We start from the raw sequence: 144,179 nt of genomic DNA, 5'->3' as shown, positions 1-144,179 counted from the left end.
GATGATTGAGTAGTTCGGTTTGGTTAAAAATGCTAAGGTATTTGAGCAGCAGAAACGGCTGAACCGAAGGTCTCAGAAGTTCACGATCTCCACACATTAGGTGTTTGAGCTGTGAGTGCAGAGAACTGTGGTTTAAGAAGATTGCTGATAATGGAGAGGTCCAAGGTTCTTTTTACAGACAATTCTGAAATATCAGGTAGATTTAAGAGAGGAGAATTGGTCTGCTGGTACCTTCATATTCATCTCGATCTGATAATGAATTGCAAAATCCATCATGCCAACTACATTTGTGTCTTGAGACTTGAGGGAACAGTGGTGGACCATATTGGGAGAATGCAGGAATAGGAAAGAATATGGATTTGGGATCAAGGCATCAAAGAGAGGGTGGAGTAGCTGGTCAAATTGCCAGCTATAGATCATGGGTCAAAATAGTTTTTTTTGACGGCTCCACCTTTAAGGAACCTTTAGGAGGTGCAGGTTCATAGTTCGGGAGTCACAGACAGGGTAGTGAAAAAGGCATTTGATACACTTGCATTTATTAATCGGTGCATTGAATATAGAAGATGGCATGTCATGTTGTAGCTGTACAGGACATTGGTTAGGTCACTTCTGGAATACTGTGTTCAGTTCTCGTCTCCCTGCTATAGGAAAGATGCTGCAAGCATGCAGAAAAGAAAACAAGCTGGGGTTGGAGAGTTAGAGCAAAAGGGAAAGGCCGAATAGGCTGGAACTATTTTCCCTAAAGTGTTGAAGGCTGAGGGGTGACCTAATAGAAGTCATGAGGGGCATGGATAGGGTAAGTAGCCAAGGTCTTTATCCCAAGGTAGGGGGATCTAGAACTAGAGAGCATAGGTTTAAGGTCAGAGGGAAAAAATTTAAGATACCTAAAGGCATCTTTTTCACGCAGAGGGTCATGTGTGTACGAAATGAGATGGCAAGGGATGTGATGGAGGTTGATGCAGTAACAACATTTAAAACCCATCTGGATGGGTACATGGATAGGAAGGGTCTAGAGGGATATAGGCCAAATGCTGGCAAATGGGACTGGATTAATTTAGGATATCTGGTCGGCATGGACAAGTTTGATCAAAGGGTCTGTTACCATGCTGAACATTTCTGTCTATGACTTTATGGTTCTTGAGATTTCCTGAGGGCTACGTTTTGATTTTCTGGGGCTGTTTTTTTTAGTTTCAGGAGCTACTTTTGATTTTCGTGAGCTCCTTCATTAGGTGAGACATAGTCATGTAGTTATTGTGGTGTGGTATTTGGACACTCAGCCAAATTAGAATTATTCTTCATAACTTCAATAATCAACCCTCTAATAATCTTAAACATAAGTACAAGGAAAGCTTGTATTTCCTGGACACCACCAGCTTTAAATTGGAACAAGACAACAGACATAAATTAGCACCAACAGTTTTTTCAATATCTGGCACACTTCATAAAGAGTACATTAAATTGCAAGGAATTCCTGACTTGTGACTTCAGGTTTCACTGGCTGACAGTTTGCCAAATATTCTTTCTTGACAGGTAGCCCATGTCAATCTTCTGCCCTCCATTCCCCCCACCCCACCCCTTTCCAGTCACCTGCTTCTGCCCCTTTCCCCTTGCCCTTTCCCCCATGTCACTTTGTAGCCACTCACTTCTTGCTTTACCTGGCAGATTTTGCCCAACCTTCTACTACCAGCTGACTCTTCTTTCCCCAGTTTCACCAACTTTGTTCAGAAACACCACTCATTATCTCACTGCTACTCTCTCCTCATAGGCTGCTTCCCTCCTGAACTTGCTGCTGATTAAACTCATTGAGAAACCTTAACAGCCACAAATGTTGAAAAGGAGCAACTATCAAAATCTCAGTTTCACTTATGAGGGCAATTTTTTTTTTCTGATTGCCCCAAAATTAATTTTTCCCAGTGTATTTATCCATTTTTAGGTGCAAGTTCCCCCACCACCCCTGCTTGTGTATTTTGATCATTATATATTGATCTTTGGAATAGAAGGCCAAACATAAGGTGCTGGTTTCAAGTAACTTAGATAAGTTTTTTCAAGGATGAATGCAGAAGTAAATACAATTAGGTGGTTAACACTTCTCAGTCACCAGAACCAGAGCAGCTCATCTAATCAATTGTCTTCGTTGTTTGTGGCATCTTGGTATGTGCAAATGGGCTTCTTTTTTTTTCTCCCCTACATTTAAAGATCTTTTTTAAAAAAAGTCAATAGTTATAGCACATGAGCCATTCAGCCCAGCATCTCCCTCTGCAAGTACAACCCAACTCGTCTTAGTCCATACCTTTTTCCTTACCACCCTGAAAATTTTTCCTCCTCCATAATTATGCAGCTTCCTTTTGAAAATTACAATTGAATCAGCTGCCACAATCACATTTGAACCCAGAGTTGACTTTCTAAACAATCAGCACCCTTTTCTGATGTGAAATATGCCTCTCAGATGTAAAAGATGCTATAACAATATAAATTTATTTGTTCCTTCTGGAATAACATTACTCTTGTGGGATTTTTTTTTAATAGTAATTAAATGATCCAGCTACTAAGACTACAATTCCAATAAACTATTATTTTGGGGCTAAATTAGATGTGAGATTGTTAGTCAAACACTGTATATTTACCTAGTCTGAAATTGGACTTGGGAAGGTTTCTTAAAAAGGAAAGATTTTAAAATGGACCTGAGGGGTGACTTTTTCACGCAAAGGGTGGTGTGTGTGTATATGGAATGAGCTGCCAGAGGATGTGGTGGAGATTGGTACAAATACAGCATTTAAAATGCACCTGTATGGATATATGAATAGGACGGGGTGATAGGGTTATGGGCCACATGCTGGCAAGTCAGATTAGGTCCGAATGGGATGTGTGGCTGGTGCAGATGAGTTGGACCAAAGGGTCGGTTTCTGTGCTTTATGACTTTATGATGCTATGACAGTTGTTCTATTAATTGGGATGTGCACTCTCTGTCTATACTCATTCCTTTACTCAAAAATATTTTTTTATGGGATGTCAAATTTCCATAATAACAGGTTTGTTCATTTCCCCTCTCCCCTTTCAGTCAATCTGGTCAAGTTCAATGATGCATCCTGGACCCTCTGCACTGGAGCAGCTGCTAATGCAGCAGAAACAGAAACAACAGCGAGGACTCGGCACACTGAATCCACCACACTGAGAGGCACAATGGCATGACCGGTGAATCCAGGTTACACAACTCAAGGCATGTTGGGTTTGCATTACAACCCACGGTCCCCTGCAGGTGGCAGCCCTCTCTTCTCTGTGTTTTCTTGCTGTTGAGAGGGCGTAAGCACTCCACCAGTGCTGCGTGTGCACAAAGCTGCTGCTGAGGAAAAAATAAAAAAGAACATTACATGCTTCCTGTCACTTCCAGAGGAAGGTCCATCACCTGCCTCACTCAGTTATCTCCTAAACACTTGATTCTGGTCAAAGATCTCCTGCGTTCTTCTCCATTTTATACATCTCTAATACGGTTGGGTAATAAAGAGAGATGAGATGGGGAATGAAAAGTCAAGTGGGCTGAAGTGGTGTTGCATTGTAAAAAAAAGAGGAGAATCAGCTAATGAATGCTCTGCTGGTGAGGACGTGGTTACGTTTTTTAAATCCTCTTATCATCTTGGTTTTTGAGAGTGATCATTTTCTGCTCTGTTAAGGAACAGGTGTGCTTGTAATCTCTAAATGTAGTGACACTGGCCCATTTGTTAGCTTTCCTCAAACCTATTACATAAGGATGTGTGGAGGCATTCTGTTAGTGAATTTATATGAAGGCAACTTTTCAGACAGGCAAGGGTTTTGTGTGTTTGAAAACAGCTTCACATCACTGCACCTTTAGCTAATAGATTTTTTTAAAAGGAAAAACTAGTGGTTAATGTCAATAGCTGCAGTAGTAATTACAATATTAAATACTTGTGATACTGTTCTGTAGCAATCCTAGCTAAAATGGTGATAAGACGTGCAGCAGAGAGCTCTGCTTAAAACAAAAAAAGCAGTAATTGCTAAGAATTTTAAATTAGTGGTTTTTGATTATAACAGTAGCTATAAATTTTACTATAGCATACCAACCTTGAAAGGGTTAATTTATCTATTTAGTTCTAGTTCAGGCTTCTTTTAATTACTAGATAAGAACAGCTTTTGTCGGCTTCTGTCTGATGGTAATTTTTATTCCCAATTTGGCAGTGTCTTTCAAAGTGGAAAAAGGGTCCAGCAATGCTGCTGGTTCAGCAAAACGGGGCACAAAGCAGGTGTGTGTGACTGAGTAAGTGGGCCACTTGTACTTGTGGCTGTTTGTTGCTGCTTGTGGCCACCTGCTACTCCCATTTACAATTTAAAACTGAAAACGAAAAGCATGGGTCATACACTGTGGTCATCATACCAGTAAAAGTTTCAGGCTCTTGAATGTAACGAAACATTTCTGTCCTTTTTGAGCTTTGTGAAAAGATCTGAATGTATCGTTTGCAGAGTCACATGGAACATGCCTGTTAAAGCCATTCTTTAAATCACAGTAGTGAATACACTTTCAGTTGAGGCTTCAGTTGAATTTCTGATGGCAATAGCTGATGTAACTGTAGGAATGCATTTGTTTATTTGGGATGGAAGAGTTACTTGTCTGAGTTGCTGAGAACTGTTCAAAACCAATATCTCATGCTTATGGGGTAAAGTATGAAGCTTGGGTGATGCTAGAACATTCAGGCCAGGTTGGTAAGCAGTGCAACACTAGGACGAAGTGGAGAAAAGGAATTCATTTTTTGTTTTTGAGGGAAATGGTGTATAACAACCTCTTCACAGTAATAAAGACTTAGAGATTGAAAACAACAAAGAGAAGCCCCCGCTCCAGAGTCTTTGTTTAAAATCAGTGCTCTGCACCACAGTTAGAAGCGCAGTTCCACAGCCAACCCACTGAAACATTCCACTGTTCTGCTCTGGTCACCTAACTCTAAAACTACTCTGGTACTTAATCACCTCGCTGCACCCCAAGTCTGTTCACTGAGCTGACAAGTCCCAGAAGGTTAGCAGAAGTACCAGGGCATGAGTTGACAACCTGCATGCATGTATGCTGTTTGGAATAATTATATTTCTGGGGAACAGGAGCACTGCAAGAAAGATTATAGGGCCCTTGAAAAAATGGTTTCTGTTCTAAGCTTTTGTGTTCATGTCTTTTTTGTGTAAGAACTTGTGCAGCAATTGCTGGAATCAGCTTTGCCTTCAATAAATGAAACCATGTTCTAAACAAAATTGTTTATGTTTAATCACTTGTTCTTTTGTGCACAGTAAGTTCCTTTAAGGATGATACTTGAAGGAAAAGTCTACAAACATTGGTGTGGTGCTAAACTTACATTAAATACTGTTAAACATGCAAGATACGTTGTGTCGTGTGCTACTTAAATTTTCATAATTTTCTTTATTCTAAGTCCTGCAGAACGAAAGTTGGAGAACTCAACCAAGCTGAATTCCTGGCTGGTATGGCATTCGGTCCTGCGTAGAAATGCTTGAAGATTGGGCTTGATCATTTAATATTGGGAGTATTACAATGTAGCAAATAGCTTTTATAGTCACATGGTTGAAGTACCAAAACACTCACTGCCCCTGAAACATCAGTTGGTAATGCTATCCCTTAATCCAAAAGGGTATGCTTTCAAATCCCACTCTAGGAATTTAATATTAATATCTAAGCTGAACCCTAGTACAGTACTGAGGGAATGTTGGACTGCTGGAAACTCTTTCACATGAGCTGTTAAAACAGGTTCAGTCTGCTCTCTCAGATGGCTGCAATTATTCCTACAGTACTGGTATAAACAGGAGTTGGGTAACATTCCAGTATCCAGTGTTCATCCTTAACATTTGACAAAAATTCTGGTCCTTATCACATTGCTGTCTCAAGTACCTTGCTGTCTGCAAATTGGCTGCCGTTTTTCCTACATTACAATAGTGACTACGCCTCAAGAGTATTTAACTGTAAAGCACCTTTGAACTGTTCTCATTGTTATGAGTAGCAATTTTTTCTTTCATGCAAAAGGAGCTTAGTCAAAGAAAGTAGCGTTCCAAAAATGTTTTTATAATCAAATATGTTGAAACTGTGTGTTTTACAGTGAAATGAAATTTGACTTCTTAAGTGAGGCTGCTTGTGTATCCAGTTTTATAAATTTGCAGCAGCATCTTAGAAACTCCAATTTACTCCACACAGCTGCTGTGCCATAAGAGGATTTAAATAATATACAAATGTTTTTTTGTTTTGTTTGAAGCTGGAGTTTTAAATGCAAGTATAAGAGGAAGATTTTGCCAGGAGTTGTGCCTCCAGTCAGAGGCGTTTTGTAAGCCTACTAGCAGCAAATGTGGGAGTGAGCCGGTCTGTGACTGAAGGAGCAGCGAGCAGCACGAGGCCAGTGACTCTTACCACAGAGAGAAGGCAGTGAGAGTCAGATAATTGAGGGAAATTGCGTCAGGCTGTGACGGTGAGGTGGGAGAATGAGAGTTGCTCCTGTCAATTATTCTTAAGTAGCTTTTTTCCAATTTGCATTTAAATCTCTCTAGGGAGGAAAGAAAAATCACTTGGCCACTTTCATTTCAAACTGAAATGCTTGATGGCATGGTGATAGTACAAGTGGAAGCTTTTGGAATGCAAAGGCCCATGGGTTATTTCCTTGAAGCTAAAGGGAGCAGAGTAAGTCGACTTTAGAGGGCAAAAGAGACTGGGTCGGAATATAGAGAGAGGAAGGAGTGTGTGAGAGACATATGAGAAAGAAAGGTAAGGAATAAAAGTTAGTGAGGGAAAGCAGAGCAGAAGAAACCCCAAGCTGTGTCAACTCGCCTCAGACCCCTACTTCCATGAAAATTCTGCTGACATCCATTTAAAGAGTGCTAAATCAGAAGGGCTCTAAGATCAGTATTAGCTGAACCAAACTCCTTACCTTAGTCTGGGTTACCACCCATTCCCTGGTGATCATGAATTGGGACTGATTCTTTTTTTTTCCCCACTTTTTTCTGTAGCTGCTTAATCAGGAAGGCAAAGTTGACTTTATTAAATTTTGCTGCATGGCACTTTTTAATGGTCATTTCTGTTAATTATTCATTTAACTAATCAGTTTATTGCTTCTTAAATTTTAAAAATGCATTCATGTTTCCTGCTGTAGCAACCCTTTCTAAAATTTGCTCACTGACTTCCTGAGAGAGAAAAATTGAAATACGACCTGTCCATGAGAAAAGGTTAGCCACCCCTGCCCAAATAGTCAAAGGCATGTTCTGCTCATCTATTTACAAGTTGATTTATGTGTTTGTCATAGTTTTAGTAGGTGTCTAATAGATTCTCACTGGCAAACAGTAACAAGGAAATTACTTCACCCTCATTATTAAGACCTCCTGATTAAGCTTGAATCATGGTCTTTAAAATTTGATGCCATCTGTCTGATGCCTTTTGAGATGACGTATATCATATTATTTCAAAACTCTACTGTTATTTTAAATGTTTGTGATCTACAATCAAATCGTGGATTAATTTATTTCTTCTGATTATCCATATCTTGTTAAAAATTGAACTAACTTCTCCACAAGCATTTTTCCCAAAAGTATGGTTTCAGAAAATGTTATCAACACATCTATGATTGTCAAATGATATTTATTGCAATTCCTTCTTTTCGATAAGAGTCATAAGTAATGTGTTAAGGTACTGCAAACAATTATTTGAAAATTTATCGCAATTAAAGGCACAGGCTTAACTGGTTAGGATTTCCCCAATATCTGATGTATATTATGTGTCTGGCAAAATGTGACCACATCCTAGTGTAATCCTGACCAATAAAAATGTTTTAGCATTTTAGCCTGTTTACCTAATAGCAAATGACCAGCTATTGGAAATTTATGAGCTGCTCATGATTTTTGTTATGATATTCAGCGCCATCAGCTAATAGACTGTTGCCCATTCCTCATAAATTGGTAGTTGAGGTTGTCTCCAATTTGTCACTAGTTCTTTGTCTTGTAAATAATAACATTCTGCTAATAATAATTCTATGGGCCTGAGATCTAGTCACATCACAGGAAACAGTGTCGAATGTTCTGACTACTATATCTGTTTTTTTTTTTAACTTTGGTTGTTCCACTACCTTCACTGAGGCTAATATGAATTTTGAATTAACCAAGTTATGCCCCAAGATAAAATCGATTCTTTTTATAGAGATTTGTTTCACTGTAACCAGAACATCTCTATTTACTAAATCACTTTTAAATCCAGGTCTGTATAATGGAATTGTTTAAAATCTCCAGTGTATGCCTCCAGTTAATGATTTCACCTTCATTAACCCCTCCCTTACACTACAACTACTGATTTTAGTCTTTGAACAATTGGCTTACTCGGTCCAAATTGAATTCAAAGCATGTTATTTTCTTTATATTGTTTTTATATCACTTTTAGGTTATAGCTTTACTCTTTTATTACTTTAGCATTGTTCTGTTTGCTACTTATAACTCAACTATTCTCCATCTCCTGATATTCTATTCCTCCAATTTTATTCCATTTTGTCACATGTAACTCTGAGGTATCGTAGATGTCTGCCAGAATAGTGCCTCACAGACATTTGATACTAGAAGCTAACTTAAATAAGTCTATTGAGGTTTATTGGAAATCTATTCCTGAATTTCTTTTGACGATCAGGATTTCCCCTAGCTTAAATTTTCTACTTAGTGATCAAAACCACTGAGACCATGCCTTTTTTCCTGTTTAACATAGAACCTTACAGCACAGTACAGGCCCTTTGGTCCTCAATGTTGTGCCGACCTGTGAACATAATCTGATGCCCATCTAACCTACACTGTTCCATTATTATCCATATGTATGCCCAATGTCCATTTAAATGCCCTTAACATCGGTGAGTCTGCTACTTTTGCAGGAAGGTATTTCCACGCCCCTACTAAGTGAAGAAACTAATATCTGTCCTATATCTATCACCCCTCGATTTGAAGCTATGTCCTCTTGTGTTAGCCTTCATCCGAGGAAAAGGCTGTCATTTTCGACCCTATCTAACCCTGATTGTCTTATACATCTCGATTAAGTCACCTCTCAACCTCCTCTCTAATGAAAACAGCCTCAGTTCTCTCAGCCTTTCCTCGTAAGACCTTCCTTCCATACCAAGCAACATCCTATTAAATCTCCTCTGAACGCTTTCCAAAGCTTCTACATCCTTCCTATAATGCAGTGACCAGAACTGCACGCAGTACTCCAGGTGCGACACTACCAGTGTCTTGTACAGCTGAAGTGTATGACCTTGTAGCACCAAAATTCACTCCTCCGCCAATAAACACTGACACACCTTATACCACCTTAACCCTATCAACCTGGGTGGCAACTTTCAGGGATTTATGTACCTGGACACAGAAATATCTCTGTTCATCGACACTGTCATGAATTTTACCATTAGCCCAGTATTCTGCATTCCTGTTACTACTTCCAAAATGAATTACCTCACACTTCTCATTAAACTTCATTTGGCACTTCTCAGCTCAACTCTGCATCTTATCTATGTCCCTCTATAACCCACAACAGTCTTCGGCACTATTCACAACTCTCTACCTTAATGTCATCCGCAAATTTACTAACCCATCCTTCTGTGCCCACCTCCAGATCATTTATAAAATGACAAACAGCAGTGGCCCCAAAACAGGTCTTACACCACTGGTAACTGAGCTTCAGGATGAACATTTTCTATCAACCACCACCCAGTCTACTTTCAGCGAGCCAATTTCTGATCCAAACTGCTAAATCACCTTCAATCCCGAAACTCCATATTTTGTGCAATAGCCTACCATGTGGAACCTTATCAATGGAACCTTATCAAACACCTTATTGAAGTCCATATGTACCACATCAACTGCTTTCCCTTCATCCACCAGTTTTGTCACCTTCTCAAAGAACTCAATAATGTTAGTGAGGCGCAACCTACCCTTCACAAAACTGTGTTGACTATCCCTAATCAAATTATTCCTTACCAGATGAATATAAATCCCAACTCTTATAACCTTTTCCAACACCTTACCCATAATCAAAGTAAGGCTCACTGTCCTATATTTACCAAAGTTGCCCTGCTTCCCCTTCTTAAACAAGGGAACAATATTTGCTACCTTCCAGTCTTCTGACACTACTCCTGTTGGCAAAGGTGACATAAAGATCGATGCCAAAGGCTCTGCAATCTCCTCCCTGGCTTCCCAGAGAACCCGAGGATAAATCCCATCTGGCCCAGGGGTCTCATCAGATAGAACATAGAACAATACAGCACAGAACAGACCCTTTGGCCCACGATGTTGTGCCGAGATCCAGGCCATTAGGTCCTGTCTGCCTTTAGTCCTAGTAGTTGGTCAATAGTGATAAAGATTGTTGTAACATTTTTCTTCCCATGATTAACTCGCTTATTTGCTACCTTTGGGATGAGAATGGTATCCTCCTTCATAAAGACCAATGTAAAATATCGGTTTAAATTATCTGCTGTTTTCCTGTACCCATTATCAATTCCAGAGTCAGACCTCCAAGGGTTCGATGTAGACTTTAGATACTCAATTTTTATATACCTGTACAACTCTTGTCATTCATTTTTGTTTCTTGTTCTTCCAAAATTGTTAAACCACCTCTTTGTCAACCTCAATTCCATCTAATCTTGTAGTCTGTATCTCCATATTTCCAGTGTGAATATTGATGAAAAGTATTCATTAAGCACTTCCCCTATGTCCTCATGTTCCACACACAACTTTCCACTGCTGTCTTTGGCCCAAATCTTACTCTAGTCATTCTTTTATTCCTGATATACCTATGGAAGGCCTTAAGGTTTTCCTTGATCCTATCTTCCAACAACTTCTCATGTCTCCTCCTGGCTCCTCTTTGCCCTCTCTTTAGATCTTTTCTGGTTAACTTATAACTCTCAATCCCCCTAACTGACCCTTTGCATCTCATCTTCACATAAACTGCCTTCTTCCTCTTGACAAAGCTTCAACCTCTTTACTAAACCATGGCTCCCTCTCTCGACAATTACCTCCCAGCCTGATAAGTATATACTTATCAAGGACCCGCAGTAGCTGTTACTTGAATAAGGTCCACATTTCAAGTGAGTCCACTCCTGCAGTTTCCTTCCCCATCCAATGCATCCTTACTCTTGCCTAATTGCATCATAATTGCCTTTCTCCCAGTTATACCTCTTGCGGTATATACCTATCCTTGCCCATTGCTATTGTAAACATAACCGAATTCTGGTCACTATTGCCAAAGTGCTCATCTACTTCCAAATCTTAACACCTGGCTGGGTCCATTCCCCAGTTCCAAATCCAACATGGCTTTGCCCTTTGTTGGTCTGTCTACATACTGTCAGAAAACCCTCCACACATTGAACAAAAACTGACCCATCTAGACTACTTGAACTCTAATATTCCCAGTCATTATTGGGGAAGTTAACGTCCCCCATAACAATTACCCTGTTACACTTGCTCCTTTTGAGAATCATCTTTGATATCCTAATCAAGTTGAAACAATCGAGGTGGTCTGAATGGGTGGGGTCAAGCTCCCACAGAATCAGTTTTCTTTTGGTTTTAGTTTTCTATAGTTGCTGGGGTCTTAAAGCTGAATTTGGAAGCTTTTAGTCCTCTCTCTGTGACAGCTAAAAGCTAGGGTTTCTGTTCCTGCTAGAGTTGCATGTGGTATAATCTGTTTTACTGAACTTGCCTTTCCCACGTGATGTTACTATATTGGAACAGTTAATTACTTGTTAATATATTGGTAAGCATTTCAATAGTTAAGCCAATTCTCTTAATTTTGTCTGTATTTTAACTTGTTTAGAAATAGTATGTTTTGCTTAAAGTCAAGTAGTTTGACTAATCAAATTTGCATCTGGACCGTACTTACCTTTTAAACTGTGAAGAATTTAGGGTCTAGACTATCTTATGTTTTGAGGGGGTTTGGTCTGGTCCATAACATATTGCAAATTCTCAAAATATCTAATTTCTTTATTAGGGTCCTGAATTTTAATTGATAAGCCTTGGGTCCAAGCTCATAAACATTTGAGTATTGTCTTTTTTGTGCCAAACATGTTCCTAGCCTGCAGGTTGCCCTCCTAACAACAGACATATTACATGCATAGTTGTACCTGTCAAAAAATACTTTAAAGTTAAGATGCAAACGTTACTTTGCCATTTTGTCTGCCAGTTAGCTTTTCAAATAAAATTAAATATCTTTAAACTCCATCCTCTGCATATGCAGGCACCAAGTGTATTCTTTGAGTTAAATCACTAGGTCGCCCTCCACGCCCTCCGATGGGGAATCGTACTCATTGGCTTCTGGTCTTGCTGTTTGCATGGTCTGTCTTGGGGTAAGTGTCAGCTGCACAGATGATTGTTTTCAGTTACCACCATTTTCCGCAAAAGCGATTTAGCCATTTAAAAATCCTAACTTTATTTCCGTCTTCAGTCTCTCCCAGTTATTGACGTGCTAAAGGGCTGCTATACGGCTATACAGCATGGGAACAGACCCTTTAGTCCAACTAGTTCACACTGACCATGTTCCAAACTAGGCGAGTCCAAACTGCCTGTGCTTTCCCCATATCTCTCCACACCCCTCCTATTGAAGAACTTATTCAAATGTCTTTTCAAAGTTGTGCTGTACCTGCACCCACTACTTCGTCTGGCAGTTCATTCCACACGTGATCCATACTTCCTCCTGTCATTTTATTTTTTTCTCTCACCTTAAATCTATGCCCCCTAGTTGTGAACTCCCTCATCCTAGGGAAAAGACCCTGATCATTATGTCTGTCACTCGTGATTTTATAAACTTCAATAAGGTCACCCCTCAACCTCTACACCCAGTGAAAAAAGTCCCAATCTTTCCAGTCTATTTTTATAACTCTGACCCTCTATTCCAGCAACATCCCACAGTATTATTCCAAAGAACAGTGGTGAGATTGCCTTGTCTCCTGGCTAATACTTCTCACCAACTATTATCACTAATACAGATCATCTGATCATTGTCAGATTGTTGCTTGTAGAAGCTTGCTGTGCACAAATTAAGTGATCTGGTTCCTAAATTGGAGTAGGCATGACAGTTTAGTCTTTCACAGATTGCGAGCAGTTTGGAACATTATGGCTGCGGGAACTGGTCAGATATTATCAGAGGATGTTAAATAACTGCATCTAGTCAAAGCAAGTGAAAGACTTACATCTGACATGTTGAAGTGTTTTGCAAATAATGAAGCACCATGCAAATGTGATCCCATTTTGGTAGATTTTAATGTATTTTCAATGCCCTGACATGTTAACAGTGACCCGTGCACTGTCGTGGTGGAGACCAAGTCCCACCTTCACATTGAGGACACCCTCCATTATGTGTGACACTATTACTGTGTAAATGGGAAAGATTTCAAACTGATCTAGCTCACATCTGGGCACCCAAGAGATGCTGTGGGCCATTGACAGCAGTAGCTGTATATTCTGATTCAATCGATAACTTAATGGCTCAACATATACCCTACTCAATCATTACAATCAAGCCAGGGGATCAACTCTGGTTGAATAGTGAGTGCAAGAGGGCATGCCAGGAGCAGCACCAGTTATATCTAAAAATGATGTGTCAACCTGGTGAAGCCACTAAACAGGACTACTTGCATGTCAAACAGCATAAGAAACAAGTGAGACGGAGCTAAGCGATCCCACCACCAATGGATCAGAGGCTGTTGAGAAAATCAGAGTTTAAGTCTATCTTTGCCTTGTGTGTGCACCCAGCACAGATTGCTACATGGCAGTCAAGAGCAGGAGGAAACTTGCTGAGTTGTGCTGAGATTTACTAGATGTCATAAGAGGAAGGCATCCAGAAGGCTCTTTGAAAAGACCATAAGATGTAGGAACAGAATTAGGCCCATCCAGTCTGCTCCATTGACCATGGCTGATATGTTTCTCAACCTCTGCCTCCTTTCAGTAATTATTGATCCCCTTAGAAATCAAGAATCTGTCTGTCTCATTTATCCAAGTTATCCAATTAATCCTACTGTCCTGCTGTATCCCACAGTCTTGCACACTTTTTTCCTTCAAGTATTCATCCCGCTCCCCTGTGAAGTTATTACTGATCCTGTCTCTGTTAGTTTTTAGGGGAGTGCATTTGGCAATCCACCAAGCCTCTGAAAACAGCACCTTTGACAAATGACCTGTACTGACAAGAAGAACAAGGGCAGAAGTGTGGGAACACCACCACTTGCAAGTTATCTTCAAGGCACACACTATCCTGACACAGAACTATATTGCCATTTCTTCATTGTTGGGTCAATATCATGAAACTCCCTCCCTTACAGCACTATTGGTGTACTTACACCCCAGAGACTGCGGTGGTTCAAGAAACAGAAACTAGGAGCAGGAGGAGGCCTTGTTTTGCCCCTCAACCTTACTCTCCCATTCAACATGATTATGGCTGAACCTGTTTCTAAGTGCCATATTCCTACTTTCTCTCCAGACCCTTTCATTCCTTTAAGAAGGCAGCTCACTCACCACCAAGGGCAACTGGAGGTTGGTAAGTAAACCAGTATTGAACTCCCTTGAACTTAGTGTATTAGGGGATAACTTCATTGAACGTTTTCAAAAGAAATGTAGCAGGTAGGTTGCATTGAGAGCAACAATTGCCACTGATGTGAAATTTGAAAGGGTTCAGAAAAGATTTACAAGGATGTTTCCAGGGTTGGAGGATTTGAGCTAAAGGGAGAGGTTGAATAGACTGGGGCCATTTTCCCTGGAGTGTCGGAGGCTGAGGGGTGACCTTACAGAGATTTATAAAATCTTGGGGGCGTGACAGGATAAAGAGACAAAGTCTCTTCCCTGGGATGGAGGAGTCCAGGCATAGGTTTAGGGTGAGAGGGGAAAGATATAAAAGACACCTAAGAGGCAACTTTTTCACGCAGTGTGGGGTATTTGTACGGAATGAACTGCCAGAGGAAGTGGTGGAGGCTAGTACAATTGCAACATTTAAAAGGCATCTGGATGGGTATATGAATAGGAAGGGTTTGGAGGGATATGGGTTGGGTGCTGGCAGGTGGGACTAGATCGGGTTGGGATATCTGGTCAGCATGGACGAGTTGGACCGAAAGGTGTTTCCATGCTGTAAATCTCTCTGACTCTGTGACTCATGTATTAAAATTAAAATCGGCTTCTGAGATGCTACTAGTTTCTTCCTTTATCCTAAGTGCTATCCAAGTGATTTCTCTCACTTTGATGTTAAAGCGTTTTAAATTGCTTTCCATTGATCTTTTCATTTTCTTCACTTACCACTGCTTGTTCTCTCTCTTCCCTTCAACTCTTGTTTTTCATTTCCAAATGAATTTTAGTTAATTATAGCTGTTACATCGCTTTAAGCTTTCCATTCTTAATGAGATCCTGCTTTTATCTACACCTCCAATTTATCTGTTAACTCTGTTTAGCTTTAGTCAAAGATTTCAAATAATCCATTGTCTTCTACTCTGTAGAAAACGTGAAAACTCAACACCAGGTTATAGTCCTTTAGGTTTATTTGAAAACACAAGCATTCAGAGCCTTCCTCCTCCTCCAGGTGATTTTTGACCTTGTCTAACCCAGTCCAACACTGGCACCTCCGCATCATGACTCCGTGGGAAGTTATTAGATTAGATTAGATTACTTAGTGTGGAAACAAGCCCTTCGGCCCAACAAGTCCACACCGCCCCGCCGAAGCGCAACCCACCCATACGCCTACATTTACCCCTTACCTAACACTACGGACAATTTAGCATGGCCAATTCACCTGACCTGCACATCTTTTGGACTGTGGGAGGAAACCGGAGCACCAGGAGGAAACCCACGCAGACACAGGGAGAACGTGCAAACTCCCCATAGCAACATACAAAGCCATTTTGAAAGTCCAATCTGTAAAATAAACATCACCATAACACTTGTGTTTTGTTGTCCAGAATCTCCACATACCCATTTATTTAAAAGAGACGCTTGGATGCAATAAATTCAAATACCAGACAAATCCTCCACTTCTTTATAATCCCAGTTGATGGTAATCGCAGTTCCTGAAACAAAACCTTGCTGTAGATTTTTGAAGTTGGCTAACATGGTGTTTTTTTCTTGTAAAAATATTCACATAAGATGGTTTAGCAATAGAACCCAAGTTTGTTATGGAAAAGAAAAATTTAAAGCTTTATTTATATTTATGTAGAAGACAATTAGGTCTTGACATGAACATCAAAAGTTAAAATGTGTTTCTCAGTGCTACCCTTTAGAGACTCAATTCCCTCGAAGTGCCACTTCTGTCTCAGATACTTACACATTTACTCCACTGACTTCTGCCTGCTTCTAATTCTTGGACTGTGGAGAAATCTTTACAATTACTTTGAGAGTGCAGACACTAATTTCTCAAATTTGATGGCCTAAACGTTGAAGATTTCTATACAATGTAGGTTTGCTCGCTGAGCTGGAAGGTTCATTTCCAGACGTTTTGTCACCCTACTAGGTAACATCTTCAATGGGCCTCTGGCAAAGCACTGCTGATCATTCCTGCTTTCTATTCATATGTTTGGGTTTCTTTGAGTTGGTGATGTCATCTCCTGTGGTGATGTCATTTCCTGTTCTTTTTCTCAGCTTCATCAGAACATTATTTCAACGAGCCAACACACACTGCAGCACAGACGAACTATGCAGAGCAGAGGAAAATCACCTATACAATGTAGTCAAGAAGAATGGGTACCTAATGAACGCAGTCCACCGATTCCTCAGCAACAAACCCAAACAAGCAGACAAAACACGTCCAGAAACCCTAGCCACTCTCCCCACATCGCAAATGACTGCCAGACTACTCAGAGCACTTGGCAACATGGTAGCCCACAAACCCACCAACACACTAAAACAGCAGCTAATGAATTTGAAAGACCCTATACAGACAAGGAAAACTAATGTCATTTACAAAATACAGTGCAAGAACTGTAACAAACACTACATTGGACAAACAGACAGAAAATTAGCTACCAAGATACATGAACACAAAACGACATGACCCCCTCTTACTAGTATCCTCACATACGGATAGGGAAGGACACCACTTCGACTAGGACAACACATCCATCCTCGGACAAGCCAAACAGAGAGACACATGAGAATTCCTAGAAGCATGGCATTCCAACCGGAACTCTATCAGCAAACCCATTGAGTTAGACCCCATCTATCACCCTCTGAGAAAAAGAACAGGAAATGACATCACTAACCCAAACATATAAATAGAAAGCAGGAATCATGTACAATGCTTTGCCTGAGGCCCACTGAAGATGTTACCTAGTAGGGTGACGAAATGCCTGGAAATGAACCTTCCAGCTCAGTGAGCAAACCTACATACAGAACCTTAACCTGAGCTACAAATCTCAAAACTTGACTTTCTATACAAGTTCTTTCAGCTTAAAGTTCCACAAACCTGAAACCCTTTCAGCTAACGTTGCTGATTCTGAATTAGACTGAAAATTTTGGTTCTCCTTCTGAGGGATAAACTGACTCCTCAGTATAGAATTCTGGGGTACTTTTAGAACTGAGACCTTGAACTTTTACTAAGATGAGAGGTTTCTTCACCTAGAGAGAGGTAATCCTGTGGAATTCTCTGCCACGGAAAGCAATTGAGTCCAAAGTGTTGAATGTTTTCAAGGAGATAGAGATAGCTTTTATGAGTAAAGAGATCAGCTGTTTTGGGGAGAAAGTGGTAACTGGGTACTGAGCTCTAAATGATTAGCCATGATCATATTGAATGGGGAGCAGACTCAAATGGCCTATTCCTGCTTCTATGTTCAATGTTTCTGAGCTATCTGTTCTGAAGTCAAAGCAGCTGAACTAATTACCTTGATATGTTTCTCATGTCATAAACTCAATACTGAACATTTTATCCATTAACACTGTAGTGTTTTTCCAAGATCTTGACTACAGCCTTGGAAATAATGTACTCAAGTCACTGTCCAAATGTCTTTGACCTTTTTTTAAGAAAAGGCCTTGATAGAACTGATCCATATCTCAAAATAATGTGAGATGTGTGTGTATGTACATATATCTTTCATCACAATTACATTAACTATATAAGAATGAATAGGACAAATCTATCAAATTGAAACAACATTAATAATATGTTTCAAGGTACTTCAGGGTATTTTGAAATAAGTAAGGGAATATAAAGTTGACAATAAAATTTTAAAACAAGTGCAGATTAGAAAGACCTGTAGGTAATCAATGAAGTGACAGGGCAGGTCCAGAAAGCAGATTTTAAGGCATCCTCACCTTTATAATTCATATATTTTCTAGCTCAGGAACTTGGAATTTCATAGAAACTTGTTTTGGTGTGTCTGATAAATACAGGTTAGATCACATGGTATCCGGGGAGCTAGACAATTGACTTGAAGGTAGCAGACAGAGGGTGGTGATAGAGAGTTGCTTTTCAGACTGGAGGCCTGTGATCAGTAGTGTGACACAAGGATCAGTATTGAGTTCACTGCTTTTTGTCATTTATAACAATGGTTTGTGTGTGAACTAGGAGGTATGGCTAGTAACTTTGCAGATAACACCAAAATTGGAGATGTGCACAGCAAAAAAGGTTACCTCAGAGTACAACAGGATCTTAATGGGCCAATGGGCCAAGAAATGGCAGATGGAGTTACATTTAGATAAATGTGAGATGTTGTATTTTGTAAGGCAAACCAGGGCAAACTGATACAATTAATGGTGATGCTCTGGGGAGTGCTACTGAACAAAGAGATCAAGGGTGCAGATTCATAATTCATTGAAAGTGGAGGGGTAGACAAGTTGGTGAAAAGGCATTTGGTATACTTGCCTTCATTGGTCAGTGCAGGAGTTAGGATGTCATATTATGGCTGTCCAGGACATTGGCTAGGGCACTTTTGGAATAATGTGTACAATTCTTGTCTCCCTGCTGTACAAAGAATGTTGTTAAATGTGAGAGGGTGCAGAAAAGATTTACAAGAATGTTGCTGGGACTGGAGAGTTTGAGTTATAGGGAGGGGCTGGGACTTTTTTTTTTACCTGGAGTGTTGGAGGCTGCTGGTGTGAGCTTGAAGAGGTTTATATAATCATGAGGGGTATGGGTAGGGTTAATAGCCAAAGTGTTTTTCCCAGGGTAGGAGAATACAAAACTAGAGGGCGTCAGGTTTAAGGTGAGGAGAAAGATTTAAAAAGGACCGGAGGGGTAACACTTTCATGCAGAAGGTGTTGCATATATGGAATGAGCTGCCAGAGGAAGTAGAGGAGACTGATACAATTACAACATTTAAAAGGCATCTGGATGGATATATGAATAGGCAGTGTTTAGAGGGATATAGTACAAATGCTGGCAAATGAGACTAGGTCAGATTGGGATGTCTGGTCAGTGCAGAGACATTGGACTGAAGGGTCTGTTTCTGTGCTGTATGACTTTTTGTCCGGTCCCCAGCTCAGCATTCCACTTGCTGCTACCTTGATTACCTGCCTGTCATTTCAGCCTCCAAGTCCTTCACTGCCTCGATCCAACCACCACCTCACTCCTTTGCTCACAAGGGAGGCACCGTCAGGGCTCATAGATTGGCCAAGTGTTGGGAGTGGAGCGGCAAGCGGATCATGATCCCAGAATTTAAATGTTAGTTTAATTTAATTTGAGTTGAAAGTAACAATTTTAAAAAATATTTTACTGGTGCTGAAATAATTAGAAATGTTTGCACTGTGAAAATATTACAGTTGGCCCCATTCTTTGATATAGGAAGCTGTCTGCAAGTTCTTTAGCAGTGATGTGGCCAGTGAGTATATTGTTGCAGTGGCAGCAAACACAACCATTAAAGCAAGGAGTGCACCTCTATGAAAAGCTAAAACCAACCATAGTTAGTGAAGGAAGGGACTTTCCCACTTTGGAGTTAAAATCAGATGGCTGAGGTCAGAATCTGGATGAATTTGTTGAGTTCCTTTGAAGTAAAATATTCAGCAAGTCAGAAGGCAGGTGCTAATAGTTCTGTAACCAGTTCACTAGTTAGTTAAATTAGTTCACTAATTTAAATCTTTAAAAGCTTACCTCAAGCACCAAAGCCTTCCATATCTGTTTTCAGCAGCAAGAAGAGTGGGAGCTTGGACCAGGGGCCTGTTGCGAAAAGTGTGTCACTAATTTAAATCTTTAAAAGCTTACCACGGACAGCAGAGATTTCTGGGAAAGGAGGGACTTTTTTTTCCCCCTCAGCTATATAAGTGAGCATTTTCCTTAGATCATTCAGGAGGCAGATTCTGTGATAGATAAGAGTTACAGGGAAGTAGTTTCTCCTAGGCACAAAGAAAGCTGGGTAACTATTAGAAGGGGGAAAAACAGTCAGTGCAGGGATCCCCTGTAGTCGTTCCCCTGAAAAACAAGTATATCATTTTGGATACTGTTGGGAGGGAACACTTACCAGGGGCATGCACTGGGGTGCAGGTCTCTGGCACAGAGTCTGTCCCTGTTGCACAAAAGGGAAGCGGGGGGGAAAAGGAGGAGAGTGTTAGTCATTGGCGATTCAATAGTTAGAAGGTCAGATAGAAGGTTTGTTGGGAATGGAAGATACAGTTGGTGTGTTGCCTCCCAGGTGCCAGGGTCTGTGATGTCTCTGATCGTGTCTTTGGGGTCCTGAAAGGAGACTCTGACCAACCCCAAGTCATAGTCCACAAAGGTACCAACGACATAAGTAGAAAGAGGGATAGGGATGTAAGGCAGGATTTCAGGAAGCTATGGTGGAAACTGAGAGCTAGAACAAACAGTTGTTATCTCTGGTTTGTTATCCCTGCCATGTGATTGCGAGGTGACGAACAGGGAGAGATATCAGCTGAACACATGGCTGCAGGGATGGTGCAGGAGGGAGGGTTTTGAGTATATGAGTAATTGTGACTCATTCTGGGGAATGTGGGACCTCTCCAAACAGGACGGTGTTCACTTGAACCAGAGGGGTACTAATATCCTGGGTGGGAAATTTGCTGGTGCTATTTGGGTGGGTTTAGATTAGATTCCCTACAGTGCGGAAACAGGCCCTTTGGCCCAACAAGTCCATACTGACCCTCCGAAGAGTAACCCACCCAGATTAATGCACCTAACACTATGGGCAATTTAGCATGAGCAGTTCACCTGACCTGTACATCTTTGGACTGCGGAAGGAAACCGGAGCATCCAGAGGAAACCCACACAGACAGTCGCTCGAGGCTGGAATTGAACCCGGGTCCGTGGAGCTGTGAAGCAACAGTGCTAACCACTGAGCCACTGTGCCGCTCTAAACTAGCTCAGCAGGGGCATGTGAACCTGTGTACACAGGAGGATGAGAGTAGGAAAGATATGACAGGATTTCACAGTCACAGGAGTGTGGTGGCATACAGCAAGCTGGTTTGAAGTGTGTCTGCTTCAACACCGGGAGTATCCAGAATAAGGTAGGTGAGTTTGCAGCATAGATCGTTACCTGGGACTTCGATGTTGTGGCCATTTTTGAGAGACAGAGCAGGGTCAGGAATGGATGTTGCAGGTTCCAGGGTTTAGATCTTTCATTAGGAATAGGGAAGGTGGTAAAAGAGGGGGAGGTGTGGCTTTTTTCGTCAAGGACAGCATAACAGTGGCTGAAAAAACTTTTGAAGGGGACTCGTTTACTGAGGTGGCATGGGCTGAGGCTAAAAACATGAGAGGAGAGGTTACACTGCTGGGAGTTTTTTTTTATAGGCCTCCGCAAAGTTCCAGGAGTGGCAAATCGATTCTGGCAGGAGTGAAAGGAACAAGGTGGTCATGATGGGGGACTTCAACTTCCCCAACATTGACTGGAAATACTATAACTCTAGTACGTTGAATGGATCATCTTGTATGTCTCTATTAAATTCCCTCTTAGCCTTTTCTCCAATGAGAACAGACCCAAGTCTCTCAGCCTTTCCTCATAAGACCTTCGCTCCAGTTCACGCAACATCCTGGTAAATCTCCCCTGCACCTTTTCCAATGCTTCCACAATCTGTAATGGGGTGACCAGAACTGGACACAATACTCCATGTGAGGCTGCACTAGCATTTTGTACAGTTGCAGCATGACATCACTCCAGAACTCAATCCCTCTACCAATTTGTGCAGGAGGGTTTCCTGACACAGTATGTCGAAGGGCCGACAAACCTAGATTCCGGTTACTAGTGTGCCACAAGGATCTGTTTTGAGACCACTGCTGTTTGTCATTTTTATAACTGACTTGGTCGCAGGCATAGGTGGATGGGTAGTTTGCAGATGACACTAAAGTCGGTGGAGTAGTGGACAATGTGGAAGAATGTTGCAGGTTGCAGGGGTCTTGGATAAACTGCAGAATTGGGCTGAGAGGTGGCAAATGGAGTTCAATGCAGATAAATGTGAGGTGATTCACTTTGGGAAGATTAACAGGAAGATAGAATACTGGGTCAATGGAAAGATTCTTGATGGTGTGGAAGTGCAGAGGGATCTTGGAGGCCGTGCACATAGATACCTGAAAGTTGCCACCCAGGTTGATAGTGCTGTTAAGAAGGCATACAATGTGTTAGGTTTTATTGGTAGAGGGATTGAGATCTGGAGTGATGTCATGCTGCAACTGTACAAAATGCTAGTGCAGCCTCACTTGGAGTATTGTGTCCAGTTCTGGTCGCCCCATTACAGAATGTGGAAGCATTGGAAAAGGTGCAGGGAAGATTTACCAGGATGTTGCGTGGACTGGAGCGAAGGTCTTATGAGGAAAGGCTGAGGGACTTGGGTCTGTTCTCTTTGGAGAGAAGGCTAAGAGGGGATTTAATAGAGATATACAAGATGATCAGAGGCTTAGAAAGCGTGGACAGTGAGATGCTTTTTCTGAGGATGATGACGTTGGCTTGTACAAGGGGGCATAGCTGCAAATTGAGGAGTGATAGATTTAAGACCGATGGCTGAGGCAGCTTCTTCAATCAGAGTGGTAAGGGCATGGAATGCCCTATCTGCCAATGTAATTAACTCTGCCACATTAAGGACATTTAAACAATCCTTGGATAAGCATATGGATGATGGGATAGTGTAGGGGGATGGGCTTAGATTAGTTCACAGGTGGGCGCACCATCGACAGCCAAAGAGCCTGTTCCGCACTGTATTGTTCTATGTTAGAAGTTCTGTTTCTCTGTTCGGTGAACTCGAGTTTTTGGAACAGGTTCAAAGAGGCTATGAAATGGCTTTGAGCCTCAGTTTTTGAAGAAATCAGGATGACGTGGCCTCTTTTCTGCAGGTTGTGTTCGTGTTGGTGTTAGTTTGCAGACTGCCTCAAAGCAGGTACTGTTTCATAATTACAAAGGGTGTCACAATCTAAGTAGCTTCAATCGGATGAGTAATACCAGAGTGCCCAATGGAAGATATATCTTTGCTTCCTTGAAAGTAGTTTCAATCACATGGTCAAAGAGTCATTGATATAAAATGAAGGTAAATAAAAGCAGTTCATTGAGAGAAAAGGTGACAGGCCATTTTTTTTTTGATACCCAGGCCGGGAGGGTTTATTGTCCTTATGTTTTGGAGTAAACCTTGACAATTACAAGGGTGGATTTCCATAGAAAACTGCTGTTGAGGTGAATCTGTTAATTTCTAGAAACTTGAATTATCTGGATTAGATTACCTACAGTATGGAAACCGCCCCTTCAGCCCAACAAATCCATGTCGACCCTCTGAACAGTAACCCACCCAGACCCATTCTCCTACCCTATATTTACCCCAACTTGGCAATTTAGATTGTTGGAGGAAACATGAGTACCTGACAGAAACCCACACAGACATGGGAAGAATATGCGAACTCCACACAGGCAGTCACCCAAGGTGGGAATTGAACTCTGGTCCATAGTACTTTGAGGCAGCAGTGCTAACCACTGAGCCACCGTGCTGCCCTAGTGATTACAAAAGTCAGGTGACTTTTCAGCAGCCAACTTAGTCCCTCAACATCCATTTCAAGAAGAAGGAATGCAGCTGTTTTAAATGTGTAATATCACCATGTTTACATGGACCTGGCAATAAATAGAATGCATAAGAATCTACAGTTCCAGCCTGCAAAGTCTATATATGTTGTTGTTAATCTCCTAGCTAACAGAAAAGATATGTATTTGTAGGATTTCTGCAATAGAAATTCAGTCACACAGTAATTTGACCATGCAAATGAAGTCAGTCATTTAAAGATCAGGGAAGGTGCTGCTGTAAAATGGTTACTTATTTTACAGAGACAACTACTCTAGCAGTGAGAAGTAAAACAATTAATCTGATTCACTATGGATTTTTTAAACTTACAATTTTTCAGTACCTTAAATAAATTTAGTCTAAATATTTTGGAATTTGCTTTGATTCATCCAAAGTCAAAATTGTTAATAGGTAATCTTAGAACACTTGAGAAAATGATCAGTGGAGCACTCAAACAATTGGGCCAGGGTTCCTTGTTCATAATTAGGACATTGACTTAGGGCATTCAAAACAAATATGGGAAAGTAGGAGGTTTCCAGCAGTTAAAATATTATCATCAGGAAGATCTGGAGTATGTACATCAATGCAATTTCGAGTGGCACAAACTAGTCATATTGCCTTGAAACACAGCCTGAAGAAAATAGCACTTTCATTAAGATTAATGACTGCTGTCAAAAATGGATAAAGCAAACTAGTGTTTGGAGAAAACAATTGTTAAAATTCAAAGCAGTGAAGCATCTCATCTGTAGATAGTCATTCTAGTATCACCAGAGGAGAAAAGGACCTCTTCAGAAATCAGCATACACATTTGCATTTCTTTTACATTCCCGAATTCTTCACATCAGCCATGCTTAATTCTTTAACAAAATTTGCTGGGAAGATACCAGTCTTTCCATTGCATTGACCTTCCAGCCAGTTGTTGTTTACTGTGGAAAGAAAGCATGTTTAAATAATTCTGAAATGAGATTGGAGGTTTTTTTTGACATTTGTGACTAGCAACATATGAATTTTAGAATTTCACAGGTTCATAATTTTAGAATAAGCCTTCAATTCTTTTATTTTTGCTAAATCTTTACAGTGTAGATGTGTACATTAACAATTGTGCAGGTTTGTTTTTCAAAGTATGGAAACACTGTTTTAGGCTCCCATTGGTAAACAGAAGTTAAATCAGATTTTAAAAAAAGTATATTGATGAAACATTTTTTAAAAGGAAACATCAAAGGCAACAATAGAATGCGTCAATATAGAAAACATTAAGTGGGGACTCTTCAGAGGAGAAAATTATTCACCGAAATGTGCAATAAATGACTGATACTTAAATAACACTTTAGCTAGTCTTTACTAAGAGTATAATCAAGAGGTGAATTCTGAAATGACAGACTGTCCCACCTGCCTGCGTTTGGCCCGTATTTGGTTGCACAGTGGTTAGCACTGCTGCTTCGCAGCGCCAGAGAACTGCTTCACAGCGGGTTCAATTCCCACCTCAGGCAACTGTGTGTTGAGGTTGCACATTCTCCCCATGTCTGCGTGGGTTTCCTCCTGGTGCTCCGGTTTCTTCGCACAGTCCAAAAATGTGCAGGTTAGGTGAATTGGCCGTGCTAAATTGCCCGAAGTGTTAGGGAATGGGTCTGGGTGGGTTGCTCTTCAGAGGGTCAGTGTGGACTTCTTGGGTTGAAGGGCCTGTTTCCACACTAAGTAATCTAATTTAATTTGAAAACCAATAATCTAAATCTAATTCTCTCAATCTTTCTACTTGTGTATCTATTGTTGTAAATGTACCTGCATCAACCAAGTCCTCTGACAATTCATTCCATTTATGAACCACCCTCTGTGTGAAAAGGTTGCCCACCAAGTCTGTCTCAAATCTTTCTCCTCTCACCTTAAAATTAAGCCCTTTAGTTTTGAACTCCCCAACCCTCAGGAGAAGACCTTTACTAGTTACCTTATCTATGCACCTCGTGATTTTATAAACCTCCAAGGTCACCTCTCAACCCCCTACAGTTGAATGGAAAAAGTCCCAGCCTTTCTTTATAACTCAAACCCTTCATTCCCTGTAACATCCTGGTAAATCTTTTCTGCACCCTTTCCAATTCAATAATATCCTTCCTATGGCAGGATGATAAAGGCCAATAAAATAGGTCAGGCATTATGTTTCCTTCTGCAATCTGCATTGACTGATCTATTTTCACTCCCAGAGTTAGTGGTTGAGGCGACATCGAAAGTTGCATTGGACAAGTGGGTAATGGAAAAGGAATTGAAGAGATAATGGTAACAGTGGGCAAATATGATGAGAACCATTTTCTGAAAGGATGAAGGGGTGGGGTGGGGTGGGGGAGGGGGTGGGGTGGGGGAGGGGGTGGGGTGGTGGGCTGGTAAGTGGTAAATGCCACTTGTATCTGTATTGATGTGAATGTCTCTTTTCCTGAAGTCAGTGGTTGAGTGGGGATATTTAAATTTTCCTTTTTTAAAAAAAAGATATAAACAATGAAGTGTAGTATAGTTTGGTGAAGTTGATTGATCAATGCAAATATATAAAAATGGCATTTCAGTTAGAAATATTTTCAATTGTTGCATTCACAAACTATTAACAAAATTGCTAATCCAGAAAAAAGCGGATTGGAGGGATCACCAACAAAAAAGTCATGAAAAACATGTGATTCAGAACATTAAGCAATTAGCATGGAAATCTTATAATTCTCACCATGTGCTAAGACTTGGATGATGTCTCCTTCGTGAAAGTCCAGATCAGCCGGTACAGATCCTTCATAATCATACAGTGCCTTTACCTATTGTGGAAAGATGTATTCGTGTAAAAATCTCCTTTTTTAAAATATTCACAAGAAAAATAGCAGCCAATGTAATAGCCAATAATATTTAGGATATGAATAAACATCTTTACCTCCAGAAACTTGCACCAAACAGTCAAACGGTGATTTTTTACCTCAGTCCACGCACTCTTCATTTTGGCTTCACTAGTAATGGGAATGAGCTCCCCACTCTCTTGTGACTTGTAACTGAAAGGGAAATAGTCAATCATTCACGATGGACAGCACACTATATTTGTGAAAGCAGGTCACAGATTTATGGTCATTTCTGTCCTATACAACCCCAATTTCACCCAAGGCATCTACCAAAATGGTATATACATATCTTTATATCTCTTAAGTGGAGGATAGCTACCAATATTGGCATTAAGTTATCTAGTCAACCCTGTTCAGAAATGTTATTACATAAGCAGGTGGGACTTGGATCTGGGTCTCCTTGTACAGAGGAAGTGACATTACCACTGCATTACAAGATCCCGTTTGTCCTAATATTGCTATCCTGATGTTCCTAAGCTTCTCCAGATGTTGGAAATTTTGTGTCAAAGACGAAAGATAATAAAAGTAAGCAATTCCATTAGAAAAAGAGGTGAAAGAGGGAAGATCAAGTAAGAATCAAATCAATGGTATGCAGATATAATAAAACAGTGATTGATGTGCTTACAAAATTATGAACAACATTTCAAAATCCCAAGTAATTTGCTTTAATACCTGAATGGAATTTTCAGTCTAAATCATTAAACTATTACAAACCAGTGCTAATGAACAACAGAGACAGCAGCAGGATAGTGATTATTGACCAAACCACACAGGAGATGTCTTTTAGTGGGCTTGGAAGTCTTCATGTGGAAACAATGAGAACTCTGATGGATACAGTTGTAAACTAAGTTACACAAATATCTGATAAAAAGCACAAAAGATGATTCAACTTCAGGGAAATGTAAGTGAATAACCCAAGCAAAAAGTACAGTAGATCACCTGAATCCGCTTTTATGTTGATATTTTTGAATTATACACATGTTTATAAAACTAATCTGGAATAAGAATGGGCCATTCCATTTGTGAAGCCAGCATAATGGAAACCATTTAAATAACCACTGCAATTTGTCATAAAGTCCCATGTGGTTTACTAGTGTCTTTTCTGAAAGGGAATTAGCCATCCTTACCTCGTCTGACCAAATGTGACTCCAGACCCAAAGTAATATGGTTGACACTTCACTGCTTTCTGGACAATTAGAGCTGGGCAATAAATGCTGGCCTAGCCAGAAATGCCCACATCCCATGACCAAATCAAAAAGGCTTGTTCTTCATAATTGATTAGCATTTTACACTATTTTTGTTACACAGCTACTAACAATTGGCATTAAATTGTCTTAAGTCTTTAATCTTCATGCAATAGAAATGTGATGGACTGTTTTGAAGAAAGATTCTTAGACTTAACATGAACTGTGTAAGGGAGCAGCATATTTTCACAATACACATTCTCCATGTACAGTACAATGCTTATCAACATGGTCTTAATACTTAACTAATATTTCAGACTTACTTCATGGTCAGTACTTGTTGAGAGTTAGCCCAACATCTTGAGGTTCTTTACGTTAAAATTCTATTTTCTTAGTCCTCTTAAAGTACAGAATCACTTGTGAAATTACACTGCCAAATTTCTTTTCCTTGCTAAACTCCAAAATTAATAACTGCAGCCAGAAGAAAGGTTTATGAAAATTCAAAACCCATTGCAACTTTTCATAAAAACTCTTTTCAGCGTTCTTTACTGCCTCTACTTTCACCCACCCAGCCAGAAAAAGATCTGTATCTCTTTAGTAAGCTTTGAACAATACTGTCATTAGCAATAGCTGAGAATTTGCTTGAAGTTGTTTCCAATTTGCTATCATAATTTCACCAGAAACACCATTTGGATAAGTGCATACGGCTTCTGCTGCACTTTAGGTGAAGTAATATTGGGACCTTTTGTAGCAATGGTAGTAAGTCTACCCTTGAACCGGGTGTCCCAGGTCGCAGTCCCACCTGCTCCACAGGTGTGTAATAACATCTCTGAACAAATTGATCAGAAAAATAGGTTACTTTTAAAAAATTAATGGTGGATCAGGAGTAGTCCACAGAACATTACCCGTGAATGATTTAAGTTCAAATTGCTTGTGGGGGAAAAAAAAATGGCAACTGATGGTAATTCATCTCGGGATACAAACAACTCTAGAACTACTAAGTAAGTATTATAAGGAGACATCCATCCATTTAAGTGAATAATATTTAACACATTTAAAGTAAGTTGGATAAATGCAGTTAATTTGGTGCTTTGTTGATGCAGTGAGTGAGTACATTGCCCTTTCACCTCTAGGTTTGAAACCAAACTATTCTTTCTTTCCTTAACTGTAATTATTCAGTTGAAATGGTTTGGACATGCTCAACTGAATTTCAGGTTGGTGTAGACATCCACAGTGCAAAAAGGCCCCAGTCGAAATCAATTGACAGTGAGTTACCAAGTTTGTTTAGACTGTGAATGTAGTGTTGGTGCCAGAGAAGATCAGAGCTGAGACACAGTAGTATGGAAATATTTTATTTTCCCCTTCAGTTGTGTCAAAATTGATCTTAAATAACTGAAAATATATTTCAACTAACAAGTGCAAAATCAAATACAATATGAAAATTAAAATGGGAAGAATAAAGCATTTTTATGACTGTTAAAAATGTTATAAAATAATCACTCATACCTCAATCCAAGTCTTTCCTCAGGTATTTGGAACTTCTTACTGATGACAATCAGAAGCTCATTGTGCGACAGGCCTGGTTTTACACGGATAGCTACTGTGTACTTGAAATGCACTTTCACAATGGAAGGTACAGGCACCGAGTGATCTTTGGTCTGTTTCACAAGGAAGAAAGTTGCAGATTGGTGACATTTTAAATTATACAGTCAGAAAAGAAACCCGAAGGATTACCACTGATTTTGAAAGAATAATTGCATTTCTTATCTCATATTATTCCACAGTTGAGATAAGGTATATTTAACAAGGGGCAGTCTTACCCAATCTGGCCTACATGTGACTCCAGGCTCATGTTAATGTGGTTGACTCTTAGCTCTCCTCTCCAATAGCAAGCACGTCACTCAAATGTCTCAAACTACTGCAGAACAGTTGAAGAATAAAATAGCCTTGTATTGGCCTAGGCACCAAAAAAACAAAGGCCTCACCAAACCTACAAAATTCTCCTCACCAGTGCTAGGGGAGTTATACCAAAATTGGGACAACTGAACCCTAGACTTGTCAAGAAAATTATTGTTGTTGAAATGCAGTTAAGTTTATTGAAAAGTCATGAGATGTTTGTCAAAATTTTGATAAAATATCACAGATCTGAAACAGTTAACTCTGTTTCTCTCCAGGGACATTGCTCGGCCAACTGAGTATTTCTAACAATTTCCTGTTTTTATTACTGATTTCCAGTATCTGCAGTATTTTGCTTCTCCGTTGCTTGATCATCACTGGGTCACAACCCTGGGAGACCTAACCTAACTGCACCATGGGAAGATCTTCACTACCAGGTCTTCCATGCTTCCAAGTCGGTGTCACACCACCACTTTGTGGAAAATGAGAAAGCATCCTGTTAACCACACCCACGCCACAAGCACATCCAGCTTTTAAGGAAAAACTCCGATCAAAACAAAGTCATTTTTCCTTGTAATAGAAAATCCTTTTCAGCATGTAATATCTTCCTTTACAAAACACATTTTCCAGAGTGTAAGGATCTGTGAAACAATTCAAAGACCTTGTCCTTTGCTTCTCAAAAGCATAAGAAACTTTACCTGCAATTTTCAAAGAAACTACCACATAGTTTCACACTGGTAGAACTAAGATTCAACTTTTGTGTTTGTCATGGTGCAGATGTAATTGGTAGCAATTTTATGGTAGTAGATTTAAGTTGAAGTCCCATTCTGGAACTTCAGTGCATAATCTGAGCTACTCTCTGATAACAAATTAGAATGTTACGTTGGAGATGTTTGCCTTCGGTTGTAACATTGAAACAAGGCTCTGATTGTCTACTACTTTAGTTCCTATGTATTAATGTTCCACCGCTCTACAGAAAGAAAAACAAGGATTCCTCTTTGTTTCATAGCCTGCATTCCTTCACAGAACAAAACCAGAGTACAAAAGTAAGGATGCTATACTTCATTTTTACAAGACACTGGTAAGGTCACATCCGGAACACTGTGCAAGTTAATGATCTCCTTATTTTAGGAAGGATGTAAATGCATTGGAAGGACTTTAAGGGTTTACTTGATTCACATTTGGAACTGGGAGAAAGTGACGACTGCAGATGCTGAAGATCAGAGCTGAAAATGTGTTGCTGGAAAAGCGCAGCAGGTCAGGCAGCATCCAAGGAGCAGGAGAATCGACGTTTCGGTCATGATCCTTTCCTGAAGAAGGGCTCATGCCCAAAATGTCGATTCTCCTGCTCCTTGGATGCTGCCTGACCTGCTGCGCTTTTCCAGCAACATATTTTCAGCTCACACTTGGAACTGTCAGTTTGTCTTACAAGGAAATGTTGGACAGGTTAGGCTTGTATCTGCTGGTGTTCAGAAGAGAAAGAGCTGGATTGAAACATCCAAGATCTCCGATAGACCTGACAGGGTAGATGTGGAAGAGATGCTTCCCCTTGTGGGAAAATCTTGAACTAGGGGCCAGCACTAAAAATAAAAGTTCTCCCATTGAAGATAAAAAAAGAGGGGAAAAAAAGTTCTCATGGAGAATTATGAGCGTTCATCCTCAAAGAATGCAAAGTCTTTAATATTTTTACAGCAGAGGTAGTTATTGTAAACATAGGGTTATCGGGACTGCTGGAAATATGGTGTTGAGGTTACAATCAGATCTTATTAAATGGTGGAGCAGGCTTGAGGGGTTGAATGGCCTACTCCTGTTCCTAACTTGTATCTTCATAATGACACCAAGTACCATTTCTCTCTGAACTATTAGTTACTTTTTCTAATCCAATGATTGTTGCCTTTGCTACATAACACCTGACTTGTGTTGTGCCTGAAGTACGTTAAATACTATAATAAAAGTTCAAGATAAATGAGTGACTTGTTCTCGGTTTTCCATAATCCCTAAAATCAAGTCCTTACCTGAATCTTTTTTGAATGTTCTGTCACCTGCCGGCTTGTTTTGGTGTGTACATTCCCTTCTGAAAGATAAACAAATATGTCGGTGAATTTAACTCCCAACAGTGCATTCGATTTTTAAAAAATTAAATACATAATTTTCTCAATTGTGATTAAACTTTGAGTGGCCTGGCAATGAATGAATAAAGTACTCTCAGCCTTACTCATCACTAGCCGTAATCAATTCTGCTTCATCATCCGCCAACAGGACAGCAGCTCGCTATTTCCTTGAATCGGTGATAAAATGCAAATAGTTTTGCATCAAGTATTTATCCAATTTCACTTTGAAAGTTGCAAGGTATTTTTCAGCTCCAGTGGATGAGAGCTGGCCTGGCATATATTCAGCACATTTCCACAACAGTGAGACCGAAAGTTGTACCCACACACTGCTGTAAGTCATTGATAGAATGCACTGAACCTCTTGGATGTGATTCCTTAAAGGCTTTTGGCCAATTTTTGTTCTTCACACACTATTTGATTTAAGTCTAACTTATTACTGCTAAAGAAAAGACATTTTGTTGAAGCTTTTTATTTTGTACTCATCAGGATGTTTTGCAAGAATATAAATTTCAAGGGGTAAACCAACATTTATACTGTATGAGAGGAACCTGCTGATTGTAGAGGTGTTGCCTGACTGACAATTAGGCCTGCAGTATACTTGCGAGTACTGGAAACTACATTATATTAATAGACAGGCAGCCAGGAAGAAAACATACACACATTGTACCTGTTTTAACTCAACAAAATAGGCGATAGCTATTTGCTGATTCAATTCTCAGGGTAATGCCTGACAATTTTACAAAATCTGGTTGTTAACTGTCAAGCAGCATGAATGGCTGCATTTTTTAAGGCAACAATGAGTCCTACCTTGAATTTGTATTCATACAAAATGTCCTGATGAGTGCAAGATTAAAAGTTTCAATAAATGGTGTCTTTTTTCAGCAATGTGGAGGTTGTTCTACCCAACGAATTATAACATGGAGCTGATGCAGTTATAGCACCGCTAATTGCTGATGTGTTGAAACTGCTCACCTTTAACACTGGCTGGTCTTTCTGGAGCGGATGATGTCGGTGGTGCTGGAATATCAGGAGGGGGGGATTTTTCACCCTAGTCAAGAATGATACAAGAAATGTTATCTCCTTTGGGGTCAGTGTTCTTTGCATATTACCTAAAACAGGACCGTTTTCTAAATTAAATTAACAAAACAAATCACACAAAGCTCAAAAAAGTTAAATTCTATACAGGTAGTTCTCCTTTAACATGGTAGCTGTAATCCAGTGCGACAGTGTTATAGAAAATCATGCAATATAAATAAAAGGTGCTTTTTCTCCATATCGCCTGATGACCAAACTTTAAAAATTGGTCTCAGCTTTGAATATACTTAATGACCCAGCCTCGACAGTCCTCTGTGGTGAAGGATTCCACAGATTGACTCCCTCAAAGAAGAGATTCCCCCAAACTCCGTCTTAAATGGACCCATGGAGGACGACCACAATGGCAGTGCAGTCACACACATGCACTGCTAACCATGGAGCAGTCAGGGTTGTGATCCTATATGGAACCCAGATACACTGAATCTGTTTATATAGCCCAAGGCAAGCCACAACTTGAAATATAACCAGCAAGCAATGAGGATTGATTATCTCACTTTTTCTTCTGAGAAGCTCAGCTGTTGGCCATTCAAACAAAACTGGAACATTTTATTTTTCTGCACCAAACAAAACATCATTTCCTGTATAAACACCCTACACGCTGCTTTACCTTTTCAGCTTCCAATGGCTCCAAATAGTTGTAGGGAACCAAACCGACCTAACAATCAAAAGAAAACACAGTTAGGAAATGTGTATAAACAAGGTACCAAACTAAACCAAAATAGATTTACTCACCTTAACAACCAGAAATAGGTTTTAACATTACCATTTCTGTCAAAAGTGACAAAAAGACAAAAAAACTACCATAACAAATCTAAGCACATGATCATTATAAAATCACGTCCAATGTAACCCTACCATTTAAGAGTAAGCATCAGTTGCACACTGAAGAGAAAAGACAAGGATTATTTTCCCATTGTTCAACAGACACTGCTGTATTTGCAAACACACTTTATTGAAATGGTGTTTTTGCAGCAAGACTGGGTCAACATTCAGGTTTGGGCTAATAAGTAGCAACATCTGTGCCAGGTATTGACCATCTATACCAGAGAATTTACCCCCACCTTCCCAGCTGATGTTCAATGGCATTCCCATCACTGAATCTCCCACTACCAACAACCTGGGAATTTCCACCATCCAAAAACTAAGTTGGACCAGCTATATAAATACTGGATAGGGCTCTTGTGACAGTGGTGATGTTTTAGAAGGCTCACCTGTTCCAGATGTGTCTCCTACCAGGTTGATTAAAAATATTAATCAATGTTGGACTTATCAAGATGGGAGGATGGAATTCTGCAGCGAGTAACTCACCCAAGGCTCCCTAGAGCCTGTCCATCATCTCAAAGGCACAAGCATCATAAAGTTGACTGCATTTTCTTGCATAGGTGCAACTCCAACAACACAATCCGGACAAAGCAGTCTTCTTGATTGGCACCCCCTTCAGCACTTCCAACATTTCTTCCTTTCAATCACACATGATGGCAGCAGTGTGTGCATTATCTATAAGATGCCTTACAACAACTTGTCAATGCTCCTTTGACCTTCCAAATCCATGACCTCTATCCCCTAGATGGACAGATACACGGGAGTATCACCGCTTGCATGTACCCCTCCAAGTCACATACCATCATAACTTGGAACCATATCACCAATCCTTCAGTGTTGCTGGATCAAAATTCTGGAATTCTTTGCCCAAAGAGACTACAGGTAACCCTACATTTCATTATCTCTAGTTGCTCAGGAAGGCAGCTTACCACCACTTTCTCAAGGGTATTTAGGGGTGGGTAATAAATGCTAACCCAGCCAGTGACACCCACATCCCATCGGATAAGAGAAAAAAGTAACAGCAGTTTTCCTGGGTCCCGCACCATGATCAGACCCACACAGTGTAGGCTGAGAATAAATATTCAATAGTTCTGGAACTCCAAATTCAGAATACCAAAACCCAAAATAGGGGTGCCACCCAAACCCAAAATGAAATGGAGAGCAAAGGAATTGCAGGAAAAGCAGCCTCACAGTTTTGATAGTTCTCAGTACAGCCACTAGATGGAGAAGAGAACAGGAAGAGGAACAGAAAATATAGTAACTCAACGCTTGTATCAAATAGACTAGAGGCTGATAGTTCACCTTTCCATAAAGATCCACAGGGGAGGCCCAGTACAACAAGTCTATCACCTTTCCCTCACACAGGACTCATTTTGGTGACAGGTCAGATACAGGTGTTCCCACAGCATGGAGGTGTGGGTGGCACTGTGGCATAGTGGTTAGCACTGCTGCCTCACAGCGCCAGAGACCCGGGTTCAATTCCCACCTCAGGCGACTGACTGCGTGGAGTTTGCACATTCTCCCCATGTCTGCGTGGGTTTCCTCTGGGTGCTCCGGTTTCCTCCCACAGTCCAAAGATGTGCAGGTCAGGTGAATTGTGGCCGTGCTAAATTGTCCGTAGTATTAGGTAAGGGGTAAATGTAGGGGTATGGGTGGTTTGCGCTTCGGCGGGTCGGTGTGGACTTGTTGGGCCGAAGGGCCTGTTTCCACACTGTAAAGTAATCTAATCTATCATTCCATCACATATTTCAGATTATTTAACATATACGATGTCACTATCAAATTCTTCTATTTCTCTTATAAAAGTCGTGTGTAATTGATTATTTTTGTGCATGATTTCTCATGACATGTTTCAAAAACCAGGAGCCCAAACAAAGGAAACAAGGTCCCCATTCAGAGTCCGAGCTCCCAAAAGCTGACAACTGCCAAATATTTACACCAAACCTTCCTCCAGATGGTTATCAGGCTGTGGGTGGGGATTCTGTGCTGAATGGGAGGCACTTCGATCGGAAATTGAAATTCCTGAACTTCTGGTGACTCACTTCTCTACAATATTTAGGATGAACTAGGTTACAATGCTTTGTTCTTTTTTGTTAACTTGCATACTTTGGTTTTCCTTTCACCGGAGTCCTCAGGAATGACTGGACAATGGCTGGTTTAGTACCTTATCAGTGCTAAGCAACGAAATGACACAGATGCCAATTGTGCTTTGATCCCATCTTACTATGTTGCAGATTGTGGACAGTATCAGCTCCCCAACAGTAACCCATGGTGCTTGGTGAGGGAGCCTAAGGTATGACACTGCCTCTCAAAATAAAAACAAAGGATTACTTTAAATGTCTTCAGATTCCAGACCATGATTCCATCATACAAACGTACAGCATGGAAACAGACCTTTGGTCCAACTCGTCTATGCCGACCAGATATCCCAACCAATCTAGTCCCACCTACCAGCACCTGGCCCGTATTTATCCAAACCCTTTCTATTCATATACACACCCAGATGCCTTTTAAATGTTGCAATTGTACTAGCCTCCACCACTTCCTCTGGCAGCTCATTCCATACACGTACCACCCTCTGCATGAAAAAGGTTGCCCCTCAGGTCTCATATCTTTCCCCTCAGCCTAAACCTCTGGACTTCTTCACCGCAGGGAAGAGATTTTGTCTATTTATCCTATCCATGCCCCTCGTGATTTTATAAACCTCTATAAGGTCACCCCTCTAACTCCGACACTCCAGGGAAAAACAGCCCCAGCCTATTCAACTTCTCCCTATAGCACAAATCCTCCAACCCTGGCAACATCCTTGTAAATCTTTTCTGAACCCTTTCAAGTTTCACAATGTCTTTTTAATAGGAAGGAGACCAGAATTGCATGCAATATTCCAAAAGTGGCCTAGCCAACATCCTGTACAGCCACAGCATAACCTCCGAAGTCCTGTACTCAATACTCTGGCCAATAAAGGAAAGCATACCAAATGCCTTCTTCATTATCCTATCTACCTGCAACTCCACTTTCAAGGAGCTATGAACCTGCACTCCAAGGTCTCTTTGTTCAGCAGCACTTCCTAAGACCTTACCAATAAATGTTTACATCCTGCTAAGATTTGCTTTCCCAAAATGCAACACCTCACATTTATCTAAATTAAACTCCATCTGCCACTTCTTGGTCCATTGACCCATCTGATCAAGATCCCATTGTAATCTGAGGTAACGTTCTTCGCTGTCCACTACACCTCCAATTTTGCTGTCATCTGCAAACTTACTAACTATACCTCTTATGCTCACATCCAAATCATTTATATAAATAATGAAAAGTAGTGGACTCAGCATCAATCCTTGTGGCACTCCATTGGTCACAGGCCTCCAATCTGAAAAGCAACCCTCCACCATCACATTCTGTCTTCTACCTTCAAGCCAGTTCTGTATCCAAATGGCTAGTTCTCCCTTTAGTCCGTGAGATTTAACCTTGCTAACCAGTCTCCCATGGAGAACCTTGTCGAATGCCTTACTGAGGTCCATATAGATCACATCAACCACTCTGCCCTCATCAATCCTCTTTGTTACTTCTTCAAAAATCAATCAAGTTTGTGAGACACAATTTCCCATGCACAAAGCCATGTTGACTATCCCTAATCCTTTTCCAAATACATGTACATTCTATTCCTCAGGATTCCCTCCAACATCTTGCCCACCACCAACGTCAGGCTCACTGGTCTATAGTTCCCTGGCTCGTCCTTACCACCCTTCTTAAAAAGTGACACCACCTTAGCCAACCTCCAGTCTTCCAACACCTCACCTGTGACTATCAATGATACAAATATCTCAGCAAGAGCCCCAACAATCACTTCTCTAGCTTTCCAGAGAGTTCTAGGGTACACCTGATCAGATCCTGGGGATTTATCCACTTTTATGCATTTCAAGACATTCAGCACTTCCTCCTCTATAATATGGACATTTTTCAAGATATCACCATCTATTTCCCTACATTCTATATCTTCCATATCCTTTTCCACAGTAAATTGTGATGTAAAATACTCATTTAATATCTCCCTCATCCCCTGCGGTTCCACACGAAGGCCACCTTGCTGATCTTTGAGGGGCCCTATTCTCTCCCTAGTTACCCTTTTGTCCTTAATGTATTTGTAAAAACCCTTTGGATTCTCCTTAACCTTATTTGCCAAAGCTATCTCATTTCCCCTTTTTGCCCTCCTGATTTCCCTCTTAAGTATGCTCCTAATGTCTTTATACTCTTCGAAGGATTCACTCGATCTATCCTGTCTGTACCCGACATATGCTTCCTTCTTTTTCTTAATGAAACCCTCAATTTCTTTAGTCATCCAGCATTCCCTACACTTACCTGCCTTTCCATTTCACCCTGACAGGAATATACTATCTCTGGACTTTTGCTATCTCATTTCTGAAGGCTTCCCATTTTCCAGCCGTCCCTTTGCCTGCAAATATCTGCCCCCAATCAGCTTTTAAAAGTTCTTGCCTAGTACTGTCAAAATTAGCCTTTCTCCAATTTAGAACTTCAACTTTTAGATCTGGTCTATCCTTTTCCACCAGTATTTTAAATCTAATAGAATTATGATCGCTGGCCCCAAACTGCTCCCCCACTGACACCTCAGTCACCTGCCCTGCCTTATTTCTCAAGAGTAGGTCAAGTTTTGCACCTTTTTTTGTAGGTACATCCACATACTAAATCAAAAAATGGTCTTGTACACACTTAACAAATGCTTCTTCATCTGAACCCTTAACACTATGGCAGTCCCGGTCTATGTTTGGAAAGTTAAAATCCCCTACTATAACCACCCTAATTATTCTTACAGGTAACCGAGGTCTCCTTATAAATCTGTTTCTCAATTTCTCTCTATTAGGGGGTCTATAGCACAATCCTAATATTTCTCAGTTCCACCCAAATAAATTCCCTGGATGTATTCCCGGGAATATCCTCCCTCAGTTCAGCTGTAATGTTATCCCTTATCAAAAACGCCTCTCCTTCTCATTTCTTGCCTCCCTTTCGATCCTTCCTGTAGCACTTGTATCCTGGAACATTAAGCTGCCAGTCCTGTCTATCCCTGAGCCACATTTCTGTAATTGCTATGATATCCCAGTCCCATGTTCCTAACCATGCCTTGAGTTCATCTGCGTTCCATGTTAGGCCTCTTGCATTGAAATAAATGCAGTTTAATTTATCAGTCCTACCTTGTTCTCTTCTTTGTCCCTGTCTGCCCTGACTGTTTGACTCACTTCTTTTCTGAACTGTACCAGTCCATCGGAAGGCTACGAAAATGTTATTGCAAGGAGAGAATCTGGAATGTGATTCTGGAGCTGCTGGTCAGTCATCTGCAAATCTGGTTTTATTCAGTCACTCAATCTGCATGAGAGATGCTCTGATGAATCAGCATTACTCAGTTCAAACTTGCCTCATTGTTGAATGTAACTCTGGCCCAGTTGTCCTCTCCTTTCTCCAGCAAGAAGACAATATTTCCATTCTTTACTTTCAGCTCTAGTTTATTATTTGGGAGGAAGTTAAACAACACCCGGTGAGGTACACCTTCCAGAGTCCTGTGAGGAAGAAGATTATTTATGAAATTTGAAGTTAAATCCCTTTGTGTTGTCTTCATGTCTGTTGTTGAGGATTAGACATCATTCCTGTAATTAATTTCATCATGTTTTAGACTGTTCACCCAGATAAATTATCGAGATACCATTGGACTAGACTCATATGGCACTGCTGCCTCACAGCACCACAGTCCTGGGTTCAATTCCACTCCCAGGCGACCGTGTGTGGAGTTTGCACATTCTCCCTGTGTCTATGTGGGTTTCCTCCAGGTTCTCTGGTTTCTTTCCACAATCCAAAAATGTGCATGTTAGGTAGACTGACTGTGATAAATTGCCCAGAGTGTCCAGGGACGTGCAGGCTGGGTGGGTTAGCAATGGGATATATAGGGTTACAAGGATAAAATATGGGAATGGGTCTGGATAGGATACAATTTGGAGGGTTGGTGTGGACTCGATGGGCTGCATGGCCTGCTTCCACACTATCAGGATTCTATGAACTTCTATGTTGTGCTATGCACAATGTCAAAATTCCAAAGTATTGGTCTTATTACATTTACTAAAAACTAGGCTATAAGGTGAGAGGCAGAAATCTGTCTCAAGAAGGCAGCAAAAGACTAAAATTGGTCATTAGTAATGTCCAGATAATCAGCTTCTTTGTGATGTTGGCACCCATTTATGATTAGATTACTTACAGTATGGAAACAGGCCCTTTGGCCCAACAAGTCCACACTGACCCGCCGAAGCGCACCCACCCAGACCCATTCCCCTACACTTAACACTACGGGCAATTTAGCATGGCCAATTCACCTAACCTGCACATTTTTGGAGGAAACCGGAGCACTCAGAAAACCCACGCAGACACGGGGAGAATGTGCAAACTCCACACAGTCAGTCACCTGAGGCGGGAATTGAACCCGGGTCTCTGGTGCTGTGAGGCAGCAGTGCTGACCACTGTGCCACCGTGCTGCTGTTATGCAGGCCTTGCATCATCCTTAAAGACAGCATCTACAACAAGGGTCACTCTCTCAAGCCTGGAATTGGTCTTGAAACTGGAATCTTATGACTCAGGCAAAAATGCTTCCAGAACTGAATCCATACAATTGCTTAATTAGGAATAGTTTTCGAATCACAATCGAGCTGAACTGCAATGCTCACGTTTCTCCACAGCATACAGTGGTCATTAGCAAAATACCAATATTCCAAATCAGACCTGATCATCTTTCACTGCTAGTGGAGATCAGGACTAAGTAGGACCCAACAGGCAGGGGTACAATTCAGAACGAGTGACTCCTTTCGAGAATGATTACGAATGGAAGAAGTCAAGAGTGTGGTGTTGATAAAGCACAGCAGATCAGGCAGCATCCGACGAGCAGGAGAATCATCACGAAGAGCTTATGCCCAAAACATCGATTCTCCTGCTCCTCGAATGCTGTCTGACCTGCTGTGCTTTTCTAGCACCACACTCTCAACTCTGATCTCCAGCATCTGCAGTCCTCACTTTCTCCCTCCTGAATGAAAGAAGTGCAAATCACAAAGGGGCAGATTGTACAAATTGTGGAAGGTGCAAGTATATGAATGGTCTTTTCTGGGTCACAGGGAATACAATGACAGCAAAGGCAACGTTAATTATACAACAACTGCATTTAGGTTGTGGGCATGAATCAGTTTGTGCTCAATTTACACTTCTGCTCCAAGAAGCTGTTGGTTTGGAATAATTTGTCTGCAATGTGCATCTCTGTAAATGAAAGCTTAGGAATGTGTAACGATTAAGCTCCAATTCTATCCTGTAAAGTCTGACTGTCTGGAATAGAATAAATAGAATACAAATTAAGTAAAAATATCAGTGACATGAAGCCAGTCATTAAGCCTATGCTCAGCAGTGGCAGGAGATCCGGGCTGATCTGTGGATCTTCACTCTATAACGTGCATTACAACCAGGACAGTGAGAGTTTTTCTTAACTCCCAGCAGTCACATATCATACAGAAATACACGTGGCTATAGTTCCTGCTGAGGACCAAAGAACACATCTAAATGCTGGCTGGAACTCAACGTAGCACAACTCAATGAGTAGGATCTACTTACTTCAATTTTTCTGGAGCTTTGTTTTGAGGAGTATGGTCCGGCATCTGTTAATTCAATTGGAATAAAATTACCCATTAAAGTGTTGGAAACACCAATTAATTCACTGAATAAAATGAATGGGCCCTCTTGTGGTCATGTCTCTACCACTGGACTGTGAGGCCTGAGTTCACGCACCACTGGGTCCAGAGGTTTGTAACCTCTGAATAGATTGGTAAAGGAATTATTAGGGTGTATTATAGAAAGATCTAAAGGGTGTGCATTAATTAAACAAAAGAGGGAATGATATGCTTCAGTTACATAGGGCGATGGTGAGACCATACGTTGACTATTGAATGGAGTTATGGTCTCCTTATTTAAGAAAAGATACAAATGCACTGAGGTGGATCAGAAGAGGTTTACTAGATTGGTACCTCAAATGAGCAAGTTATCTTATAAGGAAAGATTTGACCAATTGGCTTTATTATACTAGAGTTCAGAATTGCATGGGGCAATTTGATTGAAATGTGTAAGATCCTGATGGTTCTTAAAGATGCACTTTTAAAGACAGAGATAAGGGGAAAAACAGGAAGTCACAGAGGGTTGTGAAACTTTGAAATTCTCTTCTTCAGGAGTTGGTCAAGCATGGGGTCATTGAATATTTAAAGGTAGAGATGGATAGATTCTTATTAAGCAAGAAAGTGAAAGATGATCAGGTCTGATTTGGAATATTGGTATTTTGCTAATTATTGAAGATAATCCAGATTGATTGACCAGCAACACTCATGAGCCAGACTCACAAAGGAGGTAAGATATCCCACTGCTTCATTTTGGATTGTATTTGCTCCAGAGGTTTGTATTAACACCTCAGAACAAGTTGGTATGGGTCAGGAGCAGAAAAGGAAAGAGAAAACAAAGTTTGGTAAGTTGTTTCAAACTCCTGCAATTCTTCATATCTAAAACACAACAACATGGGAAATAGGAGCATGAGTAAGCCATTCGGCCCATCGAGGCCTCTTCACCATTCAACTAGATCATGGCTGCTTCTGTTCTTTTGAAGTTCAGGCAATACGTGGCTGGTGAAATGTTTTGGAGCAGTGAGTCTCTGAGTATGCCGTGAAACCAAGAGGAAAGAAATGAGCTGTGAATGACAAATGCAAGTGAGTAGATATCAGAGAGCAGCAGGCCTATGCTGGCTCAGAGAGTTGGCTGTTCCACAGAGGCCATCAATTCGAGAAAGAGTGAGAGTGATTATGCAAGTGAATGCAAAATAAACACAGGAGGAAAAAGGAAGAGCTAGAAATCTAAAGAGCTATCAAAGTTCTAGTTCATACATCAATTTATAAATAGCTGCAGAAACTTATAATTTTACCTTGACCAATAAAAGTAGCACAATCTTTACAATTTTAAGTATTATCTTAGTTCCATTAGAAAACATAGATAAATGACAGAGCTCCCCGGATTTTCCTGTCAATATTATAATGGGGCTAATGGGCACTCAGCTGTATACACAGACAACTTCAGAGAAGAGTCACCATTCAGGACTGTGTTGCTCTCCCATTAGCTTTGATGAAACAATATCTCAATGTTTACCTCATCACTGATTTGTATGAAGTCATTGTAATTGCTTAGTGTACTATTAACCTCACTGCAGAAGGTTGAATCTTGCCCATTCCAGATTAAGGGTGCATTGAATGACATTATATATGTTATTGACTGTCAAATTATCTTGTGGCACCATAAACTAAGAACAGATTCTCATTTCTTCTGCATTTTAATTTTTGGAAAGTTTAAAATGTAGTTTTTTCTTATTTATTATTTCTGGCTCTTTATATCTTCTCTCTTAATTTAATCCTTTTCTCCCCCTCAGTTTATTTCTCTTTCTGCACCTGTTCTGGCAATGAATTCACCCAAACTACCTTGCACTTTTTTCTCAATTACACTGTTCTCTTCCCCATCCTTCACTCTGAAGATATATTGCTTTCCTTGTTCACTTGAGTTTCCAATGTCAGCTTTGACTCCACATTTTCCAGGTCCATATTTTATCAACTCCAGCTTTCACTCTCACCTTAACCTCATCCAAATACACTTTCAGCAACTTATAAAACATTTTTTTCAAAACCTAACAAATTTAGCAGTCATTAAATTCAATACCAAAGCAAATTGTGGAGCATTATTCCATTCTGGGATTTCAGAATTGATTAGTTGTAAAACAGTTTTGCTAATATACATCAGGCCCCAAAACTAATAGAATTTCTACAGGCGGAATGGGAGGATTCACAGTGGTTCAGTGAATCAATGGAACTAGACAATCCAAAATTCATTCCCTATGTACAGAGACTGTACCATTCATGTAGTATCAATCAAAGACATTTTAAGGCTTATATTTCCAACAAAAATAACTGTTGCATTAAGTCCACAGTCTGGGGGTTGGTTAGTTTTGTTGGCTGGATATCTGGTTTGCAATGCAGAGTGACGCCAACAGTGTGGGTTCAATTTCTGCACCAGCTGAGGTTATGGTGAAAGGCTCTCCTTTAACCTCTCCCTTCTCCTGAGGCATGGTGATCCTCACGTTAAACCACCATCAGTCATCTCCCCCGGGTGTGGGAGCAACCTCATGGTCTGGTAAGACTACATCTACTTTACAGTCTGAAAACAAGAGATTAATTTATGTAATTAATACCTCTGTCTAAACCATGTGTTCATTGCATTTTCTTTTATTTTATAAAGTGAAATGTACCTGAGGCTGCAGGGGAGCGAAACCAGAGAATGCATCTTTGTCGATGATCGATGCTACCACCTGGAATGCAAGAAAAAACATAGCAACTGCAATCAGTCTGTAATCTCTGCATGCTGGTGGAATGTCCTGTCAGATCAATCGTCTAAACAATGCTGACTTAGTTAACAACCACACACCTCATTCAGCGGTGGTAATACCATAGAGTGTCAAGCAGTGACCATTAGATTCTCTCTTGCTGGAAACGGTTATTTCCTGATTCTTACATATTATTTGACATTGTTAACCTAAGATTGATATTGTCTACTAAATAAAAGCTAAGTGCTGTGAACTCTTGAAATCTAAAATAAAAATATAAGGTTCTGGAGAAACTCAAAGTCTGGCAGCATCAATGGAGAGACAAACAGAGATAACATTTGCAACGGTCAGAAGTCATATTTGTCTTGAAACATTGACTTGATATCTCTCTCTAGATGCTGTCAGATTGCGGAGTTTCTTCTGGATACAGTCAGGGTCATGCTGCATGTGGACTTGGGTGGCTTCTATATCAAAGGAGCCATGAATGGTGGACTTTGTCACTATAATAATGGAATGTGCATGCTCGACACAACATAGGTAAGTTTAACTGAGTGTGACTCAGCAACATTCTTTACATCTGTCCTGATATTTTACTGCAATTGAATCCGCAGAAATTAAAATTGTAAGAAATGTAAAACACTAACTTGTTTTGTTACACAAGAGTTAGAATTATCAGCAGTTACTTATCAGACCTTAGTCACCATGGGAACAATGCCAGTGTGAGTCAGTGCACTCCTACAGAACCACTCCAGCACAGAGTGTGTCTATCAGTCCACTCGACGTGACTGCATCTCCTCCAATGGAACAATCCACACAAATTGCTTTTCCCTGGCTCTTTCTCAACAGCAGTGTACTTTCCTCAGCTTCTAATATTGATCCAGTTTCACCTTAAAGACATGGAAGGACCTTTCTCAGAGAAAGGGGGAAGTGGGTACTGCAAATACTGGAGATTAGAGTCAAGATTAGAGTGGTGCTGGAAAGGCACAGATCACACAGCACCCAAGGAGCAGTGAAAAAAAAAAAAAAAATCGTGTCTCGGGTGAAAACCCATTCCTGATGAAGGGCTTTTGCCCGAAACATCGATTTTCCTGCTCCTCAGATGCTGTCTGACCTGCTGTGCTTTTCCAACACCACTCTAATCTTTCTCAGAGAAAGTCATTCTTGATCACCCATTTGATCCTTGTTGACCACCCATTTGATCCTTGTTGACCTGGACAAGATGATCTTTGCAAGGGGACTAACGACATTAAACTATCTTGCTCACTGCAGGCCAAATGAGGCATAATCTGCAAATGCTGGTGACGGGGTGCTGTCACAGTGTCCAACTCTCTCAGATTATACCATCTGCCAACTTGGTGTTGCCATTCCTCCAGGCAGTCAGCAATTATCCAGAAATACTTTAGCACAGTTCTGTACTTCCAAATAAATATTTTGCAGTAACTTTGTATCTTGCAGTAAGGGTATGTTCATTATTCAGGTTAAGAATTTAATTGCTGCGGAATAATGCTTATTCTAAGAATAGCGACTGAGCATGTATGAAAGGAACAGTGTGGTAGCAGATTAGATTAGATTACTTACAGTGTGGAAACAGGCCCTTCAGCCCAACAAGTCCACACCGACCCTCCGAAGAGCAACCCACCCAGACCCCTTCACCTAACACTATGGGCAATTTAGCATGGCCAATTCACCTGACCTGCACATCTTTTGGACTGTGGGAGGAAACCGGAGCACCCGGAGGGAAACCCACACAGACGCGGGGAGAATATGCAAACTCCACACAGACAGTTGCCCGAGGTGGGAATTGAACCCGGGCCTCTGACACTGTGAGGCAGCAGTGCTAACTGCTGTACCACCATGCTGCCCCTGTACCACCGTGCAGGTCAGATGGTGCTGGAGCCTGAGCCAGAAGATGTCCTCTCTTCAATCCCCTTGCTGGTAGTTATGTTTCATAAAGGCTGTTAATGTTCACTCACAGCAGTGCAGACTGCAGCTTGCCACAATCACCAGCAGGTTATGCCTCAGAGTTGAAGCAATAATCCTACTCTCTTATTCTCCCTATCCCCCAACTCTGGTTTTGAACTTTGTATATCAACTTTGGAAAGGGTTCTCAAGTCTTACTGATTTTTGGATGAGGCTACAAACGTCCAATTTATTTGTTTTCTTTTAAATGAGCAAGTTTATGATCAGCTGCAGTGCATCTGATTTTCACCACAGGGGACTGAAGCTCTGCTGAGCTAATGAAGTTCCCACAGGTCTGGTAGGCATTCCATGCTGTTTGTTTAGAAAAAAAAGAAGTCAGTACCTTGGCCTCTCCCAGGAAGTCCTGCTTTTCCAGTTGGGCCACCACTTTCCTCTTTGGTCTGAAGAGTTCTCCTGCTGGCAGCTCGAGGAGTTGAAACAGCTCCCGCTTCTGTGGATTGGAATCAGGGTTCAGATCGAGACGACATGTAACAAAAAACACAGCACACCTCCCAACTATGCTGGAGGCAGTTTTGAAAAGGCACACTGTCCTGAGCTTTTAGCTCTTTCAAAGTTTATTTTCACCTAAATTTCCATCATCAAATTTTGTCATTTTTATCATTCAATGCAAGATATGGAATCTCACAGCAATGTTTAACTGACATTGCCTTCAAACCCAGCAAGTGAATAACTCCACTGAAGGAAAGAATTTTCATTCTTGTCATTCCTGCATGTTAATGAAGCCTGTGATTATGTCTTAACTAATAACAAATTATCCAGCTGGAACAGCATCCATCATTTTTTTGTGGATAGGTTTAAATCTGCTCTCTCCACTCCCCACAGCCCATTTCCTGCCTCCATCAGCCCTATTTACAGCTCTGTTCTTCCCCCCCCCCCATACACCAGGCTCCTCAACCTCATTACTTCCCCTCTTGAGGTCTCACTTCCTTCAGCCCAGTAACTTTACCAACTGCTGCCACTTAACATCTCACCGCTCTTCCAATCCCAGGCTGCTTTTCTGCTGTATTTACTGCTGATTGATTTCTAGTGAGCCACTCAGCAGTAAATATGGGAGAGAGTGAGCCTGTGATTGGAGGAGCATCTCCTCAGAATGTCAGTCTATTCTACATACATGGATAACCATTCTCTCATTGGCTGATCCTGCAACTGTTTTTTCTAGAGCATTTTGGAGCCTTTCAGGTTCCTGCCCTATTGTGGATTTTGAAGGTGGATGCTGCACTGAGATTACTTGCTATCCTAGTACTGGTTGATTCTTTTCATACACATTAACAAGATCAGGGAGTCACTGATACTTAAACAATTGCATCTTCCCACAAGCAAAACTACACATTCTAAAATGTTTTTTTCGGAAATTCAGCCACATTGGTAGACTGGTAACCTAGGTGGCACAATGCAGAAGAAAGGTACAGTGGGCACATGAGAGAAGGGGAAGATGTAGATCATTTGAATCAAGTCAATACCAAAACAGCTTCCAGAGCTTGATCCACATAATTAGGCTTGGCCTCAGTTTTAAAAGTGATAGCTTTCTTTAGGACCTCTTCAGCTTTGTCCCAGTTCTGCATCATGGCATGTGCCAGCGCCACATTGTGAAGTACCTAGAAGAAACAATCAAAGTTGAAGTACAGAGTACTGCCATTTCTCCTTTGTGTACATGTAAGGATTTAGCTGTTAGCAGCAATTATTGAAGCACAACATGGAGTAAGTGTATGAATCTTCAATAGCCTTGAGTATGGTGTGTTTTCAGGAATCAGATGTGAGAATTTCTACGATACCTGGTTCGGCTTCTGGCCAAACCTTCCATCCACTGACTTCTTGTGGCCTCAGGAAAGCAGCCAACATAATCAAAGACCCCTCCCACCCTGGTTATACTCTCTTCTAACCTCTTCCTTTAGGAAGAATATATAAAGTCTTAAATATGCAAACCAACAGATTCAAGAACAGCTTCTTGAGTTATGTCAAGAGTTACAGCTGGGGGAAAGGCAATTACGATGCGATTAGGCAAGATTTAGGAAGCATAGGATGGGGAAGGAAACTGCAGGGGATGGGCACATTAGAAATGTGGAGCTTATTCAAGGAAAAGCTACTGTGTGTCCTAGATAAGTATGTACCTGTCAGGCAGGAAGGAAGCTGTACAGCGCGGGAGCCGTGTTTTACGAACGAAGTGGAATCTCTGGTCGAGAGGAAGAAGAAGGCTTATGTTAGGATGAGATGTGAAGGCTCAGTTAGGGCGCTTGAGGGTTACAAGGTAGCCAGGAAAGACCTAAGGAGAGAGCTCAGAAGAGCCAGGAGGAGACATGAGAAGTTGTTGGCGGATAGGATCAGGGTAAACCCTAAGGCTTTCTATAGGTATTTAAGGAATAAAAGAATGATGAAAGTAAGATTAGGGCCAATCAAGGATAGGAGTGGGAAGTTGTGTGTGGAGTCAGAGAAGATGGGGAAGCACTTAATGAATATTTTTTGACAGTATTCACTCTAGAAAACTACAATGTTGTCAAGAAGAATACTGAGATACAGGCTACTAGACTAGGTGGGATCGAGGTTCACAAGGAAGAGGTATTAGAAATCCTGCAGATTGTGAAAATAGATAAGTCCCCTGGGCCGGATGGGATTTATCCAAGGATCCTCTGGGAAGCCAGGGAGGAGATTGCCGAGCCTTTGTCATTGATCTTTAAATCGTCATTGTCTACAGGAATAGTGCCAGAAGACTGGAGGATAGCAAATGTGGTTCCCCTGTTCAAGAAGGGGAGTAGAGACAACCCAGGTAATTATAGACCAGTGAGATTTACTTCAGTTGTTGGTAAAGTGTTGGAATAGGTTATAAGAGATAGGATTTATAATCATCTAGAAAAGAATAATTTGATTAGGGATAGTCAGCACGGTTTTGTGAAGGGTAGGTCGTGCCTCACAAACCTCATTGAGTTCTTTGAGAAGGTGACCAAACAGGTAGATGAGAGTAAGCCGGTTGATGTGTGTATATGGATTTCAGCAAGGCGTTTGATAAGGTTCCCCACAGTAGGCTATTGTACAAAACATGGAAGAATGGGATTGTGGGAGATATAGCAGTTTGGATCAGTAATCGGCTTGCTGAAAGACGACAGAGGGTGGTGGTTGATGGGAAATGTTCATCCTGGAGTCCAGTTACCAGTGGTGTACCACAAGGGTCGGTGTTGAGTCCACTGCTGTTCGTCATTTTTATAAACGACCTAGATGAGGGCGTAGAAGGGCGGGTTAATAAATTTGCAGACGTCACTAAGGTCGGTGGAGTTGTGGATAGTGACGAAGGATGTTGTAGGTTACAGAGAGACATAGATAAGCTGCAGAGCTGGGCTGAGAGGTGGCAAATGGAGTTTAATGCGGACAAGTGTGAGGTGATTCACTTTGGTCGGAGTAAGCGGAATGCAAAGCACTGGGCTAATGGTAAGATTCTTGGTAGTATAGATGAGCAGAGAGATCTCGGTGTCCATGTACACAGATCCAGGTTGACAGGGTTGTTAAGAAGGTATACAGTGTTTTAGCTTTTATTAATAGAGGGATCGAGTTCCGGAACCATGAGGTTATGCTGCAGCTGTACAAAACTCTGGTGCTGTTCTATCACCGCATTATAAGAAGGATGTGGAAGCTTTGGAAAGGGTGCAGAGGAGATTTACTAGGATGTTGCCTGGTATGGAGGGAAGGTCTTTCAAGGAAAGGCTGAGGGACTTGAGGCTGTTTTCGTTAGAGAGAAGGTTGAGAGGTGACTTAATAGAGACATAAGAGATAATCAGAGGGTTAGATAGGGTGGAGAGGGAGAGCCTTTTTCCAAGTATGGTGACGGCGAGCACAAGGGGGCATAGCTTTAAATTGAGGGGTGCTAGATATAGGACAGATGTCAGGGGTAGTTTCTTTACTCAGAGAGTAGTAAGGGTATGGAATGCTTTGCCTGCAACGGTAGTAGGTTCGCCAACTTTAAGTACATTTAAGTCGTCATTGGACAAGCATATGGACGTATATGGAATAGTGTACGTTAGATGGGTTTCAGATTGATATGACAGGTTGGCGCAATGTCAAGGGCCAAAGGGCCTGTACTGCGCTGTAATGTTCTATATTCTTCCCTGCTCTTATTAGACTTCTGAATGGGCCTCTCAAATTTTAAAATTTAAATATTAATTTTGCTCTTTGTGCACCTTCTGTGCAGCTGTAACATTGTATTGCTTGCTCTGTTTATTTCCCTAATGCACATTGTATGGTATGATCTGCCTGTACTGCATGCAAAACAAAATTTTTCACTGTATCTAGGTACATATGACAGTAACAAATCAAATTTTAAAAAAAATGAGTAGCTCAGATATCATGTTCCATTTTTGGCTCTGCTGAAATGTCAGTCCAAGAATACTAAGTACAGCAGAGTGTTTGGCAGTTTTGCGGCTCAGATTAACTCTTCATGTGGGAAGATAAATTCTTCACATTACTTTTCGCAAGTTGAGTATTTGCACTCTCATGTGCCCCAGCTGAATTGTGCTCCTCATATTAGTTTTTTTTTTTGCTGACCATCAGGGGTGGCATGGTGGTTCAGTGGTTAGCACTGCTGCCTCACAGCACCAGGGACCCAGGTTCGATCCCGGCCTTGGGCAACTGTCTGTGTGCAGTTTGCACATTCTCCCCATGTCTGCCATTCTAAATTGCCCATAGTGTTAGGTGCATCAGTCAGAGGGAAATGTTTCTGGGTGGGTCACTTTTTGGAGGGTTGGTGTGGACTTGTTGGGCCAAAGGGCCTGTTTCCACACTGTAGGGAATCTAATCTAATCAATTGTTGAACTTTGACATTACTTCACTATTCTTGCACACTGCTGGTTTAACCTGACACTTTATAATAGATGAGACAGAATATTCCTTGGAGCTTTCTGAATACAACTCTTCATTCAGATGAGCTAACAAATACATTGTGGCTGTGATTATGACTATGGCAGGTGTATCTCAGACAGATCAGAGAAAACCTCCCTGCCACCTTCACTGTTTGGAACAGGCTCCTAGAGTCCTGGCATCCTTTCAAGGAACATCTGCCACACCAGGACAAACAGTCTGCAGTGCACGGCTCCATAAGCACGTGACAGAGTAGGAACTTGGAAACAGCAACAAGTTCATCATTGTCCTGTAGACAGGGTCATCAGTTGGACAGGACATATATCTTTTACTATGTAGGGGTTGCCCTTAACTACAAAACATCCCATATGTACTCACCCAAAATGCTTCAATAACTGACCTTAAAGAAAAGACAGACTTTCTATCAATTGATATTTTGCCATGCAGGCCATTCTGCTATAAAGTGCATTTCATTAATGCGCATTCACTGTAACACGATTGACAAATTGGGGACACTGTTTCTAAAGCATGAACATTTAAGGGTGTGTTGGTTACAACATGATTCTGGCCCCATTAGTTTAAATGGTGCTGCTATTATGCGATTGTCTTATAACACAGGATTGCATGAGAACAGAACAACTGTTTTATAGCAGAGCTGACTATATCCACTACAGAAAATTATCATGTACACTATCCAGAAACGTTTAGGTGAACAATACCATCCTCAAGCAAACAGCTGTTGGTCAGACTTGGAAACTTCCTAAAATTAGGAAGAATTTAGGTGGAGACATCTCACCATCAGTTAGCTGACTCTTCACCGTCAGCTCTGCCATTGGGAGAAGCTTACTGAGCAGCTTTAACAGAATGAAAGGACATGCACAACAATCTGGGCACAACTCAGAAGGAGCAGCTATTCACAGCTTCGACTTGCATCACAATTGATGGTCCCTCCAAAGTTCAGCAGTACACTTACCTTCAGATCCCTTTTAACACGAATAGTTTATGTCAATGACAGCCATGCTTTTACAGAAGGGTGGGGTCTATTTTCAGAGAGGGTCACTTTTAATTGTTCACACCTTGAGTATTACAAATAAAAACAGATTTTGTCAAAGCTTTTCATCTTGGACTCAGAGCAATTCACAAGAAATACCAAACAAAAGGGAAAGCAACATTTATACTATATGACAGACTTACAACGTAAAATGTTATCTATCCTTTAGTTTGGTATTTCTTCTGGATTCTCCTGATGAGTGTAAGATGAGAAGCTTTGACAAAAAGGGTGTTTATTCAGCAGTACTCAGTGCCAGCTTTCTTCAAGGTGGTAAAAACAATGACTGCAGATGCTGGAAACCAGATTCTGGATCAGTGGTGCTGGAAGAGCACAGCAATTCAGGCAGCATCCGAGGACAGGCAAAATCGACGTTTCGGGCAAAAGCCCTTCATCAGGAATAAAGGCAGAGAGCCTGAAGCGTGGAGAGATAAGCTAGAGGAGGGTGGGGATGGGGATAGAGTAGCATAGAGTACAATAGGTCAGTGGGGAAGGAGATGAAGGTGATAGGTCAGGGAGGAGAGGGTGGAGTGGATAGGTGGAAAAGGAGCTAGGCAGGTCGGACAAGTCCAGACACGTCAGGGGATCGTATTGCTGGAGGTTAGAAACTAGGATGAGGTGGGGGAAGGGGAAATGAGGAAACTGTTGAAATCCACATTGATGCCCTGGGGTTGAGGTGTTTCGAGGCGGAAGATGAGGCGTTCTTCTTCCATGCGTCTGGTGGTGAGGGAGCGGCGGTGGAGGAGGCCCAGCACCTCCATGTCCTCGGCAGAGTGGGAGGGGGAGTTGAAATGTTGAGCCACGGGGCGAATTGGTTGGTTGGTGCGGGTGTCTCGGAGATGTTCCCTAAAGCGCTCTGCTAGGAGGCGTCCAGTCTCCCCAATGTAGAGGAGACCGCATCGGGAGCAACGGATACAATAAATGATATTAGTGGATGTAAAACTTTGATGGATGTGGAAGGCTCCTTTAGGGCCTTGGATGGAGGTGAGGGAGGAGGTGTGGGCACAGGTTTTACAGTTCCTGCGGTGGCAGGGGAAAGTGCCAGGATGGGAGGGTGGGTCGTAGGGGGGCGTGGACCTGACCAGGTAGTCACGGAGGGAACGGTCTTTGCGGAAGGCGGAGAGGGGTGGGGAGGGAAATATATCCCTGGTGGTGGGGTCTGTTTGGAGGTGGCAGAAATGTCGGCGGATGATTTGGTTTATGCAAAGGTTGGTAGGGTGGAAGGTGAGCACCAGGGGCGTTCTGTCCTTGTTGCGGTTGGAGGGGTTGGGTCTGAGGGCGGAGGTGCGGGATGTGGACGAGATGCGTTGGAGGGCATCTTTAACCACGTGGGAAGGGAAATTGCGGTCTCTAAAGAAGGAGGCCATCTGGTGTGTTCTATGGTGGAACTGCTCCTCCTGGGAGCAGATACGGCGGAGGCGGAGGAATTGGGAATACGGGATGGCATTTTTGCAAGAGGTAGGGTGGGAAGAGGTGTAATCCAGCTTTCTTCAGGCCACTTCTTGCAGTAAGATCTCCATTGTTTCCTACTTGGCTCTAACTATGTTGTTTATTGCCTCTTTAAATGGACTTACTTGACAAGAGCTCAGCTTGTACCGGAGGCCCAACTGGTTGTAGTCAATCAACTGATTCCCTCTCAGACGATTAAAGGCTTCTACAAAGTCCCTCAAAGCCTCTTCATACCTGAACACAGAACATGAAGCAACATCAGGGAGAGAAAGCTAAATTCCAAAAATGCATTACACAAACAACCTTTCCCCTAAATAAATATTTCCATTAAGAAACTCTGAGTTGCAAGTTCTAGCATGCATATAGAATTGAGATCAAGAACTACTGAAGTACAAGTAGTGTGGTGAGTTGTTACAATTCTCACATTGATAGTATTTTTGAATAGTTTTGAAATACAATTTTGAATCATTATTGAAACTGTACAGAAATGATTCAACCTTTTCCAAATTGGCTGCTCTGCAGTGCCATTGGAATCTACAGACAGGCTTTGATTTGAAATGGAAGTATTACAGGTTGACTCTAAAACAGAGTAGCAAAGCACTTACTTTTCATTTTTGTACAAAGTTATCCCACGTTGAAAGAAAGCAACCGCCAAGTGCTCATCCCTGCAGATGCTTTTATCAAATGCCTACAGAATGAGGAGTACACATTATTTTTTTTAATAAAGATGTCCCTAGAATAACTCAGCTCTACTTTGAGGTGCTTGATGTTTTGCAATGATTCACTGCCAGTTTTGTTATAGCCCTCATGCAATAATAACTGTTCCATGGAGATAAAAATCATTTTTTGCCTCAAAACAAGAGAAATATGCTATTAGCAAATCTCCACCACATGGATACATTACAATGGATCCAGCCCAGAGCTGCTGTGCTTAACAAGAAGGACTGTAAAGTGGAACATTATTTCTTATTCTTCTGTCAATTGAACTGAAGATGAAGCTCTGTTTAAGTAATTTATTTTCATTCATTTTGTAATCCAAAATCCAAATTGTAGCAACAAAACACTTTTTGCTATATTTTCCCAAATATATATGACAATAAAATTATACATTCATTCATTCTAGTGCTGGCACTGACCACACTCATGCACATGAGGAACCCCCTGGAGATCCCCCTGCTATAGGTGCCCTTTATTCAGTAAACAATTATTGACTTAACTTCATCCACTGAATCTGATCAATTAATTGAACCCAGATAGTAATTAAATAACAAACTAAAAATTTGACTTTCGTTTTTTATACTACTTAGCTGATCTACTCTAACTTTATACTTTATTAAATGAAATTAAGAATTACCAGAATACTTGCTACATGTATTTCTTTGATCTGTAAAATCACTTTGTGACGTGATATTTTCCCCTCCTGCTGGGTTCAGACTGCTGCACAGCTCCCAGGCTGTTCTTTTATGCGATTGTTCATTCGTTACTTGTTGAAATAGAACATAAAACAGTACAGCACAGTACAGGCCCTTTGGCCCTTGATGTTGTACTGACTTATAATCTACTGTAAGATCAAACTAATGTACATAGCCTCCATTGTACAGGTGTCACCACCACATCCCCCCCCCCCCGCCCACCACTGCCATCCCAAAACCTACCACAGATGGCTGAAACCATGGATAGTGACGAATCCTATCATTTAAATGGGAACTTTACCTCCATGCCAGCTCTGGGAATTATTTCCGGAATGTTTCATGTAATATTTTCAGGCGGCGGTAAACCGCAGATAACTGAAACAGTGGAAACCGAATCCACGGATATGCAGGCTCTACTGTACTATCATCCATGTGCCTATCCGACAGTTGCTTAAGTGTCTCTAATGTATCTGACTCTACTACCACTGCTGGCAGTGCATTCCACATACCTACCAATCTCTATGTAAAGAAGTGACCTCTTACATCTCCTCTAAACCTTGTTCCAATCACCTTAAAATTATGCCCACTTGTCTGCCCTGGGAAAAAGTCTCCCACTCTATGCCTCTTATCATCTTGTACATCTTTATCAAGCCACCTCTCACCCTTCTTTGCTCCAATGAGAAAAGCCTTAGCCCCCTCAACCTTACTTCATAAGACACGCCCTCCAGTCCTGGTAAATCTCCTTTGCACCCTCTCTAAAGCATCTCCATCCTTCCTATAATGAGGCGACCAGAACTGAACACAATATTCCAGGGTGGTCTAACCAGGGCTTTATCGAACTGCAGCATAACCTCACGGCTCATAAACTCAATCCCCCTACTAATGAAAGCCAACACACCATACACCCTCCTAACAACCCCTTCAACTTGGGTGGCAATTTTGAGGGATTTATGGACATGGACCCCAAGATCCCTCTGTTCCTCCACACTGCCAAGAATCCCGCCTTTAGCCCTGTATTCAAATTTGATCTTCCAAAATGAATCACTTCACACTTTTCCAAGTTGAACTCCACCTGCCACTTATCAGTCCAGTTCTGCATCCTGTCGAAACCTCCAACCGCCCTCCACACCATCTACTATTTCACCAACCTTTGTGTCACTGGCAAACTTATGAACCCACTATTCCACTTCCTCATCCAAATCATTTATAAAAATCACAAAGGGGGGATCCAAGATGGTGTGTTCTGCTAGGATCGTATTTGCTAGGCTCCGCGCCGCAACACCGATCCGATAGAGCCAGAACCCATTTCAAACACTTTACTGAGAGAAAAAGCACAGTAAAGGAGCCAGAAATCTGAAAAAAAATCTTTGTCCTTGCAGCTGGAGAATACCAAACAAAGGAGGAAGCTCGTCCAGGGCCAGGGCCACAGCCCAGCCCTCTGAAGCAGCAGACTTGCTTACTCACTAGATCCTGGTTGAGGAGCTGGCCAAATCCCGTGAGGTCCTGGGGAAGCAGATCCAGCAAAAAAAAAAAATCGAAGAGAAGCTGGCTCCTGTATCTGCAATGCTGCAAGACTTGGGTGAAAGAACCGATGAGCCCGAGCGCCAGGCTGCAGGGGTAGAGCCAGACTCTGACTCCTCTAAGAGCCAGATTGAAGCCCTGGAAAGACAGGTCTATGGTCTGTTGGATCTGGTCGACAATCTTGAAAACAGGGGCAGAAGAAAGAACCTGCGTGTTGTTGGCATACCGGAGAGGACAGAAGGTAAGCGGCCAGTGGAGTTCTTCAAGAAGTGGTTCCCAGAATTCCTTAGTTTGGAGGTTGAGAAGGGAAGGATAACAATTGAAAGAGCCCACCAGATCGTGGCATGAAAGCCAGGTGCAGATCAACGTCCACACCCTGTCCTGGTGAGGTTCCATCATCAGCAGTACTCAGTGCCAACTGTCTTCGGGCCACTTCTTGCAGTAAGATCTCCATTGTTTCCTACTTGGCTCTAACTATGTTCCATCAGTATAAAGACAAACAGAGGGTCATGGAAGCCTCAAGAGCCCAGGGGAGGGATTCAAGGGCTTAGGTGTGTGGCGGCTCCAGGGTCATGTTTTTTCTAGACTTCTCGGCGTCAATAGTCTGGAAAAGGAAGTCCTACAATGGCATCAAGAGGAGATTGAGAGAGCTTGGGATTCAGTGCTTCGGATCAATCATAATGGATCCAGACATTTGTTTGACTCACCAGAGAAAGCAACGAACTTTGTGACATGTTGACTTAAGACGAATGGCTGAATAGGCGTAGAGGACAGAGCTGTTTCGGGTTTGCTTTTCTTTAAAAAGGACTTGGTGCAGTCTCCTTTTTGGTAATAAGTTGCGTGAAATGATGTCGGGGATAGATAGAGTATTTATCTTTAATCTCTAAGTTATGTTAAGGGATGGGTGACATATTTAGTTTTGGTTTACTTATCTATAGTACTAACCCTGCTCTTGGGCATTTTTTGTCTCAACCAGATGGTCAGTGTATGTGGCGCGATCCTAGCTGGTAGGAGTTGAGAGGGCGGTTGGGATGATTAGTAGGGTTGTAGGTTGTGTCGGTACCCCAGTTGAATTGGGGATAAATTCCTCTAATGAGTGTCTTTGGCCATTTTCTGTTTTTGCTCTATATAGTTTTTTGTAAGTCTTGTAGATTTGTTGGCTGTAGTTATTTTAACTGGTGTAGTTTTTGGGTTTTGTGGATTATTTTGCAATCAAGCTCAGCAATCCGTAGTTCGGCTTCTTCCTCTCTGGAGTCTAAATGGTGCTATAGAAGGTTATGGCTAAGAATGTGTTTAAGTGGTGAACCTGGAATATTAAAGGGTGTCATTCACCTGTCAAGGAGAAGGTACTTTCCAACCTCAAAAGGGAGAGGGTGGATGCTGCCTTATTACAAGAAACACACTTAGATGATGCAGAGCTTTTGAAGCTGCAATAGAATGGGTATGACTGGGTTCATTTTTCATCTTTCAATCTGAGGAGTAGAGGGATGGCTTATTTTAGTTAGAAAGAATCTCCCATTTAGAGTGCATTAGAGTGCATTAAAGATACACATGGGAGATTTGTAATCCTTAAAGCTTTGATACATGGGGAAGAATACAGGATCTTAAATGTTTCCTGTCCCCCGGCCCACCCCCTTAAATTCTTGACAGATGAACCTTCTAGACTGGTTAACCTTGCATCTCAACTTATGTATAAGACATTGCTTCAGCCACATTTGGAATACTGTGAACAGTTCTGGTCACCTCATTACCAAAAGGATGTGGATACTTTGGAGAGGGTGCAGAGGAGGTTCACCAGCCTGGTATAGAGGGTGCTAGCTATGAGGAGAGGTTGAGTAGATTAGGATTATTTCATTGGAAAGAAGGAGGTTGAGGGGGGACCTGATTGAGTCCTACAAAATCATGAGAGGTGTAGACAGGGTAGATAGCAGGCAACTTTTTTCCAGAGTGGAGGACTCAATTACTAGGGGTCATGAGTTCAAAGTCTGAGGGGAAAAGTTTAAGGGAGATATTTGTGGAAAGTTCTACATGCAGAAGGTGCCTGGAATGCATTGCCAGCGGAGATGGTAGGGGTGGGAACAACAGCATAATTTAAGATATATCTAGACAGATACATGAATGGGCAGGGAGCAAAGGGAAACAGATCCTTAGAAAATAGGCAACAGGTTGATTGAGGATCTGGATCAGCGCAGGCTTGGAGGGCCGAAGGGCTTGTTCCTGTGCTGTAATTTTCTTTGTTCTTATGTCATCGTAGAAGGGGATTTCAATGGTCTCATGGACCCTATGGTAGACAGACTGCCCAAAGAGCTGCTGATATCTTCTTTGCGATCTAAACAATTAAGGGATTTGTGTGCTGAGTTGGGGTTGGTAGATGTTTGGAGGCACTTTCACCCTTACTGGCAGGGACTTCATGTTCTTTTCGAACCACATCAATGCCATACCAGCTTTGATCTTTTTCTGACCCCCTCAGCACACCTGGGCTGGGTGGTGTCATGTACAATTGGCAATGTCACTATTTCTGATCACGAGCCAGTGTATTTAATGGTTTAGAGTCAGGATACCGTGGTAGGCTCGAGGCACTGGCGACTGGACCCCTTCATCCTCAAGGATAGCAAGTTTATTGAATTCTTTTCTACTGAGTTCAGGGCTTTTCAATATATTAATTCAGGCTCAGCCAGTAGCCCATCCATTCTTTGGGAAACAGCTAAAGCCTATGCTAGGGGGTTGGTTATTTCCTATTCAGCCAGTAAGAAGCGATAGACGAGTGAGCAGCAATGCTTCCTCGCGACGCATCTGAAAGTAGCTAAAAAGGCATATTTTGACAGGCCCTCGTTGGTTAAAACTGCAGAGGATCACGGCACTTCGGTCAACATGAACTCCATGCTCACACGGACAGCCAAGAGGGCGCTTACATTTGCAAGTCAAAGGTTGTTCGAGCATGTGGATAAGCCCGGAAAGGACCGAGTGTACCTTGCTTTGAAAAGGAGTGCCCCCCACCCCAGCCATAACCTCGATCAGAGAAGACACTGGAAATTTGAGCTACGATTTTAAAAGAATTAATGCAGCATTCCGAAAATCTCACTGAATTATACCAATCTGAAAGCTGCGAGAGTGGGAGGGTTAGGATGGATGCTTTTTTTTTAAGAATTTGGACTTTCTGGGAGTGACCCCTGAACAAAAATCTCTCCTCAATGCCCCATTGTCAGAGCAGGAGGTGCAGGAGACTGTGTGGAAGCTCCAGAATGGGAAGGCCTCCCAGTGAGTTCTGTCAGGAATTTATAAGTATAATGTCAGGGCCAATGCTTAGTATGTTTAATGACTCACAGAGATGGTGGGAGGAGGCCATGGCTAAGAGAGGCAAGCATCTCTCTCATTCTTTAAAAAGGGAAGGCCCCAGAGGACTGTGCTTCCTATAGACCCATTTCACTCCTAATGTCGTCTTCAAAATCCTATCCAAGATTCTGGCATTAAGGCTAGAAACAATACTGCCCTCCATCATTAAGGGGGACAAGACAGGCTTCATAAAAGGTCATAGATCGATGGATAATGTCAGGAGATAATTCAACATGATCTAAGTATGTCAACAACGATCAGTACAGGGATTGGTCATCTCCTTAGATGCGGTAAAGGCATTTGACAGGGTTGAGTGGCCGTATCTTTTTCATACTTTGAAGCAATTTGGCCTGGAAGAGATCTTCATCAGGTGGGTGGTGGTTTTGTATAGTAATCTTCTTGCTGTGTTCCTCACCAATGTGTACAGTCAAGCAATTTTAATATTTGTAGTGGTAATCACTTGTCACCATTGCTGTTCACACTGGTGATCAAACTGCTGGCAGAGGCAATATGCTGGGCTCCTGATATAACCGCTCCAGAAGTGGGGACAAAGTCACATAAAATCGCAATGCATGCAGATGATGTTCTTGTCTTCTTATCAAACCCAACAGTCTCAGTGCCACAGCTGATACAATGCATCAATCTATTTGGTGGCTTCTCAGGTTATAAGATCAATTTTGCAAAGTCAGAGGCCATGCCCATGGGTGGTCTCTCGAGAGTACCTGATCCTGAGGGTGGATCTCAGTTCTCCTTTAGATGGTCGCAGAAGGGCTTTCTCTACTTAGGTATATTAATTACTCCCATTTTTGTTCAGCTATTTAAAGCCAATTTTGCCCATTTATTCGACAGAATCGAGCAGGACCTTCATAGATGGGAGGCGCTTCCAATCTCTTAGTTAGGTCGGATAACCCTCATTAAAATGAACATTCTGCCCTGGCTGCTGTATCCTACGCGAATGTTTCCTCTGCTTTTTACTAAGCAAATATTTAGAAGACTGAATGGTTGATTCAGGTTTTTAGATTAGATTACCAACAGTGTGGAAACAGGCCCTTCGGCCCAACCAGTCCATACTGACCCTCCGAAGAGTAACCCACCCAGACCCATTTCCCTCTGAATAATGCACGTAACACTACGGGCAATTTAGCATGGCCAATTCACCTGGCCTGCACATCTTTGGACTGTGTGAGGAATCTGGAGCACCCAGAGGAAACCCACACAGACACTGGGAGAATGTGCAAACTTCACACAGACAGTTGCCCGAGGCTGAAAATGAACCACTGAGCCACTGTGCTGCCGCAAATGTGCACCCAACATGGGACACTAACCCACGACACTGGAATTAAGAGTCCCATGGTCTACCGGCTGAGCTAGCTGGGCAGTTCTTTTATCTGGTAGCACAAGCGGCCCCGAATTAAGTCGACTGGGACGAGTGGGCATTCCCAGATATCAAAAACTCTCAGTTAAACTCGTTGCTATCTTACGTGAATGATGGCGCCCAGGGAAACCCTCACTCATTTTGGTTGGACATCGAAGCATTTCAGGCAAGATGTCCCCTTGTTACCCTGCTGTTCTGAGGAAAAAATGAGAACAATTAAGGAATATTGCCATAGCCCAGTAGTCATGAATACTGTAAAGGTGCAGAAAGCAATGCATCAAGGTGAGGGCAATATTGCCAAAATATCATTTTTGACATCCATGGTTGGTATGCCAGGCTTTCAGCCAGGGATGATGGACTATGGGTTTAAACTATGAGCAGCTAAGGGCGGGTCTTGCCTGGGTAACTTACTCAAAGGGGAGCTATTGATGTCCTTTGACCAGGTGGTGCTGGGAAATATGAATTGCCCTCTTTCATTTCTTTCAAATTAGAAATTTCAAACAAAAACAGACCACACGTCAAACTGATCCTCGTAGGTCCAACATGGAGAAGAGGGTGTTGAGTGCTAAGGGTACATTATCTGTTAGCAACGCTTATCATCTATTGGGAAAGAGTCCCTCAGACAAGACCAAATGGCTCTTTAAGGTATGGGAGAGGGAGTTGGACATTGAGAGCTCTTCTGAAATATGGAGGATATCTGGGAAAATGCAAAAAGGATTTCGATTTGCAACAGGACCCACACCTTACAATTGAAGATTCTCCACAGGGTCCATCTGGCCCAGACTGCCTCGCTAAATTTAAAATGGGAGAATCTCCAATGTGTCCTAAATGTTAGGTAAGTATGGGCACACTTACTCATTGTTTTTGGTCCTGCCACAGACTGCGGGCATATTGGAATGCTGTGGTATGCGAAACAGAGAAGGCCTTGGGGACGGAGGTGGAGATGGACCTGATATCTCTTCTTCTTGGTTTTGTTGATTCACTTTCATTAGATGCACACAAAAAAGGCTTTTCAGTATCCTCACTTTTTGGGCAAGAAAGAACATTCTATTATGGTGGGTGTCAGAAAATCCCCCGAAGCTGGGGCCTGGCGTAAGCTAGTCATGAAGCACATCCCCTTCAGACTTTCTTACGAGTATGATGCACCATAAAACTGAGAATTTCGATAAAACATGGCAGCCCTTTTTGCACTACCTGGGTACAGATTTGTCCACCATAGTAATAAGAGCTTTTATCTAGCCATGGCAATTCTATATTATGAATCTAGTATCCAGAGGGGAGGAACTTTGAACATATGAATATGTATGCATTCGATGATCGATGGCTATTGCTTTGTTTTGCTGAGCTGTGTTATGATTATCATCATTATTATTATTAAGATTTATCTTTATTGGCTTAGTTATTATTATGTAATTAGCAGGTTTGTTTTTTAATATTGATTTGAATTGTTTCATTTTGTATTTCCCTTTTTTAATAAAAGCATATATTTTTTAAAACAAAAATCACAAAGAGCAGAGTTCCCAGAACAGATCCCTGCAAAACACCAATGGTCACCGAGCTCCAGGCTGAATACTTTTCATCTACTACCACCCTTTGTCTTCTATGGACCAGCTAATTCTATATCAGACAGCCAGATTTCACTGTTTCCCATGCCTCCTTACTTTGTGAGTGAGCCTACCGTGGGGAACCTTATCAAACATCTTGTTAAAATCCATGTACACCATATCCACTGCTCTAACTTCATCAATGTGTTTTGTCACATCCTCAAAGAATTCAGTAAGGTTTGTGAGGCATGACCTTCCCCTCACAAAGCTATGCTGACTATCTCTAATCAAACTATGGTTTTCCAAGTAATCATAAATCCTGTCTCTCAGAATCCTGTCAAATACTTTGCCCACGTAAGACTGACTAGTCGGTAATTCCCAGGATTATCCCTAGTCCCTTTGTTGAACAAGGAAATAACATTTGCCACCCTCCAATCAACTGGCACTACTCCAGTGGGCACAAAGATGAATGCCACAGTGCAGCAATCTCTTCCCTTGCTTCCTGTAGTAACATAGGGTATTTCCTGTCTGACCCAGGGGATTTATCTATCCTTATGTTTTTCAAATCTTTCAGCACATCCTCCTGCCTCACATCGACATGTTCTAACATATCAGTGTGTTTCACGCCACCCTCACAAATGAAAAGGTGCCTCTCAGTAGTGAATACTGAAACAAATATTCATTTAGGACCTCTCCTACTTCCTCAAACTCCAGGCACAAGTTCCGTCCACTATCCCTGATCGGCCCTACCCTCACTTTGACCATCCTCTTGTTCCTACTAGGAGTGTAGAATGCCTTAGGATTTTCCTTAATCCTACCCACTAAAGCTTTTTCATGCCCCCTTCTAGCTCTCCGAAGTCCATTCTTCCGTTCCTTCGTGGTTATCTTGTAACCCTTTAGAACCCAGTTTGATCCATGCTTCCTCAACCTAAGTAAGCTTCCTTCTTCCTCTTGACTAGATGTCTATATCCCTTGTCATCCAAGGCTTCTTCACCCTACCATTCCTTCCTTGCCTCAGTGGGACAAACCTGTCCAGCTCTATCAGCAAGTGCTCCCTAAACAGCCTTCACATTTCTGTTGTGCATGTCCCTGAGAACATCTGATCACTATCATCGAAATCCTCTCCTACCGAGAGATCTGACAGCTGGCCTGCTTCGATGTCAAGCACCAAATCCAATATGGCCTCCCCTCTAGTTGGCCTATCTACATATAGCATCAGGAACCCTTCCTGGACCCACCTGAAAAAAACTGCTCCATCCAAACTATTTGAACTTAAGGGGGTTCCAATCAATATTAGGGAAGTTAATTTAACCTGGGGCAGTGTTTTGTAGAGCAATAAGATGGTGTTATTTTCTGGGTCTGTAGATTGTGAAGGAGCAAAAATGGTCTTTAATAAAGTGATATGTACTTCTTGTCAGATGTGGGAGTTTAAAGAGAGGTTAAGGGTTACTGTGGATTATATCTACCATAAATGCTGTTGGATGCGAATCTTATCAGATCGAATGGATCGGTTAGAGAGACAGTTAGAAGCAATGAAGAATTTGCAACAGCATGTGATGGATGGCAGTTATAGGAAAGGGGGAGAAGTCTCAGATACAGTCACATAGATGGGTTAACTCCAGGAAAGATAGGCAGCTAGTGCAGGAGCCTTCTGTGGATATACCATTTCAAACAGGTATGCTGTTTTGGAAAATGAAGGGGGTGAAGAATTCTCAGGGGAATGTTGCACAAAGAGCCAAGTTTCTGGTATGGAGACTGGCTCTAATGCAATGAGGGGTACATCGGGTTCCAAGAGATCAATTGTGTTAGGGGACCCTCTAGTCCGAGGCACAGACAGACGTTTCCGTGGCCAGCAGCGAAAAATCAGAATGGTGTGTTGCTTCCCTGGTGCCAGGATCAAGGATGTCTCAGAGAGGGTGAAGATTGTTCTCATGGGGGAGAGGGGCCAGCAAGAGGTCATTGTCCACATTGGAACCAACAACACAGGAAGGGAAAAGGTTGAGATTCTGAAGGGAGATTACAGAGAGTTAGGCAGGAATTTAAAAAGGAGGTCCTCGAGAGTAGTAATATCTGGATTACTCCCGGTGCTACGACCTAGTGAGGGTAGGAATAGGAGAATAGAGCAGATGAATGCATGGCTGAGGAGCTGATGTATGGGAGAAGGATTCACATTTTTGGATCATTGGAATCTCTTTTGGGGTAGGAGTGACCTGTAGAAGAAGGACGGATTGCACCTAAATTGGAAAGGGACTAATGAACTGGCAGGGAAATTTGCTGGAGTTGCTTGGGAGGATTTAAACTAGTAAGGTGGGGGGGGGGGGGGGGGGGTGGGACCCAGGGAGATAGTGAGGAAAGAGATCAATCTGACACTGATACAGCTGAGAACAGAAGTGAGTCAAACAGTCAGGGCAGGCAGGGACAAGGTAGGACTAATAAATTAAACGGCACTTATTTCAATGCAAGGGGCCTGACAGGAAAGGCAGGGCATGGTGAGGTACACGGTACTGGGATATCATAGCAATTACAGAAACATGGCAGACTGGCAGCTTAATGTTCCAGGATACAAATGCTACAGGAAGGATAGAAAGGGAGGCAAGAGAGGAGGGGGAGTGGCGTTTTTGATAAGAGATAGCATTACAGCTGTGCTGAGGGAGGATATTCCTGGAAATACACCCAGGGAAGTAATTTGGGTGGAACTGAGAAATAAGAAAGGGATGATCATCTTATTGGGATTGTATTATAGACCCCCTAATAGTCAGAGAGAAATTGAGAAACAAACTTATAAGGTGTGGTGAAACGGTTAAAAATTATGTCCCAATACATGTGTGAATCTAACCGGAATGGAGGTGTTGCTTAGTCCCGTGTGAATCTTATTACACACCTCCCCATGTGAATCTTCTTATCTGTATGTAACCAGAATGGAATGTGTTTTTTAGCCTTGCTCTGCTGTTCACATGAATGTTTATATCTGGAAAAGAGTATATCAGCTGGAAAAGTCTCCAGTTCAGTGAGTCTGCTCCGGGGTTACGTTTAACCGCCAAGCGTGGGTTGTTGGCAACCGCTCTACGAGAACGGACGGCTCCCAGTTCCGGTAACATGTAGAGTGAGTATAAGCCAGACCCGTTGTAAGTATGAGACCTGGTTGTGGCGACGCTGCGGGGAATAAAATGCTCATATTCTAGCAGACTCGCCTCTTGGTCGTTTGTTCTGTGTCAGACTACTCTCCTACGAACCTGACCTTGAGAATTTTTTAAAACATTTGGCGTAGTCGGCAGGATCAATCGCAATTGAGGAGAGATTTTGATACAGAACAATGTTTTGGAAAAAGACTAAGAAACCAGAAGAACAAACTGTGGAGGTCCCGACCGTCCCGGGATGGCATGGATGTGGGCATGTACGTGGCAGTTTGTTTGAGAAATGGTGGGGGGCGACCGGAGGAACCCCAGGGTCGCTGCTGTCCACCCTTGAGAGGATCCCAGTCCTGCCGAAGAACCCCTTGCCTGGGGTACAGCGGAGGATGTGGGCATGTCCAAAAAGCTGAAGCGGAGTTAACAGAATTGAATGGGATTGAACTGAACTGAACTGAGTGGAACTGAAGTGAATCAAATTGAACGGAACAAAATGGAACTGAGCTAAATTGAATTGAAATGGACGGAACTGAATTGAACACAATTGAATTGAACTGAACAGACCTGAACTGAGCTGAATTGAACTACACTGAATTGACTGAACTGAAATTAACTGAAACGAATTGAACTGAATTAAGCATAATGTAACACATGTATTGGGCCAAGCAGTGGAATGTGGTGTAAAATTATGTCCCAATACATGTGTGAATCATAATGTAACACATGTATTGGGCCAAGCAGTGGAATGTGGTGAAACGGTTAAAAATTATGTCCCAATACATGTGTGAATCTAACCGGAATGGAGGTGTTGCTTAGTCCCGTGTGAATCTTATTACACACCTTACCGTGTGAATCTTCTTATCTGTATGTAACCAGAATGGAATGTGTTTTTTAGCCTTGCTCTGCTGTTCACATGATTGTTTATATCTGGAAAAGAGTATATCAACTGGAAAAGTCTCCAGTTCGGTGAGTCTGCTCCGGGGTTACGTTTAACCGCCGAGCGTGGGTTGTTGGCAACCGCTCTACGAGAACTGACGGCTCCTAGTTCCGGTAACATGTAGAGTGAGTATAAGCCAGACCCGTTGTAAGTATGAGACCTGGTTGTGGCGACGCTGCGGGGAATAAAATGCTCATATTCTAGCAGACTCGCCTCTTGGTCGTTTGTTCTGTGTCAGACTACTCTCCTACGAACCTGACCTTGAGAATTTTTTAAAACATAAGGAGATCTCAACTATCTGTAAGAATAATAGGGTAGTTATGTTAAGGGATTTTAACTTTCCAAACATAGACTGGGACTGCCAAAGTATTAAGTTTAGATGGAGAGGAATTTGCTAAGTGTGTACAAGAAACATTTCTGATTCAGTATGTGGATGTACCTACTAGAGAAGGTGCAAAACTTGACCTACTCGTGGGAAATAAGGCTGGACAGGTGACTGAGGTGTCAGTGGGGGAGCACTTTGGGGCCAGGGATCATAATTCTATTTGTTTTAAAATAGTGATGGAAAAGGATAGACCAGATCTAAAATTTGAAGTTCTAAATTGGACAAAAGCCAATTTTGATGGTATTAAGCAAGAACTTTCAAAAGCTGATTGGGGCAGATGTTCGCAGGTAAAGGGACGGCTGGAAAATGGGAAGCCTTCAGGGATGAGATAATGAGAATCCAGAGAAAGTATATTCCTGTTCGGGTGAGAGGAAATGCTGGTAGGTATAGGGAATGCTGGATGACTAAAGAAATTGAGGGTTTGGTTAAGAAAAAAAAAGGAAGCATATGTCAGGTACAAACAGGATAGAAGGAGTGAATCCTTAGAAGAGTATAAAGGAAGTAGGAGTATACTTAAGAGGGAAATCAGGAAGCAAAAAGGGAACATGAGATAGCTTTGCCAAATAGAATTAAGGAGAATCCAAAGGGTTTTTACAAATACACTAAGGACAAAAGGGTAACTAGGGAGAGAATAGGGCCCCTCAAAGCTCAGCAAGGTGGCCTTTGTGTGGAGCTGCAGAAAACGGGGGAGATACTAACTGAGTATTTTGCATCAGTATTTACTGTGGAAAAGGATATGGAAGATATAGAATGTAGCGAAGTTGTTGGAGGGAATCCTGAGAGACAGAATATACATGTATTTGGAAAGGCAAGGATTGATTGTGGATAGTCAACATGGCTTTGTGTATGGGAAATCATGTCTCACAAACTTGACTGAGTTTTTTGAAGAAGTAACAAAGAGGATTAATGAGGGCAAAGAGGTAGATGTGATCTATATGGACTTCAGCAAGGCATTCGACAAGGTTCCCCATGGGAGACTGGTTAGCAAGGTTAGATCTCACGGGATAAATGGGAGAACTAGCCATTTGGATACGGAACTGTGTTGGTGGAGGGTTGTTTTTCAGACTGGAGGCCTGTGACCAGTGGAGTGCCACAAGGATCAGTACTGGGTCCTCTACTTTTTGTCATGTACATAAATGATTTGGATGCGAGCATAAGAGGTACAGTTAGTAAGTTTGCAGATGACACCAAATTTGGAGGTGTAGTGGACAGCGAAGGTGGTTACATCAGATTACAACAGGATCTTGATCAGATGGCAGATGGAGTTTAATTCAGATAAATGCGAGGTGCTGCATTTTGGGAAAGCAAATCTTAGCAGGACTTATACACTTAATGGTAAGGTCCTTGAGAGTGTTGCTGAACAATGAGACCTCGGAGTGCAGGTTCATAGCTCCTTGAAAGTGGAGTTGCAGGTAGATAGGATAGTGAAGAAGGTGTTTGGTATGCTTTCTTTTATTGGTCAGAGTATTGAGTACAGGAGTTGGGAGGTCATGTTGCTGCTGTACAGGATCTTGGTTAGGCCACTATTGGAATATTGCATGCAATTCTGGTCTCCTTCCTCTCGAAAAGGTGTTGTGAAACTTGAAAGGGTTCAGAAAAGATTTACAAGATTGTTGCCAGGGTTGTTGGATTTGAGCTATAGGGAGAAGCTGAACAGGCTGGGGCTGTTTTCCCTGGAGCGTCAGAGGCTGAGGGGTGACCTTATAAAGGTTTACAAAATTATCAGGGGCATAGATAGGATAAATAGATAAAGTCTTTTCCCTGGGGTGGGGGAGTCCAGAACTAGGGGGCATAGGTTTAGGGTGAGAGGGGAAAGATATAAAAGGGACCTAAGGGGCAACCTTTTCATGCAAAGGATGGATTGAGCTGCCAGAGGAAGTGGTGGAGGCTGGTACAATTGTGACGTTTAAAAGGCATATGGATGGGTATATGAATAGGAAGGGTTTGGAGGGATATGGGCCAGGTGCTGGCAGGTGGGACTAGATTGGGTTGGGATGTCTGGTCGGCATGGATGGGTTGGACCGAAGGGTCTGTTTCCATGCAGTATATATCTATGACTCTATGACTTTAACTTAAAGTCACTCATGACGACAACCTTACTTCCGTACATTTCCAAAATCTGCTTCCCAATCTGCTCCTCTGTGTCTCTGTTGCTATTGAGGGTCTGTAGAAAACTCCCAATAAAGTGACTGCTCCCTTCATGTTTTGGTCTTCCATCCGTACTGATTCTGTAGACAAACCCTCCTCAACAACCTCCCTTTCTACAGCTGTGATACTATCCCTGATTAGCAATGCCATTCCCCCACCTCTCCCCCCCACCCCATTCCTTTTGAAATATCTAAACCCTGGAACATCCAATAACCATCCACAAGTCTCCATAATGGCCACAACATCACAGTTACAAATATTGATCGATGCTCTAAGTTCATCACTCTTATTCCTGACACTTCTTGCATTAAAATAAATACTTCAATCCATTATACTGACTGCAACTTTGCCCTATCAACTGCCTATCCTTCCTCACAGACTCTCTGCACACCGTATCTGCCTATTTACCAGCTACCCCAACCTCAAATCTGTAGTTCCGGTTCCTACACCCTGTTTAAACCCTTTTGAAGAGCTCTAGCAAACCTCCTGTCGAGGATATTGGTACCCCTCCAGTTCCGGTGCAACATTTCCTCCTTGTACAGGTCCCACCTTCCCCATAAGATACCCCAATGATCTACATATCTGAAGCCCTCCCTCCTAGGAACCCTGCAACCACATGTTCATCTGCACTCGCTCCCTATTCCTAGCCTCACCAGCATGTGGCACCAGTAGCAGTCCTGAGATTACTACTCTGCTCATCCTGCCTTCTAGCTTCCAACCTAACTCACTATATTCTCTTTTCAGGTCCTCCTCCCTTTTCCAAACTATGTCATTGGTACTGATGTGTATCACGACTTCTGACTGCCCTCCCTCCCCCTTAACAATCCTGTTGCCTCGATCTGAAATACCCTGACCCTGGCACCTGGGAGGCAACATACCATCTGGGAGTCTCCCTCGTGACCACAGAATCTCCTGTCTGTTCCTCTCATGATTGAATCTCCTATCACTATCATTCTCCCCTTCCCTTCTGAGCCACAGAGCCAGGCTCAGTGCCAGAAACTTGGCCACTGAGCCATTCCCCTGGTAGGTTGCTCCCCTCACAACAGTGTCCAAAGTGGTATACTTACTATGAGGGGAACAGTCACAGGGGGTTCCTGCACTGTCTGCCTATTCCCTTTCCCTCTCCTGATGGTCACCCAGCTACCTTTATCCAGTAACTTAGGTGTGACTACTGCTCTATAACTCCTCTCTATCACCCCCTCAGCCTCCCGAATGATCCAAAGTTCATCCAGCTTCAGCTCCCAAATAGTTGCAGACTAAATACATACCATGGTTGAATGAAGAGGATGAGAACAAACTAAAATTGAAGAAGAAGGGTTGATGGCGCTTACAATTTTTGACAAAATTAAAAAACACTAGAAGAAAACAGAAAAGAACTACAAGGTTGATAAGGAGCTTGACACCATTTGTGGACAAAGCAGTCCACTTGATTGGCACCACATCCACAAACATCATTCCCTTGACCACTGACACTCAGAGGCAGCAGTGTATACTGTTTACAAGGTGCACTGCAGAAATTCTCCAATGATCCTGAGGCGGTTGCCAAACACATGACTGCTACCATCTAAAATGACGATGCAGCAGATACATGAGAACACTACCATCTGCAAATTCCCCTCCAAGCCACTCATCATCCTGATTTGGAAATATATCACGATTCCTTCACTGTTGCTGGGTCAAAATCCTGGAATTCATTCTGAAAGGGCCTTGTGGGTCAACCTGTAGCACACGGACTGCAGTGATTCAAGAAGGCAGCTCACCACCATCACCTTCTGAAGGGTAATAATTACTGGCCAGTTAGCAATACCCACATCCCATAAGGGAATGAATAAAAGGAAAGTAAAGAGCAAGTATAAGGAGTCTATCTCAAAAAATATTTTTTTAAAACTTGCATCCAAATCTCAAGGGGTGAGTAAATTCTTCTTGTTTCACTCTTTGCTCTTGCTTTAGCAATATTTTAAATTTGAAACAAATATATCTTTTCCCAATTCAGTGTGTGCTTGGACATGCAGTAAAGCTGTGAAAAAACAAGCCAGGATATCCTTATAAGGTCATTAAAATGAATTTGCTTTTTTATTGTAAACTCACTCAGTAAAAAGTATAAAAAGGTAAAATCTAGTTTGAATTCCATGTCAGAAACACACAATAACATACACCGACACAAAAACACACAAACAGGTCAGAGTACTGAGTACAGGAGTTGGGAGATCGTGTTGCGGCTGTACAGGACATTGGTCAGGCCACTGTTGGAATATTACGTGCAATTCTGGTCTCCTTCCTATCGGAAGGATGCTGTGAAACTTGAAAGGGTTCAGAAAAGATTTACAAGGATGTTGCCAGGGTTGGAGGATTTGAGCTACAGGGAAAGGCTGAACAGGCTGGGGCTGTTTTCCCTGGAGCGTCAGAGGCTGAGGGGTGACCTTCTAGAGGTTTATAACATCATGAGGGGCATGGAGAGGGTAAATAGACAAGGTCTTTTCGCTGGGGTGGGGGAGTCCAGAACGAGAGGGCGTAGGTTTAGGCTGAGAAGGATAAGATATAAAAGGGACCAAAGGAGCAACTTTTTCATGCAGAGTGTGGTACATGTATGGAATGAGCTGCCAGAGGAAGTTGTGGAGGCCAGTACAATTACAGCATTTAAAAGGCATTTGGATAGGTATATAAGTAGGAAGGGTTTAGAGGGATATGGGCCAAGTGCTGGCAAATGGGACTAGAATAGGTTAGGATATCTGGTCGGTATGAATGAGTTGGACCGAACGGTGTTTCCATGCTGTACATCTCTATGACTCTATGACCCACACGCACAAACACACTAACCACAAATGCACAAACATACATGCACGCAGACACAAACACATAAACACAGACACTCACACACACATAAGTGTACAAGCATTCAGAACAAGGACAGGATGAGGTAAGGTGAGATTGAAAAATGATTACAGTTCTCAGGTGAAGGATTATATTTTCTGATGTTGATCTTAAAGTTCTGGTGGTTACAGCTGAACTGGTTGTGTTGTTGTTCTGGATTTGTGTAGAACGGTATCCAGTCAGTTTTCCCTCAGGCCTGATCATTCTTAGAGAATTGGGCGTACCACATCCAATGAAAGGGAGGCCTTTCATCTTGATGTGACTAGATGTTACCATCTTCTGTAGCAACAAGCACAAATTAATCATCATGGCGCCTCACAGAAGTGATGTTTCAATGTGTGAATACAATGGCGATGAATCAGTTATCAAAGGGCTTTGATGTTTCATTGTCAGAGCTTCCCTGTTTTCTTCAATATAGATTTGGGTGATAGGAGTGGGCTGACAGCAGTTTAATCCTCTTCTTTGCACAGCAAGTTTTGGTATAATTCTTTGTTCCAAAATTACCTGCAGTTGAGATCATTGCCAAGGACATTTGAAGATCTTATCGTGAGCTATATATTTGAGAGTTTGAATTTTGATGTTCAGGTAATTATCCTTGGTGTTGAGGAGATGGTCAGCCATGTTACTTAAACAAACATTTGTAAATATCTGCACAGCTTGACTACTCTCAGGTCAGGTGACATTGGCAGCTATTTAGGGTCTCCCAAACACATTACTAATCATTTTCTCAAAAACAAAAGTCCACGCCTTTTCAGTTCATGGATAAGATTTAAAGATTAATAGTTCATATTCTGTATCATCATTACAAATGCTGTGTGAATGTCAATAATAAAGAGTAAATTGTTAAATGTCAGGTTGATTCTGAGGGGAGAGGATAAGGAGTTAGTGGAGAGTTAACAGAAATTAGTGGGGATAGTTAACAAGTATTTCATTTCAGTGTTTAATAACAAGGAGAGCAGATAAATCCTGGACAGGTTTAAAATGAGCTGAGTAATATCATAAATAAAAAGGGAAATATTAAGAAGTTTGGTTATCTAAAGATTCTGAAACCTGATGGAATATATCAAATGATTCTGAAGGAAATAGGGAACAAATAGCTGGGGTCATGATGCTCCTTTGATGGAACTGGGTAGGAAATGATAGGAGATTGATGCAGTAACCATGCCTGAGTGAGGTTAAGAGTGTGAATTCCTAATAATAGTTTTCTGTAGTCTCAAAGTTTTTGATGTAGAGAATTAGATGAAGGTTCTAAAGATTTTTCTTATTGATGATCATTGCTTTGCACGTGTAGCAAGAGTAATACATGCCTCTGGCACCTTTGATTTTTATAATTTCTACCGGTGTTTGTTGTAACGTTTTTCTTTAATTGATATTAAAACTGAACTCACAACTGCACCAATGGAACAGCCAACAGTAACATTAATATCCAGTAGATTGTGAAATTGATTTATATGTCATGAGTAGTTTCATTTCCACATTTTGAGTAAAATTTTGCTTCCATTAAGCAATAAACCAACTGCTTCACTTCCCTATAAAACACAACTTAATTACATTTCCTACACTTCCTATCGATTGAATCTTCTGAAATAAAACGTTTACTTGTTCAATTTTGCTCAGAGTTGACCATGTTAATCAGTGAATTATAATCCTCGTGTCATTTTGGTATGTCTTCGAATAAAAACGCAAGCATCTCAAATACACCTTCAAAACGTGGAACTTTGACAGCCACTTACCTTTTCAGCCTGGCCCCATTCCCCCCGGAGGAGGTGCAGACAGCCGATGTTGAAGCAGATTTTAGAGCTGGGCTCAAGAATAGTGGTGAACAGGTTCAGTGCGGTGAGCCACTCCTGACGGTCTGCTGCAGTGATCCCTTCATCCCACAGTTTGATGGTGTCGGTCAAAGACATGCTGAGCCCGGCCGTTTGGTGTGAAATAGAGTGAGTCCTGTGCACTGGTTAAACTAGTACCTAATTTCAAGGCCCTGCCTCTTTTACCATCTGCTTCTTCCACTTGACCGAATACACGACCAAAGTGCTACAGGAAATGTGACCATGAGACCAACTTCAGCTGTGACTACACCAGTTTCATAGGAAGTTAATGCACTGATGCAGGAGCTGCAAGTCATGTGGAAATGTGAACTGTCTGACAACTCCAAACCCTATCATAACCTTAAAACAAATTATAAAGGCAAAGCAATTTACATACCAATCCTTCCCCATCATCCCCGCCCCCAAAAATATTTTAGCTTTCTGTTGCAAACTTCTAAGTTACTTATTTCCAAAGCTGGAAAGGACTGGCTAAAAGATCTAACTCTGGACATTTTATGCTCCAGTTGCTGTCACACCAAAGCTGCTCCGCCTCCATGTTTCCATGACAACAATAACATGATCAACAAATAGGCAGGCCTTCCGCAGAGAGACCAAACACACAACTGAAGACGCATTTTTTCCAATTAGAAAAGAAGAGGCAAAGAGAGCACCGAGGTTTGGTGAGCAGCATTGTCAGAGCTTTCCTGTGCACTCTCGATGTAGATTTGGGGGATGATGGGAGGGATAGGGGACTTCAATTTTCCTTTTTGCACTGCAAGTTTCGCTGTAAATCTTTGTTCCAATAATACCTGAAGTTGAGGTCATTACCAACGACACCTCACTGTCTCATAGTGAGCTGTATATTCTGGATGTTGAATTTTGATGTTCAGGTAATTAACCTACATAGCATTTTCAGGAGACAGTCAGACATATCAGTGAAATGTTCCTTTGAAATTTCCTGCACAGCATAGCTAGTTTCACTTCAGGTGATATGGGTAGCCATTTTAGGGTATCCCAAGCTCGCCTCTCTGTCACACGGTACACAGTGTGCCTCATCTCTCCACTCTGTCACACTGTGGGTTGTGTTCCTGATCTCTCCGCTGTGTCTCACTGGAGACTGTGGTCCACATCTCTCATCTCTGTCACACTCTACACTGTGATCCTGACCTCTCCTCCCTGTCACACTGTACACTGTGTTCCTGATCCCTCCTCTCTGTCACACTGTAGGCTGTGTTCCTGATTTCTCCTCTCTGTCACACAGTAGCCTGTGTTCCTGATCTCTCCTCTCTGTCACACAGTAGCTTGTGATCCTGATCTCTCCTCTCAGTCACACTGTAGCCTGTGTTCCTGATCTCTCCTCTCTGTCACACAGTGCACTGTATTCCTGTTCTCTCCTCTCTGTCACACAGTAGGGTGTGTTCCTGATCTCTCCTCTCTGTCACACTGTAGACTGTGTTCCTGATCTCTCCTCTCTGTCACACTGTAGCCTGTGTTCCTGATCTCTCCTCTCTGTCACACTGTAGACTGTGTTCCTAATCTCTCCTCTCTGTCACACTGTACACTGTGATCTTGATCTCTCCTCTCTGTCACACTGTACACTGTGATCTTCATCTCTCCTCTCTGTCACACTGTACACTGTGTTCCTGATCCCTCCTCTCTGTCACACAGTAGGTTGTGTTCCAGATCTCTCCTCTCTGTCACACTGTACACTGTGATCTTCATCTCTCCTCTCTGTCACACTGTACACTGTGTTCCTGATCCCTCCTCTCTGTCACACTGTAGCCTGTGTTCCTGATCACTCCTCTCTGTCACACAGTAGGTTGTGTTCCTGATCTCTCCTCTCTGTCACACTGAAGACTGTGTTCCCGATCACTCTGTCTCACTGTACATTGTGTACCTGATCTCTCCTCTCTGTCTCACTGTACACTGCATTCCTGATCTCTCCTCTCTGTCACACTGTAGACTGTGTTCCTGAACTCTCCTGTCTGTCACACTGTAGATTTAATTCCTGATCTCTCCTCTCTGTCTCACTGTCCACTGCATTCTTGATCTCTCCTCTCTGTCACAGTGTAGGTTGTGTTCCCAATCTCTCCTCTCTGTCACACTGTAGACTGTGTTCCTGATCACTCTGTTTCACTGTACACTGTGTACCTGATCTCTCCTCTCTGTCTCACTGTACACTGCATTCCTGATCTCTCCTCTCTGTCACACTGTACACTGTGTTCCTGAACTCTCCTGTCTGTCACACTGTAGATTTAATTCCTGATCTCTCCTCTCTGTCACACTGTACACTGCATTCCTGAACTCTCCTCTCTGTCACACTGTACACTGTGGCCCTGATCTCTCTCCTGTGTCAGACTGTAGGCAGTGTTCCTGACCTCCTTTCTGACACACTCTACACTGTGTTCCTGATCTCTTCTCTGTGTCACACTGTTGATTGAGTACCTGATCTCACATCTCTGTCTCATACTGCGGGCTGTGTTCCAGATCTCTTCTATCTGTCACATTCTACTCCATGACCCTTATCTCAATGTCACACTGTAGACTGAATTCTCGATCTCTCCTCTCTGTCAATCTGCACACTGTGTTCCCGATCTCTCCTCTCTGTCAGACTGTACACTGTGTTCCTGATCTTGGCTCTCTGTCACACTGTGCACTGTGGCCCTGATCTCTCTCCTCTGTCGGACTGTAGGCAGTGTTCCTGACCTCCCCTTTTCTCTCACACTGTACACTGTGTTCCTCAACTCTCCTGTCTGTCACACTGTAAATTTAATTCCTGATTTCTCCTCTCTGTCAATATGCACACTGTGTTCTTGATCTCGCCTCTCTGTCACACTGTACACTGTGGCCCTGATCTCTCTCCTCTGTCAGACTGTAAGCAGTGTTCCTGACCTCTGCTTTCTGTCACACTACACACTGTGTTCCCGATCTCACCTGTTTGTCACACTACAGGCTGTGGCCCTAATCTTCCATCTCTGTCACACTGTACACTGTGTTCCTGATCTCTCCTCTCTGTCTCATTGTAGACTGTGATCATGATGTTGCTTCTCTGTCATACTGCACACTGTGTTCCTGATCTCTCCTCTGTGTCACACTGTAGATTGAATTCCTGATCTCTCCTCTTTGTCACACTGTATGCTGGGTTCCTGATCACTCCTCTCTGTCACACTGTACACTGTGTCCTTGATCACTCCTCTCTGTCACACAGTAGGTTGTGTTCCTGATCTCTCCTCTCTGTCACACTGTAGACTGTGTTCCCGATCACTCTGTCTCACTGTACATTGTGTACCTGATCTCTCCTCTCTGTCTCACTGAACACTGTATTCCTGATCTCTCCTCTCTGTCACACTGTACACTGCATTCCTGATCTCTCCTCTCTGTCTCACTGTACACTGTGTACCTGATCACTCCTCTGTGTCTCGCTGTACACTGTATTCCTGATCTCTCCTCTCTGTCACACTGTACACTGCATTCCTGATCTCGCCTCTCTTTCACACTGTACAATGTGGCCCTGATCTCTCTCCTCTGTCAGACTGTAGGCAGTGTTCCTGACCTCTGCTTTCTGTCACACTACACACTGTGTTCCTGATCTCACCTGTTTGTCACACTACAGACTGTGGTCCTAATCTCCCATCTCTGTCACACTGTACACTGTGTTCCTGATCTCTCCTCTCTGTCTCATTGTAGACTGTGATCCTGATGTCGCCTCTCTGTCATACTGCACACTGTGTTCCTGATCTCATCTCTCTGTCACACTGTGGCCCTGATCTCTCTTCTCTGTCAGACTGTAGGCAGTGTTCCAGACCTCCTTTCTGTCACACTGTACACTGTGTACCTGACCGCTCCTCTTTGTCACTTTATACACTGTGTTCCTGATCTCCTCTCTCATTCTCACTTTTCACTGTGTTCCTGATCTCTCCTCTCCTTCACACTGTACACTGTGATCCTGATCTCTCCTCTCTGTCAGACTGTAAGCTGTGTTCCTGATCTCTCCTCTCTGTCACACTGTACATTGTGTTCCAGATCTCTCCTCTCTGTCACACTGTCAACTGTGCTCCCCATCTCTGAAGCTGTCACACTGGAAGCTGTGTTTCTGATCTCTCCTTTCTGTCATACTGTACAATGTGTTCCTGATCTCTCATCCATGTCACACTGTTGGCAGTGTTCCTGTGTCTCCTCTCTGTCACACTGTACACTGTGATCCTGATCCATCCTCTCTGTCACACTGTAGAATGTGCTCCCCATCTCTGCTAGCTGTCACACTGGAGGCTGTTTTTCTGATCTCTCCTCTCTGTCACACTGCACAATGTGTTCCTAATTTCTCTTCTCTCTCACAGTGTGGCCTGTTCCTGACCTCTCTTTTCTGTCACACTGTACACCGTGTTCCTGATCTCTCCTCTGTGTCACACTGTAGATTGAATTCCTGATCTCTCCTCTCTGTCACACTGTATGCTGTGTTCCTGATCACACCTCTCTGTCACACTGTACACTGTGTCCTTGATCACTCCTCTCTGTCACACAGTAGGTTGTGTTCCTGATCTCTCCTCTCTGTCACACTGTAGACTGTGTTCCCGATCACTCTGTCTCACTGTACATTGTATTCCCGATCTCTCCTCTCTGTCACACTGTACACTGCATTCCTGATCTCTCCTCTCTGTCTCACTGAACACTGTATTCCCGATCTCTCCTCTCTGTCACACTGTACACTGCATTCCTGATCTCTCCTCTCTGTCACACTGTAGACTGTGTTCCTGATCTCTCCTCTCTGTCTCACTGAACACTGTATTCCCGATCTCTCCTCTCTGTCACACTGTACACTGCATTCCTGATCTCTACTCTCTGTCTCACTGTACACTGTGTACCTGATCACTCCTCTGTGTCTCGCTGTACACTGCATTCCTGATCTCTCCTCTCTGTCACACTGTAGACTGTGTTCCTGATCTCTCCTCTCTGTCTCACTGTACACTGTATTCTTGATCTCTCCTCTCTGTCACAGTGTAGGTTGTGTTCCCAATCTCTCCTCTCTGTCACACTGTAGACTGTGTTCCCGATCACTCTATTTCACTGTACACTGTGTACCTGATCTCTCCTCTCTGTCTCACTGTACACTGCATTCCTGATCTCTCCTCTCTGTCACACTGTACACTGTGTTCCTGAACTCTCCTGTCTGTCACACTATTGATTTAATTCCTGATCTCTCCTCTCTGTCACACTGTACACTGCATTCCTGATCTCTCCTCTCTGTCACACTGTACGCTGTGTTCCTGAACTCTCCTCTCTGTCACACTGTACACTGTGGCCCTGATCTCTCTCCTGTGTCAGACTGTAGGCAGTGTTCCGGACCTCCTTTCTGTCACACTCTACACTGTGTTCCTGATCTCTTCTCTGTGTCACACTGTTGATTGAGTACCTGATCTCTCATCTCTGTCTCTCTGTACACTGTGATCCTGATCTCTCTTCTCTGTCATACTGCGGGCTGTGTTCCAGATCTCTTCTATCTGTCACATTCTACTCCATGACCCTGATCTCCATGTCACACTGTAGACTGAATTCTCGATCTCTCCTCTCTGTCAATCTGCACACTGTGTTCCCGATCTCTCCTCTCTGTCAGACTGCACACTGTGTTCCTGATCTTGGCTCTCTGTCACACTGTGCACTGTGGGCCTGATCTCTCTCCACTGTCGGACTGTAGGCAGTGTTCCTGACCTCCCCTTTTCTCTCACACTGTACACTGTGTTCCTCAACTCTCCTGTCTGTCACACTGTAGATTTAATTCCTGATCTCTCCTCTCTGTCAATCTGCACACTGTGTTCTTGATCTCGCCTCTCTGTCACACTGTACACTGTGGCCCTGATCTCTCTCCTCTGTCAGACTGTAGGCAGTGTTCCTGACCTCTCCTTTCTGTCACACTACACACTGTGTTCCCGATCTCACCTGTTTGTCACACTACAGGCTGTGGTCCTAATCTCCCATCTCTGTCACACTGTACACTATGTTCCTGATATCTCCTCTCCTTCTCATTCTACACTCTGCACCTGATGTCGCCTCTCTGTCACACTGTAGCCTGTGTTCCTGATTTATCCTCTCTGTCACACTGTAGCCTTTGTTCCTGATCTCTCCTCTCTGTCTCATTGTACACTGTGCACCTGATTTCTCCTCTCTGTCACACTGTAGCCTGTGTTCCTGATCTCTCCTCTCTGTCACACTGTAGCCTTTGTTCCTGATCTCTCCTCTCTGTCACACTGTACAGTGTTTTTGAACTCTCCTGTCTGTCACACTGTAGATTTAATTCCTGATCTCTCCTCTCTGTCAGACTGTAAGCTGTGTTCCTGATCTCTCCTCTCTGTCACACTGTACACTGTGGCCCTGATCTCTCTCCTCTGTCAGACTGTAGGCAGTGTTCCTGACCTCTCCTTTCTGTCACACTGTACACTGTGTTCCTGAACTCTCCTGTCTATCACACTGTAAGTTTAATTCCTGATCTCTCTTCTCTGTCAATCTGCACACTGTGTTCCTGATCTCTCCTCTCTGTCACACTGTACACTGTGATCCTGATGTCACCTCTCCGTCACACTATAGCCTGTGTTCCTGATTTCTTGTCTGTGTCACTCTGTAGCCTGTGTTCCTGATCTCTCCTCTCTGTCACACTGTACACTGTGTTCCTGATCTCACCTGTTTGTCACACTACAGGCTGTGGTCCTAATCTCCCATCTCTGTCACACTGTACACTGTGTTCCTGATCTCTTCTCTCTGTCTCATTGTAGACTGTGATCCTGATGTCGCCTCCCTGTCACACTGCACACTGTGTTCCTGATCTCGTCTCTCTGTCACTCTGTGGCCCTGATCTCTCTTCTCTGTCAGACTGTAGGCAGTGTTCATGACCTCTCCTTTCTGTCACACTGTACACTGTGTTCCTGAACTCTCCTGTCTGTCACACTGTAGATTTAATTCCTAATTTCTCCTCTTTGTCACACTGTACACTGTGTACCTGAACTCTCCTCTTTGTCACACTGTACACTGTGTTCCTGATCTCCTCTCTTGTTCTCACTTTTCACTGTGGTCCTGATCTCTCCTCTCCTTCACACTGTACACTGTGTACCTGATCTCTCATCTCTGTCACTTTATACACTGCATTCCTGATCTCTCATCTGTGTCACACTGTAGACTGTGTTCTTGCTCTCTCCACGCTGTCACACTATAGACTGTGGCCGTGATCTCTCCTGTCTATCACACTGTACACTGTGTACTGGATCTCTCCTCTCTGTCACACTGTGCACTGTGTTTCTGATCTCTCTTCTCTGTCATACTGCAGGCTGCGTTCCATATCTCTTCTGTCACAAAATAGTCTACAACCCTGATCATCTACTCTCTGTCACACTGTGGGTTGTTTTCTGATCTCTCCTCTCTATCATACTGTCCACTGTGTTCCTGATCTCTCCTCTCTATCACACTGTTGGTTGTGTTCCAGATCTCTCCTCTCTGTCACACTGTAGCCTGTGTTCCTGATCTCACCTCTCTGTCACAGTGTGCACTGTAGTCCAGATCTCTCCTCTCTGTCACACTGTAGCCTGTGTTCCTTATCTCACCTCTCTGTCGTACTTTACACTGTGTTCCTGACGTCTCCACTCTATCATACTCTGAGCTGTGATCCTGATCTTTCCTCCCTGTCAGACTGGACACTGTGGTCCAGATCTCTCCTCTCTGTCACACTGTCGACTGTGCTCCCTATCTCTGCTAGCTGTCACACAGGAGGCTGCGTTTCTGATCTCTCCTTTCTGCATTACTCCACAAGGTTTTCCTGATTTCTCCTCTCTATCAGACTGTAGGCTGTGATCTGATCTCTCCTCTGTGTCAGACTGTACACTGTGTACCTGATCTCTCCTCTCTGTCACTTTTTACACTACATTCCTGATCTCTCATCTCTGTCCCACTGTACACTGTGTACCTGATCGCTCCTGTCCGTCATACTGCAGGCTGTGTTCCTGAACTCTTCTCTCAATCACACTGCACACTCTGTACCTGACCTCTCCTCTCTGTCACACCGTACACTGTGTTCCTGACCTCTCCTCTCTGTCACATTGTCAACTGTGTGTCTGATCTCTCCTCTCTGTTACACTGTAGACTGTGTTCCTGATCTCTCCTCTCTGTCACACTGTACACTAAGTACCTGATCTCTCATCTCTGTCACACTGTACACTGTGTGCCTGATCTTTCCTCTCTGTCACACTGCAGGCTGTGTTCCCAATCTCTCCACTCTGTCACAGTGTTGATTGTATTTCTGATCTCTCCTCGCTGTCACCTTGCAGACTGTGTTCCCAATCTCTCCTCTCTATCACAGTGTGTACTGTGTATCTGATCTCTCCTCTCTGTCACAGTGTGCACTGTGTGACTGATCTCTCCTCTCTTTCACACTGTACACAGTGTTCCTGACCTCTCCTCTCTGTCACACTGTACACTGTGTTCCTGATGTCTCTTCTCTGTCACACTGTAGCCTGTTTTCCTGATCTCTTCTCTCTTTCACACTGTCGGCTGTGTTCCTGACCTCTCTTCTGTGTCACATTGTACACTGTGGTCCTTATTTTTCCTGTCTGTCACACTGTCAACCCTAGTCCTTATCTTCCTGCTCTGTTGGCTTTGATCCTCGGGACAAGTATAAGATTGTGGTGCTGGTAAAGCACAGCAGGTCGTGCAGCAATCGAGGAGCAGGAAAATCGATGTTTCAGGCATAAGCCCTTCATCTGGAATTCCATTGATTCAGAGGGAGCTTAAGCATCAAGCTGGTGCAAGTGGTTGCAATCCTTGATGAACATTTTGCATCAGTATTCACAAAGGAGAAAGACATCGTGTTTGGCAAGTCTCGGGAAGGATTTGTTGATATTTTGGAGCATGTAATTGTCAAAAAAGAAGGATGTTTTGTGTATTTTAAGAAGCATTAGGGTAGACATGATGGGATCTGTCCCAGAATGCTATGAGAGGCCAGTGAGGAAATTGCTCCGTCCTTTTCCAAAATGTTTCCGTTCTTCCATTAGTCACAGGAGAGATTGCTGAGGACTGAAGAATAGCCAGCATTGTTTCTTTGTTTAAGAAGGGCAACAGAGATAATCCAGGTATTTACAGGCTGGTGAGCCTTATGTTCGAGGTGGGGAAATTATTGAAGAAGATTCTTAGCGATCAAATTTACTCCCGTTTAGAAAAATATGCACTTAGAGTCATAGAGATGTACAGCATGGAAACAGACCCTTCGGTCCAACCCGTCCATACTGACCAGATATCCCAACCCAATCTAGTCCCACCTGCCAGCATCAGGCCCATATCCCTCCAAACCCTTCCTGTTCATATACCCATCCAAATGCCTCTTAAATATTGCAATTGTACCAGCCTCCACCACTTCCTCTGGCAGCTCATTCCATACACGTACCACCTTCTGCGTGAAAAAGTTGCCCCTTAGGTCTCTTTTATATCTTTCCCCTCTCACTTACTTATTAGTAATAGGCAAATGTCTTTGTGCAGGGAAGGTCGTGTCTCACAAACTTGATTGAGATTTTTGAGGAAGTGACAAAGATGATTGATGAGGGTGAGGTGGTAGATGTTGTCGACATGGGATTGATCAAGGCTTCTGAGAAGTTCTCTCATGGCAGGCTGATAGAAAAGGTGACGTAACATGGGATCCCCTGGTAAGCTCGATCCAAAACTGGCTTAGTCATAGAAGACAGAGAGCAGTGGTGGAAGCACAGTTTTCAGATTGGAGATCTGTGCCCAGTGGTGTTTCACAGGGATTCAGTGCTCGGACACTTGTTGTTTGTAATATATATACATAATGATTTGGAGGAGAATAATAAGTTTTCAGATCACACAAAGATCAAGGAGAACTGCCAGAGGATCCAGCAGGGTTTTCGACAGGCAGGAGACATGGGCGGAGAAATAGCCAGTGGAGTTTATTCTGGGCAAATGTGAATTGATGCATCTTGGAAAATCTCATGCAAAATAGTTGTATTAAGTACATGGCAGAACCCTTAGTAGCATCAACATACAGGGGGATCTCGGTGTGCAGGTCCACAGTTCCCAGAAAGTGGCAACACAAGTGGATAAGGTGGGCAAGAAGGCATATGACATGCTTGCCTTCATTGGCAACAGCATAGAGTGTAAAAATTGGCAAGTCATGTTCCAGCTGTCCTGAACTTTGGAACTTTTAGGCCACATTTGGAATATTATACACAATTCTGGTCACCACACTAACAGAAGGATGTGGAAGCTTTGGAGAGGGTAAGGTACAGTTTCCCGGGATGTTGCCTGGATTGGAGGGTATTAGCTACAAAAAGGGATTGGACAAACTTGATTTGTTTTCACTTTAACTTGAAAGATGAGGGCTGACCTGATAAGAAATTTACAAAATTATGAGAAGCGTGGACAGAATTGATAGTCTGAGTCATTTTCTCAGGGTAGAAATGTCAATTACTAGGGGAAGTAGGTTTAAGGAAAAAGGGAATAAGTTTAAAGGAAATTTAAAGTTTTAAAGGAGGCAAGTATTTTATACAGAGGGTGGTAGGCACCTGAAGTGCACTGCCAGAGGAGGTGGAGCTGGATACTATAGCAATGTTTAACTGCCATCTTGACAGGTATATGACTTGCCAGGGACTGGAAGGATACGGACCACTTACAGGCAAAAAGGTTTCCAGTTTAGAAAGGCATCATGTGTCAGTGCAGTCTTGGTGTGCCGTAGAGCCTGTTCCTATGCTATACTGTCCCTGTATCTTTGTCCTTCATCCTTATTTTCCCATCTCTATTGATAATTGCTAGCTTCAATCCCCGAACACACATCACTGTGTTCTCTTTATCGTCTTGAATATTAAAGATTTATTCAGCTTCTAAAGAGATTGAACATCTGCAATTTAACTGGAATGTGTCATTCAACATCTTCATCGCTCTGAAGGAAAACATCTTTCTTCTGGCCTTCAGTCTTGGATCTGATTTAGGCATTTTCCTCCCATTTTCTTCAGTTCTGTAACTAACAGTCTAAGTTTAAATAAAAACAACCTAAAGCAGCCAAAAGTCAACAACTAATTTTCTTACTAATTACAAACTGGCATTCAGTCAATTTTCTACCACGTCATTATCTGAATAAGTGTGGAAATTTTCCAGTTGATAATTTCAGTGAAAAGAAAATGATACAATTGCAAAATAAGATTTTTGTCATTTATTTAATTAACAGGAACCATCTCATTCTCAACAGACCCTGTTAATCTCCATTATCCTTTCATTCCAGAGGATGTCTGAGGTTGTGACTGTTTTTGGTGCTGACAAGTGCCAAGGGAAAGCTATAGCCACCGCCTTGCTCCAAGATGGTGATTTCACAGTGCGGGCTGTAGTTCAAGAGTTAACCTCTCCCACTGCTCAGGAACTGCAGACAGCAGGGGCACACCCATTACTGGTAGACTTCAACAACCCTGACAGCATCAGCGCCACTTTGTGTGGTGCACACAAGTGCTTTGTCATCACCCACACAGATTTCAACAACAAGGATTCTCTGAGGGTTAGTCATATCATTACAATCCTTCCAAACAAGAGGTGCAGGCCCAGTGGTACTATCTCTGGACTAGTAATCCAGAGACCCAGGTAGTCTCTGTCTGGGTGATCTAGGTTCGAATCCCACCATGGCTGATGGTCAGATTTGAATTTGTGCTAATAGCAATTCAATGTAAATCTGGAATTAAGAGTCCAATTCCTGGTTATCAGGAAAAACCGCTGTGAGTCACTCATGTCCTTTATGTTGACCTGTATGCGACTCTAGACTGGGCAGTTAGGGATGGCCAAAATAATAACAAACTTTTAAACTTAATTAAAGTAAGCTGTTTCAGATGCTGGAGATCAGAATTAAAAACAGAAAGGATTGGACCTGCTGAGTTTTACTGGCACTTTCTGTTTTAGTCAGGGTTGAAATGTAATTGCTTGCCCAGTCTGGATCGATGATATTAACTACATATGCAGAAAGGGATCAGTACTTACACTGGTGAGGGGTGGCTGTTCAGCAAAAAACAGAGGGACATGGAGAAGTAAACCAGGAGAAAAATTCAAACTGTGGAGGAAGTGCAGAGGCTGTACTGTGACTGATCCCTGGGATAGGAGTTTGTGTTCTGAGTTAAGTAAAAGGTAAAGTCACCATTGTTTTACCCAACCGGAGGGCTGTTTTTTCATTCAATAGAAATGACCGATGGTGGTTTAGCCTGAGGGTTACCATGCTTAGACAAGGGGAGAGGTTGAGAAGGAGAGTCCTTCATAGTAACATAAGCTGATGATGGGAATTGAACCTGTACCTTCCTGTGTTAGGAACCTGACCATTCAACCAGCGTTGATTTTCAATGCATTGGCCATTTGGTGGCCAGAGGGTGCACTCACTGTCCAAATCAGGATGCTGGTTGGTTTTGTGAAGCTGGGTGGTTAGTCAGACACCCTTGAGTATGGAAGGAGCTGCAGCCAGCTGTTGCAGGTAGAGAAGAGAGAGAGGGTGCTTTATCTCTTGGCAACACTTAAATTGTTTACATTAAAAATGGCCACCACTGCTGGGCTACCATATCCCTGGACAGAGTGCCCTGCAGGCAGAGCTGTGGATAGCTGTGCAGTGAAGATCCCAAAGCCTGTCAAGAGTGCTGAGTCACCCCAGCCCCTAGCCAGGCTGCTGTAAAAAATGAGATTCAGGCGTGAGACATCGTCAACTGTCAATGCAACATTTAATGCCATCTGCCCTTATTCTAAATGATGCCCCTAGTGTCAATGAATGGAATTGTGAGAAGAAATGAGGGAAAAATGGACATTTCCATCTTGAGAAAGTGAGACTGCAAAGTGCATATATAGAGGTATAATGAATTTTAACAAACTGCATTTAAAATAAAAATCATAGAAAAGTCAACCAAACAAGACTCCAAGTTAAACTGCACTTTTTGGGTGTAGATCGTAAATTCAACCTAAGGACTACAAGGCCTAGAGACAGAAATGGATTTCTGATTAGGTGATGAAGGTAAACATCCTAGAATTAGGAAACAATAAGCTGATTCCACTATACGTCAGCCATGGAAAGTTGTGAAAGAGATGACTGCTCCAGATATTGTCCCGAATATATACTGACTAATTTGATGTTTTTGAATTAACTGGGAGCTTGGGGAGCCAATTGTTTTCCATTGCTTTCTTAATGGAAACAATTCAGCTAATCAGAGTTGACTTGTCAACTAATTAGTACCCCTTTCATCCTACTGAATAGGTTACTGTAATTAGACTAAATTCATGCATTTGTCCTGATCAGTACAAGACAAAAGCTCTGATAATATGACTCTCTTATCAGCAATATCTAAATTCTGTACTACCATGCAGTACCAAGTGACTCTTTCATAAGATGATTACATAATAGGCAAATATAATCCTTACACCACCAGCTTGTCTTACAGAGGAAGTAGGAAAATAGCCCAATGGTTTACCATTTTAAAAACAGTTTCCTTCCCATAATGTTTCTTTCTTCTGCAGGCTGAAGTTCAGCAGGGCCACAGGATAGCTGACATATGTAAACAGCACAACATTAGGCAGATTGTGCTTAGTGGAGCTCATCATGTTCACAGGAAATACGGTCTCCCAGCAAGACACATGGATGCAAAAGCATGCATCAATGATTACATGAATGAAATTGGTTTGCCCAAGACGGAGATTATAGTTCCATTTTACTTTGAAAGTTTTCTGACAACATTCAAACCAAACCCAGTTGGAAATAACACTTACAAAATTGGTAAGGATTGAATTTCAGTTTTCGTGAATTGCAAAAATACCTTCTATTTACTGTAAATTTAAGGGTAAAAGATCCAAAGAATCTATAAAGAATTCCTCGAAGATGGTGAGAATCTAGAAGTAGGGTTCATAGTTTAAAAGTAAAGAGGCACTCAGTTTAAATAAAGATGAGGAAACCTTTTTTTCTCTGAGAGTTGAGAGTCTTTGGAATTCCCCTCCACAAAAGGCCAGGCGGCCTGTGCTTGTTCCACTGGTGGTGCATATGTTCTTTCCAAACAATGGCTGAGTCAGATTATCTGAATGAGTTGAGAGTGCGGTACTGGAAAAGCACAGCAGGTCAGGCAGCATCTGAGGAACAGGAGAATCAATGTTTTGGGCTTAAGCCCTTCATCGAGAATGATGAAGGGCTTATACCCGAAACATCAATTCTCCTGCTCCTCGGATGCTGCCTGACCTGCTTTGCTTTTCCAGCACCACACTCTCGACTCTGATCTCCAGCATCTGCAGTCCTAACATTTTCCTAATCTGAATGGGCATAGACCAGAAAATATGCTTACTCAGCAGCAATGCTGAGAACCCTCACTTTTCTCATCAAAAAAGATTGGTGTCAGAAGGGAGTCACAAGTCTCACATTTACATTCTGTGTACCAAGTTTGAGTGAACGAGGTATATGCGATGATCACCAGAGAAGCTACTTAGAATAGTGAGGTTCCAGAAAACCTCTCTAACATTTATATAAAGAGATGAAGTTAGAATCAGAAGATGGCACATTTCATTCATGATCACTGAGATGCATTATCAGCGTTGCAATCTTCCCCCCTCGCATCAGTGTGTGAATGGGGACAACATGGGATCAGAGTGTTTTACTCATGTGGTAATGACCATGTGTTGCAGAACCAGTCACAGGCTGGTTGTGGTTGGGTACAGCGTTGTCACCAATACTCCTGTCTACTCTTTTATAAAGAAATCCCAGCCTCATGAGTGTAAAATTTATACTTATTTTAACCAGCTTGCTCAGACATGTTATGACACACATCCAGGGAAGATGGTACTTGAACCAGAATGTACTGACCCAGAACACTATCGCTACATCACAAAACCCAGATCGATACTGAGTTGAAGGGCCTATCTGAGTAGCTGTGGTATAATCTTAATGAGAAGAAGCATCTATCTTCTAACAAATATACTGTTTGATTGTATGATCACACCTGATACAAATTACACTGACTAATTATCCATCATACTATCAGGAGCCAGAAAAGACATTCACTTGGGGTCTCGTGATAGATTAATTTGTCTATCTCCAAAGACTGTTTAACATCAGATTGGTTGAAGTTTGTTGCAGCTTAAACATGAATTCTTTCAGAACAATGACCTTGGACAACAATAACTATTGTGTACTCTGGACACCTACTGTGTTTTATGTTTGCACAAAATGTAGAACCAGAAATTGTATATTGTTGGTTACTTATTGCACAAATAAAACAGCAGATGTAGTGACTTGGTGAAAAAGGAAACATTGTAATGATTGTGTCGAAAGGAAATCAGTGAATCATTGAAACCTTGCCATTGAGAGACTGTAGACTGACTTGTGGGATGGCAAATTTTTCCCATCAGGAGAGATTATGTTGGCTGGGCCTGTAATCTGTGGAATTTAGAGGGGACCTCAATGAAACATATACATTTATAACAGGGATGGGCAGAGTGGATGGAGGTCCCAAATCCTGAACAAGGAGTCACGGTCTCAGGATGTGCAGTAGACTATTTCAGAATGAAATAATGAAAAGTCTCTTCACTCAGAGGGCGACGAACTCCAGAATTCTGTACCACTGAAGGCTGTGGAGATCATGTCACTGGACTGAATGACTTGCCACTGCCACTATTTGCTGCGTTTCTGTGAATTTAGTTGGATGTTGATTAGTTTGCAAAGGAGGAAATTGCCATCTGTTTGTTTCTCTAGTGTGCATCGGCTTCACCAGTGACATGCTGACATATTCTGCTGCGCATGATGACAAAAGTGTCACTCCATAACTTCAGTATATAATCTGAATCTGACTATTTAGTGGAGCATCTTGTGTCCCTGGTCAACATTCGCCTCGTCTGTTAGTAGGCTGTTTTCAGGAACAAACTGAACAATGACTATGCTTAAAAAAAAAAGCAAAGAGTTTTGTGATGTTCTAGGAAGTGAAACATGCTGAATAAATTCACATTGATCCTTCTTTGGTACATGGTTGAAGAAAAGATAGTCATTAAAATCTAAGTAACATGTTTGCTCTGTATAAACAGTGTATAAACTTTATAAACTGCATAAGTGTTCAGTTTTTTTTAACTAGGTGAAAATCCTCCAGATGCTGCTATTGTTTTACTTTTTAGAACTGTTCTTTGTTGTTTACAGTCATTCCTATGGGAGAAACAGCCATGGATGGAATAAGTATCAACCAGATTGGTCCAATTGTGACAGCCTTGTTTAAAAGCCCACAGCGTTGGATTGGAAAGAGCTGCTTTCTGTCAGCAGGCAGGCTGAAGATCCAGGAATATGCACAAATTCTCACACACCACCTATATCCCAAACAATTTAAAGATTCCCGGGTATGACCCATCTTAAAAACATATTGTCACTGGATTAGTTAATTCTCATAAGCAGCTTGCGGATGAAAACGAAACACAGGGATTGTTGAGCAGCGTTGTGCTATGGGTCAACATGTTATCATTTTATTTCAGGGACTTAGATTAGAAATCTATACAAAACATGGGGTCTCCCACATTGGCTGCAAAGATGAAAAGTGAAATGAATTTAGACAAAGCTGTTTGCCTTGGATGTTAACCTTTGGCATAGAGCTTTGTTAATCAGATATCAGATCAGATGGAGGGTCGGTGTGAAAATGAAAACCATATTGGTACACCAGGAGGTTTCTTTGATTGTTTAACTCTGCATGGTTTTACTTGTTATAATGGTGATGATGACAGGGTTTGATCAAAACTGAAAAATGTTCCTTTTCTCAAGAGGTAATGAATGAGCAGAAAGAATTCTTTTAAAATGCAGTTTTACATTATTACCCATTAGATGCAGAAATAGAAGTAGGCCATTTAACCCATCATTTGGCTACCTATTGACTTTCCAAAACATATTGCTTCTGTGTGCAGATAGGCAGAGAGGTGTTGGCACAGCGCTGGCTGGAATTGTGTTTCTGCAAAATCCCCACTGCACAAGACTTCATGGGAATTTCCTAGGAAATTGAACCTTCTCCTGGGCAATTCACTTGCATCTGGAACTTTCCAAAACAGCCCCTTCAAGTAAGGAACTTTAGAAGATTCCAAATCATTTAAGCCTAATAGTTACGCAGGAAAAGGTAAAGGTTGCAAAACCTATTCTAAACCCTGGGGAACTATCAAACTGCCTCTCCAACTCCTAATGACCCGACAAACTTCCCCCGCCACAATGATCAGAAAACAGCATTACCAAACCCAGCAACTTCTCTCCCGTCCCAGACCTGCCCTGTTCTCCCCTCTCAGACCAGGCCATCCTTCCCCCCACTCAGGCCCTGCCACCTCTCCCCTTTCCAAACCTGACAGTTTTTGCCCTGACCAGACCCAAAATCAACCTCATCCAGCATTTCCAATTTCTTCCCCATTGTTGGACATGACAAGCCCTTCACCTGAAGTAACACTACCCCCTACCGGCCTGACCCTATTGGACCCAATATCCCCTTGGTTGGACCCAGAAGACACACAGTACCCTGTATCCGTGAAGCCGACAATCCACAATCCCTCACCTCGCTAAGCTCTCATCAACTTAACCTGCCCCATGGAATCTTCCCTATCCCACCACACACCATCCAGCTGGCATGCTACAAACCTGGCATCCTTCCTGACCTCACCCACCTGACACCCTAAACCCATAACTAATTCCATCTAAACCCCACAATTAATTATCCTTTTGTAGGAGTTGTCTAAGTGGCAGGTGTGCTGTTAAACAACTACATCATAGCACAGAGAACATGGACTATTCCAAATGTGGGTGTGGTTTCTACAATGACCCTCCATGGTGCTGGATTTGTGGATTCTTGGACAGCTTCATAACAGTGGGCTCAGGTTCAGGAATCTCCAGCAATAAAATCGTCTAAAGGTAGCTGGGTAATTTTTAATTCGATCATGATCAGAGTTAGGGTTTCCCATCCTACTCAGAATAGTTGGGACATAACTGCTTTTGCAGCTTTGGGTAGAAAGTTGAGAGTGCAGTTGTAAAGTGTAAAGCAAATATGACTATTCTGTCCAAGACTTGAACATGATTCCTATATCAAACGTTTTTTTAGAATTTGTTTTGCGCTCCTAAACTGAATAAGTAACATTTATTGTCTGATGTGTGATCTTTCCTTTAATATTCATTTGCCCCTCTTTTAGTCTGCTTTTCTATTAATGATATAGCGGTCATTGTGTGTTTAAAATATCTTCCCTTCATCTTTCTTAATTCCAGTTATTACTCTGCACCTTCACTTTGTTTAAAGCAAGACTTAACACATCAGTCCCTACCGGGGCTATTGTCAAACCTCTCATTTCCTTCCAGATTATCTTCCTCCTTTTGCAATCTAAATTTGACAGCTCCAGTATAATGTCATTACTTAGTTCCTCTTATACTCCTCTTCAATTCTTGGCTTTTAACCTAATGCCACATGCACCTGAAATGAGAGTGCACGAACAACTAAGGTACGGTCTTCCTGCTAATAACCCTGTTTGCAGTTGTTACATATTCCAAACAAAATCCTTGTGCAGTAACTGGAATAGACCCATTCACTCTGTCAATCAGGATATTTTGTCCGGTTTCCATAATAATCTGAATTGTACTTGCCCATTTCTTTCTCTTGGTGGCAGATTTCAGTCCGAGAGTTTGTGGAGTTCTTTGGAGGACCAGGAGCTGAGGACCTTGGGAATATGTTTGAATTTTGGAAGCGTGGTGGACAGAAAATGAACTATGCTTTGACTCTGGAGCTGTATCCAGAGTTACAACAATTCCAACAGTGGGTTTCAGCTAACAGTACCTTACTCAGGACTGCTCTGGATAATGAACAGTCAGAATTGACAGACAGATGAATGCATGCGAATAGAGAGTAACTGCTGTTCCTAAATCTTTTACAGAAAATTTAGCAAATTAGTAACACTAGGAAATTTGCAATATCCTACTGGAGGATGTATCATTGACCACATTTATCAAGTGTTGGTTCTCAGAAATAAAATGCATTCTTTTGCGTTTATGTGCATATTTATTTTCTCTCTCTTTTCTCCCCAGCTCATTGAGTCAAACTGTCCTTCAGATTGCAATTTGCTTTGGACCTCTGCCAATGTCACTCTGAGCAGCCCAGAAGTGGTATGGCTCCAAAATCTCCTCATCCCATTTATACATTGCAGAATTAGTATCAGAGAGCCTTGAACCAGGACAGACCAAACTGTGGCTGATGCAGCCATATTACAGGACATTTGGTTCTCCTACATCAGTTAGGTTCTGCCTTGACTGAATCAGTGAGAAAAATGTAATACTTGCAAATTAGGGCTACAACTGACTAATCTCCACATTCATGTCTGTGGTTCTGCTGCTGATTTTAACATATTTTTGCACTATCTTCCATATATAGATGTGAAGATAAAACCTCAGCCACAAAGGGCTAATGTCTGCATGTGATGTAAGAAGTAGTAATTTGTAAAAGCAAGAAGTACTGTATATAACAAATATAAAACTATTTTAATTTTCAGCCATCAAGCAAACTTAGTATTTTAAATTAAATTTCACCATTAACCAGTTAGTAAGAGTTAATTTTATAGTTTTCCAGTAATTCTCCAGCATTGTGGTTATGAGCTGTTGAAATGTAACTTCCTGTTTTGAAACTGAAGTTTTTTTATAAAATGCTATAAGTTCAGTGTTGTGTGCCTTTTACAGCGAACTGCAGGTCTCTCTTAGAGGAGAAAGTGAGGTCTGCAGATGCTGGAGATCAAAGTTGAAACTTTATTGCTGGAACAGCACAGCAGGTCAGGCAGCATCCAGGGAACAGGAGATTCGACGTTTCGGGCACAGGCCCTTCTCTCTTAGACTCTAGCAGTTCTCCACTCTTCGTGAAAGGGAACAGCACTGGTGCAAGCTGATTCAGATTAAATTCTTGTTCACAGTTTTTTTGTGCACTGACTTGCCTGATTTATGTCACACTCTACAGGTCAGGAATAGTTCCTTCATTGTCTCGAACTGGGAATACTTGACATGCCAAAACCTATCCAAATTATGTAAAATAAAGTGTGCACAATTTCCTGGAATCTCAAAACTTTCCTGAACCAAATATGAAATATTAATCTTTTCAATTTTGCATTACATTTTAACCTGGAGTAAAAGGATTCAAAAATTGGAAATACACAGGCCAGTCAGTATTCTGAAGACAGTAGGGTAATATTTCAGGTGAAGTCCTTTCATCTCCAGTGCATTGTTAACATTGCCCAATTTTAGTACAGATAGACATTTCAGATGATTCTATGTCATGATATCATGCATTTTCAAACACTTGGCTTGTCCTTTAATTTTGTTCCTAAATTTAAAAAACAAAAATCCCTGCTTACTATTCCCTGTGAATTTAATTTGGTGTAATGAATGTGTGGACAGGGAAGTTGAGCCAGAGACTGTGTTGTGACCGATATTAGGATTTATTTAGAACAAGCCAAAGTGATTTTTTTTCCCCCTGCAAATTTAAACCATTGTCCTTCCTGCCCATGACATACAGCCTGGGAACTCCAGTGAACATTGTCAGTATTTTGCACTTCAAAGAACATCAGCTTTTTATCAATACTTTAAAACACAAATTCTTCATCATGATTCTACAGGATCAAGCTTTCTCTTCTGGTATTAAAATGTACTTCACCCGATTCCATTAATATTCTTAGTATTCTGCACTTAAAAATAATAAGAGTATTGGTTGACCATTCAGATGCTTGAGCCTGCTCCTCCAGTTAGATCATGGCTAACCTGTGTGTGGTCTTAACTTCATTAAGCTGGGTGCCCTCTATAACCTTCAACTCCCTTCTCACTCAGAAATACAAAACTTTTGAAAAAAATCACTGGGTTGCTATGTTTGGAATTTATATGACAAGCTCCATTTAAGATGATCTAGAATTAGGGGGTAGTTCTCCCATTTATGGCAGTGATGAAGAGGAATTTCTTTTTCCAGAGTCTTGATGACCTCTACATTAGAACGTAATGGAGGCCAAGTCACTGAATATATTAAAGACATAATTAGATTTTTAATCTAAAAGGAAGTCAAGGTTTGGGGTGTATGCTGGAATCTGGTGTTGAGACCACTATCAGATCATCTTCCTGAATTATGTAAGAGGTTCAAGGGGCTGAATAGCCTACTTCCACTTATATTTCTTATGTTTTTAAGATGTGCTTGCTATCTGTAATTGTGGGAGGTTAGCACAAACACTGTTGTTTGTGGAATCTTAAATCAGTATTATGCACTTGTATTTTTATTGAATGGTATCTTAATACCCTCCATTTCCAGCAGGGTCATTGGAAAGAGAATGGGAGAAGGTTCCCTGAATTCCTCTCCTTGAAGCTAATCTTCACCACAGCACTTCTATTGTTGGAGAACTAGCCATGAAAGCACATGAATTTTGAATGTACTGTTGCTTAATGAAGAGAACGACTCCAGGATTATTTTATACTATTCAATTACAAATGATATACATTTGAGAAGATGCAGTGGCCCTAAGTTCAGTGGACCATTTCTTATTGTTCTAAATCAAGGTTTAAATGTGATATTTATCTATATATATACACTGTACTGACATTGCAAGTATTGCAAAATGTTTTCTGTGCACTGCTACATAACTTTTATACAATTACTGGTGGCTCAAGTACAGGCTTCAGTTTGCATACCATAGCCCACAGATAAAAACATGAGGAACATAGCTCTCCACATTTTCATAATGAAGACTTTTCCAGTATCCTGATGGCAGAATGACAGCACATAAAGCATTTCAAAGCAACTCTTTTACAGAACTCCAGTGAAGGCAGACCTTAACATGAACAGGAGATTTTGAAAAGCTTTGCAAGAGTCATTCAGTTTCTGCTGCGTTGCTTTGACCACATCCTGCTCTCAATCAGCTCTGCACAAATTCAGCCTGTTATTAATAAATGTTCACAATGATGATTCCAGTTTAAATCCACCATCTCATTAGTTCAATCTAATCATGAATATGTAATCAGTGGGATAATAAATAGGACTACAAGATGTTACTACCAAATATTTAGAATACTCTCAGCAGAGGATTTTAACAAAGTAGATTAGATTAGATTCACTACAGAAAGGAAACAGGCCCATTGGCCCAACAAGTCCACAGCAACCCTCCAAAAAGTAACCCATCCACACCCATTCTCCTACCCTATATTTACCCCTCACTAATGCACCTAACAGTATGGGCAATTTAGCATGGCCAATTCATCTGACCTGCACATCTTTGGATTGTGGGAGGAAACCCACACAGAGATACCTGAAGCAAGAATCAAACCCAGGTCCCTGGCGCTGTGAGGCAGCAGTACTAACCACAAGCGACTGTGCCATCCGACAAGTAAATATTGTCCATTTTTTAATTTTATGTTCGCTGTGTGTACAGATAATTCAAAGATAATGAAAGTAGTTTCTCTTTAAATAAAAACAAAGATTAAAAATCAAAATTTTCTTGTATGAGGAAGATGGTGTAGACCATCAGTGGACAGCCATGTATGGTCATCAGAAAACCAATTTGGAAATAAAAGCTTTGCAAGGTATTTCCCTGTGGTAATTTTAAAGCAAGCAGATGAGTAAGCAAATAATGAAGGTTCTTTATTGTCCATTGAATGCTATTGGAGTTTGACTCCACCCCAAAAAGAATCATGTTTGCTATAACCTTATTTACAGGTTTATTGTGTAAGAGGACTGACAGTGTTATCCAATTCAGCAGCCTCTGTGGAAATTGAAACATATCTTTGGGCACTAACTTGAAAGAAAGTTAGGGGAGCATCATAGATGCAGAGCCCATAAATCCAGTGGGTGTGCCTAACTCAGTTAATCCATTTAAAACAAAGATAATGTTTGAGTCTATAAAACCTTGTGCGTGACTGTTATGGTACAAAGATACAGTCTCAAGGTTTTTCATGGAGTGCACATGATGTGGTTCTGTAACAAGTGTTAAAAAAATTAAATTCCATATCGCTAGCTCAAACTCATTTGCAAACTTGTCCTTGGGATGTGGGCGCATAATTCATTGCAGGTTATGTTACAAAACATATTTTAAGATGTTGTCATACAGAGCACAAAAGATAACCCCAATAAATCAGCTTGTCTTTTATTGGTTATTCAAAACTACTGGGCAAAATCAGGCATATTTTAAACTCTTCCATGTAGAGAGCAGTTTGTTTGTTTTTATTATTCTATCAATTAGTGACTGAGTTGTAATTCATAAAGAGCCGAATAATTTTCTTAACTGTTTTGTAAAATAACTTAATACACCAGTGATTGCTTGGTTATTATCCACACGATCAAGGTGTGGATCTTTACACAAGAACATTCTATAATCAGTAAACATTGGTAAGCTGGATGCTATTAATGAAAGAGATAACATCCAGCTGTTGTCTACTTCCTCCTTAAACAATTTAGACAACTCTGACCTGGATGTTATGAATGAATTTGCCCAAGTGTGCCACAATACCAAAGCGGTCAAATCACTACAAACACAAGCCAATATTAATGCAAAACAGTCCCAACGTCAGTAGCAAACAAGTTACAATAGCTTTTCCTATAAAATATTATCTCTAATCGTATTCAACCCCCAGGCTTATAATAATTCCCAAGTCTCTTGTAGATTTGCACAGCCACATTTTCTCTATGGGACTGTGAGCTTTCCCTCAACCTCTCTCTCGGTAGTCAGCAGGCCTTTTGCTATACTGGTCTCCTCAGAAGGTCCAAGAGGTCTGCAGGTGGACCCTGTTTTTATACCTTTTTAGATGGTTTTCTGAAACTTTCTATATTTCTGGCCAGTCAGGGAGACTGACTTAATAGTTTGAAAGAATGTCAATCACTTGGATGGCATGCTGTTTGTTTTTTTCCCCCCATGTAGCAGGACCTGGTGGTTTATCTTTGTTTAGTGGATAAGTTGTTGGGAGTATATCTGCTCAGCATAGCTGTTACCTTTTACAATAAGTTGGTGCCACTAGCACCCAGCTGCTGTGTTTACACTGTGGTGTGTGGATTTTGTGACTTCTGAGTTTTACTTGGCCAATGTACCTAGCATCCCTTGCTGTTTGGCAAAGTTAGCAATCTGTGTTTTAGCAATCAGGAGGCCGCTACACCACAGCAAATCTGCTCTGGGACACAACCACTCAGCCAACATATCCTACAGATGACAATATTGTATAACAGTACTAATATTTAACTAGTCAATTGGAGTTTTGAGGTTACACATGCTATGGATAAAACAGAACATCTGGATGCACTGTACTTAGAATTTCAGAAGGCACTTGACAAGGTACCATAGCAAAGGTTATTGCAGAAAATATGCTGAAGCTATGCTGGGAGTGTAGCATATTGGCAAAGATGATCAGCAGCCTAAAAGAAAGCAGACAGTTTGCACAAATGGGTCCTGAAATAATTACAAGATGTAGCAAGGGATATCAGAGATTTATGTGGGGACCTCATCTTTTACAATTTAAATGATTTAGAAGAAGGGACAGGTGACTGTCAAATTTGTTAATGACACAAAGGTAAGCAGGAAAGCAAGTTGTGAAGCAGACACAAGAATACAAAGTTAGATAGGTTGAGAGAGAAAAGATGTGGCAAATGGAGTATAATATGGGAAATGTAAAATGGTCTACTTTTGCAGGAAGAATAAAAAAATTTTTGAAAGATTAAAAACCTTACATCCAAGAAATCTGAGTATTGTCATACGTGGATTGCTTGTGCAGCAAGCAATTTGGAAAGCTCAGAGAACACTATCATTTAGAAGTAATGTAGAATTCCTACAGTGTGAAAACAGGCCCTTCGGCCCAACCAGTCCATACCGACCCTCAGGGTATCCCATCCAACCCTGTTCCCAGTTACTCTACATTTACCCCTGACTAATGCACCTAACCTACACATTCCTGAACACAATGGGCAATTTAGCATGGCCAATTCACCTAAGCTGCATATCTTTGGATTGCGGGAGGAAACCAGAGCACCCAGAGGAAACCCACACAGACACAGGGAGAATGTGCAAACTCCACACAGACAGTAACCCAAGACTAGAATCAAACCTGGGTCCCTAGTCCTGTGAGGCAGCAGTACTAACCACTGTACCAATGTGCCACCCATGAGAGAAACTGAATACAAAAACAGGGAGGTTGTGCTTCATTTATACATTGCATTGGTGAATCCACATCTAAAGTATGATGTAGAGTATTCAGTACCTTTCTAAAAGAAGCATGCAAATGCATTGTGTTATGGAGCAGGCCAAACCCCCTCAAAACATTTCAAGTAGCCCAGACCCCAACTTTGCTAGTTGTTTTGAGCAGGTGTAACATGGATTTTTCTGGAGGGATGCAGTTGGTCAAACCACGTAGTTTTAAAAACAGAATTTATTTACAAGATTGACGAATGAAACACAAACATAAGAGAACAGAATATTGAACTTAACCTATCCAAAAACCCAACAGATCATCCCAACTTAATGATGCTGTTCCAATACTTGCAACAACCCCTGAGGCAGTATCTGTTAGCTGTAATGAAATTGGCCCTAAAACACTTCAACTTAGACTTTTTGGAGTCTGTGTCTTTTATGACCTCTCTGAAAACAAAACCAAAGACAACATAACTATGTTAAAGGAGCAGCATTGTCACAATTGGAAGAGTGTAGAGAAAGTTTATCAGACTAATACATGGAATGGGGGGCTTGAACAACCTAATGAAAGCTTGGACAGACTAGGTTTGTGTCTACTGGATGTAAATTGAAATGAGGCATTCTGATGGTTCTTCACAGAGTACATGAAATGTTTCCTCTCATGGAACTATCTAGAACTAGGTGTGTACTTTAAAAGCCAGGACCATCCAGTTAAAACAGAGATGAAGCAAAATTATTTGCCAAAGCGTTTGGAGTTGTTAGAACAGTTCCTGAAAAGGTGGAGGTAGCAGAGCTTTGTTGAATACATTTAAAGCAGAATCAGCTCAATTATTGTGAAACAATGAAGTGGGAGATTCAGGGTAAGCAAGAACTTGGATTTTAAGTTACATCAGATCAACTATGATCTTAATGAATGGCAGGGCAATCACAAGGCATGGAATTGTACACTTTTGCATCTAATTTCTATATTTAATTGGATTTAAATCATGATTATTTTGCATCTGAATTTAAATCAAGATACAACACAAGTTACTTTGAAGATACCAATGGACTGAATCTCTCTTATTTTTGGCAAAATGCAACTTGTGTTGAGTATTGAGAGTGTCTGACCGCAAAGCTCGGTGAGACTTCATTTACCAAATGTGCATCAATAATTACCTAATTCATCTCTACAGCGTTCCTCATGGTTAATCTATCTTTAGCTTAGCGCACACCATTCCCAGAGCAGCTGGATGTCTTAATGCCCAGGATCACCAGCAGTCTAATAGTACAGCAGCTACAAAGCCACTGTTAGCATAGCTGACACTCCTTTGCACATACCATTCAATTCTCTCATGGTCTTCATTGCTTAATCACTATATCAGATAATTTACTTATCCTTAGTTACACCACATCAAAACACCCTATCTAGGTCACTACTGTTGCTAATGCCCACTGTAGACCTGCCACTTGGGGCTAGGTTGAAACAAATGCAGCAATAGATGACACCAACAATGCAAAGAAATGCGTACCACACCCAAAGATGAAGCATTACTCAATGTGCTTCTTTTTTGTTTGTGTCCAAGTGCAACGAGGATTTAATCTTTTAGGTTTCTCAGTGTATTCACACCCAAACAAAAAAATTTCAAAAATCATAGGGTCACCAATTACTTAACTCAAAAATTAAATTAACCTCCGTATAGTTCTACAATAAACTTAGTATGACGGAAGAACAAATTACGTTGTTGAATTTAGTTTGGTCATGAATGAAATGAATGCAGAACAGGTATAATCCCTGTTCTATCTCTCTAAATCAGAAACAGGAGAATGCAAGGTCACACCCACACAGTTCATCGAAGCCATTCCCTCAATAAGGAAGAACTTTAAAATATTGAACATTGGTCAGAGCGCCTGAACCAGGTGGTTTAAAAGAGAATTCACTGTAAAACTTAAGTTTACATTAAGTGTATTAATAAATTCTGGCCATATAAAGAACTGTAATAGTATTTTAATTGCATTTCATTCTTAAAGATAACACATACATGGCAATTTGATTAAAATATTTCCATCTGTAATAGCAGTCCTGGGTGGAGGCTGGCGAGGGGGGGAAGCAATCCCAGAAAAGCAGCTGACACGGGGAAGTAATCCTGGATCAGCAGCCAAAGTGGGGGAAGCAGTCCTGGCTGACAGCTGGCACAGAGGAAGCAGTCCTAGATTTTACCTTGGAGCAGCTGAGAGCTGGTACAGAGCTGACAGGAGGCTTGGATGGTTGTTGGACTGGGGTCAGATGGTAATGCTAATCCTTTGACAATGTCTTACTTCTACCTTATTCTTTAAACACTGAAGTGACAACTATTTTTCTTTTTATTCCTATTTTGTACGTAAGGTTTGTACCTAGGTACTTGTAACTAAGATGGCACCATAAGAGATGGCATAGTAAAATGTTTCACTGTACTCCAGGTACAGAAGTACATGTGACAATAAAGGATATTCTATTTTATATTCTTACCACAACCACAAAATATTATTTCCAATTTAATACATTTTATTTTGATGTAAACATCACTGAGCGATCAAAACAGGTTTGTTTTTCTTGTGATCAATAAGGAAATGTTTAATTTTAAAAAAATATATACTTCAGAAGCTTACATTTCAACTGACAATTAGCCCCAGTTCATTGTTTTACACTGGACATTGTAAGGAGAAAGTGAGGACTGCAGATGCTGGAGATCAGAGCGGAAAATGTGTTGCTGGAAAAGCGCAGCAGGTCAGGCAGCATCCAAGGAGCAGGAGAACCGACATTTCGGGCATGAGCCCTTCTTCAGGAAAGCCCTTCCTGGCGAAGGGCTCATGCCCGAAACTCGATTCTCCTGCTCCTTGGATGCTGCCTGACCTGCTGTGCTTTTCCAGCAACACATTTTCAGCACTGAACATTGTAACCACGGTCATAAAAAGTGAAATAGTTTGCTACAGATAGTCAGTTGCTTAGGTTTTAGGACTAAATGTCAGTGTCACGAATAGGTTTTTGATGATGTTAAGAAGTGTTACAATGCTCCTTGATATGCATTTTAATAACTAGTTGTTAAATGCTGGAATTAACAAAGTTCAAAAATATGGTTCAGTGGGGTACAGTGATGGGAATGGGGAGAAATTCATCTCCCAACTAAATACATGAACCGAGAGCTGAATGGTGGTCAGCTGATACATTTTTCCCCTCTCATTCTGAAACTAACAGTTTAAGCAGACATTAAAATTTGCTATCAATTCAGTGCACCGTTTTGAAATAATTAGACTAATTAAAAAGGTCATATGCTTTTGTGCCATTTGTGAATTGGGTTCTTAAATTAATGGACAATAAATTCAAATGACAAGTTACTTTGCATCTTCTAAAATATGCAAAAGCATCTCGCTTCAGTTTCCTTCTTAACTTAAAGCTTCAAAATATTAAGCCAGCCAAGTCTGCAATATCTGGATGAAATTATTGTTGGTATTATAGGAAAACTATAATCATTGCACTGAAAACCCCTGGCATGCTGATACAGTATCAAATTTATTTGTACTGTCTGGCACTTATGGTACAATTATATTGCACACATATTGATTGAGCCATTTTTCTGAGACCTGTTTACATTACGGCCATCCTAGGTATAACTGTAATACAATAGTCAACCCCCAGATTGATCTTATGGTTCAGTAGGTAGGAAACAGTTTCAGGAAGAAAGGTCACTGGACCCAAAATGTTAACTACTTTCTCTTCGCTGATGCTGCCAGAACTGCTAAGTTTCTACAGAAATTTATGTTCCTATTTCAGATTTTCCATAGTTCTTTGTTTTATCTGAGCCAGAAACTTAGCTTAACCAACACATTCAATATTAACTGTAAATCTTTCCATCACACACCAATGACAGGTGGGTTACAGCAAGAGATATCCCTGGTCAACCATGTAAGTGGGGGGAAAAAAATGGTGTCTCTACCATTGAGAGCAATAACTTCAGTATAATGTGTATGTAAAATGCAAGGTGCAAATCAAACTGCTGGTGTCACTTGACTGGATAGACACTATGGATGAAACTGGTTCGAAAAGCATGGGGTATGATCTCTGTTCTCGCCAGGATGGGTTCAGGACCAATTTCCTGAACCTACTTGACAGTCATATTGGCCTCTCGGCAAAGAAATCAACAGCTAACTCCAAACCTGCTCAAACTTCAATATACACTATTATCGACCAAGACATGGTTTCAAACTTATATTTTAATAGCTTAGCTGTCTTCAGCTACACATCCCAGTTACAAATGCAAAATACTCATGAACAACTATGTGGAACCAATTGCATATGAATGCATTAAATTTTAGTCAATATATTTGTGTCTGCAACATACATTCATATATAGTACCTTTATTCAATTATACAAGTAAAAACAATTTTCTGCACAGAAGAATTTCCAATTTTCTGGCCAGACTTCTTTTTTAAATAAAACTGAGCTTCAGAAAAGTTCTTGCTTGGATACAAAAATTGTACTAAATACTGAGTTTATAAAACAGATTAAATTGCACCTTTGATTCTGGTTAACAGAAATAAACAGAGCTAATTACATATCCAGACTGGTCATAAAAGCAAGCTAATTTTTGTTTTTAAATGAAAAAGGAGATTATACGACTCCAGTGTTGCACAAACTGGTTCTTTTGGTCTCGGCACCAGCAATTTCTCTGTACCAGACAGTGGCTCCTGGTTCCATTGCTCAAACAGTTTTCCTTGCTGTTAGAACTCGTACTACAGATCCCACTCCTCCAGCTGCTAACACCTAAGGAACAAGATTTTCAAAATGATCAGACAGTTACTTGAACAATAATTCTGCTTTGAATTTTTAAGTTTCAAACTTTTGTTTCTGGGTTTGGCTGATTTTTGGTTGTGGGGGGGGGGGGGGGGTATTCAACAAGAGGAGAGATCTCCACAAACAATTCCCCACATTGTAATATGGATTAATAATTTCTCATACCCAATGTTAGCTGTCATTCCATTCAAAATGGATCTATTGGGACAGAAGTTCAGTATCTGGATAATGGTCTGACTTGGATGGCAACAGTCACAGTTTTAGTTGTTCATCACGACCTACTCGTGGAGCAAGTGGCCTCATTTTCTCCAGCCAATCAAGCGGTTTAGGTTTACCCAGATTTATCGTGGAATTTCACGACAAGGATCAGTTGCCAAATTGAGGATTTCATCTATTGCAATCATGCTGTGCAACCTGGTATTTTAGGCTATCTTCACAAGCATAATACTCTACTCTCTTCTGTCATATGCTTATCCAGCCTCTCCTTTCATACATAAACGGAGGGACCTCAATTATTCAGCATTCGATTATCCGGACAAGATCGCAAGGTCCTGATGCTTGGCTAACATGTTATCCGGCATTCGATTATCCAAACATTCGATTATCTGAACATAACATTTGTTCGGATAATCAAGGTTCCTCTGTACACCAGTTCTCTCAACTACTCCTTGTGGTAGAGAGTGCTCTACGCTGTCACCACATTCTGGATGAACTAGTTCCTTTTGAATTCTTTTTTTTTGAGTAAATCTCTTCTATTGAAGTGACTCCTTGTAGTGGAAATTATGTCATTCGAAAGACCCCTCCCAGGTCACAAAGCAGCTTTCTCTCAGTAAGAAAAGAGATGCATTTTTATGGGTATAGCCAGACATTAAGATTCATTCTTGGAAATCTTTTCTGCATCCTCTCCAAAGTATCGTTATGCTTTTTAATAATACGGAGACCAGAAACCTGACCAGAAACATTTGTATGCGGTACTCCAAATATGGAATAATCAAGGATTGTATCACTTTAGCATAACTACTATTTCTAGAGTGATGGAATTGAGAAATAAAATTGTTAAAAATTAACTCACTACTTACACTGATGAATATATTTGTACTCCTAGACCTATTTGCTTCTCTACCTCATTTGAATTTATTTTCAACTATTGTAAAATACAACCTTATTTTTCTTATAAAATGTAATACAACAATTGCAGAAACGAGTCATGACATAAGTTCAGTTCAATTGCAATGAACCCCTTAATAACAGCACCTGCTTAAGAGAAATCCTTACTTATAACCATAATTAAACCTATTTGAATTGATAAGTTACTAAAGGTTTATTTTATGCTCATGACCCTAACCTTACTGATGCTGAAGGAACCAATAACAGTGAAAAAGCTTTTGCTCTGAGCACCTGAAACACCAGGAGCTTAATATGCTGTTCACTCACATTTGTGTAAGCAATTATTGCAATCTTTGTGTGGGCTTGGTACGTGCACGCATGGTATAATCATTCCAAACAAGATGTATTGATCATAGAATCCCTACAGTGTGGAAACAGGCCATTTGGCCCAATAAGTTCACACCAATCATCCAAAGAGTATCCTAACCAGACCTATCCCCCTACCTTATTACTCTACATGCCCCTGACTAATGCATCTAACCTACACATCCCTGAACACTATGGGAAAATTAGCATGGCCAATTCATCTAACCTGCACATTTTTGGACAGTTGGAAGAAACTGGAGCACCCGGAGAAAAACCACACAGACACGAGGGAATATGCAAACACCACACAGTCACTGGAGACTGGAATCGAACCTTGGTCCCTGGTGTTGTAAGACAGCAGTGCTAACCAATGAGTCACCGTAAATCCTAAATTTGTTTCATTAAATCATTACAAGAATAAAATACGTAATGATATATGCTGCATCCTTGGTCACTTTTACTTCATCTTATTGAGCAAAACTAAAAAGACAAAATAACTTATTTAGATCCAGTGAGAAATCCCAAATAGGAAATCAGAGGCTTTTTTTCCACTTCAGTGCTCTCAGCAAATGAGCGCTACCTACTGTCAATCTGAGATTTTTTGGTCCATTTGCTTTAAATTCAGGATATAATAGTCTGCAAAGATATGCACTAAATTGCATACATTTTATGGAGGTTTTAAGCTAGGGAATAATAATTCTACGCAGGAATTTCTCAGTAGCACCCTAGGTTCACGATCTTCAACTGCTTCAATGAACTTTCTTCCATCAGGTCAGAAGTAGGGATGTTTACACAATATTCAGCACCATTCAGGAGTTCAGATGCTGAAACAGTCCATATCCATCTGCTGTAAGACTTAGACAATATCCAGGCTTGTATTGATAAAGGCATATAACATTCTAGTCACTCCAGTATCGAGCAATTACCATCTCCAAGAGAGAATCTATATTCGCTTGACATTCAATAACATTTTCATCACTGAATCCATCATTATCAACATTGAGCGTTGCCATTGGACAGAAACTGAACTATCTATTTATTTGCTGTGGCTGGAAGAGCTGGTCTGAGCTCAGAAAATTGAGGTGAATAATTTACCTCATGTCTTCTCATCGTGCCCATCATTTATAAGGCACAAGCCTGGAATGTGGTGAAATAGTCTTCTGGTGCCTGAAGGGGTTAAAATCTAACAACACTCAAGCAGGTTATCATCTAGGACAAAGCAGCCCACTTGATTAGAATTTCAAATACCATTTTCAACATTCACTTCCACAATCACATATGCACTGTAGTAACTCACCAAGACCCAGAATAATACAGTATAGAAGAGGCTCTTAAGCCCATCAAGTCTGTACTGCCAAAAGTTTACTTCTACCTACACTACTTGCACAGCCTTGAATGTTCTAACACTTCAACTGCTCATCCAGGTACTTAAGGGTCAAGAGGTTTCCTGCCTCAGCTACCCTCCAGACATTGCACTACAGACACCAGAACGCTCTGGTTGAAGATGTTTTTCATCAAATCCCTGTTAAATCTCCTGGCTTGTACTTTGACATTATGCTTCTTTGACAACACATTCGAAACTTGGAACCTCAAATCATCTAGGAGGACAAAGGCAGCAGATGCGTGGGAACTCGCAAGTTTCCAACAAGTCTCAGTCTGTGTCTCTCTGTCTGCAGTACAAGACAGCAGCTCACCGCCATCTTCGAGGGCAATAAGGGATCGCGACAAATGCTGCCCTAAACAGTGATGTGCACATCCTGATAACAAATAAAATAGTGCATTGGTATAGCACACAGGAGCATTACTAAATAAAATTTGGTCAATGAGACTGATATTTTTGGAGCATGCCAAAGCCAGAGAGCTTTAGGGCTGGAATTCGAGAGTTTAGGACACGGATGGACAGCAAGGAGTTTGCTAGAACATTCAAGAATGTGGATAAGACAACTTTGAATGAAGATTTCAAAAGCAGCTGAGCAAAGGGCATACTTAGGAATGGTACAGAGGTCAAAACAAGCTCTCAGATAGCACTACTATGCAGTTGGATGCCCATCTCAGGATCAAATAATAAATAAGTCAACAAGAGCAGGACAGCTGTCAAGGGAGCAGTGGAATCCTACAGCTAGCAAGCAGAATTTGGATAAGGAATGAAAGACAATGGTTTTCATCTTCTGATATTAAATTGCAATAATGGAGGTCTACAAAAGTTGAACAATTTAGAAACAGAAGCAGGGTTGAGAGAGGAGATGGGGGTGTTATCAGCATATGAGAAAACTGTGTGTTTTTGGATGATGTCACCAAGGGACAACTTCTAGATGAGAACTAAGACAACACAAAGAATAGCTCCCAGAGGGATACTACAGGCAATGATGTAGAACTGGAAAGAGGAGTCATTTCAGCCAATTCATCAAAAAAATAATTTGATGAAAAAGGAAGTGAGTCCAGTACAGATACATTGGAGAAGGATGGCATGGCCAAAGATTGCAGGCAGGTCAAGAACAAGATATAGTTTGCCATTGCCAAATAAACTGCCATTTTCGACTTTGGTGACAAGAGCTACTTCGATATTGTGGTAATCGTGGAACCAGATTGGAGGGATTCAAACACGGAGAGCCTGGAAACATTGGCCTGGATTTGAATGCAAATATGTCTTTTCTTGGATGCCAGCTTTAGAAAATCCAAAGTTAATTTTGGAGTTGCCAATGCATCATTCAGCATTACAGCTTTGCTTTACAATAAACCAAAATAAAAGCATTCTGAAAACCAAAGGAAAAACTGAGCACCTCAATTGGTCTATGGTGCCACCTAACACAGCAGGATATTTTAAACATTTTTGATGACACTGAATAAGGCCAACCAAAACTCTGCTCCAAGTGTCCTAACCTACACCAATTCCCATTCATCTATCACCCACATGACTGCTGACCAAAATGAGTCACCAGTTAAGCAAAGAAAAGCTAGTGATTTTTCATAAATAATAAACAAGGTGGCTAAAGAATATTTAGTCAGTAAAACAATTGTCATGGTAAATCTTGAATCTTTATGGAATAAATGCAATATAGAAACAAGATGGATCCGGTGGCAAATGGTGGTTCAAATTCCACCAGCTCCAGGAGGTGCATAGTAACATTGCTGAACTGGCTGAAGAGAAAATATCTCAAACTGAATGAGCACCACTGCCAACTTGCAGTATCGCATATTATTGTGTATTCCAGACAAGGATGGAATTTTAACAGGCAATAACAGGTAGCTTGAGATTAGGTGTGTATTTAAAACTACAAAAAAAAACCCCCATGAAATACACTGCAAACTCACCTCAATGTGCTAATCCTGGTATGTGAGAATATGGACAAGAAACCTGCTTCCTGAAAGTTATTGCAGGTGGACAGCTTTTTGGTCCAATCCACATGCTTAGAAAATGCTAATGAGGTTTTAAAAACTGATTGAACTCTGTTGCAATTTTAACCAATTCAGTGCAGGTCTCCAAAGCTTTGGGAAACTGATAAGGAAAACAAACAATTCAAGGTGTGTATTTAACAGTTCACTTATTGATAATAAACATTAGGTTGAGCCTTCTTATTTTAATACTTAATTTTTCCAACCCAGATGCCTCCAATTACCAATCAGTATGGATGACAGTTTGAATTTATTCAATATAATGCAAGAAAATAAACCACAATGCATGACTGTTAGTGTGCAGTTGTGAGATCAATGCAAGCACAGAAGAGGCTGCAACAAGCTTGACCAATATCAATTTTTAAAAAGTGAAAGCTTCTGTTTCTCTGACTTTCAAAATGGAAGTATTTCCACAGGCTGAGATTGTCACAACGGTTAGTGGTAGATCTATTCCAGCTTCCTCAAAGAAGATTTACTAGCTACAGATTACCAGTGACTAATTGTGAAAAGCATCCTCAATATTTTTGGCCCTTGAATGCTTCTGGGGTCTCAACAAGATGTGTCAAGATCTTCCATTTATCTGTACATAAAAATAGAAGGAAAAGTACAACTAGATTGTTTGCCAAGACCAGAATTATGTGAATATTTTGCAATGGCAATAACCAGGATGAATGGATGCTTGGATTCCCGTAGGTACAAGGTGCCATTGATTACGTGTCATGCCAAGCACCATCACAGTTTTTATTAACTGCAAACCGTTATTCATCAACAAGAAAGCACAAGAGGCTTGTACAGGTCTGTGTCAGATTCCTGGAGCCTTCATGATTCATTTAAATTGCAGCAGGAAGAATATTTTTAAAACTATGAACTATGAGTTCATCAGATATAGACAAAGCCTGCATTTATTGCCCATTTCAAATTTGGCCATCACGTTGTTCAACTATATCCTTTGTAGAGCAGTACATCAGCAGTGCTGTCAGACAGGGGTCCCAGAATTTTGATCCAATGATTTGACGTTTACAGGAGATAAGGTAAACCCATCTGTCATTTCAAATGTAACTCGAGTCACCTATGATGAAAACTCAATGAGAACTGAGTACACTTTAAAACCTTAGCGCGTTTTGAGAAGATTTGTAGCTCAGGTTGATGTTCTGGATGTAGGTTTGCTCACTGAGCTTGGAGGTTCATTAAACATTAAACTTTAATATCTACATAACTAACAGTTGCATCATTGAACAAACCACAATGTTGACCATGTACCTAAGGGGCTAGATACATGTGGAGATATCTTCAATATTCACTAGCAAGGGTCTGCATAATTGTGTGCACAACAGTGGGGCTTGTAAGTACAGAGCCACCAAAAGGCTGCACTCTCATTTGTAAATAAAAGCAACAAACAAAAAGGAAAGAAGATGAAGGAAAAGGGGATGAAAATGCTGATCCTGGTACCGGGGTGCTCTAATATTGAAGGTTCACCTAGCGTAAACCACATGTGAAACAAAATCCTTCAGTCTGCTACGGTCATCAGGACTGCTCCACCTGTGCCACTGTCAACTACCATTTGCACTAAACTGTCCTTTATCGCTCATCCATCCATTTAGTGCACATCCACCCAATTAGTCTAATTATAAATCACCATTCAGCAGAGAACTCAGGAAAGTGTTGGATTACATTCAGGATGCAATAATGGATAAGATATGAAAGTAATGCTGATCAATTATTTTGAGGCTTATTAAATGAAAACTTATTTTGCCAAACTCTCATTAGCATACCCTTTGTAAATTACAATTTCTTGATTTTTTTTACAAGCATCTACTGAAGTTGTAAATAATACATAATACGGTCACTCAGGGTTCTCCCCATTGTGATGGTTTTCACTTATGTCCTCTATTGTTTAGAGCTCAAAAGTACTGCGAAAGACTAGTGATCATACAGGGCAGACTGGCCATCAAATGAGACAGTATTTATTATTGCACTACAGGCTGGGAATTGTGCAGGTGCTTAAAGTGCACCTACTTGTGCTCCCTCTTGCTTTCATCCCTGCTAAAACTATATTACAGACTTCCATGGTGGAGATCAGTAATGTATTGTAAGGTCACTTGGCACAGACGTTTGTCATAAGCAAGCATGATATATCTCAGTATCTGGCATTCTTCTTCACAACAAAAACACTTCAAAAGGGTCAGCATTATGACAATGCTCCCTGACATGGACTCTCCACACTGTCTCTGCCACTGTTTGCTCATGCTCATGTGTGGGATGTGAATCAAAGACAACTGACCATCAAAATGGATACACCAAAGTCAGAAAACTTGCACTGGTGGATGAATGCATTCCCTATAACAGTGTACATTCATTCTGACTGGGAAATTGTCCTCATGCAAATCCAGAAACAGTAAAAGCCCCAAAATGCAAAAAAAAAGTGATATCTGATTGTGGTAATACTACAGTTATTGGCAATCATACTTGATTCACTCTATTTCAATGACTAAACAAAATGTAGGCCTCTGCCACATATATCTGTAATTTTATCAGCTATCTGCAAACGCCCTGTTTTGCAATCTCCAACAGAGGGAAATGCAGATACACAACTTACTGCTGGGCAACCGTCGACTGGACTATTTGTTGACTTCCAACTTATTTTCTTCCCTGTAGTAATTCTGGGAATGCATTTTTAAAAATTCATTCATAGAATGTGGGCATCACAGAGTACGCCCGAATTTGTTGCCCAACCATTATTGCCCTTGAAAAGTGTCAGAGAGCTGCATTCTTAAACCATTGTACTCCATGTGGTGTAGATAGAAGGGAGAATCATTTACTCTGGGTGTTGCCCTTGCTTTATTGCCCTTCATTCACCTTGAATACCTTCAATTCCCATTTGTAACTTTTCCTTTTAAATACAGAATTATGCTGGCGTGCATCATCTTTGCTGGCCAACTGAAGTGACAAAATCTGAAAGTCAACATTAATTAGTTCAATAAAGTACAGATTGCAAATTTAACGTGCAGAGTTGCCTGCAAGATTCTTCCTCACATTAAACCCTTACCTATTTTCTCAGAAGCCGCCAAGTTGGGTTATAAAATAAATGTAAAAAAAATCACTGATTTACACTGATGCACTAACCTTTTCATGCCACTGTAGTAAAATTGCACTGTTATTTTCTGATGGTTTTTCGAAACCTTTGTAGATGTACTTCATCAGGAGGTCAATGCTATTCTTGTCAAGGGATTGAACAACCTTTTCAATATCATTACTTTTAAACGAAGTCAAAACTTTAAGAACAGTATTTTCTGCGCGATCCTGTTAAAATCAAAAAGAAACTGTCAGTGCCAATTATAACATACTTGCAATTATTATCAAATTTAACATCCTATTTGTATTTCTTTGCTTTAGACATGAACTGGGCAGAGGCACCAAGTTACTAGAACTGCACCAAATTGACAAGTCACAAGGGAGGTTCCTAGATTGAGTAAATTTAAGGACAGTGGAGTTCAAAGTTATATAGAATACTTTCATCAAGGCAGCTCACATGTACTTTCTTCCAACAAGCCCAGCCCACAATAAATCATGTGCACCAATATGTATCCATCTTGACAGAATGTACAGTTCAAATGTATGTATAGGAATTCCTCACCTTAAGTTAACACTCCCAAAAACACTGATTTGCTTTTAAATTGTTTATTCTTCTGAGGCAGTAGTGTAATGGTACAGTCACAGCACTAGTAATCCAGTGGCCCAGATTAATGCTCTGGAGATAAACACAAAATGCTGAAGAAACTCTCAACAGGTCTGGCAATATTTGTCCAGAGGGAATCAGAGTTTAATTGTACAAGCCCTGTCTGACTCTTCTTCAAATCCCACCAGATCCATAACATTAACACTGCTTCTCTTTCCATAGATGCTGCCAGGCCTGCTGAGTTTGCCTAGCATTTTGAGTGTTATAGAATCATAGAGATGTACAATACGGAAACAGCTTTGGTCCAACTCAGCCATGCCGACCAGATACCCCAAGCCAATCTAGTCCCAACTGCTAGCACCTGGCCCATATTTCTCCAAAACCTTCTTATTCATATACCCATCCAGATACCGTTTAAATGTTGCAATTGTATCAGCCGCCACCACTTTCTTGGCAGCTCATTCCACACACATACTGCCCTCTGCATGAAAAAGTTATCCCATGTGTCTTTTTTATATCTTTCCCCTTATCCTAAACTTATGCCCTCTAATTCTGGACTCCCCCCACCCCAGGCAACAGACTTTGTCATCTATTTATCCTATCCACACCCCTCAATTTTGTAAACTTTTATAAGGTCATCCCTCAGCCACCGATGCTCCAGGGAAAACAGCCCTAGTCTATTCAACCTCTCCCTATAACTCAAATCCTCCAACCCTGGAAACATACTTGTCAATCTTTTATGAACCCTTTCAAGTTTCACAACATCCATCTGATAGGAAGGAGACCAGAATTGCATGCAATATTCCAAAGGGGGCCTAACTAACATCCTGTACTCATGTCAGACTTCCAACAACTGCAATATTTTGATTTTATTCAAACATCTGGAGACATGGATTTGAATCCCACTATGACAGATGAAATTTGACTTCAATAAAATCTAGAATCAGAAGCCTATTGTCATCTTTGCAACAATCATCAACTGGTGACCCAATCCATCTGGTTCTCTAATGCCCTTTCGGAAAGATAATCTGTCATCTTTACATGCTCCAGACCCACAGCAAGGTGGTTGCATCTCACCTGTCCTACAAAAAGACCAACCAAACCATCCAGTTGTATCAAACTACTATAAAGTACCAGAAAGAAATAAAACCAGATGATCACCTGCCATTGACATATAGGAATAAAAGAATGACTAGGGTAGGAATAGGTCCAGTCAAGGATAGTAGTGGGAAGTTGCGTGTGGAGTATGAAGAGATTGGGGAGACACTGAATGAATACTTTTCGTCAGTATTCACTCAGGAACAGGACATTGTTGCCGAAGTGAATACTGAGTCACAATTAATTAGAATGGACGGCTTTGAGGTATGTAAGGAAGAGGTGTTGGAAATTCTGGAAAGGGTGAAAATAGATAAGTCCCCTGGGCCTGATAGCATTTATCCTAGGATTCTCTGGGAAGCAAGGGAGGAGATTGCACAGCCATTGGCCTTGATTTTTATGTCTTCGTCGTCAACAGGAATGGAGGATAGCAAATGTGGTTCCCTTGTTCAAGAAGGGGAGTAGAGATAACCCTAGTAACTATAGGCCGGTGAGTCTCACTTCTGTTGTGGGTAAAGTCTTAGAGAGAATTGTAAGGGATAGGATTTATGAACATCTGGATAGGAATAATGTGATCAAGGAAAGTCAGCATGGTTTTGTGAAGGGCAGGTCGTGCCTCACAAACCTTATTGAATTCTTTGAGAAGGTGACTAAGGAGGTAGACGAGGGTAAAGCGGTAGATGTGGCGTATATGGAATTTAGTAAGGCGTTTGATAAGGTTCCCCATGGTAGACTACTGCAAAAAATACGGAGATATGGCATTGAGGGTGAGTTGGAGGTTTGGATTAGGAATTGGCTGGCTGGAAGAAGACAGAGGGTAGTAGTTAATGGTAAAGGTTCATCTTGGAGTGCAGTTACTAGCGGTGTTCTGCAAGGATCTGTTTTGGGACCATTGCTGTTTGTCATTTTTATAAATGACCTGGAGGAGGGGCTTGAAGGTTGGGTGAGCAAGTTTGCGGATGATACGAAAGTCGGTGGAGTTGTTGACAGTGAGGAAGGATGGGTCAGGTTACAGCGGGATATAGATAAGTTGCAGAGCTGGGCAGAATGGTGGCAAATGGAGTTCAATGTAGGTAAGTGTGAGGTGATTCACTTTGGTAAGAGTAACAAAAAGATGGGGTACTGGTCTAATGGTCGGATACTTGGTAGTGTGGATGAGCAGAGGGATCTTGGTGTCCATGTACACAGATCTCTGAAAGTTGCCACCCAAGTAAATAGTGCGGTAATGAAGGCATATGGCGTACTGGCTTTTATTGGTAGAGGAATTGAATTCCGGAGCCCTGAGGTCATGTTGCAGTTGTATAAGACTCTGGTGCGGTTGCATCTGGAGTATTGTGTGCAGTTTTGGTCGCCATACTATAGGAAGGATGTGGAGGCACTGAAACGGGTGCAGAGGAGGTTTACCAGGATGTTGCCTGGTATGGTAGAAAGATCGTATGAGGAAAGGCTGAGGCACTTGGGGCTGTTTTCATTGGAGAAAAGAAGGTTTAGGGGTGACTTGATAGAGGTGTACAAGATGATTAGGGGTTTAGATAGGGTTGACCATGAGAACCTTTTTCCACGAATGGAGTCAGCTATTACGAGGGGGCATAGCTTTAAATTAAGGGGTGGTAGGTATAGGACAGATGTTAGGGGTAGATTCTTTACTCAGCGAGTCGTGAGTTCATGGAATGCCCTGCCAGTAGCACTGGTGGACTCTCCCTCTTTATGGGCATTTAAACGGGCATTGGATAGGCATATGGAGGATAGTGGGCTAGTGTAGGTTAGGTGGGCTTGGATCGGCGCAACATTGAGGGCCAAAGGGCCTGTACTGCGCTGTATTTTTCTATGTTTCTATTGCACACCAGAAATATCAAACACAGCCAAGTTGACCTGCAAAGTCCTCCATGCAAACATGTGGGGGCTCGTGCAAATTTGAAAGATCTGCCCCACAGACTAGACAAGCAACAGCTTGACAGTCATCCTATTAGAATTATACCTCAGGCCATGTCCCAGACAACACCATGGATATGTCCTGTCACACTGGTAGGACAGATCCAGCAGAGGTGGTGCCACAGTGGTGTACAGTAGCGAGGCAGTTGCCCTGGGAGTCCTCAACACTGATTCCAGTCTCCAATAAGTCTCATCGCATCAGGTCAAACATGGAGAAGGAAAACCCCTGCTGAGTAACACCTACCATGCCCCCTTGACTGATTAATCAGTACTCTTTTCCACATTGAAAATTACTTAGGAAAAGCAATGAGTGTGGCAAGACAATGTACTCAGAAGAGGACAGTCACTTTAATGACCATCACCAAGAATGGCTTATTACCACCACTACTTTATCAAGCAGGCTGAATCCTAAAGGACAGGGCTCATGAACTTGGTCTGTGGCAGGTGGTGAGGGATCCAACAAGAGGGAAAATTCTCCTTGACTTAACCCTCAATCTACCTGTCGTAGATATGTACATCCATGACCTTATCAGTGGAGTGATCACTGCACAATCATTGTGGAGACAAAGTTCCATTTTCACATTGAGAATACCCTCCATAGTGCTGCGGGGCACCACCAACATGCTGAATGGAATAGACCTTAAATTGATCTAGTGATCAAAATTGAGCTTTTGTGGGCCATCAGCAGCAGAATTGTTTTCAAACAATCTGAAATCTCAAGAATTGGCCTATGCCCCACACTAGCACTATGATCAATCCTCAAGCCTGAAAATTAGGTATTAATCTGAAGTTAAAACACAGGACTATTTGCACAAAAAAAAGTACAAGAAACATTCAACAGACAAGGTTTTCTAAACGCACAACCAAAGAAGCAGATCTAAACTCTTCTGTCCTTTCACATGTAGTTGTGAATGGTGAACAGTTAAACATCTAACACATGATGGAGGCTTCACAAATATCCTCATCTTCAACAATAGGAGATCCTAGCACATCAGTGCAAAAAAAACAAGGCTAAAGCATTTACATTCATCTTTAGTTAGAAATGCACAGAGGATAATCCATCTCAGCCTCTCGAGGTCCCTGGCTTCAGCCAACTCTATTTTCTCTACTCTATATCAAGAAATGGCACAACATTCCAGTAACAGTACTGAGGAAATTGTGTTCCAGAACTCGTCCCTAGTCAGGCTGTTCCAGTAAAGCTACAAAACTGGCATTTATCCAACAATATGGAAAACTGCTGAGGTACGATATGTGCATAAAACTCAGGTCAGTCAATTACCACCTTATCAATCTATTCTCATCAACCAAGTGATGGAAGGGGTGGTTGACATTGCTATGAAGCAATACTCACTTAGCAATAACCTGCTCAATGCCACTCATTACGGGTTTCACCAGGGTCACTTGGCTCCTGACTTCATGACGGCATTGGTTCAAACATGGACAAAGGGACTGAGGATTCAGACAGATGAGTGGGTGGTGCCCGAGTCTCAACCATCTTTAGCTCTTCATCAATGACCCCCCCAACCTTCTATCATAAGGTCAGGTGCTCCCTGACGACTGCATAATGTTCATCAATCGGAACTTCTCAGCTACTGAGGTAATTGATGTTCATGTATAGCAAGACCTGGAAAACCTCCAGCCTTGGACTGATCAGTAGTAATTAGTGCTAGCCAATGACCATTTTCAAAATAAAAATCTAATCAGTGCCACTTAATATTTAAAGGTATTACATTCTGGAGGTCACTGTTGATCTGAAACAGAACTGGGTCAGGTATGTGAAATACAAGAGCTAAGAAGCAATTCGGGAATTTTGTGACAAATCTCCCTTCTCCCAAATACCTGCCCACTATCTAGAAGGTATAAGTCAAGATACATTTGTCTGGATGAGCATAGCTCCAACAACACCCAGTTGGGGAGGGAGAGGGCTGTGCTGGGAATCAATGTCATGGACAGAAACAAGCTATGGAACCTAACTCCACTTTGTACATTCACTAAAGAGAAAATTTCATTCACTAAAAATCACAATTTTAAGAGTGGAACTAGGAGATTAGGTGAGGAATTAATATGAAGAGACACTGAGGCACAATTCACTGTCCTGTGTGATTGTGCATGGAGATAGTACATGCCCTGATTGATTTAAGTGCAAAACCCCAATCCCAAGGTGGATCAGATTCTAAATAAATAAAATTGAGCAAATAAAGTTTTAATTTTTACAGATTTGCCACACCTAAGTTATGATATTAAGCAAAATGAATAAAACTGACTGCCCATTAATCTAAATTGTACATAATGTTTATCCCAATTTCAATGCAAATTGAAATTTCAAGCCCCTACAGATAAACTTAACCAGTAAATAAAATCTGTGTACCAGCATTTCAGTTCTGGACTGTGCCTACAAATTCTCAGGCCATTCCATACAGATTGGGGCAAAACCCAAGAAACAGATGAGAACAACATTACTTCAGATTCTAAACTCCACAATGTTATAAGGACAAAGCTAATTCCTCCTTCAGCCTTACCTTAACAGCTTGGTTCTTCGTATTAATTGGAGGATTTTTCAGTGCTGCTTGGAGAGCTGCATTCAGATTTCCCGTGCACAGACATTAAGGAATACAACCAATTTCACATTTTACCCATAATGCAGGGCACCAAAAAAAACTAATTCGTCTCTTCTGAACATTAGTCTCAAATATATTATGCCCACCTGAGTATGCAGCCAGAGTTTGATATCTCCTTCAAAAGTTGGCACCTCTGCTATTGCAGTGACACTCCCTCAGTACTGAAGTGTTCGATTTGATTCTTGCGTTCAAGACAAGCCACAGCTGACATAACTAGACCAAGTTCACTCATAACACAGAACAGGAGAGGAACTGGCAATTATTGAAATTGAAAATACGTCAACTAATCAACCTTCCATATACATCAGCTATGAACAATATTTAGCCAAGGAGTGAAATCATATTAGGTAAAGTATTTCAGAAAAGGAAAAGGGATATTGCAAACAAATGAAAGCATTGTGTAACATTTTGTTAAAGTCTTTTAAGTAAACAATGGGCCATTGATTGCTCTGGTAAGACAGCTAAGAGCACATTGTGATGGCCTGAGAGCTAGTGGTAGTAAGGAGAATTCATAGTTTATTTAAAACATCTTTGGAATATGTAATTTCTTTCAAGAATGTTTGAGAAGAACCTTTAAGAATGTGCAGCAATTGCTGAGCAATCCATTATAAATTTAAATAAGAAATATCGTCTGCGTGACTTGGTGAGTTGAGAGCAGTTCCATAAGGAAAGACGTTAACCTAGAATGTAGGCTAAATAGACAGACCTGCAAGTAGGAGAGTTGGAAAGTCAAGGTAATCAGCACCCAGATGTACAATGAGAAAATAGGAAGGACAATACAGAATTTGTCTGAGACTTCAGCAAAGGTCTGTAAACAGTTTTCAGTTTGTCAGCAATTCCAGAACATTTTGGGAAAGGAAAGCTTTAGTGAGCTAAAAGTAGAATCCTAAAAATTGATGCAAATAGCTCGGTCATGCAAAAAAATGGGAGCTTGCTTCAGAGAACCAGATTGTGAATTGGATGTTTTTGGTATTGAAAAGGAACTTAGGGAAACTACATCAAAAGTGATGAGACCCAAATGAGAGAGGACAGACAGAGTGGTGCAGGTGCCTGTAATTACATAGGATGTATCATTGTTGCAAATTAGATCTACCTTTTCATTTATATAACTTACCTGTATGTGTTGCAATTTGTGTGGAAAGAAGAGTTTTTAAAAAAAATGAAATCTTGTTGGCAATTTCTTCGTTGGATGATCATTTGGTAACTACTACATTATATTAATGTAATTTCATTTGATGACTTGACCATTCAGATTTAGGGTTTATATTTCTGAATGTCAGGTTGTAGAATGTGTAAAATGATAATATTGCAGTGAATGAAACAGGACTATCAACTGTGTATCTCTTTAATCAAATAGAAGGACTGTGAGACAAAGAGCAAGATTGAGGTGGAAATGTAAATTAAAGAGGAAATGTAAATTAAAGAGGAAATGTAAATTAAAGAGGAAATGTAAATTAAAGAGGAAATGTAAATTAAAGAGGAAATGTAAATTAAAGAGGATATATTTACTATCAAATCAGAAACAAAGGATAAACAATTGCATTAATGGAAAGGAAATTAAACTTAAAATTTAACATTATTGGTTAATTTTATTGAAGAACTAAAACATGAAAATGCAATCAATCCTTTCAATCATTAACTTTGCATCAAAAAGATGTTTGAAAATAATTAGCACTTAAATATCAAAAGGATAAAAGGCCTGAAATGAATCAACTTTGCTTTCGAGCAAGTGTAAAAAGACTTATTTATTAAAAGCTAAAGAGCTTTATAACCAATAAAATGACACTTTAAGCCAATACCCATCTGTCCCTTGAGTGAATGTCACATGGCATGATTGTGATAGCAAGTATGGGACTTATCTCTGGTGTCCTGATCAATATTTAGCCTTCAATCAACACAAAAGATAGATTATCTGGTCATGATCAGATTGTGATCTTGTTTGTGCAAGATTTCTATATACAAATTGGCTGCCACCTTCCCCACAAACAAGCATAATATCTAACTTAAAAAATAATAATTTGAGATGCTCTCCAGATTGGATGAATACAACATGCTTAAAATGCAAAGGAGCACCAAAGTTAATTTACAACCAATAAAATGACAATTACTGTAACAATTGTGTTCGAGGATAGTATACTCTACGCTGCCTCTCCAAACATGTTAATATACATTAAAGATTCCCTGAATAAGACCTTTTGCCCCCACAACCACTATCAACTGGGCGGACAAGGGCAGCAGTTTCATGGGAACACCACCATCTACGAATTCCCCTCCAATTCATAGATCATCCTGATTTCTGGAACTTCCTTCCTGGCAGCGCTATGGAGTACTTACCCTGCAGGGACTGCATCAGTTCAAGAAAGCACCAATATCCCAAGGATAATAAAGAATCAGCAATAAATGCTGACTAGACATAAATGCTGGCCGTGTCACATGAACAAAGGAAATACAAATTAAGAACAGCAGGCCATTCAGCCCCTTCAGCCTGCTCGCCATTCAATAAGATCATGGTTGATCTGAGAGGAGCCTCAGCTCCACATTTCTGTCTATCACAATAATTTTTATTCTCTCAATAGAGAATTTACATCCAATTTAGATTCATAGAGATGTACAGAAACAGACCTTCTGGTCCAATTCATCCAGACTGACCAGATATCCTAAATTAATCTAGTCCCATTTGCCAGCATTTGGCCAATATCCCTCCAATCCAGTCCTATTCATATACTCATCTGGATGCCTTTTAAATATTGTAATTAAAGCAGTTTATTTCATACATGCATCACCCTCTGCGTGAAAAAGTTGCGCATTTGGGTTTTTTTTTTCTTAAATGCTTCTTCTCTCACCTTGAAGTTATGCCCTCTAGTTTTGGACTCCCCCGGGAAAAAACCTGGTCTATTCACACTATTCACCCACACCCCTCATGATTTTATAAACCTCTACAAGGTCATTCCTCAGCTTCCGAACCTCCAGAGAAAATAGCCCCAGCCTGTTCAGCTTCTCCCGATAGCTCAAACCCTCCAACCCTGGCAGCAACCTTGTAAACCTTTCTGAACCCTTTCAAGTTTCACAACATTGTTCCTATAGCAGGGAGACCAAAATTGCATGCAGTATTCCAAAAATCAATACCCTGTACAGCTGCAACATGACCTCCCAACTCCTATACTTAACTCATAGACCACTAAAGGCAAGCATACCAAACACCTTCTTTGCAATCCTATCTATCTGCAACTCCACTTTCAAGGAATATTTAATGACTCTGCTTCCACCTCAGAGTCATAGTTGTACACACATAAACTGACCCTTCAGTCTAACACGTCCATGTCAACCAAATTTATTAAACTGAATAGTCCCATTTGCCTGTGTTTGGCCAATATCCCTCTAAATCTTCCTTCTTCATTTATCTGTCCAAATATGCTTAAATGTTGTTATTGTACTGGTCTCCACCTGTGCTCTTAATAATGTTTAACTCCAAAATTCAGATGCTATGAATGCTGAAATGAAACAGATGATAATTTCTGACCAAATTTGTATAATTTAGTTCCACATCATTGATAACAGGAATACTTTATTCCCATCTCTATTTATTTGGGCATTTAACATTTGGCCTCCCTTATGGATCTTAGAACATTCATCCCTACTTACTGGCAGCTAGTCTAAAAACAAATGCAACCATTTTGCTGACATTTAGAACCTAAAATACTTCAGATTCTTTGTGAATAATAGTGAGATTATTCTTTTTAAAACTCTCATTGCCAACAGCAATTTAACCTTATCAAGATGAGCGAATGCTGCTCTAAGTTTGGACATAAACACTATCCACAAGGAACCAGTCTTGTTAACTAACATAAACTGACTCACCCAGCAAAGCCACTCATAGTAAAACAAATTGTCATGTCTCTAACCAGAACAGAAGAGATCCACAACAAATATACCTCTTCCTCAGCAATGATACACAGATTGAAGCTGTAAAGCCTGGTGTGGAAACAAACAGACATTAATTCACAGAGGTTACTGGAAAAGCTCAGACCTGAGGAAGGGTCACCAGGCCCGAAATTTAACTTTGTGTTCTCTTCACAAATGCTGCCAGACCTGCTGAGCTTTTCCAGCAATTTTGGTTTCTTATTTACAGCATCCATAGTTCTTTCAGATTTTCAATGTTCATTCACATTTTACCATTTATTAACTTCTCAAACATTCACAGCTTACCACTATGCAATCTGTAAGTAATGAACTGACTGAATAATTTATTACTAAACAAGGTCAGATAACATATGGCACAGAATCAGGCCATTTGGTTCAACTAGACAACAGTTATGCTCCACTCAATTCTCCTTCCATTTTTTGCCATTTAAACCTGTCATCATAATCCTCTATTCCTTTGTCTTTTATATGCAGCTATTCATGCACTCTATCATAGTGAGTGGCACTATACTATGCAGCATACAACTCTCATTATGCTCTGCTACATTTACCCAATACAAATGGCCCATTAACACAGACGTTTAACATCACCAATCAATGTGTACACTGGATTTAATAACTGAATCTTTTTAAAGTCTCAATGAGTTATAGAGTGTATAACTTCCCAACAAACTTTAAACTAAACTTCAGTACTGTTCCTTTATAAAGTTACAAAGTGTTAATTTAGAATCACGGATTCCCTACAGCGCAGAGAGAGGCTATTTAGCCCCTCAAGTCTGCACCAACCCTCCAAAGAGCATTCCTGCCCACACCCTTCCTCCCCCAAACCCAACTAATCCTCTAACTCCACAATTACTAGAGCTAACCCACTGAGCCAATAAAACCTCGACACCATGGGGCAATTTAGCAACACCAATCCACCTAACCTGCACATTTTTGGATTATGGGAAGAAACCCACATGGGCACAGGGAGAATGTGAGCAAACTCCAGTGTCACCCAGGGCTGGAATGAAACCTGGATCCCATGCTCTGAGGCAACAGTGTTAATTTAAATAATCTATCCAAATAGTGTCTCAATGAGACTAACCAATTACCACAGTACATTTCAAAGTTATTCATGGCATACAAAGCACTGAAATATCCTTGATGTACGACAAAAAGCTTTACCAATGCGCACCCTCCACACAATAGTACTAATCTCAGTAATCTTACTTTTGGGATGTGAGGTTGGCAGTTGGATGAAATACAATAAACAATTTAGCAATATTGGGGTAATGTTTAAAAAAGTAAATTAAAGATTTTTAAGGATAACAGATAGCATAGGAATTTCAGATGTGCTGGTTTCTTTCTCAACTCTAGGATTCAGCAAATTTGAATGACATATCTAGAATCTTACATTTAATAGTTTGGAGTTTTAGGTTTGCTGGAAAGAAAATCAACATTTTTAAATTAATAGTGTATATCAAAATGTTATTAGAATTTCAGTTTTGAAATCAAACATTCTTTTTTGGTAAAGGAATGATGGTCATTCAGACCTATGTCAGCTTTGTTTGAGCTCTCCAAGAATTGCTTCCCCATGCACGTTCTCCCCGTGTCTGCGTGGGTTTCCTCCGGGTGCTCGGGTTTCCTCCCACAGTCCAAAGATGTGCGGGTCAGGTGAATCAGCCATGCTAAATTGCCCGTAGTGTTAGGTAAGGGGTAAATGTAGGGGTATGGGTGGGTTGCGCTTCGGCGGGTCGGTTTGGACTTGTTGGGCCGAAGGGCCTGTTTCCACACTGTAATGTAATGTAATGTAATCTAATCTCCATAACCCAGCAAATGCTTCCTTCAGGTATTTTGGTCATTCTCCTTTGAAAGTCTGGTCTAATTTACTTCCTTTGTACCTTCAGGCAATACATTCCAAATGTGCAATTCATCATATGAAAAAAATGTTTCTATTTATCACCTTTGGTTCTTTTGACAATCACAAAATCCATGAGCTCTGGTTAGCAAACCTTCCTGATTTTCTCAAACTCGATGATTTTGAACCCATCAATTAAACTTTGCTCTTGACCCTCTATTATAGCAGCTTAATTAGCTTCTCCAAATAACTAAGATTCCTCATTCCCAACACTATTCTCTCATTGTTCTACATCAGCACTAGAGAGGTGACAACATTTCTAAAACATGATTTTCTCAATTCAGCATTATGGTTGAAGCCAAGCAGGCTTTTGCGCTTTATCGGTAAGGTTGAGGTTTAAATGGCCTGTTCAATTTGCTTGGTATCTTTCAAGATAAATTTACATCCCAATCCCAGGTCTCTGTTCCCTCAAACCCTCTAAAAACTAGGTAATTCAGATGTATCTTGTCACTCTTCTTCCTCAAATGAATCACATCACTACTTCACTCGAGAAAAAGGTTCTTATTTTAAAAGTTGTTCTTAGTTAAATTCTGGCTAGACCCTCACAAACTTCATATTAACATAGAAAGCCGGAAACTGGTTACAGTTAAAAATAAAGAAAATTCAGGCAGTGAAAGCAAGCAGAGAAGTTTCAAATGAGCTCAGAACCACAAGCAGAACCTATAAAAGGGAAGTCATGAGTGATGAACAATAAAAAAACCAATGAGCAACATTACCTGGAATAACAGTATTAATGTGCGGAAGTCACAGTCACCAGCAGTGTAGATGTCTACAGCATTCATTTTGAACACCTCTAACAAATCATACGTTTAACCTTCGGTTGGAAGAGCAACTTCAGCTTCTGCAATTTGTCCACATTACTGAAGTTCCAGTGCAAATTTTGCTGTGCTGAATCTAAAACCTTGACATCATTCTTTAAGCATAATGCTCTGAATTAAACATAATGGTTGTTTATCTAACCAGACTTTTGGACTTATTGGTCATTGCATTGCTCCAGATGGCGAGGCAAATTTCTTAATATTTCAATAATGCACTGTCCAAGCATTTACAAATAAGAATACAATTTCTATTCAGAGCAAGGAAGTAGGGCATTTTAAATCAGGTCTCAGTCCACAAGCCAGGTTATACATACTGCATGGCTCAAATTTGAGGTGACTATATGCCTATGTTCACAGTACCCCAAGACTTATGTAACAAACAGAAACTGGACTTCTGTAAGAAATCAATAATTGCTACTTCCACAGATGAGAAGTTTCAGTTCTGAAAAGAGAATAGGGCTGTGGGGACTATTTTTCTTGGGCAGAAGGCAGCTAAGTGAAAATTTGATAGGATTTTTCAAAATCTTGATGTTTCTTCATGAAGACGACAGAAATTGTTCCACTTGTGAAAAGACCAAGCATCACAGAGTAGATTTTAAAGTGTTTGCAAAAGCAGCAAATGTTGGGTGAGATAAAGCTTTCTCACACAAGAGGTCTGGGTTTGGAAGGCACAGCCTGGAAGTGTGGTGGATGTAGGTTCAATTAAGAAATTCAAGAGTAGTGGATAGTTGTTTAAATAGAAACAATATTCAATGTTATTGGGAAAAGGAAGGAGTTTGACAGTTTAGTCAAAATGCTTAGAAAGCCAGTGTAGATATGATGAGCTCAATAGCCTCCTCTGCACCATAACATGTATTCAAGTTTCCTGTAAATTCATATTTGAATCACAGATTTTTGCTGCTGCTACAGCACAATTTAATAAAGTCACAAGTTGAAACTTCTGTGACAGTAGTGCATTTTTCCTACACTTTCTGCTCAACTCTGCCAAAACGTTTGACTGCAGTAGCCCTCAATTACTGAGCTCATTAGTACTGCCCTCATTTTGTCCCAATCCTTCCAATTTAATCATAACCAGTGAATCTTCAATGTGCCTTCTCTTTTCACACTGCTCTGTTATGATATCACCCAAAAATCTAACTTTAGTCCTTGCTTCTTTCACATCCATGTCTGGTCTTTAGGCAATATCTTCAAAAGATAATGGGTCAGCTTCCATGAATATTCTACACATTCCTCCTCATAGGTTACAATTCTCCCAGGCTTTACATTCACTGTAAGCTTTAAAACTGTCTCCTGCACACCAAGATTTATAGATGATTAATATATCATGAAATGCAACAACCCTGAGATAGGCCCACGGGCAACCCACTACAAACTTTCTTCCAGCCCAAAAAACACCCATTAACTACGACTCAGTCAATTTAGGATCCATGTTGTGACTGTTGTTTTTTGTTCATTACCCATCAATCTCTTCATACTTGTGTTCTTCAGCACTGTAACAGCATCATCTGGAAGTCCACGTATATTGCATCAATAGACTTAGCCTCAACAACTCTGTTACCTCTTCAAAATCTCCAGCAAGTTCGTTAGACATCATTTTCCTGTAACAAATGTGACTATTAATTCCATCGTGAATAATTATTTTTAGATGTTCGCCCAAAGTAAACTGTTCGTCCGGTCCATGATTGCTGGGCTTAGCTTTACAACCTTCTTTGGAGAAGAACAATGTTTGCAATTCTCCAGTCGTCTAGCACCACCCTTGAATCTCAGCATGATTGGAAGATTACTACCAAGGTTTCTGCAATTTCCGCTCCCTTCAATAGTTTTGGATGCATCTCATTTAGTCTGATGCCTTATCAACTTTAAATACTGAGCACATCCAAAACCACCACCTTATCAGTTTTAAACCTTTTAGTGAGCAAGTGTCCTCCCGTGTCACCATGGTCTAAGTTGAACCTGCCCAGTAGATAAAGACAGATGCAAAGTATTCATTTAGCACCTTGGCCATATCTGTTACTTCCATGCATAAAATCCCATTTTGGTTCCCCAACAGCCCTCCAATTCCTTTTGCCACCCTTTTCATACTGATAATGCTTATAAAAGACTTTAGGCTTTCCAAATGTTAGCTGCCAGTCTTCTTTCATAATCTCTCTACTTTTATTTGCTTTTTCACCTCCCTTTTGAACCTTCTGTATTCAGCTTGATTCTCAGCTGCATTTACTAATTGACAGCTGTCATAATGTTTGTTTATTGTACTTTTACTCTGCATTGACCAATGGCATTTTCCATCATCCTAAGCCTTGTGATATAATGATCATAGTCTTCCAAGTGTTACCCCCCACTATCATTTGAGCTATTTAGATTACCTTACTTCCAAAAGCAAGATTAATAGTGCCTCCTTTCTAGAAGTTGATACACTGCTGCAGCTTGTTTAACTAGACATACAATCTAGGAATGCCCGCCCCAATACAACCACAATCCCAATTTATATGCAGGTAACTAAAGCTCCCATTATAACTATGCTATAATATTTATGCCTCTAAATTCCTTGCAGATTTGTTTCTCTACATCCTTCTGACTAATTGGCAATCTGTAGGTTACATCAAGCAATGTAGATACATCTCTCTTATTCTTTAGCTCTAACCAAATCCAATTGGTCTGTGAATCATCTGAAACATCTACCTTTTCTCAGTATTGCAATTAACTGAATTAACCACACCTCTAAACTGAAAAACAGTATTCCCCCAAATACCTTATAATCAGAAATATTTTAAAAACCCAAGCTTATCCTTCCTAGCCTCTTTTCGCTAAATCATAGTCCCATGTGAAAATGGACCTGCAACCCCACCCCAATCTTAATTATATTCCATACATTCACATACATGCAGTGAAACCTTCGCTCAGACAACTCCACATATGACTGACTGCTCTAGTGTTGTCCATATGTCTCTCCCAGCATTCTTGTAGCCTGTTATTACTTTTGAATATTGTCTCCTTGTTAACACACCCCTGCTGGATTAATTTACAACCTCAAAAGCACAAGCAAACCTTCTCACAAGAAACTCAGCCCTGCTTCTGTTCAGATGTAACCCATCTAGCTGTACAGATGCCATCATCTCCAAAGCTAGCTCCAGCATCTCTTTCTAGCCATGCATTAGTGGCTTATTTTCCTCTTTCTGTACACACTTGCATGTGGCACAACAGTAATCCAGAGATTACTACTTTAGAGCTCCTAATTGTTAATTTTCTACCTATATGCCTAAATTTTGATTGTAGAATCATACACAGATTATGATCTATCAAGCCAAGTTTCATTTTGGGATCTGACTTGTAACATAGTATGTGGTTGCTCCCTAAGTTCAACAATGCTGGACAGCAAAAGGAACATGGACAGCATATGAAAGTTTACAAAGAAAAAAGGATTATAATGCTGTTTCTTGTAAGGAACGAGCTTTGAAAGGAAGCAGTATCAGAGGAGAGGGAACTACTCGCTATATCATCTGGCTGGGGTTGTGGTTTGAACCAGGGAAGAAAGCTGATACAGGACAAAGTTTGGCTTAGCGGACAAGCAGAGAATAAACTGCAAAGCAGTTGAATGAATGGTCCTATTCTTACTGACAAGGAAATTCATCTGCAATCATTGATGTGGCAAAGGTTTAAACTGATGGTTAATAATGAAGGAAAGCTAGGGACTACCTTGGATACGTTAATGGATAAGTCTTAGTGAGATCAGTAGAAAAGCTAGCTCCAGCACAAGTACAAACGGACAAAATTCTACAGCTAAATTACCAATATGGCGAATCAACATAGAAAAGGAATACAAAAAACAAAGGATCTAGATACTGGCAATATGAAGACATAACCTATATATCAAAACAGTGATGTGCAAGTGTGACACTTCTCTATTTTCAATTGGTTGGACTGGAGCTGAAGATCTTGTCAAGGCTGAAAACCCATCACAGTTATCTTGTACTAGATATACGCAACCAGGAAATGCTGGAATTTGAAGGAGCTAATTTGACATTATGGGAAAAAACCAATTCAATGTTAACATATAAGCACGATACTGCAAATGCTGGAATTCTTAAATAATGGTATTCCAAAGGACAGTCCTACAGTACTCGAGATATTAATTGCTTCTTTCACACGGAGGCTGTCAGGCCTGTTGAGTTATTCCAGCATGTCCTGTTTATACTCAAACCAAGTCAATGCCAACTGCATTCTGTGAACTAAGATAGTACTGGACAAGACTTCCCAAGTAACTCAACCAGAAGTCCTAACTTTATGAAACCCAGTGAATATGACAAACTCTGATTTCTACACATTCCACTGCAAATCATCTGTTACCATTCCATTTCGCAGATGCTAAATGATTTGAATGTTTCTAGCATCTTCTGTTTTAAAATTGTATTTCCAACACCTACAAGACTGCGTTTTCATTTACCACAAATTCAAGCTTGGGTGTCAAACATATCACAGTAAACAAGATTAATCTTTTGAAAGCCTCAACATGACACAGCTGTTATCAATAAAGGTAAGTAAAACATTCATTTGAAATGTTGAATCATTTCTCTTCTTTTAAATAATCAATGTAATTTTTTTAGTAAAGCCTTTGTTACTTAAAAAGGTTTTATTCAAGATTTTACTTAAATAGATATAAATTTTAATAAAAACTTATGGGAACAGAGACAGATTTGTGTCTTTTTTTTATAATCCTTTAACAAAACCCCAGGGTTCTGGGCTTGTTGAGAGGCTGACTATTTTCCACATAAATAATACACAAAAAAAGACATTTCTTCTTTTGCACTGGAGTAAGTTACTAAAATATTTTAATTAGCTTCAACTTGAAAAAAGACAACACTGCAACTAAGGTTTCCTGATGATTGAATTGACATTAGCACACCCATGTCTTGTTAAACCTCAAGACCAACTTCAATATACATCAACACTACCTAGTTCCAGTTTCACATCACTCCCTTAACTCTGGCCCTAACATTCTTGATACAATCATTTGTACCTTTATGGTCCTAAACCTGACACCTCCATCCTCGGCTCCCTCCAATTTCACATCTATAGAGCATGACATCATTTAAAAACATGTTAATGATATCCAGTTCCCTTTAATTATCACCTCCCTCATGCTTCACATTCTCAATTTATACTTAATGGCTCCAAAGATTATGGCCTCAAAGCCATCGTGTGCCACAATCACCTTTCAATGACCGCATGCCTGTTTATGGGCACAGTCTGAAGCTAAATAGTTCACAACTTTGGCATTCTATATGACCCTGATCTGAACTTCTGATCCCGTATCATCTCACCAAAACATGCTTGTAACATCACGTCATAAACATGCCTCAATTCATCTACTACTGAAATCTGGATAATGCATTTGTTGGTTGTATATTTATTCCAAATCCTTCCACATTGGTGAGCTTCCCTTGTTGCACTGCCTTCAAACTTGAGCTCAACAAAAACACAACTGCCCATTTCCTAACTCATACTAAGTCCCATTTACTCATCACCAGTTTTGAACTTAGAATGACTTCCATTCAGGCATCACCAATTTTAAAAGTCTTATTCTTGTTTTCAATTTCATCCATAGACATGCCCCTTACCCTTTTCCAGTTCAACAATCCTATCGTGTCTCTTACTCATTCCCGATTTTCACTGCTTTACCTCTCGCAATCATGAGTTCAGACTCCAGAAATTGAAACACCACTCTCTCCCCTTGTCTTTAGTTCTTCCTTTAAAATGTTGTTTGATGCCTGCCACACAGAACAAGCTTTTATATTTTGTCCTAATAGAGCCATAGAGATGTACAGCATGGAAACAGACACTTAGAACATAGAACATAGAATAATACAGCACAGTACAGGCCCTTCGGCCCTTGATGTTGCGCCGATCCAAGGCCACCTAACCTACACTAGCCCACTATCCTCCATATGCCTATCCAATGCCCGCTTAAATGCCCATGAGGGAGAGTCCACCACTGCTACTGGCAGGGCATTCCATGAACTCACGACTTGCTGAGTAAAGAACCTACCCCTAACATCTGTCCTATACCTACCCCCCCTTAATTTAAAGCTATGCCCCCTTGTAATAGCTGACTCCATACGAGGAAAAAGATTCTCACTGTCGACTTTATCTAAACCCCTAATCATCTTATACACCTCTATCAAGTCACCCCTAAACCTTCTTTTCTCCAATGAAAACAACCCCAAGTGCCTCAGCCTTTCCTCATATGATCTTTCTACCATACCAGGCAACATCCTGGTAAACCTCCTCTGCACCCGTTCCAGTGCCTCCACGTCCTTCCTATAGTATGGCGACCAAAACTGCACACAATACTCCAGATGTGGCCGCACCAGAGTCTTATACAACTGCAACATGACCTCAATACTCCGGAACTCAATTCCTCTACCAATAAAAGCCAGTACGCCATATGCCTTCTTCACTGCACTATTTACCTGGGTGGCAACTTTCAAAGATTTGTGTACATGGACACCAAGATCCCTCTGCTCATTCACACTACCAAGTATCCGACTGTTAGCCCAGTACCCCTTCTGTCCGACCGGTCCATGCCGACTAGATATCCCAACCCAATCTAGTCCCACCTGCCAGCTTTGACATTGTGTAAAGCACTCTGATATTTTACTTAATGCAACTAGAGCTTGATTTATCTAATGCAATCCTCAACTGTCCCAATTACAACCTCCAAGAATTCCAGCCAACACATATCCAAATCCCATTCTGCATTAAACAGTACACTTCAGTAACAGCAACCCTCCACTAGTATGAAATACTCACTAAAGCAAAACAAAATTCTCATATTTAAACTTCTCCTCGCTGTCCTATGAATTCCCCTGCTCAGTGCGAGGCAGAACTACAACTACCTTAAACTGTCTGGCATCCCGCCCTACTCCGGGGCTGGATCTTAAGTCAGGTCCTTCGCTGAGTGGGCAATCTCTCTGCATGTGTCCCACCCTGGAATGTGATAACTGACTCTGTGCAAATACAAGAGATCCTTGCACCTAATTCTCGCGACTGAAACGAAACATTTCAGAAATAAACGAAACGATCGTATTAACTGCAGAGGTGCGAATAAAGTAGCATTCGGACGGTGTTTAAACTATTGCAATGGAAGTTAAAAAGAACCACGCCCAGAACACAAGAAAATGCAGCGGGTGCAGCCGTCAGAGAGAGAGAGACTTCCTACTGAGTGAATGAGCGGTTCAGAGTCGGTGAGAAAGCGAGCCACCCGGAGTACACAGTGTCGGTACCACTCCCTCCTGGAGTATATCCTCAGGTACCGCTTCTTCCTGAACTGCAGCTGGGGCCTGGAGCCCCGGTACCGCCGCTTCCCCCCTCATCCCCGCCCGCGGCCCGGACTCAGGAAGGATATTGCCTGATGGAAGCGTCCACTTCGGCTTCGTCAGGTCCCAGCTGGTTCTCGCCTCCGTCCTCCTCGTCCACGTAATTGTTCTCGTCGTAGTCATCGACATTAACCCGGCGGAACTTGTCGGTGCTGGTGTTCTTGGACATGTCGCCTGACCGACGGGGACAGACACAAGAGAGCAGCTTCCAACCGTCACTCAGTGAGCTCGAGGCCGCCGCTTCCGCACGGGGCGGTCTAGGGGGAGGGAGACCCGAGCCGCGCCTGCGCACCTCCCCTAAGCGCGTGCACCCCCGTGTGCGCGCACGTCAACCCGAGACCTGTCCAGGTAAACAATGAGACCAGATGTAGATGTGGTGCTGGAAAAGCACAGCAGGTCAGGCAGCATCCGAGGAGCAGGAAAATCGACGTTTTGGACAGGAGCCCTTCATCAGGGATGACTCCAGCCCGACTCGTCGATTTCCTGCTCCTCCGCTGCCTGACCTGCTGTGCTTTCACCCACCATAGAACATAGAACAATACAGGGCAAAACAGGCACCAACCTGTGAACTATTCTCAGTTCATCCCCCTACACTATTCCATCATCACCAATGTGCTTATCCAAGGATTGTTTAAATCTCCCTAATGTGGCTGAGTTAACTACATTGGCAGGTAGGGCATTCCACATCCTTACCACTCTCTGAGTAAAGAACCTGCCTTTGACATCTGTCTTAAGTCTATCACCCATCAATTTGCAGCTGTGCCCCCTCGTACAAGCTGACGTAATCATCCTCGGAAAAAGACTTTCACTGTCTACCCTCTGATCATCTTGTATGTCTCTATCAAATCTCCTCTTAGCCTTCTTCTCTCCAATGAGACCAGACCCAAGTCTCTCAGCCTTTCCTCATAAGTCCTTCCCTCCAGACCAGGTAACATTCTGGTAAATCTCCTCTGCACCTTTTCCAATTCTTCCACATCCTTCCTGAAATATGGCAATCAGAACTGAACACAATATTCCAAGTGTGGCTGCACTAGCGTTTTGTATAGTTGCAGCATGATATTGTGGCTCCGGAACGCACCGTATGCCTTCTTAACAGCATTATCAACCTGGGTGGCAACTTTCAGGGATCTATGTACATGGACTCCAAGATCCCTCTGCACATCAACACGACCAAGAATCTTTCCATTGACCCAGTTCTCTGCCTTCCTGTTATTCTTCCCAAAGTGCATCACCTCACATTTAGCTGCATTGAACTCCATTTGCCACCTCTCAGCCCAATTCTGCAGTTTACCCAAGTCCCCCTGCAACCTGTAACATTCTTCCAAACTGACTTTAGTGTCATCTGCAAATTTACTAAGCCATCCACCTATGCCTGTGCCTAAGTCATTTATAAAAATGACAAACAGCAGTGGTCCCAAAACAGATCCTTGTGATACACCACTAGTAACCGGACTCCAGGCTGAATATTTTCCATCAACCACTACTCGCTGCCTTCTTTCAGAAAGCTAGTTTCTAATCCAAACTGCTAAATCACCCTCAATCCCATGCCTCTGCAATTTCTCCAACAGCCTACCATGTGGAAACTTATCAAAGGCTTTACTGAAGTCCATGTACACCACATCAACTGCCCTACCCTCATCTACGTGCTTGGTCACCTTCTCAAAAAACTCAATGAGATTTGTGAGACACGACCTGCCCTTGACAAAACCATGTTGACTATCTAAAATCAAATTCTTGTTTGCTAGATTATTATAAATCTTATCTCTTATAATCCTTTCCAAAACCTTTCCTACAACAGAAGTAAGGCTCACTTGCCTATAATTACCTGGGTCATCTCTACTACCCTTCTTGAACAAGGGCACAGCATTTGCAATCCTCCAGTCCTCTGGTACTAAACCTGTAGACAATGATGACTCAAATATCAAAGCCAAAGGCTCTGCTATCTCCTTCCTAGCTTCCCAGAGAATCCTCGGATAAATCCCATCCGGCCCAGGGGACTTGTCGACTTTCACTCCTTCGAGAATTGATAACACCTGTTCGTAACTAACCTCAACCCTTTCTAGTCTAATATCTCGTACCTCAGTCTTCTCCTCTACAATATTCTCCTTTTACTGAGTGAAAACTGATGACAAATATTCGTTTAGCACTTCTCCGATCCCCACAGGGTCCACACTCAACATCCCACTTCTGTCTTTGACTGGCCCTATTCCTACCCTATTTGTGGGCGGCACGGTGGCACAGTGGTTAGCACTGCTGCCTCACAGCGCCAGAGACCCGGGTTCAATTCCCGACTCAGGCGACTGACTGTGTGGAGTTTGCACGTTCTCCCCGTGTCTGCGTGGGTTTCCTCCGGGTGCTCCGGTTTCCTCCCACATCACAAAGATGTGCAGGGTCAGGTGAATTGGCCATACTAAATTGTCCGTAGTGTTAGGTAAGGGGTAAATGTAGGGGTATGGGTGGGTTTCGCTTCGGCGGGTCGGTGTGGACTTGTTGGGCCAAAGGGCCTGTTTCCACACTGTAATCTAATCTAATCTAATCTAATCTAATCTACCCTAGTCATCCTTTTATTCCTCACATACCTATAGAAAGCTTTAGGGTTCTCCTTTATTCTATTTGCTAAAGACTGCTCGTGTCCTCTCTTTGCTCTTCTTAACTCTCTCTTTAAATCCTTCCTAGCTGATCTGTAACTCTCCATCACCTCATCTGAACCATCTTGCCTCATCAACACATAAGCCTCCTTCTACTGCTTAACAAGGGATGCAATTTCTGCAATAAACCACGGTTCCCTTACCTTATCACTTCCTCCCTGCCTGACAGTGACATATCTATCAAGGACACACAATATCTGTTCCTTAAACCAGCTCCACATTTCCATTGACTGCATCCCCTGCATTTTGCTACCCTGTTCTATGCATCCTAACTCTTGCCTAATCGCATTATAATTGCCCTTGCCTCATTGATAACTCCTGACCTGTGGCATGTACCTATCCCGTTTCATCGCTAAACTAAATGTAACTGAATTTTGATCACTCTCTCCAAAGTGCTCACCTACAACTAAATCGAATACCTGGCCTGGTTCATTACCAAGCACCAGATCCAGTGTGGCCTCCCTTCTTGTCAGCCCTTTGACATACTGTGTCAGGAAACCCTCCTGTACACATTGGACAAAAACTGATCCATTTGACATACCAGAGTTATAGCATTTCCAGTCAATGTTAGGGAAGTTAAAGTCCCCCATAATGACCACCCTTTTCCTTTCTTCCTACCCAGAATAATTTTGCCAATCCTCTCTTCCACCTCCCTGGAACTCTGCGGAGGCCTTTAAAAAATTCCAAGCAGTGTGACGTCTCCTCTCCTGTTTCTAACCACAGCCCACAACCATGTATTGTACCATTTTACTCTTACTTATCAAACTGATGTAAGGGGATATTGACAGTATTATTAATTGGCACTTATGCATCAATAACCTGCTCATTAATGCTCAAACTCAATTTGTATACCATGAGAAACAAACAGCACCAGACTTATTTTAGTCTTGTTCCAGACACACAAAGAAAGCTAAATTCCAGAAATGAAATGAGTGATTGCCCTTGACATGAATATAAGAAATTGGAGCAAAATTAGCCATTCACCCTTTCAAGTCTGCTGCACTACTCTAGATGATCATGGCTGATCTGGCCCAGGGCTCAACTCCACTTTCTTGTCAGCTCCTCATAGCACTCAATATCGCAAATATCTAAATCTTCATGAAATACTTGCAGGAATCCAGCCACCACAACTTGTTGCAGTAGAGAATTCCAGGCATGCACAATTCTGAGAGAAAAACTTCCTTCTTAACTCAGTTTTAAATCAGTGTCCACTTATTCTCTAACTATGGTCCCTATTTTGAGATTTCCCTATTAATGGAAATATCTTCTCAACTTCTATCATGTCAAGACCCCTCAGAATTTTATATACTTCAATAAAATCAAGGAATCATTTGACAAAGAATGGCTTTAAGTGGGGGCAGCAAAAAGTCAAAAGTCAAATCAAGGCATTCATAACACTCTAATCTTCTCTCTGATCTCCAGCATCTGCAGTCCTCACTTTCGCCTAGGTAAACACTGAGCCCTGTGCCTGTTCCCAGCAACTGAAGGCTGTCATCTAATGAATCATACAGCACTGAAACAGCCTTCAGGCCAGCCAGTCCATGCTGAACATAATCCCAAACTAAAGTAGTCCCACATGCCGGCTCCTGGCCCACATCCCTCTGAACTATTGATATTCATGTATCCATCCAAATGTCTTTTACACAGTGTAATTGTATCCACAGCCACCCACTTCCTCAGGAAGTTCATTCTAAACGCAACCCACTCCGTGTAAAAAATTGCCTCATGTCTTTCTTAAATCTCTCTCCTGTCACCTTAAAAAATGTGATCCCTGGTCTTAAAATCCCCCATCCCAGGGGAAAAGACCACTTCCATTATCTGTACCTCTCATTATTTTATAAACTTCTATATGGTCATCTCTTAACCTCCTATGCTCCAGTGAAAAAAGTCCTAGCCTATTCAGCCTTTCCTTTATAACTCAAACCTTCCATACTCAGCAACATCCTGGTAAATCTCATCTGAACCCTCTCCAACTTGATAATATCCTTCCTAAAACTTCTTATTCATATTTCATATCTGTGCTACTGTGGGTATTTTAGATATTTTCTAAGCAACCTGTTCAGGGATGTTGTTGCACACCTCTGGAAGCAGGTGAGACATGTACCTGATCTCCTGGCCCGCTGTACCATGTGAACCTTTATGCTGGTTATTTTAAATTTATTCTTATTCACCCCATCTGCGCACCTCCAGGGCAAGTAGGGTGAGAACTCAGCCCTCTTGCTCAGAAATGAGGACACTACCACAATGCCATAAGACCCTCTCTGGCATTCTTCTCCAACCATTGCTGAATTGCAGTGTCACTACACTCTGGTTGCATTGTTGACCTAGGCTTATGTCTCTTACTCAGACATAAGACATTGTGAAACAAACACGGAATGCTGAAGAAACTCAGAAGGTCCGGAAGCATCTATGGTGGACAGAGAAACAGAGTTGGCGTTTCAAGTCTAGTACGTCACTTCTTCAAATCTGAAGACAGAGTGAAGGATGTAGTATATTTGGGCAGGAAGAAGGGGGCGCACTTATTGTCTGGAAGGTGTGAGCGTCCGTTGAACAGAGGAGCTGGGTGAGCTGAGAATGCAAATACGTCAATCACTAAAACCTGCGCTCCAAGGGAGCAAGTCCACAAAAATTAGAACCCTTGCAACAAGCTTTATTTCAAGACAAATGGAATTGAAAATGAGAGAGGTTATACTGAATTTGCCTGGCTAGAACCTTGGTTAGTTAAGACTGTGTGGCATTCCTGTACTATAAAAAGAATTTTGAGGTAGTAAAGATTTACAACAATTACTTCTCAAACTTTTTCACATTGTGACCCCATTTTGGTATCTGACTACAAACCTGAGACCAGATCTGGAGGGATGGTGAGTGGAAGCCAGAAAGAGACATGGTGCAATATGGTGTTGACCTATGGGGAAATAAAAGCATAGAAAATAGGAACAGGAGTAAACCACGTGGCTCCTTGAACCATTCAACATTGTCTTAGCTGATCATTCTCCACAATAACCTGTTCCTGTTTTGCCCTGTGATACCTTTCGCCTACGAACTATGTCTAATTGCTTCCTGAAAATATTTAATGTTTTACCCTCAACCACATTCTGTGATAGAGAATTTCACAGGCTCAGCACTCTGGGTGAAGAAATTTCTCCGCTTCTCAGTCCTAAATGGTGTATCCCATATCCTTAGACTGTGACCCTAGGTTCTGGACTCCCTGATCATTGGCAGCATTCTTCTTGCATTTACCGTGTCAAGACCTGTTAGAAACTTATCGATTTCTGTGAACCATGAACATACTCCTAATTGATCCAGTTTCTTTTCATGTATCAGTCCTGTCATTCCAGTCAGTCCTGTCATTTGTTGCACTCCCAGCACATCCTTCCTCAGGACGAAAAGTGAACATAATACTGCAGGTATTACCAAGGCCCTGTACATGACTTTACAGCAAGACATTCCTGCTCCTATATTCAAACCCTCTCACTGTAGGAGCAACATACCATTTGTCTTCTTCATCGCCTATTGCACCTATATGCTTACTTGTAACGATTGGGGTATGAGGACACCCAGGTCTCATTGCACCTCCCCCTTTCCCAATGAATTGCCGTTCAGGTAATAGTCCATGAGACCTGGAATTAACAAAATGGAACTGTTTCATCCACAGACATTTTACATTTAAACAACACCTACTTATCCCCAAGATTTGTCAATACATTATTTAGGCCTCAAAGTTTGGCTGCTTAGGTTACACCCACAACATAAAATTTTCAATGATTAAAGGGGCCACAATTTTAAGCATTCAATCAGATCTCCATAACAGGGAGAAAGTGAGGAAGGGCTTATGCTCAAAACGTTGATTCTCCTGCTCCTCAGGTGCTGCCTGACCTGCCGTACTTTTCCAGCACCACACTCTCGACTCAGATCTCCATAACAGCCTTTTCTGCCTCGCAATGTGACCCCAGAATTTCAGCTCACAACTCATAGATTGGGAAGCCCTGATTTGTGTGGCTGATATCTCAAAAGTGTGGGTATGCATAATCATAAAGGATTGTCGGGCTGGGTTTGTTTATCTTGTGGGAAAATAAGAATGAGGCATCACCAAATAATGCATTTAAGATAAACACAGAGAATGCTGGAGAGGCTTAGCAAGTCTGAAGCATCTGTGCAGAGAAAAACAGAGTTATTGTAATGTGTTGAGTCCAGAATTATTGTTCTTCTTCAGCTCTTCAGTTATTACTGGTACTTACTGAAGTGGTCCAGTATTAGCTTGTTGGTTTTACCAAGAGTGTTAATTTGCTAAAATGATGGGCTATTGAGGTAATTTCATGTAATTTAATTTACTGAAATGGGGACTCTGACAAGGGGGATTTTATTAACCTGGGTTGAGTTGACAGACATTACAGGTGGGCAAGTGGGGGCTGCAGCTGTTATGAGAAGTGCCACGGAGAAGTGAGAACTGTTGTGAGAAGTCTGTTAATATCAGCGACAACAATGTCAAGAGTTAATGGCTAACGGAGTAAACTACACCTAAAATCAAGCCTGGATTCCCATTAGGTCAATGGTGTTTCCCTAAATCTTGCACCTTTCAGCAACTCATCCAACCGACTAGGACCCAACTTAGGCTTTCCTCTTTTCTCTGGATAACAGCCGATGGTAAGGGCAGTCAGGTTCCAGGTAAGTTTGTACCTGTTAAAGCCATTCTTTGTTACAGCAAACCAAGAGATGTAACTTTCAGCTTGAAAACTAGATGGTGAAGACTACCTGCTCTGGCATGAACATGGAAACACATTCCACAGTGGTGTATGCAATTCTGTCCTGATTGACTTGGGCTTGATGTTGTGATGATGATGCTCCTTTAACAAGGTTGTGTTGTCTTTGGGTTTTTTCAGAGGGGTTGTAAACACAGGGACTCCGGGAGGTCTAGATTTGAAGGGTTTTAGAGCCAATTTGATTATAGCTAACAGATATTGCCTCAGGCAAAAGGCTTTCAAGTTTAAAACAAACACTTATACAATGAAAGGGGAGTGGCCAGTTTTCCCAGCTCAGTCTTTCTCTGGTTTGCTTTGGTTTTAGCAAGCAGAGTTGTGAAATTGCTGGACCCAAAGTAGCAGGTCCATGCTGATCCTCCCTCTGACATCTCTCCTGTAAGACCCTATGTTTGATTTTTCCTTTCTTTGCAAAGTGGTGTTTATGGGGATTGTTGCAAGTATTTGAAACAGCATCAATACATTGGGATGATATGCTGAGTTTTCAGATAGCTTAAGTTATTCTATATTCTATTCTCTTTTGTTCGTGTTTCATTCAGTAAACTTGCAAATAAATCCTATTTTGTTTGAAACTAAGTGGTTGGGCCAGCTGTATATCCAAATTACACCTGATTAAAACAACTAGCAAAGCAAGGGCTACTTTCTTGAAATGTTTTGAGGGGGTCTGGCCTGGTCCATAACAATGTCAATATTGTAAGTTTACTAGGAAACCAGATTAGCTGATACAGGCTCCATTCATGAGACTAATTGAACTTTCTACTGACATTGAAGGGGTTCTGAAGATCACCATGAGCTAGAAGTCAGTTTTAAAATGGGAAACTGGCTGACACAATCAATTGAGTTGCCAGTAGCAGCCTCAGAACACCACATCTCCCCAAGACCACCATCTGATGGAGGCACAACCAACATCAATGTGCACCCACACACCAAATCTGTATGTCAGCACCTCAGACAAAGAGGATTTTCTCTAGGTGATGTTCTGGGGAACATTTCAAATAGTGAGAAGTTACTTTTCCTGAATAACTTCACTGTACATATTGGGGCAGGCAATGATTCATGGCCGATGTGCCCCAGTTGTCATGGGGTGGGCCAGATCAATGGTAATAAATGGCATCTTCTTGAGCTTTTTTAGATTAGATTAGATTAGATTACATTACATTACAGTATGGAAACAGGCCCTTCGGCCCAACAAGTCCACACCGACCCGCCGAAGCGCAACCCACCCATACCCCTACATTTACCCCTTACCTAACACTATGGGCAATTTAGCATGGCCAATTCACCTGACCTGCACATCTTTGTGACGGTGGGAGGAAACCGGAGCACCCGGAGGAAACCCACGCAGACACGGGGAGAACGTGCAAACTCCACACAGTCAGTCACCTGAGGCGGGAATTGAACCCGGGTCTCCAGTGCTGTGAGGCAGCAGTGCTAACCACTGTGCCACCGTGCCGCCCCTTGTACTCTCTATGATGTCTGCATCACCAAAACCTTTCAGGCAACCTTTCACAGCAAACTATCATGGTTCTAGGATTTGGATATTGGCATCATCTTAACATACTCACCATGAGATTGTATGGCCTGCCAAGTGTCCACCATACCTGCAGCTACCTTAGTGCAGGCTGTGACATCAATCAGTCTCATGATAGCAACACACTGAAAGTACAGCCCCATGAGTTTCAGTTCCAAACCCAAAGGCTATGAAGAATAAACACCCCTTGAATTTGTAATGAAGATCAGCATATTACACTGTCACTAGAATGATTGCCACCCACTAAAGGCTTACCAGAAAGCATTATTACTTGAAGCATCAATATCAATGAAGCTTGGAAGTCATTCAGTTCAAGTATGTGTGAAGCAGCAGAAGCAGCATTTTGTAAATGTGAAATCTGCAACAAGGACCAGTTTGAGACCTATGCAGCTGTAATGACATCTGTTATCAATGCAAAAAGCAAAGTCTGCATGATATACAACATAAGGGAATGCTTAAAAAGAAACTGCATTATCTTAAAGTGATCAAGAAACCCATGCAAGATGGAGTGAGATAATGGAGTGAAATAAACACCGAATCAACTTATAGCAGGAAATCCAAACTGCCTGTGACAATAGAAATTCACAAGCTATGTACAGAAGGATCAAGAAGGTGCTGGGTCCTGCCATTACAAAAGGTGCCCCTGAAATCAATAGATGCTGAGGTACTCATCAACAGAAGTAAACAGATGTTCCATTGGGCTAAAGACTGTGATCTGTACTTCTGTAAGTCAGACATCTCACAACCTATTCCTGATGCTCTCGACATCCTGTCTTTGATGAGTTAGATGAAGATTCCTCATTATTTGAGTTTTAAAAGGTTGTAGACAGCTCAACAGACATTAAGACTCTTGATAACAATGTAATCCGAGCTGAACTACACAAACATGGAAGTGCCATCTATTGTCACATTTTAATGATCTCCTCTGTTGGACAACATTCTTGAGAGAGTTGTGATGAAAATGACCATACTACAAAAATAAAGGTGTCAGAGGGAACTGCAGCAACTACAGAAGAATCACAATCCTTTGTGTCACAGGGAAGGCCTTTGCAGGAGTTGTACTTAATAAGACTCTAGTTAATTGCACTGAAGCACAGTGTAGTTTCCAGTTGGTGAGGGTGAGGTCATATATCTTTCAAACTCTGCTTGATATATTTTCCTAATCAACACATTCAGAAATGTTATTCCATATCCTGGGGGAGGTAGAACTTGAACCCACAGCTCCTGGTTCAGGAGAAAGAGCACTACCCCAGCACCATAAAAACCCTTCAAACTCTGTTTGGTGTTTTCTAATCAACCTATTCAAACATGTTACAACACACTTCTGAAGTATGTGGGACTTGAAGCCAGGTCTCCTGGCTCAGAGGTAAGAACCATACCATTATGCTATTAGCAAGCTTAAACACTGCTTTTCTTTCAAGCTGTTCAGAGATGTTATTACTCATCTATGGAGCTGGTGGGACTTGAACCTGGGCCTCCTGGTCCAGGAGTAGGCACACTACCACTGCACCACTGACATGCTTAAACTCTATAAGACGGATAGTATCAACTACAGGTGCATATCTGAGTGTTCAAATAATACCCAGTTTACAATCTCATTTGAACAATGCACTCTGATGACCATCCCTGCAGTTCAAATACTGTAACCATAGTGCCTTCACTCCTTCATTCAACATTTTGGTTCTGTTCCTGACAATTGCTGGTTTAAATGAAACAACTTTAAGATTATCATGCAGTCCCAATGTTAAAGCTGGAATTAGGTGTCTAGAAAATCTGATGTACAAGTTGAAAAGCAGTATCATACATGTGAGCACTGTTAATTCTTCGGCAAAATAATTGGCAAAACAAAATATATCACTGAATATAACAGAAAAATATGCAATTATACATCCACAGGTTTCAATCTTTCTCTTCCTTCCTACTTGGATTCTCTCTCCACTTTCCTGCTCTGACCTATTCTGACAACTCCACCTTGACTCCTTTTCTGCTGTGGTTTTCTCTCTCTCCTTTCTTTCTCTGGGTCCCTCTCTCTCCTTTCCCACTCCGGTGCTTGATCTTTCTTTTTCTCCTTTGTCATTCTATTTCTCTCTCTCGCTCTCTCCTTTCCAATATAGCTCTCCCTGTGTTCTTTCCTTCTCTCTTTCTTTTACACTCTCTCTTCTGCTCTATCTTTGTCTGTTCCACCTCTCACTCTTTCTCTCTCCTTTCCCATCCTGGCTCTCACTCTCTTCTTTCCTGCTTTGGTTATCTCTTTCTCTCTCTCTCTCTCCCTCTCTCCTTTTCAGCTCTGGGTGTTTCTCTGTCCTTTCTCACTCTGGCTCTCTCCCTCTCTCTTGTCTTTTCCCGTGCCCTCTTTCTCTCGCTGTTCTTAAGCTTCATGCAGGAGCATTCCCAGTCATCAGTGTAATTTGGTTTCACTTAAGTAGTGAATGAACATCTGCCAGTGTAACCTTAAATGCATCGTATAACATATTTGCATAGAGGCAGAAAACCAACTTCAGATTCTTGTGACCCATTCAAGTGCTGATGTTTTCATTCCACCAGTTGTTATGTTTAGAGATTGGACTGGAACTATTTGTTCTGCAGATCTTAAAAAAACATTTCAGTAGTTCTGATGATGGTCACTGGATTCAAAATGTAAACTTTATTTTTCTCTCCACAGATGCTGCTAGCTGAGTTCCTCCAACATTTCCTATGTTTGTTTCATCTGGTTGACTCAAGTAAGTTCTTGACAGTGCTGAAAGACATGGAATAGACTATGGAGATCAATAATTCGTAAGAAATCTTTCATGAGACAAACAGCAACAGTGGGAGTAGCCAATGATGAGTTGAGCCAGGTGTAATTAGAAGGTGAGTTCCACAAGTGCTGTTTATTGGCAATCCTTATCAATGTCTGTGCAGTAACAATGATCAAAGGTTCAGAATCTGGTTTTAAAATTAGAGGGGA

General features: G+C 41.4%; 4 protein-coding genes across 8 annotated transcripts in view; 2 read left to right on the top strand and 2 right to left on the bottom strand.

Annotated features, from left to right (window-relative positions):
• The window catches only part of smg7 (SMG7 nonsense mediated mRNA decay factor), a 152,040-nt gene extending 146,669 nt beyond the window's left edge, over positions 1-5,371 (top strand). For all 3 annotated transcript variants that reach the window (XM_087990744.1, XM_043699524.2, XM_043699526.2), the window contains one exon: positions 3,059-5,371. In XM_087990744.1, the coding sequence (XP_087846870.1) occupies positions 3,059-3,172 (114 nt within the window). In that variant the 3' untranslated portion in view covers positions 3,173-5,371. The remainder of the gene's footprint in view (positions 1-3,058) is intronic.
• An 18,051-nt stretch (positions 5,372-23,422) lies between these two features.
• Positions 23,423-74,572, bottom strand: ncf2 (neutrophil cytosolic factor 2). The gene is made up of 15 exons (XM_043699517.2): positions 74,060-74,572; positions 54,278-54,360; positions 53,798-53,906; positions 47,797-47,931; positions 46,659-46,766; positions 44,282-44,341; positions 41,566-41,609; positions 39,344-39,485; positions 33,701-33,748; positions 32,971-33,046; positions 31,903-31,961; positions 29,498-29,649; positions 26,846-26,960; positions 26,648-26,732; positions 23,423-24,872 (listed from the first exon to the last, which is right to left on the bottom strand). The coding sequence occupies exons 1-15, from the start codon at positions 74,231-74,233 to the stop codon at positions 24,766-24,768; spliced, it is 1,497 nt and encodes a 498-aa protein (XP_043555452.2). The 5' UTR covers positions 74,234-74,572; the 3' UTR covers positions 23,423-24,765.
• Positions 71,165-93,179, top strand: LOC122554456 (nmrA-like family domain-containing protein 1). 3 transcript variants are annotated; one of them, XR_015758167.1, is made up of 6 exons: positions 71,165-71,363; positions 85,398-85,664; positions 87,647-87,902; positions 90,297-90,490; positions 91,046-91,195; positions 92,771-92,892. XR_015758167.1 is itself a non-coding variant. In XM_087990742.1 (5 exons), the coding sequence occupies exons 1-5, from the start codon at positions 71,280-71,282 to the stop codon at positions 92,987-92,989; spliced, it is 1,020 nt and encodes a 339-aa protein (XP_087846868.1). In that variant the 5' UTR covers positions 71,173-71,279; the 3' UTR covers positions 92,990-93,179. The 3 variants fall into 3 exon arrangements, 2 of the variants coding, with proteins under 2 accessions (XP_087846868.1, XP_087846869.1); XM_087990742.1 differs by lacking the exon at positions 91,046-91,195 and having other exon boundaries at positions 71,173-71,363; positions 92,771-93,179; XM_087990743.1 differs by lacking the exons at positions 71,165-71,363; positions 91,046-91,195 and adding an exon at positions 74,913-75,024 and having other exon boundaries at positions 92,771-93,179.
• Positions 93,180-103,498: 10,319 nt separating this feature from the next.
• LOC122554458 (actin-related protein 2/3 complex subunit 5-like) lies at positions 103,499-132,550 on the bottom strand. Its single transcript, XM_043699522.2, has 4 exons — positions 132,326-132,550; positions 118,186-118,258; positions 112,087-112,263; positions 103,499-104,067 (listed from the first exon to the last, which is right to left on the bottom strand). Exons 1-4 carry the CDS (start codon positions 132,463-132,465, stop codon positions 104,005-104,007), a joined length of 453 nt encoding a protein of 150 aa, XP_043555457.1. The 5' UTR covers positions 132,466-132,550; the 3' UTR covers positions 103,499-104,004.
• Between the last annotated feature and the right edge of the window lie 11,629 nt (positions 132,551-144,179).

Source organism: Chiloscyllium plagiosum, unplaced genomic scaffold, assembly GCF_037043375.1.
Source record: "Chiloscyllium plagiosum isolate Xiang-an unplaced genomic scaffold, Cpla_swu_hap1 HiC_scaffold_9, whole genome shotgun sequence".
Lineage (NCBI taxonomy): Eukaryota > Metazoa > Chordata > Chondrichthyes > Orectolobiformes > Hemiscylliidae > Chiloscyllium > Chiloscyllium plagiosum.
This window is presented reverse-complemented; position numbering and strand designations above follow the sequence as displayed.

Excerpts from the sequence above, each read along its gene's own strand:
- LOC122554458 (XM_043699522.2), bottom strand. The coding sequence starts at position 132,465 with ATGTCCAAGAACACCAGCACCGACAAGTTCCGCCGGGTTAATGTCGAT. Across the intron at positions 112,264-118,185 it reads CGAAGAACCAAGCTGTTAAG|GATCGCGCAGAAAATACTGT; the intron begins GTAAGGCTGAAG and ends TGATTTTAACAG. Across the intron at positions 104,068-112,086 it reads TACTACAGTGGCATGAAAAG|GTGTTAGCAGCTGGAGGAGT; the intron begins GTTAGTGCATCA and ends CTTGTTCCTTAG.
- ncf2 (XM_043699517.2), bottom strand. The coding sequence starts at position 74,233 with ATGTCTTTGACCGACACCATCAAACTGTGGGATGAAGGGATCACTGCA. Across the intron at positions 53,907-54,277 it reads ACTTTGTACAAAAATGAAAA|GTATGAAGAGGCTTTGAGGG; the intron begins GTAAGTGCTTTG and ends TTCTGTGTTCAG. Across the intron at positions 26,733-26,845 it reads TTTGGTGCAAGTTTCTGGAG|GTAAAGGCACTGTATGATTA; the intron begins GTAAAGATGTTT and ends TTTCCACAATAG.
- LOC122554456 (XM_087990742.1), top strand. The coding sequence starts at position 71,280 with ATGAATAAAAGGAAAGTAAAGAGCAAGTATAAGGAGTCTATCTCAAAA. Across the intron at positions 85,665-87,646 it reads ACAACAAGGATTCTCTGAGG|GCTGAAGTTCAGCAGGGCCA; the intron begins GTTAGTCATATC and ends TTTCTTCTGCAG. Across the intron at positions 90,491-92,770 it reads AACAATTTAAAGATTCCCGG|ATTTCAGTCCGAGAGTTTGT; the intron begins GTATGACCCATC and ends TCTTGGTGGCAG.